The sequence below is a fragment of the Mesoplodon bidens genome, assembly GCF_964165515.1.
Source record: "Mesoplodon bidens genome assembly, chromosome: 18".
Lineage (NCBI taxonomy): Eukaryota > Metazoa > Chordata > Mammalia > Artiodactyla > Ziphiidae > Mesoplodon > Mesoplodon bidens.
In genome coordinates this window covers 60,131,879-60,274,427 of record NC_138175.1, presented here as the reverse complement: position 1 = coordinate 60,274,427, position 142,549 = coordinate 60,131,879, and the positions used below count along the sequence as shown (strand labels likewise).

At 46.3% G+C, this 142,549-nt stretch overlaps 4 protein-coding genes and 2 long non-coding RNA genes across 15 annotated transcripts in view; 4 read left to right on the top strand and 2 right to left on the bottom strand.

Moving 5' to 3' along the window:
- Positions 1 to 158, top strand: part of ZNF329 (zinc finger protein 329) — a 15,568-nt gene extending 15,410 nt beyond the window's left edge. Inside the window, exon 2 of the mRNA XM_081217669.1 lies at positions 1 to 158. This exon is cut by the window's left edge and continues 2,536 nt beyond it. The gene's annotated coding sequence lies outside the window, so the exon portion shown is untranslated.
- A 27,747-nt stretch (positions 159 to 27,905) lies between these two features.
- LOC308606619 (protein S100-A11-like) lies at positions 27,906 to 28,913 on the bottom strand. Its single transcript, XM_081217721.1, has one exon. It carries the CDS (start codon positions 28,898 to 28,900, stop codon positions 28,589 to 28,591), a length of 312 nt encoding a protein of 103 aa, XP_081073847.1. The 5' UTR covers positions 28,901 to 28,913; the 3' UTR covers positions 27,906 to 28,588.
- A 1,435-nt stretch (positions 28,914 to 30,348) lies between these two features.
- ZNF135 (zinc finger protein 135) lies at positions 30,349 to 41,613 on the bottom strand. Its single transcript, XM_081217656.1, has 5 exons — positions 41,444 to 41,613; positions 39,923 to 40,007; positions 34,725 to 34,851; positions 33,906 to 34,001; positions 30,349 to 32,084 (listed from the first exon to the last, which is right to left on the bottom strand). The coding sequence occupies exons 2-5, from the start codon at positions 39,953 to 39,955 to the stop codon at positions 30,370 to 30,372; spliced, it is 1,971 nt and encodes a 656-aa protein (XP_081073782.1). The 5' UTR covers positions 39,956 to 40,007; positions 41,444 to 41,613; the 3' UTR covers positions 30,349 to 30,369.
- Positions 41,614 to 58,985: 17,372 nt separating this feature from the next.
- LOC308606620 lies at positions 58,986 to 73,752 on the top strand. Of its 2 annotated transcripts, none has more exons than XR_014013872.1 (3): positions 58,986 to 60,568; positions 68,106 to 68,541; positions 73,443 to 73,752. It is a non-coding gene; the product is annotated as an uncharacterized lncRNA (long non-coding RNA). The 2 variants fall into 2 exon arrangements; XR_014013873.1 differs by lacking the exon at positions 73,443 to 73,752 and having other exon boundaries at positions 58,986 to 59,347; positions 60,475 to 60,568; positions 68,106 to 72,120.
- A 1,700-nt stretch (positions 73,753 to 75,452) lies between these two features.
- Positions 75,453 to 111,939, top strand: LOC308606606 (zinc finger protein 606-like). 9 transcript variants are annotated; one of them, XM_081217706.1, is made up of 13 exons: positions 75,453 to 75,829; positions 76,889 to 76,997; positions 77,730 to 77,786; positions 78,419 to 78,507; positions 86,609 to 86,735; positions 86,959 to 87,057; positions 87,747 to 87,790; positions 88,781 to 88,839; positions 92,349 to 100,442; positions 101,523 to 103,871; positions 107,308 to 107,412; positions 108,319 to 108,360; positions 111,068 to 111,881. In XM_081217706.1, exons 2-9 carry the CDS (start codon positions 76,967 to 76,969, stop codon positions 92,365 to 92,367), a joined length of 525 nt encoding a protein of 174 aa, XP_081073832.1. In that variant the 5' UTR covers positions 75,453 to 75,829; positions 76,889 to 76,966; the 3' UTR covers positions 92,368 to 100,442; positions 101,523 to 103,871; positions 107,308 to 107,412; positions 108,319 to 108,360; positions 111,068 to 111,881. The 9 variants fall into 9 exon arrangements, with proteins under 9 accessions (XP_081073832.1, XP_081073836.1, XP_081073831.1 ...); XM_081217710.1 differs by lacking the exon at positions 87,747 to 87,790 and having other exon boundaries at positions 98,782 to 100,442; positions 111,068 to 111,939; XM_081217705.1 differs by lacking the exons at positions 87,747 to 87,790; positions 88,781 to 88,839 and having other exon boundaries at positions 92,349 to 92,466; positions 99,648 to 100,442; positions 111,068 to 111,934.
- An 8,225-nt stretch (positions 111,940 to 120,164) lies between these two features.
- On the top strand, positions 120,165 to 138,497 carry LOC308605368. Its single transcript, XR_014013684.1, has 3 exons — positions 120,165 to 120,391; positions 123,377 to 123,506; positions 135,181 to 138,497. It is a non-coding gene; the product is annotated as an uncharacterized lncRNA (long non-coding RNA).
- Positions 138,498 to 142,549: the final 4,052 nt, after the last annotated feature.

Genomic DNA, 142,549 nt, shown 5'->3' with positions numbered 1-142,549 from the left:
TAGAAGATTTGCCATGTAAAGTGTGCACACATACGGATGTAGTTTGGGAGTTGATCATGGAGAAATAAACATGGGGTCTCCTAAGTGACTGTTACTTGTGTATGATTTTTCTTCTATCACAAATCATACATTGTTATAATCATTTGATGAGGAATAAAAAGGTGGAGATAAAAAGAGGTGAGTTTGGGTTTTCCTTGGACCTTTTTAAAACCAGAAGTGGCTAAGTCAGGGTCGCAGGGCAGTTGTAAGCATGGATGGGGGCATCTCGGCAGAAACTTCTCTGAATCAGCATCCCACAGCTCAGGGCCTAAGAATAACTTCTTTCTTTGGGAGTTGGATCATGAGAGGGTGTTATTGTGAAGAAGAGGGTGGGTCTCTGGGAATGGGGAGTAGGTGGCTACAGAGAGGTCTGGGAGGACCTGGGAGCATCCCTCCTGAGGCCCTGCAGTGCTGGCTGGCTGAGAGCTGCTCACACTGGTTGGCATAGCCTTGGAGCCCCGGGGTGGCTCCCCTTGGAAGTTTGACTTGTTCCTATGGAGGCAGCGTCAGAGGGAAGGTCACTGAGTTAATTAAGGCTATGAGATAATAAATCTGCGTTGTTTTAAGCTATGTTTGTGGGACTTTGTTGTGGCAACAATAGAAAACTAGCACAGGCATTAAGGAAAACTCCTTCCTGCCCTTTCCCTCTTTCTTCTGGTCCTCCTTGCACTCTTTCAGCCTGCTCCCGGCTGAGACCACAGCAGGGCCGCTGATAGTCTACACCTCACCTTCATACAAATTAGGAACACCACCCCCACCCCCACCCCTGCAGGGCAGTGCAAGAGGAAAACTCTCTCCTTGGAGCAGCTCTTGCTTTGGAGATGCTGCAACTGGATGTTGGGCTTCTCTACACCAGGGCTAACAGCTGAATCTGAGAGAGACCCAGGGCATAGCCTTTTTTAAAAAAATTAATTTATTTTTGGCTGCGTTGGGTCTTCATTGCTGTGCACGGGCTTTCTCTAGTTGCGGCGAGCAGGGGCTACTCTTCGTTGTGGTGCTCAGGCTTCTCATTGCAGGGACTTCTCTTGTTGCAGAGCACGGGCTGTAGAGCGTGTGGGCTTCAGTAGTTGTGGCACATGGGCTTGGTTGCTCCGCAGCATGTGGGATCTTCCCAGACCAGGGCTTGAACCCGTGTTCCCTGCATTGGCAATTGGATTCTTAACCACTGCACCACCAGGGCAGCCCCAGGGCATAGCCTCTTACAAGCCTTGACTGATTGGTGGCCAGTACGGCTAGTTTTAACCATTCCTGTCTAGACCCAGGCCCTCTTCTGTTCTCCCACAGGCTGGGTTGCAATACTTGATTAACACATCGGTCAGGAGGGTTTGATCCCTGGTTGGGGAGCTAAGATCCCACACGCCGTGTGGCGCAGACAAAAAAATAAAAATCAGACACAGCAGTTAGGAGCCCTCATTGGTAGGCTGAATAATGGCCTCCCACATAGGTCTGCATCCTAATCACTGGAACCTCTGATGGTTTATATGGCCAAGGGACTTTGAAGGAGTAATTAAGTCAAAGATCTGAGATGGGGAGATTATCCTGGGTTATCTGGGTGGGCCCAGTGTCATCACAGGGGTTCTTACAAGAGGGAAGCAGGAGGATCAGAGTCACGGTGGGATATGATGATGGAGGCAGCTTCTAGAAGCTGGAAAAGGCAGGGACACTGGTATCCTCCCTGGAGCCTCCAGAAGGAACCAGCCCTGCTGACATCTTGATTTTAGCCTCATATGACTCATTTCAGATTTCTGGCTCCAGAATACATTTGTGTAGTTTTTTTTTAATATATATAAATTTATTTATTTATTTTTGGCTACATTGGGTCTTCCTTGCTGCACACAGGCTTTCTCTAGTTGCAGTGAGCGGGGGCTACTCTTTGTTGCGGTGCGCGGGCTTCTCATTGCGGTGGCCGATGTTGTTGCGGAGCACAGGCTCTAGGCACGCAGGCTTCAGTAGTTGTGGCTCGCGGGCTCTAGAGCTCAGGCTCAGTAGTTGTGGCGCACGGGCTTAGTTGCTCCTTGGCATGTGGGATCTTCCCAGACCAGGGCTGGAACCCATGTACCCTGCATTGGCAGAAGGATTCTTAACCACTGCGCCACCAGGGAAGCCCCATAATGTTTTAATTGATAGCCCCGTCACCTTCCTGTTCCCTCTTCTCCCATCTCCCCCTTGGTCACTCTATTCAAGTTTCAGTGGCCTCCCTGCTCTTCCTCATACACACCAGGCATGTTCTCATGTCAGGGCCTCTGCAATCCTTGTTCTCTCCATGGGGATCCTCTTCCCCCAACACCTTCTGGCTCAGGTCCTCACCTCCTGCAATTCATCAGTCACACAGCACCTACTCAGTGAGGCCTTCCCAGAATTCTCTATTTAAAACTGCAACTGCCCTGCCCAACAGTCACACTCCATCCTCTTTCCCTGCTTTATGTCTCTCCAAGGCATCAACCCATCTGACTGATACATGATGCATTGTGCTTGTTTACTTTCCCTGCTGGACTGTAAACACCTTGTCCTGTTTTCTGCTTTATCCTTGGCTGCTGGAATACTGCAACAAGTACTCAATAAATGTTTGTTGAACTAAAAGAGCTAGATGGAGGTACACCAGCACAAGTGAACAGTGGGCAGCCACACCTTGGGTACATGTCTTTGTTGTTTTCTGATTCTAAAGTAATCCTTGCTCACTGAAAGCCAAGACTTGCAATGTCCAGAAAAATATGAAAATAAGAAATCACATCCAGAGTCTCAGCTATCACCAGCAATCATGATTCATGGTTTGGAAAACATCTTCCAGTTCATTCAATCCACAAACACTTGATGAGCATCTCCGATGTATATCAGCACGTTGGTCCCTGTAGAGTCTAACTAGGAGCATGACAGACAGTGTGTCCAGCCTTGTGGAACTGGCTAGTTAGAAAACAAGATGGACATTTATCAAGCTATCACAAAAGCATCGACGTGAACTTGAATAGGAAAAAGAAACAAAATAACAGCAGAGAGCTGTGAGGAGTGATTAACCAAGTGGTAGAGAAGGAAGACTGCCCCTACAGGGAGTGGTATGTGCTCATGTGGGAGGGGAAGTAGGGGCATCAGGGAGAAAGGGGTGAGGGGAGTGGGCAGGATGAGGTAGGTAGAGCCTTGTAGACCTCAGATTAGGTTAGGGGAACACTCAGGGAGGAGACCCAGGAAGCAAGCAACCATGGGGAAAACAGGGAAAGGAGGCAGCCGGATGAAGACGAAATGGCCAAGAAGGGAGGAGGGAAGGTAAGGGTGGGTGATGTTATGGACCAAGAGAGAATGGGATTTAGGGAAGAGAGACCCCCTCCACCGTGGGAGGGGCAAAAGGCCATAGGTGAAATCCCTTTGTGGACAGCAGTTGGGGAAATGGCTTCACTGGAGAAGAGGCGGGTATAGGGTTCAAGGCTGCCTTTGCCAAATTAAAAAAAACCACATTTACAAGGGCAGCACTTAAGACCCCAAGAGGTGAATAGGTTGAGAGTGTGTTTAACCCAGAAGAAAATAGCAAATACATAAGTCTAGGATGTCTAGGCTTAGAGTGACCAAAGGAATTCAACTGAATCCTTTCTGGTAAAATAGATTAAACAATTTTTTTTTTTTTTTTTTTTTTTTTTTTTTTTGTGGTACGCGGGCTTCTCACTGCTGTGGCCTCTCCCGTTGCGGAGCACAGGCTCCAGATGCACAGGCTCAGCGGCCACGGCGCACGGACCCAGCCGCTCCACGGCATGTGGGATCCTCCCAAACCGGGGCACGAACCCACGTCCCCTGCATCGGCAGGCGGACCCCCAACCACTGCGCCACCAGGGAAGCCCTAAACAATTTTTAAGTAGAAAAATTTGTAGGTGTAGAAATCAGTGGATTTTAGTATTTTCATGAGGTCATGCAGTCATCACCATTCTTTTTTCTTTTTTCGGTATGCGGGCCTTTCACTGCTGTGGCCTCTCCCGTTGTGGAGCACAGGCTCCAGACACGCAGGCTCAGCGGCCATGGCTCACGGGCCCAGCCTCTCCGCGGCATGTGGGATCTTCCCGGACCGGGGCACGAACCCGTGTCCCCTGCATCGGCAGGCGGACTCCCAACCACTGCACCACGAGGGAAGCCCCATCACCATTCTTTAATTCCAGTACATTTCATTACCCCCTCCCCCTCCAATTAGCAGCCACTCCCCATTCCGTCCTTCCTCCAGCCCCTGGCAACCACTAATATACTTCCTGTCTCTACAGATTTCACTACGCTGGACATTTCATATAAATGGTATCATACGACAGGTGCTGTGACTTCACTCAGCATAATGTTGTCAGGGTTCATCCGTGTTGTAGCAAGTGTCAGTACGTCATTCCTTTTTATGGCTGAATAATATTTCATCATATGGCTATACCACATTTTGTTTATCAGTTGATGGACCTTTGGGTTGTTTCCGGTTTGGGGCTCTTATGCATAAGGCTACTATAATTGTTCATGTACAAGTTTTTTTGTGAATATATGCTTTCAGTACTCTTGAGTAGATGCCTTGGAGTGGAATTGCGGGGTTACATGGCAACTCTGTTTAACCTGTCGATGAAAATTCAATGAACAATCAAACTAAGAAGAGAAAGAGGAGGATTTTATTTGAGCCAAACTGAGGATTATAACCCAGGAGACTCTCAAAAAGTTCTGAGAACTGTATCACCTGCTAGAAGTCAAAGATACATTCATGGGCTTCCCTGGTGGCGCAGTGGTTGAGAGTCCGCCTGCCGATGCAGGGGACACGGGTTCGTGCCCCGGTCCGGGAAGGCCCCACATGACGCGGAGCGGCTGGGCCCGTGAGCCATGGCCGCTGAGCCTGCGCGTCCGGAGCCTGTGCTCCACAACGGGAGAGGCCGCAACAGTGAGAGGCCCGCGTACCCCCCCCAAAAAAAAAAAAGATACATTCATACACATTTTCGGGGCAAAGGAACGTACATCAAAATGATACACTGATATTGTACATAAAGTTTATCAAAGACACATAGTCCAGGTAAGCACAGTGAGCAGTGAGTCACCACGACCCCCTACAGAGTTGGGAAAGAACCCCGGCCGCCTGGCCCCGCTCCCGGCGCCCGGCCCCGCCCCCGGCGCCCGGTAAAGCCACAGCTCGGAATGCGCATGCGCACAGCCAGGTGGCGCGCTGACAGGGACGAGGAAGTCGACGGTGGGGTGTCCGGCACTGTGAGTTCCCTTCAGGTGGTTCTTGGGCCTCGGTTTTCAACCCCAGGGCGGGGAGAGAGCCCTAGGCCTGGCTGTGGGGCGCGTCAGGGCGTCCAAGGCGACTGGGAGCTGCGCGGCGGCCACCTCCGGGCGGGGCGGGAGCGGGGTGGGCTCGGGTGCCCGGCAGTGGGGGGGGACACCTTTGCCTGAGTGTCACGGACCCCCTTATCTCCCGTTCTCCCCATGGGGCGCGGAACCCCTAGTCTTCCCCCATACCCGTGAGGTACCGACCCCCTATTCGCTCCTCCGCGTGCTGTGCAGACCCCCATTCGCCTCTTTCCGTGGGGCGCGGGCCCCTATATCCCCCTCCTCTCCCTTCGTCCTTTCTCCTCCCGCGTGGGCGGATTCCCCTTCTTTCTCCCGCCCCCTGGGCACGACTCCCTCACCTCCTCCCGGTCCTTGCCTGTCTTCACCCTCTCAGGTGCGCAGCCCTCCGCCCCCCTGCCTAGGTGCAAACGCCTCCACCGCAGTCTCACAAGGTTTGGGCTTGCGCAACCTGTTTAGTTCCGTGCGTCGCGCTCCCAGGGCTGCTTTCCCCCCTTTTCGTCTTCCTCACCCCACAGGCTTGTTCCTGCCCGCCCCGCTTTGCTCTTCCAAAGGCCGATTCCCCCCTGCCCTCTGGGAACTCTCCCTCACCCCCAAAGCCCGGTCGTGGACTGAGGTGCCCTTACCCACAGGCCCCTAATCCCCTGAAGCTGTCATCCACCCTCACCGCGCCCCCCCGGTTCCCCGGCACAGACACCTCAGACTGTGGGGTCCTCAGCAGAACCTCTGGGCCCCAAAGCCAGTCCTTCCACCCTCTGTAAATAACGCCTCCGCCTTCTGCCCACGTTCCTCACCGTCCGCCTTGATGTTTCCCTTTCACCAACCCCCACATCATCTCTGCCTGAAAGTCCCATGCCTGCACCTCCAGTGTAGTTCCAGAGTCCAGCCACTGCGCCACCCCTTCTCCCTGGAACGGGACTGCTCCCTGCCCCCCCCCGCCTCTTCCCTCCCCACCGTCAGTTCCCCAGCAGGAGCCCGTCAGCTTATGTGTCACATCATGTCCCATCTGTGCTCCAAGTCCCCCATGGCTCCCCTTGCTGGGTAACAGCCGGAATCCTTCAGGGGCTGGGGCTGCCGGCCAGGAGCTCTTTGCTCCTGGACTCCCGGTGGTAAGGAGCTTGCATCCCAGTGAAAATCAGAGCCCTGCCTGCTTCCTTGGGCAGCGTGGTCCCTGAATCTGGTTGGTTTCTGAGTTGTGGATAGTGCTGGAGGTTGGAGCAGTCAGGGCCACCAGCCGTAACTCCAAAAACTGACCCAGGTCTGTGCGCTCTCTGAGTATGCAGTGAGTGTTTGACAGCGACAGATTTTGCATTTTGTCCTTTGTCTGCATCTTCCCCACCAGAATGCTAGCTTCACCAGGTGGAGGTCTCTCTCTTTTTTGTCATTTATTTATTGTTATTTATTATTTATTTATTTTAATTAATTAATTTATGGCTGCATTGGGTCTTTGTTGCTGCCCGTGGGCTTTCTCTAGTTGCAGGGAGCGGGGGCTACTCTTCGTTGGGGCGTGCGGGCTTCTCACTGCGGTGGCTTCTCTTGTTGCAGAGCACAGGATCTAAGCACGAGGGCTTCAGTAGTTGTGGCACGCGGGCTCGGTAGTTGTGGCTCACGGGCTCTAGAGCACAGGCTCAGTAGTTGTGGCGCACGGGCTTAGTTGCTCCGTGGCATGTGGGATCTTCCCAGAGCAGGGCTCGAACCCGTGTCCCCTGCATTGGCAGGTGGATTCTTAAACAACGCGCCACCAGGGAAATGTCCCTAGGTGGCGGTCTTCATCTGTCTCATCCACTGATGAATCATCCCTGCCTAAACAGGGCCTGGCTCACAGTAGGTGTTCCGTAAACATTTGCTGAGTGAGTGGAAAAGGGCCATTCCTGTGCGACCATGGGAAGGAGCTAGTCCTTGTCCAAGAGACTTGAGATCATAGAGGTGGTGTGGTATACATCTAGGAAACACTCATCTGTTGTCTCCAGGCTGTCGTTACAGCTTTTCCCTTTATAATATCCGTAGCTTCGAACAATATGGTGTGTGTGTTTGAAATTGTTACGTTCAGTGTGTGAAACTCTGCTACCTGCTTCTCTCACCAACCTATTGTGTACTAAGTGGAGCTTTCTGCACATACTGTTTTCACTACCATACAGTATTCCACCTTGAGAGGCTGCCACAATTTATTTGTTCCTTCCCACCACCTGTTGATGGACATCTTGTAAATTTACGGTTTTTCAACATTCCTGAGTGCCTTAGGGGGCATCTTGAACATGTGTCCTTGTGAAATGAGTAAGGATTTCTTCAGCCTGGTGGTTCTCAAGGTTTTTTAACCCAGGCATTGTAAGAAACACATTTACATCACGACCCCCATACATATATAACTGGAGGAAAAGTTTGATGAAAGAACACTATGTGTGAGGTCCTCTTATGTTAGTTTTGAATTTTAATTTACATCATTTTAAGAAGAATGCCAGTGTTGATTCACTACATTGCTGTGTGGTTTACTTTTTGAACCTGAGCCACAGCAGTGAAAGCACTGATTCCTAACCACTGGACCGCCAGGGAATTCCCTGCTGTGTGGTTTAAATTTTGATTTAAACTCAAAATTATCATCCAAAGAAGGTGTGTCATTTTTTTATGCTAATAAAGACACATTAATGATATGGACACTACCAATAATATAATGTTAACAGGGAAAAACAAAAAGAAGGCCCAAAATTGTCTGTACAGTTTGACTTTAAGTATGTGAAAAAGATTCTGCAGGAAGAAAACGGGAAGTAAATGCACCCAAGACAATTTTCTTTGTATTTTATGTTTTCCAAATTGAGTGTGTATTATATTAATTCATTATGTTAATTTTATAGTGACATTTTTAATAGTAAAATATTTAAATGGAATTTGAGACAGGTTTTATTTAAATAGGATGCTCCCCTGTTGAATCTAAAATAGAATTGTTTGCCCTGCTTCATTTACTTACAACTTTTCAGAAACATATTTGACTCATAGAACAGAGAGAAAAAATAGCTTTCAATTTGGATCAGCTGCCAGCTGTTGCAAGCAGCTGGAGGGCCAGGCGATTCTGGAGCTGGCTGGAGGGAACCGAGTGGTTTGCACAGCTCTACCCTGCCTCGACCCCAGTTCTTCAAGGCAGAGTGGAGATGTCCAGACCACCCCAGCCTTCCTGTTTTCTCCTGCATCAAAATCTACTGTGTAGAAAGGATTTTACAAGTCAGCATTTTGCATGGATGTAACTCCATGGTTTTCATACAGGTCCCAGCTGGTATCATATTTTCCCTGTTAGAATGCCTGTAACCATCTCTTGAACACCTTTTGAGAAAACTGTTATAAATTTATTCTCACCTGGGTGTTAATGAATGCTGATCCCTGAGGTAGTACCTCTCCCTTAGGAGCATTAACGTTTCCTTTTTTTTCTATTTTAACAAGTTTCTAAAATATTAACAGAAAAGTTGAAAAAAGAGTATAATGAACACCCATCTCCCATCATCTAGATTTATATGTATGCAATATATAACAGTTATATAGTATGTATTTATAGTATGTATGTGTGTATGTGAATGCATATTTTTGCATATTTGTGTATATGTATTTTAATCTGTGTATTTGCGTGTATGTGTGTATATATGTATGTACACGTGTTTACACGTGCATACGTGCATATTGGTATATGTGTATGTATGTATGAGTGTATGTGTGTCTATGTATATTTATGTGTGTGCATGTATATTTACTGTGTGTATAATATGTGTATTTCTTTATGTGTGTATGTATAACCATTTGAATGTAAGGGCAGATATGACACTTTACCCTTAAATATGTCAGGACATAAATTCCAAGAATAAGAGCATTCTTCTGCACAACCATAATACTGTAATTGCTAAAAAAAACTAGCAATAATTCTCTGTATCATCTGATAATCCATCCATATTCAAATTTTCCCAATTGTCCCTAATGCCTTTTTCTTAAATTTATTTTTTTTGAACTATAGTTGATTTACGATGTTATGTTAATTTCTGCTCTACAGCAAAGTGACTCAGTTATACACATATATACATTCTTTTTTATATTCTTTTCCATTACAGTTTATCCCAGGATATTGAATATAGTTCACTGTGCTATACAGTAGGACCTTGTTGATTATCCATTCTATATGTAATAGTTTGCATCTACTAACCAGTGCATCCCTCCCTCACCCCCCTCCTCCTTGGTACCCCCAAGTCTGTTCTCAGTATGTGAGTCTGTTTCTGTTTCGTAGATACGTTCATTTGTGTCATATTTTAGATTCCACCTATGAATACGGGAGAATTCATACTGGAGAGAAACCTTGTTAAGTGTATGGATTGTGGAAAATCCTTCACCTGCAATGGTCACCCCATTGTGCATCACAAAATCCATTCTGGAGAGAAACCCTGTGAGTGTAAAGGATGTGGGAAAACTTTCATTGAGAGTGCTTACCTCATCAGGCCCCAGAGAATCCCTATGGCCATGACCAGTGTCAGAAACTTTTCAGGAATATCCTTGGCCTCATCCGTCACCAGAGGACTCATACTGGTGAGAAACCCTACGAGTGTAATCAGTGTGGCAAAGCTTTCAGGGACAGCTCCTGTCTGACCAAGCATCAGAGGATATAGGATCAAGAGCCCCTGTACCTGTGTGTCAAACCCTGTGGGACAGGGTTCCAGAGCAGCTATGCTCTTACTGGACATCAGAGTCCACTGGAGAGACACCTGTGGAGAGCCAGCGAATGGGAAGATCACTCTGTCTGATTCTCTTTACTTATGCCAAGTCAGAGACTTCATATTGAACAGCAGTTCTTTGAAAATAGTATAATTCATCCCTTACTCCTCAGAACAGAAATCCTGAGACGTTGTATTTGTGTAATAAGCTGGGAGGATTCTTCTGCCACTTTGCTGAACTCATTGGAAAGAAACTGTAGAAACATAACAAATATGTTAAAACCTTCAGGGACTGTGCTAAACATACATGAGACTGTGACACCTCACAATGAAACCTTTTGAAGGATGGTGACACAGTTGAGAGAGGGAACCAGGATGGCAGGGGGAAACTCCTCGTGGCATTTCTCTGTTGTTATATGATATGCAAATCAAAATCTAGGAATAGACTTAACGTGGGAAACGTTTAAACTGGAACTCTTGCTTTTATTTGCATTAAAAAGAAGATTTGGTTAATGTGATGAGTTTGAGGTTTCAGTAAGAACCCTTGCCAAGGGACTTCCCTGGTGGTGCAGAGGTTAAGACTCTGTGCTCTCAATGCAGGGGGCCTGGGTTTAATCCCTGGTCAGGGAACTAGATCCCACATGCATGCCACAACTAAGGAGCCCGACTGCTGCAACTAAGGAGCCAACGTGCCTCAACTAAGGAGCCTGCCTGCCACAATTAAGACCTGGCACAAGCAAATAAATAAATAAATAAATAAAATATTAAACAAACAAAAAGAACCCTTGCTGAAACTCTTATGTAAAAGGGAACATATTTTTGAATTAGCCAATATGGAGTGATAATACAGGAAAGTCCCTTAAGGTGATACTAAGTATATTGTGAAAGAAAGCTCTTACTAAAGATGGACAGAAAACGTACACTTGATGTGGGAAAATTTCCACCTGGAGATCTGATCTTCCAGAGTAATGCTGTCTGCTGGAAATACAATGTGAGCCACATGTATAATTTCAAATTCTTTAGTGGCCACATGTTTTTAAAAGTAATAAGAAAGAGGTGAAATTAATGTCAATAACATTTTATTTTACCACCTATATTCCAAATACTAATAATTTAAACATATGACACTCACTCATTTCAGGTCCTCTGTAACTGCACATCTAGTTGCTACTTCATCGGACAGCACGACTCTAGTGTATCAGAGAATGAATTCTGGAGAGGAGCCCCCCCATAGAGCAATTGTCCCATTACAAACCCACAGTCAGGTTTTTAACACATTTCTAGAAAAAGTGTGTGCCTGGAAGTTAGTCCTGACATAGAACCCTAAGGACTCAACTGTATTCCATTTTTTTCTAATATGCACGTTCTTTTCACATTGTAACATCTCAGAAATCAGTTTAATTGGTAGCCTTTTGTCTTCTCATTTGCATTTTGTCTTCACAAAATGTGCATCTTACCATCAGTTGTGTCTTAGTTCTAATAAAATAACTAATATCAGGAGGAGGAATTAAATGACTAGTGAGATTCATTCATTTGAGGAAACTAGAACTTTCAAGGAAGAGACTGTTGCTGAGATAATGATTAACGACCGACCAGCTGAAACAAAAGGTGGTGATGTAGTCCCTGTCGTGTTGCTGCATGTTAAGTGTTACTCCTTTCCTGTAGCCTGTATCACCTGTAATTGTTTTATTACAAGATTGAAAATTCTCTTAAGGTGGAGGGAAGCAAAACACAGAAGTGTGCATAGGCTCTTAACAAGCTGGTTAAACAGGAAAGAGTTCCTGAGCTCATGGGGCTTCTATTCTAGCTCATATATTGAAATATCTTTATGTTTAGTATTGTGTGTATATATGTGTGTGCACACTTTGGGCCTTTTAGTTATAAAAGAAAACACTGTGCCTGATGGTCAGTAGACGCTCATTCAAGTGGCAATTCCTTGGCTGCTCAGAAGGCCTATACAGGAAAGTTAATCCCAGTTAAAGCAAAATTGTACGAAATTGCATGAAAACATTGGACCGCACCACATGAATGTTAGTGTCATGGTTAGGAGCACATCTCTTGACTTCAGTCAGACTTGGGTTTCTCATGGGATTACATCTCAGTAGCTGTGTGATCTCAGGTGAATTAGTGAATCTCTCTGTGCCTTGGTTCTTCACTTATAAAATGTGGATAAGCCCTACCTTATTAGGAGTAAGAGAAGTGAGGTATGCAGAGTGCTTGGGACATGACAGTGTTCAGTGTGGATTAGCTGCTCCGGCTCCCCCCCCTGTTGCTATTACTGCATTTCCTACCATTACTGCTGCTCTTGTTATTGATGTTTTTGTTTTGTTTTGGCTGAGCCATGCGACTTGCAGGATCTCGGTTCCCCGATCAGGGATTGAACCTAGGCTACATCAGTGAAAGGCCGGAATCCTAACCATTAGGCCACCAGGGAACTCCCCATGTTTCTGTTGTTGCTGCTGCTGCTGCTGTTGATGTTACTCCTCTCTGACTCGAGACTGAAAGAGAAGGGACGTCAGCAGCCTTCTCAACCTCTGTAGACTCTGGGCCCCTGTCGCCAGTACTTCACAGCTGGCACCGCTTCCCAAACCTTGGTGTAGTGATTGGCTGGAAGCCTCCTGAAGGAGCTACGTGGGAGAGGGCTAGAATCTCCAGGATGTGGATGATGGCAGCTGGGTTGTGTGCAGATGCCTGACCGGAGTGGAGGTGGGGCTCCAGGCGCTGTGAAGATGAGCTCTCTGGCACGTGTGCCCCAGAGTGATGGCGCATATTGTGCTGAGAAGGAAGATGTTGCCCAGTGCTCATTCCACTGTGGTACACATCCATCCCACAGCAGTTGCAAGAGCCTGGTCCTGTTTGGGCCTCAAGCTCCTGGACTCAGTATCACAAGGACTTCTGCCCCAAATCACAGCTTCTCCCACTCACCCAAGACTCCTCACAGGCCCTGCCCCAGCGGCTGAACCACAGTCAGATGATAACTGCTGCTCCCAGGGTAACTAAGCCACGCATGTGCCGTCCAGTCTGCAGCAAGACTTCTTATGAGATGTTGCCTCCCTGGGGGTCACGTGAAGACTGAGACCTGCTCCACCTGAACAAGGTTGGCCTTGTGTGCCTCTTGGCAGTCAGGACCAGGGCCTCAGTTGGATTGCTGTGCTGGAAGAGCAGCAAGTTGGTGTCCTAACTTCCTTCCAGTGGAGCTGGGGTCCCCAGTGTGGGCACTTCCCTTATATGTGTGTGATTGGACTCCAGGAATCTGAGCAGTCAGCTGAGGCTGCTGGACTCGTGAGGCCATCTTGGAGGCTGGGGCTGCCATTCCCTGGTGTGGGCAGGGATAAGAATAAAGCAGACAGTGGGGGCAGAGACAGGAGCGTGAGGCCTCATAGAGAGGAGTGGCTGAGACAAACGGGGTGGAGGGCTGGCACGTCCCCGCTCCAGGGGTCAGGCTGCACTCACATTGTGAGACGCCCTGATAGACAGCCAGTGGATTCTCCTGTATCGCTAAGCTCATCCAGGTGTGTTCTCACTGCTTGTCATTGGAGAGAGCCTTAACTGTCCCTCCAGCTAGCTTTTGTAGTTCTCTGTTTGGGACCAGATATTTTTACTTTAGTTGAAAAAGCAACCCATGCATGTGGTAAAGAATTAAAAAGGAGGGAAGCAGATGAATGAAAAATGAGCCTCTTTCTCACCTGAGGCCCCGCCTTGGAGACCACAGTTGTTGATGTGTTCTTGTGTATCCTTCTAGAGGCATTTAATGGGGGCGGGGGAAAGGGCGATCTCTGGACACCTAGGTTGTAGGTTTTTGTGTTCTACCTTGATTGTTCTCTTCACGGTGTGGTCTGGAGGCCATTCCATGTGTGCATGTGTGTCTGCCCCAGTCTTTTTAATGGCTGAGAGAGAGATTCTGGGCTGTTGAACACATCGTCGTGCTGAGAGGGTGGCATGCCGGGAGGAAGCATGGGAGCTCTGCACACTGCCCCCTTCCAAACCCTGCCCTATTTTCATTTGGTTGTTCCTGAGTTATATCCTTTATATAAAACTGGTAAACATTAAGTAAAGTGTTTTCCTGAGTTCTAGTGTGAATTTCAACCTGAGGGGCCTGCGTGTTGTGGGAACCACTGATTTTGAAGTCTGCTGAGCAGAAGTGTGCGTAGCCCGTGGCAGGCATCTGAAGTGGGGACAGTCTTGTGGGACTGAGCCCTTGACCTGTGGAGTCTGCGCTAATTGTAAGCAGTCTCAGAATTGAATTGTTGGGCACCTTTTGTGTTGGAGAATTGGTTGGTGTTGAAAAAAAATTACACATACGGTGTCGGAATTAGTGTCAGAAAAAGGACACCCAACATCAATAGGGGGAAAAAACGAACCTTAATGTAAACCTCACATCTTATACAGAAATTAACTCAAAATTGATGGTTGACTTACATGTAAAAAGTAAAATGGAAGTCCTTGGGACTTATAAACAAAGAGTTCTTAAACTTGACATAAAAAGCATGATCCATAAAAGAAAAATTGATAAATTGGACATCTTCTGAATTAAAATACTTTGTTCTGCTAAAGGCTCTGTTAAGGGAATACAACTACAGACTGGGAGAAAAGGTTTACAAACCATATGTCTGACAAAGTACTTATATTTAGAATATAAAAAGATCTCTCCAAACTCAACAGTTTTTAAAAACTAGAATATGGGCAAAAGACATGAACAGACATTTCATTGAAGAGGATATACAGATGGCAAATAAACCTGAAAATATGCTCAACATTATTAGCTGTTAAGAGAACAGACTTGTGGTTGCCAAGGGGGAGGGGAGTGGGGAGGAAAGGACTGGGAGTTTGGGATTAGCAGATGCAAACTAGCGTATATAGAATGGATATACAACAAGGTCCTACTGTATAGCATGGGGAACTATATTCAATATCCTGTGATAGACCATAATATGGAAAAAAATATGAAAGGGAAAAATATATATGTATAACTGAGTCACTTCGCTGTACAACAGAAATTAACACAACATTGTAAATGAAATATACTTCAATGAAAAAAATTTTTAAGTTATTAACTGTCAGGAAAATGCAAATTAAAAGCACTGCGAAATGTCACTACACATCTATCAGAAAGGCTAAAAAACAATAACACCAAACACTTGTAAGGATGTGGAGAAACAGGTGCACACATACATTGATGGTGGAAATGTAAAATGGTCCAACTACTCTGGAAAAGAGTGGTAGTTTCTTTTAATACTAAACATGTGCTTACCATGTAACCCAGCAATTGCACTCTTGGGCATTTACCCCAGAAAAATGAAGACTAACGAAGGTTCACACAAAACCCTGTACACAAATGTTTACAGCAGCCTTATGTGTAATAGCAAAATTTTGGAAACAACCCAAATGTCCTTCAGTAATGAATGTTTAAACAAACTGTGGTATATCCTTAGCATCAATGCTACTTAGCAATAAAAAGGAATGAACTGAATGGATCTTAAAAGAACTATGTTTGGTGGAAAAAAGCCAATCTCTAAAGTCCACATACTCTATGATTCTGTTTATATGACATTCTGGAAAATGCAAAAGTATACTGGGGAAAACAGATCAGTGGTTGCCAGGGTTATGGGTGGGGGAGGTCACCAGGAAGGAGGGTTTTTTAAAATTTATTTTTTATTGGTGTATAGTTGATTTACAATGTTGTGTGTACAGCTAAGTGATTCAGTTATACATATATCCATTCTTTTTTATTTTTATTTATTTATTTAAAAAATCTTATTTATTTTTGGCTGTGTTGGGTCTTCGTTGCTGTGAGCAGGCTTTCTCTAGTTGTGGTGATCAGGGGCTACTCTTCGTTGTGGTGTGCGGGCTTCTCATTGCAGTGACTTCTCTTGTTGCGGAGCACGGGCTCTAGGCACACGGGCTTCAGTAGTTGTGGCATGTGGGCTCAGTAGTTGTGGCTCATGGGCTTAGTTGCTCCACAGCATGTGGGATCTTCCCAGACCAGGGATCGAACCCGTGTCCCCTGCATTGGCAGGTGGATTCTTAACCACTGCGCCACCAGGGAAGTCCTATCCATTCTTTTTTTAGATCCTTTTCCCATATATGTTATTACAGAATACTGTGTATAGTTCCCTGTGCTATACAGTAGATCCTTGTTGCTTATCTATTTTATATATAGTAGTGTGTATATGTTAATCCCCAAACTCCTAATTTATCCCTTCCCCCCAACGTTTCCCCTTTGGTAACCACAAGTTTGTTTCGAACTCTGTGAATCTGTTTGTTTTGTAAATAAGTTCATTTGTATCATTTTATTTATTTAAAAATATTTACTTATTTGGTTTGCCAGGTCTTAGTTGTGGCAGGCGGGCTCCTTAGTTGTGACACGTGGGCTCCTTAGTTGTGGCATGCAAACTCTTAGTTGCGGCGTACATGTGGGGTGTAGTTCCCTGGTCAGGGGTCAAACCCGGGCCTCCTACATTGGGAGCGTGGAGTCTTAACCACTGCACCACCAGGAAAGTCCTTGTATAATTTTTTTTAGATTCCACATATAAGTGGTATCATATGATATTTGTCTTTCTCTGACTTACTTCACTTAGTATGATAATCTCCAGGTCCATCCACGTTGCTACAATGGCCTTATTTCATTCTTTTTTATGGCTGAGTAATATTCCATTGTATACATGTACCGCATCTTTATCCATTCCTCTGTCTATGTACATTTAGGTTGCTTCCATGTCTTGCCTGTTGTAAACAGCGCTTCAGTGAACATTGTGGTGCATGTATCCTTTCGAACCATATTCTTCTTCGGATATATGCCCAGGAGTGGGATTGCTGGATCATATGGTAGCGCTGTTTTCAGTTTTGTTTTTTTTTGTTTTTTTTTTTGCATTACGCAGGCCTGTCACTGTTGTGGCCCCTCCCGCTGCGGAACACAGGCTCCGGATGCGCAGGCTCAGCGGCCATGGCTCACGGGCCCAGCCACTCTGAGGCATGTGGGATCTTCCCGAACCGGGGCACGAACCCGTGTCCCCTGCATCGGCAGGCGGACTCTCAACCACTGCGCCACCAGGGAAGCCCTGTTTTCAGTTTTTTAAGCAACCTCCATACTGTTCTCCATAGTGGCTGTACCAATGTACATCCCCACCAACCGTGTAGGAGGGTTCCCTTTTCTCCACACCCTCTCCAGCATTTATAGTTTGTAGACTTTTTGATGATGGCCATTCTAACTGGTGTGAGGTGATACCTCATTGTAGTTTTGATTTGCATTTCTCTAGTAATTAGTGATGTTGAACCTCTTTTCACGTGCTTTTTTGGCTATCTGTATGTCTTCAGGAAGGAGTTTTTGGTGCAACGGATCTATTCTTTGTTCTGATTGTGTTGGCGGTTATATAAGTTAAAATTCATGGAACCGGGGCTTCCCTGGTGGCGCAGTGGTTGAGAGTCCGCCTGCCGATGCAGGGGACACGGGTTCGTGCCCCGGTTCGGGAGGATCCCACATGCTGTGGAGCGGCTGGGCCCGTGAGCCATGGCCGCTGAGCCTGGCGTCCGGAGCCTGTGCTCCACAAGGGGAGAGGCCACAACAGTGAGAGGCCCACATACAGCCAAAAAAAAAAAAATTGATGGAACCGAATACCAGAAAATGGGAGTATTGTTGTAAATAAATATGTAAAATAAACTGTTCAGAGAAACATTTTTTAAAAAATCAGCTTGCACAAAATGACAGCCTCATAAACTGCCCTCTAGAAAATTCTGGAATGGGAAGCATCATCCTGACCCTGGCCCTGTCTACCGGAGTGGCGACACCTATTTGGGGTTTTGGAGGACATCACTCACCCCAGTCGCTTCTCCTACGTTTTCCTCCATTTCAGCGGCTCCTGAAGCCCCCAGCATGGCTAGTCTTCAAATTCTGTCAATTCCCTGGATGTGCAGAATGATTTTTTTTTTTTGCCTCCACATCCCTGTCTCTCAGTGTCCCCACCTCTATTTCTTTTTCTTTTTTAAAAATTTATTTATTTTTATTTATTTATTTTTGGCAGCATTGTGTCTACGTTGCTGTGCGCGGGCTTTCTCTAGTTGCGGCTCGTGGGCTTCTCATTGCAGTGGCTTCTCGTGGCGGAGCACAGGCTCTAGGCGCACGGGCTTCAGTAGTTGTGGTGCACGGGCTTAGTTGCTCCGTGGCATGTGGGATCTTCCCGGACTAGGGCTCGAACCCATGTCCCCTGCATTAGCAGGCGGATTCTTAATCACTGCACCACCAGGGAAGTCCCTCACCTCTATTTCTAAGGCTGTGGGTCTCTCTGTCTCTGTTGTCTCCCCGTTTCTGTTTCTCACCTTCTCTGTCTCCATGTCTAGGTCTTCTTATCTCAGGGTCTCTGCTTTCCCCATTCGAGGCCTGCCCATTTCTACCTGTCCCTGTCTTGGGTCTTTCTCCACATCAGAGTCTCCCAAGCTCTGGATCTCCCCTTCTCTGAGTCTGTCTTCCTCTCATTCTCTGTGTCTCCATCTGTTGGTCTCCTTGTGTCTGTCCTCCTTAGTATCTCGCTATCTTGGGGACTCTGGGCCTTCTGGTGTGCGCGCCTCTTGTCCTCACCGTTCTCTCCCTCCCCGTCTCTGCGTCCGTGTCTCCTCTTCTATGCCCCGCTCCCTGTCTCTGCGTATGTGTCTCTTCTGTTCCTTTCTCCGTCTTTCTCTCTGGTCTTGTTTATGCCGTTGCCATGGCATTAAGGACGGCGCAGGCGCAAGGGAGGTCGGACGCCAGGCTGGGCTAGCTCGGCCTCTGATTGGCTGTCTGGTTGGCCGTCGCGTCTTCGCTCCGCCCCCGTCCGCGCCGATGGCCTGCTGCCTTCTGGGCGTCTCAGGTTCCGCGCACGCGCAGTCGGGCCCGACTCCCTCGCGCCGGGCTCTCGGGGCCGCTGCGTCGAAGGAACGCAGGCTGGCGGCCGCGACGTACCGCTCCTGACGGGCGAGTTGTAGCGGCCCGGCCCGTGTACGCGCCCAGCTGCGTTCCGAGGTGACCGGAGGGGGCTTGACGGCTGAGGGTGTCTGTGGTGGGCGCTCAGGTGGGAGCAGGGGACCGTGCCAAGCCGCCCTGGGCTGCGGCCTGGAGCGCGGGGTCGTCTCTGCCGGCCGGTCGCCCTGCGTCTCTACCCCGTCACCCGGGCGTGGGTTCGGTTTGAGTGAGGTGCCTGCCTCTGCTCTGGGACCTCTTAGGTGGGCGAGGGAAACCCTATCGGGGAAAGGGCAAGAATGGGTCAGGCGGCATCGGGCAGTGAGGACCACAGAGGGTTGTTTTTTGGACCTTTTAAAAATAGTGTCAGATAGGACTTATGCATACCCTTTGTTCAGATTCACCTGTTGGTATTTTATGTTTTGCACACCTCTGTCTCTGTCTCTCCCTTACCCGTCTCTCTCCATTTTCTCCGCCCCCCCATCCCATCATATACAGACCTGTCTCTTAGCTGACTCAGCGGAGGCCAAGGTGGACAGTTCCACCATCCTGGACTCCATACCAGCGTCTGGTCCCTGTTCCCCCAGTCACCTCAACAACTTCTTGTGGACGTGTCTTCTCCTGCTCCCCAGCCAGTTCAGGGCCCGGCGTGACACATTGTTGCTTTTCCTCTGCTTGCTCCTTGGGACTGTGACTTCCTTAAATTCCTGGTCTTGAGGCTTTTGGGGCGCCCAGGCCGGTCTCGCAGGATGTCTCTTGGTTTTCTGTCTCTCCTCGTGAGCGGGTCCAGTGTGCGCGTTCTTGGCAGGGACTGAGGAAGGCAGCTGAGATACTCAGGACGCTCCTTGCTCCACGTGCTTTTCATTCTAAAGGCACTTTTTCCCCTTTATAATGAGTGAGTAATCTCTGCGTGAGGCCAGGAGCCGCTGTGAATACCCTGAGTCATTTGATGTGGAAATGTGGGGAGAAGCGACATGGGTGCAGGGCTGGGCCTGGAGGTGGGAGCGAAGCTTGAGCTCTGCACAGCCCTGTGTGAAGGGGATTTGCCTCCACCCTTCAGGATCAGCTGGGGATGGGGAGAGGGCTGGCCAGGACCTGAACTCCCACTCACAGGCCCGTGCCTCTCACTGTGTGGGTACCTCTCTGTCCCTCTGCAGGTCTGGGCTCTGGCTAAGATCCCAGAGCATATTGTCATCCCTGGTCTGTCTCCCTCGGAGCCTCAATCCTGTGAACTCACCCTCCGCAACAGGCGCCTTGCATGTTTGGAAAGATGCTGCCTTTGGAGAAAGCGTTTGCCACCCCCAGGAACTCCCCAACTCCCCTGGAATTGCCCACACTGGAGTCAACAGCTGGGGACCATTAGGAGGGGCCCAAGACCAACCCTGGAAGGGCTCCTGCTGACCTCGAGTTCTGCCTGCACTTCTGGAACTTTGTCTACCAGGAGGTGGCTCGGTCCCACCAGGCCCTGGCCTGGCTCCGGGACCTGTGTTGAGAGTGGCTGCAGCCTGAGGTGCACTCCAGGGAGCACATGATGGAGCTGCTGGTGATGGAGCAGTTCTTGGGCGTCCTGCTCGACAAGCTCCAGCCCAGGGTGGTGGCAGAGCAGCCCAAGAGCTGCAAGAAGGCCGCCTCCCTGGTGGAGGACCTCACCAAGGCCCGGGCGGAGCCAGGTGAGGCCACCTCCCCAGAGGACAGTGTGCCTTTGAGGAATGGGAGGGGATCAGCCCTGGAAGGAATGACGTGGACAGCATGGATCCCAGACCCCAGCCAGCGGGTTACCTGAGAGAGTTCAGTTCCCTCATGTAAAGGAGGCATTGAAGCTAAACACTCTGAGCTCGTGGGGCAGCTCCTCAGTCAGCAGGGATCTGGCCCACACCACCCTGCCCAGGGGCATCACCCTCGTGGTTGCCTCATGGGCCAGGAAGGCTGCTTGGGTTCCTGCCCTCACATCTGCCTTCCAGATGTAAGGAAGCAGGAGGAAGCAGCCCCTTATAAACTAAGGAAGTGTTCTCAGCACGCTTCCGTCTCCTTATCATGGGAAGAAGGGGAGCACTGGGGCTGGGCGGGCAGAGTCTCCACCACACCTGAGGGCAAGGCCTCCGGGCTGGTGGTGATGGGGCCCTGCAGCCTTGGGCTCAGGGTCAGAAGCCTGGGTCCATGTTTGTCCCCCACCCCCAGCCCTGTGCGCTTGCTGTGAACCTCTTGGGCTTACTCTCCCCTTGGGTGTAAACGGGGATGCCATCGAGATCTCCCTTGGGGTCCACCCACAGCTTTGAGCAAGGCGGTGTGTCACAGGGAAGCATGCTGAGTCTCTCCTGTCTGCCATTACCAGGTGGGCCGGCGAGAGCCAGCGAAGACCTGTAACCCAGTAAGACCCAGGCACCCCCGAGACCTGTGAGTGACCAGCCAGCTCTTGGGTACATGTGGTGGGCCAGGGTCTGTGGTTGGGAAAGGCCAGGAGGGAGACATCATGCTAGTTCTTGAGGGAGCCCGAGGGAAGCCAGGTAGCTGAGGCCTGGGAGTCTGTTCTGTAATTCCGACTTCTACCCACAGGCTCTGAATGTCACGAGTATTATTTTTATTTTTATTCTTCTGCGGTACGCAGGCCTCTCACTGTTGTGGCCTCTCCCGTTGTGGAGCACAGGCTCCGGACGCACAGGCTCAGCGGCCCTGGCTCACGGGCCTAGCCGCTCTGTGGCATGTGGGATCTTCCCGGACTGGGGCACGAACCCGTGTCCCCTGCATCGGCAGGCGGACTCTCAACCACTGTGCCACCAGGGAAGCCCACGAGTATTATTTTTAATTAAATTACTCTTCAGAGATGATTCAAATTGTACGTGCTTATCAGAAACAGTGAAAAGCATCAAGGTATAAAGAAGAAAGTAACAATCTCCCCACTCCCTCATACCCCCTGCAAGTCAAACCAAGGTGTGCACCCTGGCGTTTGCCCCTTCATGTTCTTTTGTACATCTCACCTGAGTGCGCACACATCTCACCCGTGTATGCACACATCTCACCCACGGGCCTGTGCAGAGGTTGGCAGCCCGTTTCCCTGGAAATGATGCCTATAGCACTGGCTGTTTGCATGGAGCAACCCCTCACCCACCCAGGCCCCTCCAGGCAGTGGCTCAATATCCAATGCCATCTCCTCCTCACCTCCATGGCGTTTCACAGGACCCACCGTTCGTTGTCCTAGAGGGAACTTTGCTGCCGTTAAGGTTTCTGCCTCTTCCTGTAAATCTGCAGTGAAACATCCTCAGACATGTGCCTGGGTGTGGGAAGTTAGTTCTGTTTGGGTAGGGTGGGATCCTCAGGACCATTGGACAAAGGGCATTTCCACGTGGTTTTCCAAAAGTTCTATAACATATATGTACAGTGCCAGCATACAAGGGTGCCTATTTTCCCACATCTGTGCCAGCACTGCATATTGTTGCTTTTTAAGATCTCTACCAACCTGGTGGGTAGAAAAATGCGTTATCTTCTTTTTGGCTTTTCTTTGAATATCTAGGGCCACCGCTGAGCTTGAGCTGCTTTTTGCTTTCTTCTTGGCTGTTCTGCTCTGTCAATTGAGGACACGTAGGGTCAGTGGAACCCGGGGACCTGCTGTGATGTGACCATGCTGGGGCCTCCCTGACTGGCTTGGGGGTGCCCAGCTGTGAGATCTAGTCTCCTCAGCTTTGCCTTCCCTTCTCCCCAGTCTCTCCTGCTCCAGACCCCGTGCTTCTGGGACAGGAGAGCATCGGGGAGGAGAAGACCAGAGAGGCCAGGCCCACAAAGGCTGAGCCAAAGGTGGGTGGGTGGGGGCCCACTTGCCCAGTAGCTCACAGGGCCTGTCCCACCCTGTCTCATCAGCCTCCCTCCCTCCCTCGTCAGTGTGCTGCCAGCTGCCCCAGGGAGGCCAGAGGACGAGGAGCGGGGCTGGGCTGAGGTTCCAGGGCTGGGCACCCAGGCTGCTGCATCCCCAGGAAGCTAAGGGACGAGCCTGGCCCTGAGCAGTGGGTGAGGGTGGGGGAGCTCTCTGAGACCAGGGGGAGGGCTCTGACTCGAGCCATCCCACTGCCTCCTGGGGAGTGCTGGCCAGGTGGCCCCTGACTGCAGGCTCCCCCGCAACCCACTTTGTGGTGACTCCATGGCTTCTTCCCTGTCCCTCTGGCTGTGTCTGGTGCACCCTTAGTCCCCCCGAGGGTGCACTGTGGCTGCCAGCGGCAGCTCCCCTCCTACCCTTCCTGCTGCGTCTGCTGTCCCCAAGTCCCACCTCCCACCAACCAGGACTCCTGGCCTCGCCTGGCCCCCCACCCAGCAGCCACCCCCCCACCCTCGTGCACCTTGCTCTTCTGCATCGAGTCTCAGGTTTTGTTGCCCTTGGGCCTCACAGGTCCCTCAGACCTCCTGGGCTGGGCAGAGTGCAGGGTCCCTGGCCACGTGGGCCACCTCTAGCCATGTGCTGCCCTGCAGTACATGAGCCTGGGGGCTGTCCCAAGGGAAGCCCTAGGTGGGCAGCACTTACGGGGAGACCTTTGTGTGGATCTCTGGTTCATGGATCTCAAAGAGCCACAGCAGGAAGCTCTACACGTGCCAGAGCTGTTGGAAAACTTCCACTTCAGCCTGGTCCTGGCCGAGCACCAGAATTCCCATGAGAAGGAGAAAGTCAATGCATTGGAGAGTGCCCTGGGCACCCCCATGCTGCATGTGGAGCCCATGCCAGTGGAGGATTGGCAGGCTCCTGGAGAACATGGAAGGTGATGTTTTCCCTGTGCGCTCTGAGGCACAGAGATGAGCCACTTTGCTGTAAGTGCCCCCAGAGAAGGATAACTACCTGCCTGAAATTTCAGAGTAACACACTGGGCTCCTTCGAAACCCTTGCGTGGCTTCCTGCGGTGTCTGTGTGGATGTAAGTCTGCTTGTTTTCTAAACGAGCTAAGGTGGCTGAAGCACTTAGAACCCAGGAAGGGCCCACATGAAGCCCTCACCTTGCAAACACAGCTGTAAAGATGCTTACCTGTGAGCACAAGCTGCCAGGAGTGAAAGAAGACTCCGCTTTCTTCTCTGACCATTTCAGCACCACCCACACATTGGAACATTGGTCTTTGTGCAAAGTGTAGAGTTGCCTTAAAGTGTGTGATTTGCCAGCTCTTTCTTGAAGTCAGCCTTGTCTGTTCCTCTTGTTAGAACTTCCCAGGGCTGCTGTTCAAGCAGAAATCTTGCCCGCTGTTCTGTTTTTTTCATAAATATGTGATGGCAGGTTTACTTCTGAGTCCTCAGTAGCATACCGTTCTCCAGTTTAACTCACATGGGTATGGAGTGGCTTACAAAGATCACAAAAACACTCAGAGCCTAGTAATGCAGTGTTTTCAAACTATGTCTCAGCCCATTAGTGAGTTGCAAAATCAAATTAGTGGGTGGCCACCGGCATTACAGAGCAATGAAATAGAATAAAATAGGTCAAAATTCATAATGTAGTAAAGGCAAATATTGTTTTATGAAACTTTTCAGCCATACATCTAAATATGAGAACTGGTTGCAATGTAAAATGTATATCTTACTAGGCAGGGAGTGGGGGGGACTGTGATCAAAACCAGTTGAAAACACCAATAAAGGTTGATGAGATCTGCCTGCGTGGGCAAGGGGAACTTAACTCCTTGGGCTATGTAAGGCGATCTTTTGAGTTTTGCATTTAATCTTAGGCTGCAGCATTGTTTTCGTTGCCTGAGAATAAATTTAACTGCTTTCTGTGGATAGAGAAACTGGTGCCTCTTTCTGTCACTGTGTTTGGGCAGGCAGTCTGTTGTAATGGTGCCTGAATCACGGGAGCTTAACATAAAGGATTTATTTCCTCACTCACATCACAGTCTTGGGCTTAACATAATAAAGGATTTATTTCCTCACTCACATCACAGTCTTGGGCTTAACATAATAAAGGATTTATTTCCTCACTCACAGTCTTGTGGTGGTTGCTGCTGCTTGAGTGTTAGTGGGTTCACACAGAGTGTCAGAGGGTAGCTGTGTTCATAGGGATAGGGGGAAGGTAAACCACATAAATGGAAACCTGGCAAGATGGGAATGAGTTCCAATGGGAAGGAGATGCTTAGATACCTTATGTAATGGACTGAGTTGTGTGCCACCGCGCCCACCTTACCTCCTTCCCCCTGCCCCCAGCTCACATGTGGAAGCCCTAACCCCTAATTTAGAGATAGGGCCTTAGGGAGATAATTAAGGTTAAATGATGTCATATGGGTGGGGCCCTAATCCCATGGGACTGGTGTCCTTATAAAAAAAGAGGAGAGATTGCTCTCTCTTGCCAAGTGTGCACAGAGAAAGCTAGGAAAAAAGGTCTCACCAGAAACCAACCCTGACAGCACCTTGATCTTGGACTTCCAGCCTCCATAACTGTGAGAAAATAAATTTGTGCTGTTTTAAGCCAGCTAGCCTGTGTGTTTTGTTTTTTGTTTCTCATGGCAGCCTGAGCAGACTAATACATGACCCCCATTATTATTTAGGTTGATGAGTTTTGTAAATCAGTGTCAACCAGTGCAACTATCTGGAACACAAACAGCCCAGTTGCTTAAGAACTACTTTGACATTTGTGTTCCTTGAACTTTCAATTTCAGATGTGGTGATTTTTCCTAGAGAATTAGTGGGGGAAAAAAGGAGAAAGCTACATACATTGAGAGGCTGAAATCCTTTCTGGATCTAGGTGCAATACTAAAAGTGAAATACATACAAGTGACTAGGATGCCTATTTACATGGAGTTAAATACCCAATTACAGAGGAACGATGACTTAAATTTTGGTAGAGCCATTCAAAGGAATAATGAAGCATAATGATAATTAAGAAGACTGTAGCAACATGGAAGAAAAATTTCTAAGTGTAGCTCAAGAAGTAGAATACAAATATTTGTTACGTTATAACTATAAAACATGGTGGAATTTTGGCTGCATTTGTTTTTGCTTTTTGAATTCCCTTGAAAATTCTTTATTTACAGCACTTCTATAATAAAATTCATTTTTCACCATTTTGAAAAAAATTCTCCCAATCATGGGAAACTTAAAAAAAAATGGAGAAAAAATTTTTTCTCATGTTCGCAGCTCATAGGAACTTTTGACATCTCAGTATCCTTCCAGTCATTTTTCTGTGTACAAGATTTGGTATGTATGTGTTCAGTGTATATATAAAATTTGTGAGCATCTTCATTATAAATGTGTGTGTGTTTCTTGAGTATCCTGAGTGACGGATCAATCCAGATTCATTGGGCCTGTCGCTCACACGACTGAGAAGTCCCTCTTTGGGAGGAAGAATTAAAAATTACTAAGATAAAATGAGGTAGGCTTTGGAAGGGGTGCAATAGAGTGAAGGACCTTGGAGTTTCATCTTCATTTACTTCATGGCCAATCCATGAAACCCGATCCTCAAAACATAATGTAACTCAGGCCTCTCTCAACCAGTGAGCACCTGAGTTTATAGAAAGACAGTTTCCAGAAGTCTCAGTGAAACAACTGCTCTCCAGCTCCAGCCTCTGGCCGACAAAAGCTGTCTCTTGAAAGTTGGGCTCCTGAGAGGCCACACACAAACTGAGGCAGCCCTTAAGGAAACCCTCCCAGGCTTCCCAGAAGTGTGGGGAAAGGAGCGTGGCTTCTGCGGTAGGAGGTTCTGGTTTCCTGTAGTGGAGACTGCTCTGAGAGGGAGACTCTGGGACAGATAAATCTAATCCTCCCCAGGTTCTTACCAAGTTTCTTCTCAATGGTTCATGTCCCTGCACCTTTGGATGGGAGTTAAGACCCTCAGCACAGACCCATTTTCCCTAATGCCTGACCCAACCCAGCTTCCCCTGAGGTTAACAAGTGGGGGCATCTGGTGATATTTTTGTCTCTCTGTAGCATAAATCATCCATTTGTGTGCTTTACCATGTGTTGGGCAGGGTGGTGATGGAAGAAGAACAGCAAACAAATTCTAAATTTCTTTTAGTAGGTTTGTTTTTGTAGTGGTTTGAGAAAAGCAACTCTGAAACTATTTTACAAGTATTTTAGAATTCAGCAAATTAGTATGTTTATTTTAGGGGTCTCAGCATTCTCGCTATTGAAGAGAGACAAAAATACGGGGAGTCACAGATTGGAATGGGAGGTATTTCTGTGTATGTATATGCACCCATATATCTTTTTGTGTGTATCTGTGTGTTTGTACATGCGCCTTTATTTCCTAGCTCAGCAGTAGACAACCTAGTAGCAATGAGCACACCTGGCACTCAGAGTTGGTCCTATTCAGCATCCCCTACTAAAATGAACCAGTTCTTTGGACCTGCAGAAATATGGCTGATTTCGGGGCTGATTTCAGGGTAGAAACAAGATGAGTTTTTAACATCTTATACTGAAAATGATGAAGGCATGTCACAGGGATGGCAGGAACTTTCCTGAAGGGACTATTATTGGCCACATCTGGGACAACATGAGCACCAAAAAACCTTAGGACAGCAGTAAGTCATAAAACAGGTGTTCACCAAGGCATTAGGGCAAGCCTCTCTGAAAAAGCCAACAAACCACAAGTGCAGAGGCTCCTAATGTGAGACCCCTCCCACCTCCCAATCCACCACATAATAATGCAGGTGTTATTATCTCTGGCCAATCTTCACCTTGTCTCCTTCTCTCTATTCTGACTGACTTTGATGCTGCTCTTCCCAGCACGTCTAATTTCCTTGAGGACAAGGAGCTACACAAGGATAGAAGCACAGGGAAAGGGAAGAGGATACATGTAATAAAGGGAGGGAGGACAGAACACCTGACCACAGGACCAAGGCTATTGAGCTGCCCTGTCCTGTACAGCCACTCGCTGGCTACATGTGGCAAGTGAGCACTTGAAATGTGGCTACAGCAAGTTAAAATGTACTGTGAATGTAAAACACACACTGGATTTCAAAGACATAGTATAAAAAGAAAGCAAAATATCTCAATTGTGATTTTTTTATATAAACAACATGTCAAAGTGGTAACATTTGGGATATATAGGGACAAATAGTAAATTAATTTCACCTGTTTCTTCTTTTTAAATGGGACTATTACAATATATTTAAAATGTACCAATGGGGCTTACGTTGTGTGTATTGGAGAGTGCTGCTATGCACTATTTACCGATTTTCTTAAGTGTTTTTTTTTTCACTCTCATAGTTCTTTATTCACTTATTGTTCCCCCCACACACACACTAGAAGGTAACCTCAGTGAAGGCAGGACCTTGTCTGTATTGCTGTATCCTCAGAGTGTATGACAGTGCCCGTAGTAGGGGTGTATAGACATTTAATGAGTGAACAATAAGTGACGTCTCTCCATCAGTTTGAGTAATTTAGAGATGATTATGTTGGTATCATTAGTCATGATTATGTATACACCCAAGATGCATTTTTACTCTTTGCTTTGCAACTTCTGGTTACTGTTTCCATCCATCTAATTTATATTCCTCCCTGTCATCTCCCTCCCTTGCACGAATTTACTGACTCTCCAGTGTGTGCTTTAAAAAACAATATTGTTTGATTACTACCAGCAGGAGGGGCCTGCATGGGGTGGTGGGTGTGCCTGGCTCAGGGTATGTGTGGGCTGTGAGGGGTAGATGATACGTGGGAGGCTGAAGGAAAGGGAGTGGGGCTGGAGGCCAGGCCCGAAGGCTCCTCTGATTTACTTCTGGGAGGAGGTAGACTTAACAAAGGAGTCATGGCAAGCTACGGCCAGGCCACCAATACGATTAAGAAATTCTCGGAAATCTAGCTGCCCATCAGAGTCGAGGTCCAGTTTCTTCATCATGCGGTCAAGGACACTAGGGTCCTTCTGGTTCTTTGTGAAGGCACCCAGCTCTGTATTCATGAAGATAAGGAACTCGGCCTTGGAGAGTTTGCTCTTGTTACCGTCCCTTCCGGCGTGCTTTTGGAAAACAGCAATCAGAAACTCAATGCACCGTTCAGTCTCTGTAGGGCTGGATATTTTTGCCATGTTCGGAGAGGAGCGAGGCACGGGGCTGAGAGGGGAGCGGCGCGGCAAGCCGTGATTTTCTCACGTGGTTTTTAAATGACTGAAATGAAGTCCAAAAATGAGGGGGCATTCCACAAGCATACTGAGGAACAGTATTGGAAGACTGCAACATGGTTTCCCCAAGGGAGAAATTTCAAGTTAACTGGAAGCTTATATCCTAGCATTGTGATTAGAAAAGTCAAACTGATTGTTATAACCCTAACTGATGGTTAGTAGTGACCAAAGCCAGCCAATGCAATTTACCTATGGGTTCTAGTGAGGGTGACAAGTCACTGTTTAAGGATCACGGTTGTCAGGGTGACTGCTGTTAGTGGATTCAGGGTTCAGTGAAATACTATAGACTGCCTTCAAGTTAAATTTTATAAAAACAAAAGCTTATTAAACACCAGGATAAAGAATCAATGAAAAAAACAGTTCAAAAGATGAACTTGTACATTTCTCAAGAGATAAATCTAGCAAAACATAAGGTTCCAATGTGGGTGTGCTCTTGCTCATAAGATGGTGGCTTAACAAAGAAAAAATCTTCCTCTTTTTGTGAAACAGCAACATCTGCATTTCTAATGCCTGTGAGTCCTGTAGAAAAATTTATAGCAAGAACAGAACAGCAAAAGCCATCTCAGAGTCTGCAAGACTCCATGGAAGTGGCTTTACCTTTCAAGTCTTCCTATACAAATCTTTTCAATTCCATTGCATATAAAGATTAACTTATTGCAATATAATGCATATAACTACTTTAAAATCTGTTTATAGTACATGGATACTTTGTCATATGGCATTCACATCTGTGAGGCTGGTGGCCATGTACCTTGACCAAAGAATTTACACACAAATCAGAAAATTTTGTACTGAGACAGCTGAATATTCATGGTGATTCCATAAAGTGCCACTCTCATGTCTGGAACATTCTGCCATATTGTTTTTAGGGAATATCAGAGTCAAGTTGCACCATTCATAAGCAACCCCTGCCAAGAATGTAATGTACAATAATGATAAATTCTGACTGCGTTTGGTTCTTTTATATGAAAGGCATTTGCTGAATTTGTCACCACTTTGAAAATCTCTGGTTTGGAATAGGGTGAATCCTTAGAAGCCACCCCAGATCCACTACATTTTTTTCCCATTTCTCTTTTGTAGGTTCTATAATGAAGCATTAGTGGCCACTCATGGCTGAAGGTCCTCAACAGTGATTAACTCCACACTTCCCTACTGTCTGGATGATCTGATATCCCGGGATGGATGACCCAGAGCTCGGTATTCCCACAATCATTTCCATAAATGTGAACTCTCTGTGGGGGTGTGAGGAGTTTGCTGAGCATGAAGGTTTGTGCATAATGTTTGTGTTGTTTCTCAGGAGTATGACTGGGTCAAATCTAGTAAGCGATGCGCTATGGCTTAAGGCTTTGCTGGGTCCCAGAACATGTGGAGTGGGTCTACCCAGCATGAGTTCTCTGGTGCTTGGTAAGGGAGGAGCTGTGTGTGAAGGCTTTCCCACAGTCCCTGCACTCGTATGGCTTCTCTCCTGTGTGGATTCTCCGGTGCTGAGTGAGGTGGGTGCTCTGCCGGAAGGATTTTCCGCAATCCTGGCACTCGTAGGGCTTTTCCCCAGTGTGCGTCCTCTCGTGCTGGCTGAGCGATGAGCTGTGGCTGAAGGATTTTCCACATTCGTTGCACCCATAGGGTTTCTCCTTGGTGTGAATCCTCTGGTGTTCTATGAGGAGGGAGCTCTGGCTGAAGGCCCTGCCACACTCGTTACACTCATAGGGCTTCTCTCCCGTGTGGATCCTCTGGTGTTGAATGAGTGGAGCAAGCTGGCTGAAGGCTCTGCCACACTTGTTACACTCGTAGGGCTTCTCCCCGGTGTGGATCCGCTGGTGTTTGGTCAGGGACGAGCTGTGGCTGAAGGCCTTCCCGCACTCACTACACTCATAGGGCTTCTCCCCAGTGTGGATTCTCTGGTGCTGAGTGAGGTGTGTGCTCTGCCGGAAGGCCTTCCCGCACTGACTGCATGAGTAGGGCTTCTCACCCGTGTGCGTCCGCTCGTGCTGGCTAAGTGATGAGCTGTGACTGAAGGTTTTCCCACACTCGTTGCACCCGTAGGGCTTCTCTCCTGTGTGGATCCTCCGATGCTCGGTCAGGAGCGTGCTCTGGCTGAAGGCCTTCCCACACTCGCTGCACTCGTAGGGCCGCTCGCCTGTGTGTGTCCTCTGATGCTGAATCAGTGGTGTGATCTGGGTGAAGGCTTTTCCACATGCCTGGCACTCATAGGGCTTCTCCCCCGTGTGGATCCGCTGGTGTTTGGTCAGGGATGAGCTGTGGCTGAAGGCCTTGCCACATTCTCCACACTGGTAGGGCTTCTCCCCGGTGTGGATTCGCAGGTGCTGGGTGAGGTGGATGCTCTGCCGGAAGGCCTTCCCGCACTGACTGCACGTGTAGGGCTTCTCACCTGTGTGCGTCCGCTCGTGTTGGCTGAAGGAGGACCTAAAACTGAAGGATTTCCCACATTCACTGCACTCGTAGGGCTTCTCACCTGTATGAGTTCTCTGGTGCTGGATCAGTGGGGCAATTTGGTTGAAGGTCCTCCCGCACTGAGTGCACTTATAAGGCTTCTCACCAGTGTGGATTCTCTGGTGTTTGGTAAGCGCTGAGCTGTTTCGGAAGCCTTTTCCACATTCGTGACATTCATAAGGTCTCTCTCCCGTGTGTGTTCGGTGGTGTTCGATGAGTGCTGAGCTGTGACTAAAGGCCTTTCCACATTCCTGACATCTGTAGGGCTTCTCTTTTGCACAGGTTTTCTGTTGAGTATCTGAGTCCGGATTCTCCCTCTTTCCATGTGTCCCCCACATGGGGGGGCCTTGCCTTTTAGGAGTCATTGGTTGAGTTGGGAGATCAGGCCTCAGACTCAAGTTTTCCCCAAACCCATACCCCTGCTGCTGCTCCTGAGTGGGTGTCTTCACAGGCATGAAGGCAGCCTGCACCACATGGCTATCCGGCCTCTTGCGACCCTGTTCCCAGTGGCCCTCAGCATTTTCACCCTTGGAGTTCCACAGACTTTCCCACAGGAACCTTTCTACCAGGGCATTATTGGGTATTTCTTCAGTTATGTCTTGCTTCACAGTTGATAGTTTGGTTTGTCTAGTTTCAAAGTCTGAAAGAAACAGAAAAATGGAAATGTACCTTAATCCCAGTTCTGGAGGAAGAGTTTGTGGTGGCTGGGTGGGTGGATGGAAGAACGAAACTGATGGTTTTGAAAGGTCCAAGGCACAGGTGGCTTTGTCCATTAAAATAAATTGAGTTTTGCAAATCAGAGAAGGAACGGGAGAGGGAGGAGAAGCACAGAGAATAACCAGGGGTGGGGGACTTGGTGTAGGGGTGTGGATGGGGTTTTCAGGGGGAGCACAGAGAATGAGGGTGGGAGACGGTGCTGAGGAGAGAGCTAGCTTCCAGGGAAACTGCTGACAGATGCCCTGGGCCTGGAGTACCGCCAGCCCAGAGCAGAGCTCAATGGGCACGCTGAACGAACACACAGATACATTTGCTCCTCCTCCTCCTTCATTTTGGCCCTCTCTGCACAGCCATGGCTTCGGTGTCCCCACCCTGACACCGAATTGGCCTAAAGGTGTGACATGGGCACCATTCCCATTTATGTTACACTCTAGTGAAAAGCTAAAAATAAAAAAGGTCAAGCCAGATGTGGTTGGCAAAACAGTGGCTCCCAAATATATACACATCCTAATTTCTGGAACCTTTGAATCTGTGCTTACCTTACATGTCAAGGAGGAATTAGGCCACTCATCATTTGACATTAGCAATCATCTGTGATTACCCTCATTGGCTTACCAGGGTGGGCCCAATGTAATCAGAAGAGTTCTTCAGTGTGAAAGAGAGAGGCAGGAGGGACATGATGTGAGAAGGCTTGACCAGCCACTGCTGACTTTAAAGATGGATAAGGCCTTGTGTCAAGGAATGTGGGCAGTCTCTAGAAGCTGGACAATGAAAGGAAACGGATTTTCCCCAAACCCTCCAGAAGAAACACTGCCCTGCTGACACTTTACTGTAGCCCAGGGAGACCCATTTTGGACTTCTGACCTCTAGAACTGTAAGGTAATTTGTGTTGCTTTAAGCCACTAAGTTTGTGGTAATTTGTCACAGCACCAATCCGAAGCTGATATACTAAGTGAGGACTGGTTATTATTCGAGGCTCGGGAGACCCTGTTATAACCCCCCCTACACACTGGCCCATCCCTTCTTAGGCCCTGGTGATGGGCCACTGCTTACATAGGCTCAGGGCCTGTTGCCAGAGGGCCGGGACACTCCCACTCCCAACAGACTTGCCTGCTGGTCTCAGGAGCTGGAAAAGAGGTATGAAGAGCAGAACTACCCAGCCAACCTACAGGCACATGGAAGAGCCCAGCCTGGATCCACCAGCCCACAGATGCATGAGTCATAAGTGATTCTTTGGTTTAAACCACTGAGGCTGGAGTGTTTGTTACATGCCAAGAGCCGGCTGTTGCACTGCCTTGGGGGCTTTGTACTTGCTGTTTCCTCTGCCTGGAGTTCTGTCCTCCCAGATTGTTTCATGGTCCCATTGTTCTCATGGTTTAGGCTTCAGCTCACACACCACCTCCTTGGAGAGGCTAGCCCTCATCTCTCTGCTCAGTCCTCGCCCCAATCCTAGTCTCTACCTCATCCCCTGCTTCCATTTCTCAGCATTCATCATAATCTGTAATCATCTTGTTCACTGTTATTATTATTATTTTAGCTATTTATCGTGTGCTCCTGTCCCTCACCAAAAATGTAATTTCAGTGAAGATGGGAACTTGGTCTCACTCACAGCAAAATGGATGCTTGGTGAATGTTCCCTGAAAGACTGAGTAGTTAATTTGCTCTGAAGAATCTGAGGGCAGAAGTGGAGAGAGAACTTGGGGGTGAATGGGTTCCTCCCAGACCTGCAGGGCTTTCATCTCACCTGTGCACACACCTCGGGGGGCTCCCTTGTCTACCACCCACAGCTCCGCCTCGTGCTCCAGCAGGGAGATGACGTCCGGCTTTGGGAGCCAGTGTCCTGCTCAGGGAGAAACCCATGGAGTGAGCATGTGTGTCCCAGGACCCTCCCCAGCCCTCTGCCCGCTGCACCCTCAGTCTTGCAGGACCCAAGTGGCTGGGGCTCGAGGAGGCCCTGGGTGGTAACAGCCTCTGACATTCCTTAGCGACCTCCTCCCCTCACTCAGTCCCTGACCCCATCCCCGGCCCTGCTGTGGCCAATCAGAGCTCTGCTTCGTCCCGTGCCTGCTGGCAACAACGACCAGCCTGGAGGGGACCTGGCTGCCAAAGCAAGACAAGCCAGGGGCCTTCTATGGGTGCCCGGGACACAGAGCCTGCCTCTTCTGCTGGTCTCAAACCTGGGAGAGGCACCCTCTCAGCTGTCTTGTCACCTTCAGAGGGGCCCGTCTGCGAATGGAGGCAGAAAGGGGTATGGGGGCGGGCAGCACAGGGGTCCCGACAGCACCATAGGAAGATCCAGGTCTACCCGGGGTTCTGTGGTCACGGGACCCGGTATGTCCCTCTTACCCCATGACTTTCTGCTTCTGGCATTGTTAGCTAGGGTCTGTCATTTGCAACCAAAACATCCTAACTGACATTCCCTGCACTGAAACAGGTCCCTGAAGGCCAAGTATTTGCTTTTAAGGTATTTGCTTTTATGGCCTAGATCTACTCCCACTTTTATCCCAGGAAAATGAGAATCTGTACTGTAGGCAGACCATCAGGGGCATGGGGGTGGCCTCACCCACAGAGGCAAGGAGCCCAAAGGTCTCCAGCATCACATCTCGGTACAGGGTCCTCTGGGCTGGCTCCAGCTGCCCCCACTCCTCCCAGGTGAACTCCACGACCACGTCCTCAAAAGTCACTTGCTCCTGAAACGTCACACATGAGCGTCCTCAGTGTCCCCAGCGTGGCTGCCAGTGGCAGCATCTGGTGAACGGGGGCCTTGGCCAAGTGGGTGGGAGGGTCTGGGGATTTGGATCGGGTTTTTACTGTGGGGCCTGGGACCCTGCTGGAGAAGAGTCTCTTGAAATGAGAAATGCTGCTGATGTGTCATCAATGAAGGGGAGGACAGTCCTGGCGTGTTGGGTTCACAGGAAGTGTGCTTGCGCGATGGCCCCTCCGAGAAGCAGCTGGGTCTGGGCAGCGGGGAAGGAGCATCTGGAAACTGTCAGGTTGGCTCTCTGCCTCACCCTTTGGCCAAAATAACATCCTGATGGGTCCAAGATGTATATATAATGAATGAAACAAAGCCCTCTTTAAGACATGAGAGGGTCCATGCTGCCACGAGCACATTTTACAGAGACTGGGAAAGCTTAAGTGTCTTGCCCAAAGTTATAAAGCTAGTAAGCAGCAAATCCAAGGATTGAATCTGGGTGACTTTATTAAGAATCTGTTCACGTGTAAATTAAATTCAAGTACATGAAGATCCATGTATATGTAGAAAATCAGCGTGGTGGTGGGAGCATTTCAAAGCAATGGACACACCAGGGCAACTGGCCCTCTGTTAGGGGGAAAAATCAGTAGATCCCTACCTCACCATAAATAAAAATAAATTCCAGAAATCTTAAAGAGATGAATATAAAAAAGGAAAAAGCTGGAAAAGTATAGGCCATGAATTTAATAAATGGGTGGTAGAGAAAGTCTTCACAAATAAAATATAAAACACTAAAAGTCAGAAAGAAGAAAAATGAGTGTGGTAGGCAGAATTGTGTCACTACCATCCCTGGATTACATGGCAAGGAGGAATTAAGATGGCAGATGGATGGGACTTCCCTGGCGGTCCAGTGGTTAAGACTCTGTGCTTCCACTGCAGGGGGTATGGGTTCGATCCTTGGTCAGGGAACTAAGATCCCACATGCCATGGTGCGGCCCAAAACAAACAAACAAAAAGATGGTAGACGGCATTAAGGTTGCTAGTCCGCTGCTCTTAAAATAAGGAGATTATCCTGGAATATCCTGGTGAGCCCAATATAATCACAAGGGTCTTTCAATGGGGAAGAGGCAGAAAAGTCAGCCTCACAGTAATAGTGTGTGAGGAAGACTCAAATGGCCAAAGCTGGCTTTGAAGACAGAAGCGGGTCAGGAGCCGAGGAATGTGGGAGGCCTCTAGAAGCTGGAAAAGGCAAGGAAGTGGATTCTCTCTTAGAGCTGCCAGAAGGAACACAGCCCTGCTGACACCTTGATTTTAGCCCAATGAGATGTACTACAGACTTCTGACCTCCAGAACCATAAAATAATAAATTGTGTGGTTTTAAGCCAGTAAATTTGTTAGGATTTGTTACAGAATCGACAGGAAAACAATACATTCAGCAATCAAAATTCATGACTTCTAGATGACAGAGTCTTCACAAGCCACTTCAAGGACCCACGACAGCAGAATGAATATTTGCAACATAAATGGAAGGAAAAGGATTAGTGGCCAGCACATGCAAAGAGCTGACAAATCAGTTAAGTAAAAGGCACACAAGAGGACAGAGAGTCTGGTCCTTCTGAGAAGAGGATGGCTTAGTACCCAGGCATGGATTACTTTCACAATTGGCAGGTTTTTAAAAATACGGACACTTGTCACGCCAGCAATTCCACTTCCCCTCCGTCTCCCCCTTCCCCCAAGAGCCTTGCTCCCCTGCTGCAGCGTCCTAACAGGCACCTGGTAATGGCCTCGATGCCCATCGTGGCAGAGCAGCCAAGGTCAGGTTCTGGAAACTCTGCAGCCAAGCACAAGACGGGGGTGACTGATATGCACAGCTGGGGAACAACCTTCCAGATGGAAAAGTCCTGGATGGTGGGACGTTGCCAGCCCAGTGCTATGTAGGTAAAAGGAAACAAAGCTCTAATTCTAATATTTGTCTGCAAGTGTGTACATAAACACAGGGGAATGAGGCGCGTGGAAGTGACAGCGGTGGCAGCTGTAGATGGAAGCCTGGGAGACGGGGCTGAGGGGCAAGGGGGGCTTTGTAAGTGCGGCTTGACAGTTTTATAATGAGAATATCGTTATGGGGTTGTGTGGCCTTAAAAAAGTAAGTAAGGCAATTCATCAACCTAGAAATCACTATGAAAGATATCAGGGTTTTGATACATTAAGAACTTTAAACTTGTGAACCTGAAAAACAAAATTCAGAGCAAACACACAGATTGTGCTGACGGATGCACGTGGATCGCTCACTTAATAACCCCAGGCCACGTGTGATCACATCCAACCACTGTTCACCCAGGGAGGACGCCAACGAAGTCACCCAAAATCAGCCAGGGAGAAAGGGCTGAGCCAGGATTTGAACTTGGGTAGTCTGGGTCCAGCGCGTCCGCCTACTGGCCATGTGGCTGAACCACCTCCCTGAAAGACAAGTGAGACAAAAACACACCCCGGGGGTCAGAATGGAAGTTCTGGGCCGGCAAGGAACTCGCATCCTCCTATCCGTTCCTCCTTAGACAAACAAGGACCCCTGAGATGTCACAGCAGCAGCGACTGAGGGAGGGGCACGAGGGAGCCCCAGGGAGGCTGGGAACTTCCTGTGCCTCAGCTGCACCATCCACTGGTGTCCATATCTGAGTGTCCAGCCTGTGCCAGGCTGCACACTCAGATAAATCTACGCTGTGCATAAATGACACCTGAATACACAGAAGAGGGGCTGGGGAGACAAAGAGCCAATGGAGAGTGGTCAGGAAAATGAAATGGGTGGGGGGTCTCCAGTGGCAGGACCCCTGAGGACTGTTTCCTAGTCTTCAACTTTGGACATTTAGATAATGGGTTAATAGAACTACCATATGATCCAGCAATCTCAGGCCTGGGTATATATCTGAAGAAAACAAAAACAGTAATTGCAAAAGACACATGCACCCCAGTGTTCATAGCAGCTAAGTGTCCATCAACAGATGAATGGATAAAGAAGATGTGCCATATATATATATATATATATATATATAAATACACACACACACACACACACACATATAATGGAATACTACTCAGCCATAAAAAATGAAATTTTGCCATTTGCAATGGCATGGATGGCCCTGCAGGATACTATGTTTAGTGAAATAAGTGAGACAGAGAAAGACAAATACTGAGTATTATCTCTTATATGTGGAATCTAAAAAAATGAATGAATGAATATAATAAAACAAAAACAGACTCATAGATATAGAGAACAAGGCCAGTTTCTTCCGTGATCAAGTGGGGAATTTAGGATTTTCCTTAAGGCCTATGAGGTTTGGGCACAGATAGCCTCCACAAAGGGATTTTCATCTCACAGAAGCAAGTGCTATGGATGGCTAGTGGGGGAGATGCAAGGTCTATAGACTTTGGCCATGTGGGCGGGAGTCAGGGACACAAGGTGGCCCACATCCTGGACCCTAGTCTACCAGGCAGAATCTGCCTCTGCTAGAATTCCTCCCACCAGAACTGGGCATCTGGGAGGTGACGCTGTGAAGACCCGGCCCTGGATCCACATGATGGAGATCGAAACTCCAGCACTAGCTGTCTTTTAACTGCACTGCGCCTCCCTGCCCTCATGTGCAAGTTACTGGGAGCTCCCTGAGGGCTGTTGGGAGGAGCGAGGGAATTCACAGGAAGTGTGTACCCTTGGCCCGGTGCATAGTGGGTGGTTTACCTGAGGACCCACTATTCAAACAGCTGTGCTGGGGGGCCCGGGAAGGTTTTATTTTCTGTCATCAACCCTCCCTGCTTGCTCCACACCTTCCAGACTCATTAGGTCTCGTTCAGTGGTTATCTGCGGAGTCCTACTGAGTGCAGGTCACCGTTCTGGGCACCGCAGAGGCCGTGGAAACAGGACAAACACAGCCCGCCTCCTGGTGCTTGTATGCTAGTTGCAGGGTTGGGGAGCTGGCAAAAATGAAAACCCCAGGAGAGGCCAGTGCTCTGGAGAAAATGGGGGGATGCTGCTGGGCAGCCACACAGGGATCTGGAGGAGGAGCCATGAAGGCAGCAGGATGTGTGCTGGGCACTGGGGACCTCAGGGGGCAGGTGGTCTGAGCCAGGCCAGGGGTCCTGAGCTCACGCCTGCCTCAGCCACTCCCAGTTGCGTGACTTGCGCCTGTGCCTTGATCTCCTCCTCATCCCACCTCGTGGGACTGATGCGGGGGCTGAACAGAGTGACATGTGTCCAGCACTGACCAGAGTTCCAAACATTCATTGTTCACCCACTCACTGTGCACCTACTGTGTGCCGGGCCTTTGCACATGGCCAAAATGGCCAGAACTGCTTCCCAAGGCCCCAGGCCCCTGCAGCTGGCCTAGGAGACCTGGTTCTCGGTCTTCCTGCCACGCGTGTGCCTGGTCTTCACGTTAGGTGCCTGGCGTGGCCCCACCTCCAGGCCTTTACTCATGCTGTTCCCTCCACCTGGAACATTCTCCCTGTGGTCCCTGGCCTCACCCTCTCCTTTCCTGTAGGTCTGTTTGGGGGCCGCTTCCTCAGAGAGGCCTCCTGGGCTGTACTGGTTAATGCCTGGTCCCCAAGTCCACCCTCTTCTGGGCCTCACTTCCCTGCCCAACACTTGGCACGTTTACATTCCTCGTATGGTCTGTGAGCCCCCGGGGACAGAGATTTCTGCTCATCTTATCTGTTCCTCTACCTGGAGTACCTGGAACAGTGCCTGGAATGGTGCCTGCTCATTGGCAGTGCTCAGTACAGGTTGGCCACGTGACTGGAGGAAGAGAGTGAGCTGGGAGAACAGACCTAGAGCCCTGTGTTGAGAAAGTGCCAGACACATCAGTGGGATGGATGAACCATATCTGCCAAGGTGGCACGGGGCAGGGGGGAATCCAGGAGGTCTTCTCCGAGGTGGTGAGGTGAGAAGTGGAGGAGGACATGGAGCTGATTAAAGCACATCCTGGTGAGGGCAGAGGCCCTGAGAGCAGAATGAGCCTGGTGGGGACCACAGGCAGAGCCTGGGAGGCCTGAAAGTGAGGTGGTGGTGTACTCACTGGGTCCCTGGCAGTGAGGAGCCCGGCGGTCATTCCCTCCTCCTCGGGCCCCTTGCAGGAACAGCCAGCTCCTCGGCAGGCAGTTCTAGGGGGAAACGGGATGTGAGAGACTGGACAAGTGACAGGTGACCAGTAACCCCAGGCCCTGGAAGCCCTGTGTGCAGGTGGAAGGAGCTCAGCACCCAGGCCAAACCCAACAGCAGAGCATCCTCAGCTTGGCATTTCCCGAGCTCCTGCTGTGCACCCAGGTGCTATTCCAGGCACTGTTGAAGTATGAGCTCAAATTTTCCTTACCCATTCCAGACAGGAAAACTGACCGCCAGGTGGGCAAGGAGCACAGTCTGGGTTGCACAGATGATTTCCAGGGTGATGACTTACTGTGACAGAAGGCCAGACAGTACGGGGGTCTTGGGCACTGTATGGTGTGCGTCAGCTTCCCTCTCATAAAATGAGGGTGGTGACCCAGCACAGAGCTTATGGGAATTGAAATGTGAAAACGGCTGGAAATGGAGCCCAGCAGGCAGCAGAACACACAGGAAGGCGATTGTTGCTGGGAGGGAAGTCTCTTGCTTCAGTCAGCATCTGTTTAGCATCTACTACATGCACGGCCCAATTCCCAGTGATTTACAAGCCGTTCCCTGGCTGATTGCCTAAAATGAGTCAGGCCAAAGGTAGGACGTGTTTCTCTTCTCTCTGTACTGTCCCTTGACGACCCTGCCTATGCACCCCTGCCTATGCCCCATTCAGCTTGTGCTCCGTTGTCTTCGTTGCAGTTTCCTGGATGGGAGTTATCTTGTTTAGTGATGTTTTATGGGCTTATCATCATCTCCCTGACTCTCCTGTGGCATCCAGTGTGGAGACAATGTTGGGGGGCTCTAGGATATAAGATGGGCCTGGCACCCAGGACATATAAATACCTGCTTGTTGAATTAATGAAGGAGCCTGGATGGTGCCTGGCATGCAGTCGGTGCTCAATAAGATTTTAATACAATGAGTCTGTTTCCTGGGTCCCAGGTGGCTAGGATCAAAATCTGGTGCTTTGGCTCTCCCTCACCTTCATTCTTTAGACACAAGTCCCTCAGGAAGGTGAAGCTCCAGAGATGACATTGTGGTGGGGCCTCGGCCTTACCCACTCTCCAAACCCTGGACGTCCCGCCAAAACAGGGAAGGGATGCAGGTCAGGCTGGCTCCAGGCTCTGAAGGGTCCGGCCAGCCAATCTCTTACTATGCTCGCGAAGCCAGAGACCCCAATGCCTTCCACCAAAGCCAGTACCCAACCCCTGCCCCAAGCCCTCCTCTCGGACCCTGAGACCACCCCCCAACCCCCTACCCAAACCGGGCCCCGCCCACTCAGCCCCGCCCATACTACCCCCAGCGACCCACCCTGGGCCCAAAGCAGCAGAAGAGACGAGACACAGACGCGCGCCGTTAGGTACACACCCGGGCCGGGGCCCCATAGAAGACCTTGGACCCGCTCCCGGCTCGGCCTCCGCCGCCCCGGCCACCCCCAATCTCACTTACCCGCCGGACTGTAGGACAAAGGCCACGGCAGCCACCAACCAACCTGCGCCTGCGCAGGGACGCCTAACTACATCTCCCAGAAGGCAGCACGTGCGCTTCCGGTCGTCTTCCGGCGCGCTCCGCCCCCGACCAGGGCCTAGGCTGAGGAGTTCGAATACTGAGCTCTGCCTTTTCTCCCACCCTGGGACCCTCCCACGCCGAGCTCCTTCTGGGAATGGAGGACGAAGACCACGCCCGCCACGGGCCGCTACTGCGCCTGGGTGGGCGGGCGCCGAACTACATCTCCCAGAGGGCGGCGCGTGCACTTCCGTTCATCTCCCCGGTCGCCCCGCTCCCGCCCGGGGCGAGACTGAGCGGCTCAGAGCCCTCCTTTTGCTGCGCTCCATGGAATGGAGGAGGAAGGCTGTACAACCAAGGGCCGGGACCGCGCGCGGAGCGCGCTGAACTACATCTCCCAGAGGGCCACGCGCGGCCTCCCTGCCCATCTGTCCCCTCCCGTTGGATTCATCTATGACAGGGGTTCGAGTCCTGACGCCTGTACCTGTGTCACCGTCAAAAATATTCCCTACCCGCTGATGTGTGAGGAGCCTTATGACTGTGGCACCGGCGCTCAGCGGGTGATTGGCCGGGGGGACTAATTTTGGCAGAGGGTTCAGGAGTGAAAAGGAATCCCTGGATGGGCTCTCTTGGTAACACACTCCTTTGTGTTCTCTATTTCTTGCTTAAAGAAAAACTTTAGTCCACTGAACCTTCCCGGAGTTTCAAAAAGTCTGGCTTGAAGGTTAATGATCAGAGGAGTGAAAGCAAGCAGAGACAAAGAACAGAAGTCCAGCTGGAGAACTTGTAACAATTTAAATAATGGATCAGTCATATAGCAGAGTCATAGGACCTTTAGTTCCTCCCTGAAGGACATAGATAACAATGTCAGACTTGCATTCCTAAGTGGTTTTTACAGAAACCAGACTCCCATCAGATGGAAACTGCTGACCATAAGCACATAGACTCCAGGCCAGTTGGAACCAGAAGGTTGATGATGTTGACTCTGAAAACATCCTCCTGTTACCTCGCCACCAAGCGATCAGAAGAAAGTCCGTGAGCTGCAACCCTTACCCCAATGTTGCCTTTAAAAACCCTTCCCTGATAGCTAAGGGGGAGTTCAGGTCTTTTGAGCATGAGCTGCCTGTTCTCCTTGCTTGGCGCCATGCAATAAACACTACACTTTTCTTCACCACACCTGATGTCATTAGATTGGCACGTAGGGCAAGTAGACATGAGTTCAGTTTGGTAACAATATTGAAACTATACTGTAAACTTTATTGTTGTAAAACAAACCAGTGTTTAAAAATACATTAGGGCTTCCCTGGTGGCGCAGTGGATGAGAGTCCGCCTGCCGATGCAGGGGACACGGGTTTGTGCCCCGGTCCGGGAGGATCCCACATGCCGCGGAGCGGCTGGGCCTGTGAGCCATGGCTGCTGAGCCTGCGTGTCCGGAGCTTGTGCTCCGCAACGGGAGAGGCCACAGCAGTGAGAGGCCTGCGTACCGCAAAAAAAAAAAAATACATTAAAACTTGAAATGAGAGACTTCCCTGGTGGTCCAGTGGTTAAGAATTCACACTTGCATTGCAGGGAGCGTGGATTGGATCCCTGGTTGGGGAACTAGGATCCCACATGCTGTGGGGCACGGCCAAAAAGCAAAAAAAGAATAAAAATTAAAAATTCACAAAAACTTCAAACCCAAGAGCAGTTTACATTTTGCCACACTAACCCGGGCTTGAACAGTTGCCAGTATTTAGTACATGGTTATAAGAAACATCACAGGCTAGACACTTGAACATTTTAAAACTACTTTACACATTGCTATATAATTGTCAAAATGGTGCATTTCAACAGCAGCATAATATTCAAAGCTGATGTGCCCTCACACGATTGCATTCGCCATTTGGTGAACACTGACCAAGGCCTACCAGGTGGCAGGCCCAGGGTACAGCGGCCAAGTGTACGAGGTGAGAACATTCACCATTCCCCCACTTGAGCTGGACTTATTTTCACTAATGCAGGTGGAACATCCGTGGAGTAGTGAATGGAAAGAATCTAACCATGGCTGAGCCATGTGCCTTTGCCCTTTTAAGAAGGGGCTGATTGATTCCAATCAGTTGGGGCTTGCATGATGGATCTGAAGCTGAGAAAAAGTTTCAAGACAAGGGCATTTCTTTCTTTGACTGAAACAACTATTTCTTTGGAAAAACTCTGACTCTGGAAACAGGAGAGAAGACAATAAGAATTCTCATGTTAGGAAAAAACCTAGCTGGTTACATCTTCTTTACACGTACAGAGACGTGAAAAGATTTGGCTGGTTCACGTGTGACTGAAAGACTTTAAATCTTGTAAGCTCTATAACAGTGGTTGTTATGAGGAGACATGACAGATGGCTCAAAATTGGAATGCACTGATGTAACCAAAGCAAAGTCAAGCTTAGCAGCTTTCCTTTAAAGGTGTCCTGTACATTCAGAGACTATAAGCTTTAAAATGTACATAAAACATCAGTTATCACTTCCCTCACCCACAAATCCAAATGCAAAAAAAGACTCAATTTTTTTTTTCTGTTAACTTTTTCTTCCACAAAATGTGTACCCTTTTCTCCCCAATTTCCTTTTACCAGATCATGAAGCATGAGCACACTTGTCATGACGAAATCTTTTCCCCAGAGGTCTGGGCAGAGTCCTGGTGAGGAGCTGTTGGTGGAGCCATGCCAGGTTTGCCTGCCCATGAGGACACAACCCAGCCCTGGCGTTGGTCCAGGTCGCCCTGCTCAGCTCCCCTTGGACTTGCCCCTCTGTCCCCTGCCTCTGACCATCTAATTCTTGTTTTTTCCCAACCAGCTTTCACAAGTTTAAACGCCTGCAGGGGCTGGGTTTTTTCTAAAGGCGCTGATACTAATGGCTCCAGCCAAGTGGTGTCATGGGGACAGGTAAGCCCAGTGTCTGGATTTCTCAAAAGAAGCCAAAGGTCTGCATTTGTGTGTGAAATCTCTTGATCTTTAAAAGCTGGCAGGGATTCAAAGTTTTTAAAAACACTCTGCCAGTCAAATAACATATACTGAAGGCTACCTCTGAGCTGACCTCACCCTTCAGACCACGATGTCACCACTGGCTGGGTCTTTTTGAGCCCAGTCTTTCTCCAACCACAGGGAGGCGCCTCCATTTATCGGTGACAGGACCCACCATGAGCAGCTGCATTACAAATCAGTGTAACTTTCAAGGAATTCTATAATCATATCCTGGAAAGCACAACTGCATTAGGCTGCATTTTTTAAAATTTGTTTGATATGTACATCTAAATATACTACAATGTTTACATAGCCCTGTGGATACATTTTTTCCTTTAAAAAAATATCATTTCGGGAGCCTCAAAACCTAGCAGTGCCCAGGCGTCCTCTGACCCCAGAGGCCCTGGCTGGGGTGGGGAAGAGTCCTCCGGTGCATAAGATGATGAGGGCCAGCAGTGCATTGCAGCACCCAGAACCAGGCTCAGCAGCTGCTGAGCTCAGACCCCGGGGGTGCGGAGTCTGAAGCCTCTAAGGGAAGCCGGCTCTGGGGGGCTCTGTGAGGAAGGACGGATGGCAGGAGGGAGCTGGGATGGGGTGGTGCAAGATTATTCCACTTTCAGGTTGGGGATACGTGGAATGGTGTGTTTGGCTGGATTCTGGATTTTTTGTTTCTTGCTAAACACTAGGTTTGATTGTAAAACATACACCGTTGAATTCTGTAATAGTCACCAGAGGACCCGCCGTCCACAAGGGGGAAGGCAGGGCTCCCTTCGCTCTTCTGTCTCATATGTGACACCCTGAGACCCTCAGCAGCATCCTCCTCAGTGGCTGTGGCCGTGACCAAGGATGCAGAGGGACTGCGTGAGTGAGAAGACCAGGACATGTGTGTGCTGGGGGGTACGTTAGGGCATGTTTAGTACCCCCTCCCCACTTGGAGGTGTGGACTGCCATCCAGAGGTGTCTAGATACACATGCTTCGGCTGGGCACCAACACCAGGACATTCCCAGGCTCTGTCTGTACCTCCAAATATAGGAAACATCCCGAAAGTCCCGTGGACCTGGCCTTTGATCATTACAGAGACCGCGAAGGGTGGTGAGTGGGACCTGGGGACCCAGATCTGTCGTCTAACCAACGAAAGAAAAGCAAAGAAGAGTAATGGGGAAATGTGACTGCCAACTGGTTATTTATTGCTTTCAGGGACAGCAATGGGGGGGACAGTCAGGAAATGGGTAAACGTGGTCAAAATGTACAAACTTCCAGTTATAAAATAAGTCCTGGGGATGTAATGTACAGCATGATGACTATAGTTAATACTACTATACAGGCATCGCCCCTTATGGGGGTGAGAGGGGATGCATTCTAAGACCCCCCAATGGAGGCCTGAAGCCACAGAGACTACCAAACCCTATACATACTATGTTTTTTCCTATACATACATACCTATGATAAAGTTTAATTTATAAATTAAGAGATTAACAACAATAACTAATAATTAAATAGAACAATTATAACCATAGACGGTAATCAACGTTATGTGAGGGGAATTCCCTGGCGGTCCAGTGGTTAGGACTCCACACCTCACTGCGGAGGCTGGGGGTTCAATCCCGCAAACTGCGAGGCGCGGCCAAAAAAAAAAAAAGTTAGGTGAATATGGTCTGTCTCTCTCAAAATGTTGTAGTGCACTCACTTTTTTCTTGTGATAAGAGACGATACAATGCCTACAGGGTGAGATTAAAGTGAAGTGAAAGACATAGGTATCGTAACCTAGCGTTAGGATACTGCTATTGACCTTCTGGTGATACTTCAGGAGGAGGATCATTTGCTTCGGGTGATCCAGGAGCATCACGTGATGATGTAGATGGTTGGGTATCCGAGGCAAGACGGAGCAGGACTGCTGAGATTTCATCACGCTACTCAGAAAGATGTGCAACTTAAAACTTACGAATTGTTTATTTCTAGAAATTTCCTTGTAAGATTTTTGGACCACAGTTGACCTCGGGCAACTGAAACCATGGAGAGTAGAAGCTTGGATAAAGAGGGACCACTGTATTGTATATTTGAAATATCCTAAGGTTTAGATCTTAAAAGTTCTCATCACAAGAAAAAAATTTTGTAAGTACAGGCAGACCTCAGAGATATTTCGGGTTTGGTTCCAGACCATGGAAATAAAGTGAATGTCGCATAAAGCAAGTCACACAAATTTTTTGGTTTTCCAGTGTATATAAAAGTTATGTTTACACTATACTGTAGTCTATTAAGTGTGCAATTGCATTATGTCTAAAAGCACAATATACACACCTTAATTAAAAATACTTTATTGCTAAAAAATGCTAAACATCATCTGAGACTTCAGTGAGTTGTAGTAGTAACATGAAAGATCACTGATCACAGATACCATAACAAATACAATAATAATTTAAAAGTTTAAAATATTTCGACAATTACCAAAATGTGACTTAGAGACATGAAGTGAGCAAATGCTATTGGAAAAATGGTGTCAATAGACTTGCTCCAACGCAAGGTTGCCACAAACTTTCAATATGTAACAAATGCAATATCTGCAAATGGCAATAAAGCAAAATATGCCGGTGCATGTATGGTGATGAATGTTAGCTAGATATATTGTGGTGATCATTTCATAGTACAGTAGTCCCTCTTATTTGAGGTTTCACTTTCCGTGGTTTCAGTGACCCTGGATCAGTGGCAGTCTGAAGACATTAAATGGAAAATTCCAGAAATATGAAACAATTCGTAAGTTTTAAATTGCAGGAGATGACATTCATCTAACTTTTATTACAGGATATTGTTATAGTTGTTCGATTTCATTATTAGTTACTGTTTTAACCTCTTACTGTGCCTAGTTTATAAAGTAAATTTTCTCAAAGGTATGTATGTATAGGGACAGAACATAGTATATATGGGGTTCGGTACTGTCCGTGATTTCAGGCGTCCACTGGGGGTCTTGAAACGTATGTACCTGAGTAAGGGGGGACCACTGTATATATAAATATTGGATCACTATGTTGTACACCTGAAACTAATGTAGAAAGAAAGAAAGAAAGAAAGAAAGAAAGAAAGAAAGAAAGGAAAGAAAGAAGGAATTCGTCAAGCCCAGGTCTTCCTTGCTGTGCGTGGAGATGGCGTGTGAGCACGTCTATCGGGAGAATCCAGGATGGAAAAGGAGTTCCATCTACACATCTGGCTGTCTGTCAGGCACTTGTGTTCCACCTGGGGCTGACTTCTCCATCAGGCACTGGAAACCTAGTGCCCAGGACCCATAAAACTTTTCTTAGAGGAGGAGATTTCTTATGATAAGTTTTAAATTTTATTTATTTATTTATGGCTACATTGGGTCTTCGTTGCTGTGTGTGGGCTTCTCATTGTGGTGGCTTCTCTTGTTCCAGAGCACTGGCCCTAGGCACGTGGGCTTCAGTAGTTGTGGGATGCAAGCTTCAGTAGTTGTGGCTCACGGCCTTGGTTGCTACGTGGCATGTGGGATCTTCCCGGACCAGGGCTCAAATCTGTATCCCCTGCATTGGCAGGCGAATTCTTAACCACTGTGCCACCAGGGAAGTCTGTGATAATGTTTTAATTTCTTTTAAAATCAGACGGGGAAAAAAATGAACATAATGACTACTACAGCCTGGAATATATTCATCTTTATACCAGCATGGTCATAAAATATAACTTTTAAAAAATTGAAGTAAAGTTGGCTTACAATGTTGTATTAGTCTCTGGTGTACATTAAAGTGACTCAGATCTGTATATACATATAGATATAGATATACTTTTTCAGATTCTTTTCCATTATAGGTTATTACAAGATTTTGAATATAGGTCCCTGTGCTATACAGTAGGAACTTGTTGTTTATCTATTTATATATAGTAGTGTGTACATGTTCATCCCAAACTCCTAATTTATTCCCCCCCTTCCACTTTGGTAATCATAATTTTGTTTTCTGTGTCTGAGTCTATTTCTGTTTTCATTTGTATCATTTTTTCGATTCCACATATAAGTTATAGGTATTTGTCCTTTTCCGTCTGACTTACTTCACTTAGTATGATAATCTCTAGGTCCATCCATATTGCTGCAAATAGCATTATTTCATTCTTTTTTTATGACAGTAATATTCTATTATATATCTCTATATATTTCTATATAGATATACATATATCTGTCTCACATATTCTGTATCCGTTCATCTGTCAATGGACATTTAGGTTGCTTCCACGTCTTGGCTATTGTAAGTAGTACTGCTATGAACATTGGGGTGCATGTATCTTTTTGAATTAGGGTTTTCTCTGGATGTATGCCCAGGAGTGGAATTGCTGGATCATATGGTAAGTTTATTTTTAGTTTTTTAAGGAACCTCCATACTGTTTTCCATAGTGGCTGCACCAATTTACATTCCCACCAACCGTGTAGGAGTGTTCTCTTTACTCCACACCCTCTCCAGCATTTATTATTTGTAGACTTTTTGATGATGGTCATTCTGACTGGTGTGAGGTGATAACTCATTGTCATTTTGATTTGCATTTCTCTAATAATTAATGATGTGGAGTATATTTTTATGTGCCTTTTAGCCATCTGTATGTCTTCTTTGGAGAAATGTCTATTTAGGTCTTCTGCCCATTTTTTTATTTGATATTGAGCTGTCTGAGCTATTTGTATGTTTTGGAAATTAATCCCTTGTCAGTCATATCATTTGCAAATATTTTCTCCCATCCTGTAGGTTTTGTTTTCCTTTTGTTTATGGTTTCCTTTGCTGTGCAAAAGCTTATAAGTTTGATTAGGCCCCACTTGTTTACTTTTGCTTTTATTTCTTTTGCCTTAGGAGACTGACCTAAAAAACATTGCTACAATTTATGTCAGAAAATGTTTTGCCTATGTTCTCTTCTAGTAGTTTTATGGTGTGATTTCTTATATTTAAGTCTTCAAGCCATTTTGCGTTTATTTGTGTGTTGGTGTGAGGGAGTGTTCTAACTTCATTGATTTACATGTGGCTGTCCAGCTTTCCCAACACCACTTGCTTAAGAAACTATCTTTTTCCCGTTTTATATTCTTGCTTCCTCTATCAAAGATTAATTGACCATAAGTGTGTGGGTTTATTTCTGGGCTGTCTATTCTGTTCCATTGATCCATATGTCCACTTTTGTGCCAATACCACACTGTTTTGATTACTGTGGCTTTGTCATATTGTCTGATGTCTGGGAGGGTTATGCCTCTAGCTTTGTTCTTTTTCCTCAGGATCGCTTTTGCAATTCTGGATCTTTTGTGGTTCCATATAAATTTTAGGATTATTTGTTGTAGTTCTGTGAAAAATGTAATGGGAAATTTGATAGGGATTGCATTAAATCTATAGACTGCTTTGTGTAGTATGGCCATTTTAACTATAATTCTTCCAATCCATGAGCATGGGATATCTTTCAATTTCTTTAAATCATCTTTAATTTTTGTTCTTTCTTTTTTTTTACATCTTTATTGGAGTATAATTGCTTTACATTGTGTATGATAATTTTCTTTATCAATGTTTTATAGTTCTCAGCACATAAGTCTTTCACCTCCTTGGTCAGGTTTATTCCTAAGTATTTTATTTTATTTTATTTTTTATTTTTTATTTTATTTTATTTTATTTTTTTGATGCAATTTTAAAAGGGTTTTTTTTTGTAACTTTCTCTTTCTGATATTTCATTCTTACTGTAAAGAAATGCAACAGATTTCTGCATGTTAATCTTGTATCCTGGACTTCCCTGTGGGCACAATGGTTAAGAATCTGCCTGCCAATGCAGGGGACATGGGTTCAAGCCCTGGTCCGGGAAGATCCCACATGCTGCAGAGCAACTAAGCCCATGCACCACAACTACCGAGCCTGTACTCTAGAGCCCTCGAGCCACAACTACTGAGCCTGCGTGCCACAACTACTGAAGCCCGCGTGCCTAGAGCCCATGCTCTGCAACAAAAGAAGCCATTGCAATGAGAAGCCCGCACACTGAAACAAAGAGTAGCCCCTGCTTGCCACAACTAGAGAAAGCCCATGCACAGCAACGAAGACCCAACACAGCTAAAAAAAAAAAAAAAAAAGCCTGTAACTGCTGATGCCAGACCTGCCCCAGCCACGGGAGCGCCAGATGCCCCAGCGGGTAAACCCTTGGAAGTCACACAGCCGCAGGGAATCAGCTCAGATTTCAGCCCTGCCTCTGCATGTGGGTAACCTGCAGGCACTCGTGCGCTCCCAGACCTTGTAGGGGTTGAGCTGAGCCCACTGTGAGCACGCTGAGAATGAGGCTGCTATGGGGGGGGGCATGCCCTCCCCTTTACGTGTGCATTGACAATGGCCTCCCCAGTTGTGGCCTGGACCACACTCCAGGCCCTTTGGGCTGTCCCCACACAGCTGACCTCAATCCTCTCCCTGAATCTGTCTGTTGAAGCCTGAGTTTCAGCCCCCAGGCACTGCATACTCCAGCTGGTGAGCATCTCTGGCTGGGAAGTGCAGGAAGGTGGCCAGGACAGTCTGTGCTGCTCTCTCTCGGTCCTGCCTGATGCAAGGTTGCTGCACTCACCCCTGAGCCTCTGAGGCTCCCTATCTGTGCTGGCTGATCTCCCAGCCAGGGAGGATTACCAGGGAAAAGGAACCCTTCCTCCTTCACAGCTCCCTCCCATGAGCACAGGTCCTGTCCAATTCCTTTTTTTTTTCCCCTTTGGTCCTTCCCAATCTGGGGATCTTTCTTGCAGCTTTGGTTGTATGAGATCTTCTGCCAGCTTTCAGTAGGTGTTCTGTGAGAACTGTTCCACATATAGATGTATTTTTTTTTTTTTTTTTTTTTTTGCTGTATGCGGGCCTCTCACTGCTGTGGCCTCTCCCGTTGCGGAGCACAGGCTCCGGACACACAGGCTCCGCGGCCATGGCTCGCGGGCCCAGCCGCTGCGCGGCATGTGGGATCTTCCGGGATAGGGGCACGAACCCGTGTCCCCTGCATCGGCAGGCGGACTCTCAACCACTGCGCCACCAGGGAAGCCCATAGATGTATTTTTGATGTACTTGTGGGAGGACGTGGACTCCATGTCCTGTTTCACCATCTTGATCTCTAGCTCATTAGATCTTTTTTCAAATATAACTTTTTGTTTGTTTGTTTTTGTTTTTTGTCCGCACAGTGTGGCTTGTGGAACCTTAGTTCCCCAGCCAGGGATTGAACCCACACTCTCAGCAGTGAAAGCACAGAGTCTTAACCACTGGAGAGCCAGGGAATTCCCATCAAATATAACTTTTAATATTATTTTGTTGAAGCTCACGAATGTAACTTTTTTTAACAAAAATTTATTTATTTATGGCTGCATTGGGTCTTCGCTGCTGCCCGCAGGCTTTCTCTAGTTGTGGTGAGTGGGGGCTACTCTTGGTTGCCGTGCGCAGGCTTCTCATTGCGGTGGCTTCTCTTATTGCAGAGCATGGGCTCTAGGCACACGGGCTTCAGTTGTTGTGGCTCGCGGGCTCAGTAGTTGTGGCTCATGGGCTCAGTAGTTGTGGCTCGTGGGCTCTAGAGCACAGGCTCAGTATTTGTGGTACATGGGCTCAGTAGTTGCAGCTTGTGGGCTCTAGAGCGCAGGCTCAGTAGTTGTAGTTTGTGGGCTCCAGAGTGTAGGCTCAGTAGTTGTGGCACAGGGCTCAGTTGCTCCACGGCGTGTGGGATATTCCCAGACAGGGATCGAACCCGTGTCCCCTGCATTGGCAGACAGATTCTCAACCACTGTGCCACCAGGGAAGTACCGCAAATGTTACGTTTTGATATTACTTTTATGGGGCAAAACCACACAGGGCCCACAAAAGTCCTAATACAGCCCTGGGTCCCTGCCTTTACTCGGTCTGCTTAGGTGTATACACTGTGTCTGAGCCCCATGCCTGCTGTAACAGGTTACATTCCTCTGGCCTCTCTGCCTCGGTTCGTGTGGTGCGTATGAGCTCCTGCCCGGCCTAGGCAAAGCTTGGTGCACTCAGTGGCTGAAAACACGGTCAATTAACTCCCGCAGCTTTTAGAAGCCACAAGTCCAAAGTCACTTGCCCTGCGCTCATGCCCAGGTGTCTGCCGGGCTCGTTCCTTCTGGAGGCTCCAGGGAAGAGTCTATTTCCTGGCCTTTTCTCAGCTCTTGGTGTCCCCACATTTTTATGCCTTGTGGCCCCCTCCTCCCCCGCTTCTCTGCGGTCTTCACGACCTCTGTGCTCACGTCACTGTCCTCCTTCTCTGCCCCCTTCCCGCTTAACACCCTTCAGGAACTTCCCATCTGAGGAATGAAACCCAGCCTCCTAGGGAGCAGCGTGTGATACACCTGCCATGTCCCTGGCTCCCAGGACTTGGAGCGGGAGGTGGAGAAGCCATATCAGGCCCAGCAACCCGCCACCCCCGTAACCTCACCGCTCCACAGACCCAGGCACAACATAGAGGAAAGTCCCTTGCTGGAACTTCAGGATGGCAACAGGGAAGCCTTAAAGCCAGCCCGGGCCCTGCAGGCTGCGCAGGTCCCCCAAGCACCGTAGCAAATGCTTCTGGGCTCCTCTCCCTGGGGAACGGGGAGGAGTTCCAGGGCTGCTTTATCTGCCTCGCCCCACGTCGCCACGATGCCACAGGAACCCGGACCACTCAGCGCCTGCGGATGCGGACGAGGCTCGTGCCTCTGCAAAGCCGCACGTGTCACCCGGCTTCCCGGGGCAGCGTGCAGAACCGGGAACCCTGTTTTCTGTAAACGGCAAGTCCATTCTGAACCGAGGGGCTGGAGACGCCCTAATCTCAGCACTCATGCGTGATGGACCTGCTCCAGACGTTGTGATGCGGCCTGACCACATGGTGGGCAGCCAGGCACCAATGACCACGTGCACGATGGATAAAAATCCCGCCCACGACCCCATGGACTCCTGGAGCTGGCGACAGGAGGGCGCACCCGCGCACAGAATGGCCCTTCTCACCAATGACTCTTGTTCCTGCTGTGCCCTCCGCCTGGTGTTTCCCTCTTGTTCACCATGAGCTCATTGACACTCCTCCCACAAGCCTTGGCTATTCCACCCTGCGTCGTCTGCTTTGGGGGGGGCGTCCCTCAGAGTCCAATTCCTGCACTTGTGTTGACATTCCTGGGAAAAAGCTAGCCCTGTTCCATGCAGCCGGCCCTGGGAGGATGCAAGCTCACATGGGGTCACAGGGGCAAGACAGCACGAGGAGGGACGAAGTCTCTGCAGGGGAAAGGGGAGCCCAGGGCGGCGTGGGGTCAGGGCCGCCCGAGGGCGAGTCCCCTCTGCTGAGCTTTCCCAGACAGACCCGGGCGTCCATCTGCACAACCAGCCCGCGAGTCTCTGGGACAGGGTCTGCGCCCCACCGACCTAGCGCAGGGTAGGGTTTCCGACAGGGCCCAGGGTCCGGGTCGGGGGCAAGCCTGGTCTGCAGCAGCGCCGGGGGGAACCGGTAGCCTTCTGAGGGAGAGCAGACAGACGCAAGCCGCAGGCCAGATGGACACGTGGTAAATGGAGGCTCTCCAGTTACCGACGGAGCGAGAGAAGTGAGGCAGAGGCGTGCGGCACAGTGACATTTGTGTAAAAAACAAAAATTAAAAGCACAGGTGCACGGAACTCGATGCATGTTGGGCAGGACGTGTGCAGGGACTCGGTTTGCTGGGATGGCCTGGGGCGCTGCGGGCGGGGAGGGGGCTGGGACTGGAGCGGCTGCTGGGGTGAGAGCAGGGCTGGGTGGATGCAACACTGTAAGTCCCAGAGGAAAAAGAAGCGATCCATGGGCACCGGGCCGTGGAGACGTGGGCTGGAGCCCAAACTGGGCACCCGCAGGCTCTCGGTGCGGCCGCCCCCTCACCTTCCTGCCGCGGCATCTGGGTGAGGTCCTCTACTAGGCTAGCGGCCAATCGGAAGCCGATGGAGTCCGGGTGTTACCGGGACCCGGATTCGGTCGCCACGGCAACAGGGTGCCCTGTCCGGAGAGGGGGCGGAGAATGTGCAGTGTCTGCACTGCCTCTGAGCGGTGCTGTGCAAACGTGCTCCCTTTGCAATTCAGCTGCCAGACAAGGCCGAAATTCCACACAAATGAGGAAAGTTTTTCTTTTTGACTATGAGTGTGTCTCATATTTAGTATGTTAAAAAATTTGTTTTAAAAATATTTATTTATTTGGTTGCGCCAGGTATTAGTTGAGGCAGGCGGGCTCCTTAGTTCCTGCACATGGGCTCCTTAGTTGTGGCATGTGGCCTCTTAGTTGCGGCACGCATGTGGAATCTATTTCTCTGACCAGGGATGGAACCCGGGCCTCCTGCATTGGGAGCTCAGAGTCTTAACCATTGCGCCACCAGGGAAGTACCAAAAAAAAATTTTTTTTTTAAATATGTCTTGGTTAGTGTAATATGTCCTAGTATAGGATTTCCAGATTTAGCAACTTAAAAAATAGGAGAGGGGCTTCCCTGGTGGCCCAGCGGTTGAGAGTCCGCCTGCTGATGCAGGGGACACGGGTTCATGCCCCGGTCCTGGAGGATCCCACATACTGCAGAGCGGCTGGGCCCGTGAGCCATGGCCGCTGAGCCTGAGCGGTCCGAGCCTGTGCTCTGCAGCAGGAGAGGCCACAACAGTGAGAGGCCTCTGTGGGTGCCACAGAGGAAGTCCAACCCTGGTTCCTCCTCGGAGGACTTGTCATGTGACGGGGTTTATTCTTAAGTGTGACACTCCAGGTGTGGGCTCGGCTGTCTGACTGATTCGTCCAGTTCTCTCCTGATAGAAAGGAGTCTTAGAGAACCTCTGCAAGTAACCACACCGCTGTTACAGGGGAAGAAACTTGGGGGAGGTACCTGTGGATTCTGACAGAGCTGTGAATGCAAGATGTCATCTAAAGAATAACGCTTGTATGGGGGGCAGTATGCTGAGGTAGCCCCTGAGATCCTTGCCTGCGGGTGCACATGCCCCCTATGGTCCCCGACCCTGAGCGGCCAGAGCAACCTGTGAGCACGCTGGGGCCCTCGCTTTCGTGATTATGTTACATCATACAAGACTCGACAGAGTAGCCTGAAGAGACACTTTTCTCCTCTGACATAAAGGAGAACTAAACGGCCAAACTGATATTTTTCCTTTGAGATAATTTATCTTTTTATTAAAAACTTTTTTACATTTTAACTTATTTATTTTTATTGAATTAGAGTTGATTTACAGTGTTGTGTTATTCTCAGGTGTACAGCAAAGTGATCCAGTTATATATATATTTATATATATATTTTCAGATTTTTTTCCCTTATAGGTTATTACAAAAATTTGAATATAGTTCTCTGTGCTGTACAGTAGGTCCTTCTTGGAAACGGCCATATTGTGAGAGTAGGAGGTCATGTGACAAGAATCTGAGGTGGCCTCCAGGAGTGCGGAGGGGCCCTCCACCAAGAGCCAGCAAGAAAACAGGACCTCACTCTTACAACTGCAAGCAACTGAATTCTGCCAACAACCAATGATCCTGGATGTGGAGCCCACACCTCAGATGAGAGCCCAGCCCTGGCTGATTCCGTGCTGGCCGCCTTGGGAGACTCTGAGCAGAGGATCCAGTTAAGTAAGCCATGCTCTCACTCCTGACCCACAGAAGATGTTAGCTAAAAAATCCGTGAGTTTTTAATCTGCTAAATTGCAGAAAAAATTGGTGTAGTGGCCAGGATTGGGGTGTAGTGGCCAGGATTCCTGGTTTTCATCCAGGCTCCCCAGGTTCAATTCCTGGGCAGGGAATTAAGATCTTGCTTCACACCATCACTCACTGCTGCCTCTCTGAGGTCCTTCTCCCACACCCCCTACCCCTTGGTAACCCCAGGTCTGTTCTCTGTGTCTGTGACTCTGTTTCTGTTTCATAGATATGTTCATTCGTGTCATATTTTAGATTCCACCTATAAGTGATATTATATGGTATTTGTCCTGAAAGAGCTAATTTTAACTGTGTTGTTTCTTTTAGAATCTAATCAGATATATGACTATTAGTTTCACATAATGTTTAAGATTTTTAAAAAATGTAACCTGAGACTTCCCTGGTAGTCTAGTGGTTAAGGCTCTGAGCTTCCACTGCCAGGGGCATGGGTTCCATCCCTGGTCAGGGAAGTTCAACATGCTGCAGCACAGTGCGGCCAAAACAAAGAAACAAAAAACATGTTCAACTAAGTTGAATTATCATTCTGACACATTTTTATATCAATAGTAATTATGGTCCATGGGGTATCAACTGAAGGATAATTTCCAAGAACCTAACTTAACGTTAAGAGATTGGACTCATGCTAATTTCTTAATTATTTAACGATCTTTGGATACTGGAACAATTTCTAAGTAAGACAGAACACTGAAAGTCTGGCCTCAAAGAATAGATTTGGTGTTTTTGTTTTCGTTTTTGTTTTGCCACACCATGCTGTTTGCAGGATCTTAGTTCCTTGAACAGGGGTCAAACCTGGGCCCCCTGCAGTGAAAGCGTGGAGTTCTAACCACTGGACCACCAGGGAATTCCCTAGATTTTGTATTTCTACCTTGACTTCATATTTCTACACATTGTAGGGTAGCATAGATTTGGGTCGTGTTAATGAGTGTGTTTATTTTTGACACTTTAAAGTGTGTAAAGGATGTGTGTGGCTTTAGGGGGTAACATCACGCCTCCCAACATACCCGTCCTCAACAGCCTTTGGGTTGTTGGGTCTTTTGACTTGTGGGGTGTGATGCCATCTCACTGTGGTCAGAACAGCAAGTTAATCTCCACAGGAAGGGGTAGCGGAATGGGTGAGGGTTGCTGTCCTAGTCGGCAAGGGGCTGCCACAACAAAATACCACAGACAATGGGGCTTAAAGCACAGACGTTAATTTTCGCAGTTCTGGCGGCTGGACTTTCAAGATCAGAATGTCGACAGCATTGATTCCTTCTGAGGTCTCTCTCCTTTGGCTTGCAGATGACCACCCCTCTCCCTGTGTTCTCACATGGTCATCCCTCTGTGCATGTCTGTGCCCCAATCTCCTCTTCTTACATGGGAAGTCCACTGTGGCCGTGGAGTGATGTAGCTGAAAAAAGATGAAAAATGACATTTTATGAAAGAACTATCCAACAACCTATGACGGATGCTTGCCTTCATTACCCACCTAATAAACAAAAACACCCAGGCACAGGATATAATATTTAAATATGTCTAAATAAATAAATACATCTTTGTCTCTTATTTAAAAAACACAGGGCTTCCCTGGTGGCACAGTGGTTAAGAATCCGCCTGCCAATGCAGGGGACACGAGTTCAAGCCCTGGTCTGGGAAGATCCCACATGCTGTGGAGCAACTAAGCCCTTGAGCCACAACTCCTGAGCCTGAGCTCAAGAGCCCGCAAGCCACAACTACTGAGCCCATGTGCCACAGCTACTAAAGCCCATGTGCCTAGAGCCCGTGCTCCACAAGAGAAGCCAATGCAATGAGAAGCCTGCGCACTGCAACGAAGAGTAGCTCCAGCTCTCCACAACTAGAGAAAGCCCGCACACAGTAACGAAGACCCAACGCAGCCAAATAAATAAATAAATTTATTTTAAAAAACCACTAACAGGGCTTCCCTGGTGGCGCAGTGGTTGAGAGTCCGCCTGCCGATTCAGGGGACACGGGTTCGTGCCCCGATCCGGGAAGATCCCACATGCCGCGGAGCGGCTGGGCCCGTGAGCCATGGCCGCTGAGCCTGAGCGTCCGGAGCCTGTGCTCCGCAACGGGAGAGGCCACAACAGTGAGAAGCCCGCGTACCGCAAAATAAAAATAAAAATAAAAATAAATAAAAAACCACTAACAACAAACCAAATAAACAAGTCAGGTGACATTTATTTTTACTTCGTCTCCAGGAAGGTATATTTGTGAAGGTAGCATCTTCCACACCTGGTGTGAAGGGCAGGCTGTCCTCAGAGGCCTCACGAGGCCTGGAGACAATGGACTACAACTTCCAGAACGCCTCGCTCCAAGAGGTCGCAGACTGGAACCGCCCACTGCACCGCGAAGCCCCCTGGGAGATGTAGTCGACGCTCTAGGTGCCCACGCGCGCCGCCTGGCGGACAAGGTCAGTGTGATTATGAGTTCCTAGAACGCCCTGAACGCCCAGAACCCTCATCCTCAGGCTCCCCGGACCCTCTGGATGCTCGCCCAACAGTCGCTTCTGTGTGTTACAGTGAGATAAAGTGGTCTCAGAGCGTCCTAGGCCTGGCCCGGGAGTCAGGACTTTGATTCCCGAAGGCCCTATTCCCAGCCTAGGCCCGGCCCCGCAAAACCATTGGGCGGTCCCCCGAGCCGCCACGCCTTCTGGGAAATGTAGTCTGGCTCCGTGGACGCCCTGGCGGTCCAGAGTCGGCTGCAGGAATACAACTCCCAGAAGATCCAGCGCAGCGGCGTCTCAATGTCCCGGGCTCCCCCGTCGCGCTCTCGCGTTGGTCGGTAGGTCGCGCCACAGGGCCTTCTGGTAAATGTAGTCTGACTCTCTGTGCGCTCAGGAACAGGGCTCCGGCAGCGGCGCAACACGTGTTGGTCGGCAGGCCGCGCCGCTGGTCTCCTGGTCTTGGTAGTTTCCCCGGAGGGCGCTCTGGGCCGGGGTCTCCGAAGTCCGCGGTCTGGGGACGGAGTAACCGTCGGGAGAGCTGTGGGGTCCGGCCGGCCGGGGCCTGGGGCGGACGGTGTCGGGAGCTGACGGGACCCGAGAACCGTGGCCCTGGCCCTTCCCTGTGTGCAGAGACTCCGGGGTGGGCGCTGCGGGTCGGACCTGACCGCCGTCGAGGTTTGTTACTCGCCTTTCCCAGCTCTGACTCGGTCGAGAGCTCGGAGTCGGAAGAGATGACGGCCACGGGGCTCTTGGCTGCCTGCCTCCCGGTGAGTGACCGTTCCTCTCCCTCCTGATGGGCTGGGCCTGGACCCCAGGCTGGGAGGCATAACTCCCCCGACTTGGGACCCTCAGCCCGGCGTTCTGGCCGAGGAGGGATGAACAGAAGAGGCAGAAAACTGCCTGGTCCTGCAGTCCTTAAGTGTATCAATAAAGCCCTAGAGCCAGTGAAGATCTAGTCACAAAGCCCCCCAGCAAGAAACTTCCTGACCCGGATGGCTTCAGCTACCACCCGTTTAAGGAACAAACGATTCTGGTCTTTCCATCATCTGGAATGATTTGTCTAAAAGAGGGAGCGTGTCTCTGTTCATTCTTATGAAGCCCGCATAACCTGTGTTCCCAAACCTGTGCACTTCTCTCAGCTCAGCCTCCTCCTCTGAAAGGACAAAAAAACAGTGGCAACTACTTTCTCAGACTGTGAATTTCCGTTAGAGAAAGTGCTGCCTTAGCACTGCGCTCAGCCTGGAGAACTCTTGGCAAATGTTAACATTGTTATCAACAGTTAATAACATCATCTTTCTATGCCTGGTATATAAAAAGGAAGAGGAATCCTGAAGGATGACTACATTTTGATCTTGTGGAGGATCCCTAGTTTATCAAGAAATGCGTGAGATTCTTAGGGGGTAAACATGTCAGTATTATGGGGGCTCTCCTCTGAAATGGCTGATGGAGGCCCCCAGATCCCCCGGGGAGCCCTGATTAACCCTCAGAAGCCAGAACCCTCTCAGGACACCTCTGTGTACGCCTGAGTCCATCCTCACGTTCTCATGTGTGCCACTCCCAGCCCTTGTGGGAGCTTTGCAGAGATCAGGGTCTTAGCTAAGCAGACACGACACTGACATTTCAGGGACAGGTAACCTTCGATGATGTGGCTGTGCACTTCACCCAGGAGGAGTAGGGGCTGCTGGGCCCTGGCCAGAAGACCCTGTAGCATGACGTGATGCTGGAGACCTTTAGGCACTTGGTCACTGTGGGTGAGGCTGTGCCTTGTGTTGACTTGCATCTGCCTGGGGTCTCGGCAGAGTGGGTGTGACCTGGCTGGGAGTGTGGGGTCAGTGAACCCGAGAAGGGTTTCTCTTCTTCCAAGCCCTCAAGGCCTGATCTCTCACTTGGACAGTGTCTTGGATCTCCAAACCAGCTATCGTGGCCCAGCCAGAACTCGTAGCAGAGCCATGGATAGTGGACAGGACTCTCCCAAGATTCCTGCCCAGGTGAGAAAGGGTCTCTACAGTCAATGTTTATATTTTCCTTCATATCTACCTTTTCATATACTCTTCACTCCCTTTGGTATTTCCATAATTCCTCCTAGGATCATTTTCCTTGTGTCTGAAGAGCTCCCTTTATCATTTCTTTTAGAGTGACAGAATTCCCCCACTTTGTGTTTGCCTGAAAATGTCTTTATTTCATCTTCATTTTGGAAAGATACTTTAAGCGGAGAATTTTAAGTTGGCAGTTCTTTTTTTTTTTTCCTTCAGCCCTTTAAAGACACCATGGTATTGTTTTCTGTACTCCATGGTTTCTGTTGAGAAGTCAACTCTCCGTCTTATTATTGTTACTTTGAAGACAGTGGGCCTTTTTGTATGTATTTTTGCTAACAGTGCTTTGTTAAATACACAGATTTTAAGTGTACAATTGAAAAATTTTGACAAATGAATACCTATATGTAATCATTCAAATTGAGCTTGAGGACATTTTCATTACCTCACAAATTCCTTTTGTTACCTCTTTCCATTTAAAAAAAAATTATTTATTTACTTATTTATTTTTGGCTGTGTTGGGTCTTTGTTGCTGCGCGTGGGCTTTCTGTAGTTGCAGTGAGCGGGGGCTACTCTTCGTTGTGGTGCGCAGGCTTCTCACTGTGGTGGCTTCTCTTGTTGTGGAGCACAGGCTCTAGGCACGCGGGCTTCAGTAGTTGTGGCACTTGGGCTCAGTAGTTGTGGCTCGCGGGCTCTAGAGCACTGTCTCAGTAGTTGTGGTGTGTGGGCTCAGTAGCTGTGGTGCACGGGCTTACTTGCTCCGCAGCATGTGGGATCTTCCCAGACCAGGGCTCGAACCCGTGTCCCCTGCGTTGGCAGGAGGATTCTTAACCCCTGCACAACGAGGGAAGCCCACCTCTTTCCATTTAACAAAGGCAACCACTGTTCAGATTTTTTCCACCATAGAACTTTTGCCTCTTCTAGAACTTCATATAAAGAGAATCATACATTATTTCTTTTGTGTAAGGCTTACCCTAAGATTTTTGAGATTCATCCATGACATTGTATGCGTTGTTAGCTTGTTTCTTTTTACTGTTGAGTTATATTCCAGTTTTTGAATGAACCACAATTTATTTATCCATTTTCTTGTTGATGAACATTTGAGTTGTCTCTCATTTTGGACTTTTATGAGTAATGCTACTATGAACATTTTTCTACAGTGCTTTTAGTAGAACCATGTTTTTATTTCTCTTGGGAAAATATCTAGGGGTGGAATTGCTGGGTCATGAATTAACAAGGTCTGATTTTATCAATTTTTTCTTTTATGGTTAGGTTTTTTTTGGGTGTGTGTGTGTGTGTGTGTGTTTTTAATGTCCTAAGGAAGCTTTGCCAAAACTCCAAACATATTCTCCTGCTTTCTTCTGGTAGTTATATAGTTTTTGCTTTTATATCAAGACTTAATATCCACCTTGAATTAATTTTTATGTAAGTGTGAGATAGTAGACAAGGCATTTATTTTTCTTACGGTTGTCCAGTTGTTTCAGCACCATTTAATGAAAAAATTTTCTTTCATAGTATTGTTGAAAATTTATTGAATGTATATGTGTGGATCTATTTTGTTGCTCCCTTCTCTTCCATTGATCTATTTTGCTCGCCCTGTGCCAACATGATATGTCCTTTTTTTTATATTCATATTTTGACCCACGTTTCAGTAGATCTATTTTATTTTTTATTTATGTAGCACCTCAACCTCCGATTAGAATGGAAAGTATGGATAAAGCTAGTATTAGGTTTAGATTGATTGATGGTGAGACTTGATATAGGATTGATAGGAGTGCAAGTTTTTGTCATGTTAATAGGATTAGGCCTACTGTTAAAGGGATGCCTTGTGGGCTTCCCTGGTGGTGCAGTGGTTGAGAATCTGCCTGCTAATGCAGGGGACTCGGGTTCGAGCCCTGGTCTGGGAAGATCTCACATGCCGTGGAGCAACTAGGCCCGTGAGCCACAACTACTGAGCCTGCACGTCTGGAACCTGTGCTCTGCAACAAGAGAGGCCGCGATAGTGAGAGGCCTGCGCACCGCGATGAAGAGTGGCCCCCGCTTGCCCCAACTAGAGAAAGCCCTAGCACAGAAACGAAGACCCAACACAGCAAAATAAATTAATTAATTAAAAAAAAAAAAGGGATGCCTTGTGTTACTTCGGGCACTCAAAAGTAAAAAGGGGATAGTCCTAGTTTTATAGCTATGAAATAAAATGAATTAGCTTTTTCATAGCCATGAAAAAGGATGAATTAGTCTTGTTTTAATGAGACTTTCAGGCAACAATAATTTAATCATAAAATATCATCTTGAAAATGAACACACTCTTATCAGTATCGACTGGTAAATTAATTGTGTTATCCAAAAAGGCCAACAAATCCTAGCTAGTATGAACAGGATATTAAATTCATTAATGATTCATACAACTGTTTTGAGCATACAAATAATCTCTGGTTTTATACCCACTACAGTTAAGAATTCTGTAAACTGTGAGGCATTCAGTGTGTTTAATGTGGCAGAAAATCATAATAAATGTTTCATTATTTTATTTTGTTCAGTCCCTTTCTCATTAAGCATGCAAACACTGTCATAACCATCTTGGGTTTCACTTCCACGAGGTCATCAGGTAAGGCATATATCCGGGCACTGATCTTATCAGTGTTATCATTGTTGATGCTGTTGGGTTGAATAGTTTTGTGATGGTTCATTGGCCCGAGTGTAATAGGTTAATGATGACTGCTATTATAAGTAGTAGGGATGCAGTGGCCTGTGTTAGAAAATATTTAGTGGAGGCTTCTATGGCTCGTGGATTAAAGTTTTTTATTGTAATAGGGATGATGGCTGTTATATTTATTTTGAATCCAATTCAGGCTAGTAGCCAGTGAGAGCTGGTAATTACTATTATAGGTCCTAAAATGACAGTTGTCAGGATAATGGTAAAGATAGTGGGATTTGTTAGTACGGGAAGGATATAAACCAACATTTTCGGGGTATGGGCCCAATAGCTCGTTTAGCTGACCTTACTGTAGAATGTAGTGTAATATGGTAGCACGGAGAACTTTGGATTCTTAAGGGTAGGTTCAATTCCTATGATTCTAGAAATAAGAGGGTTTGAACCTCTGTTATTTACTCTATCAAAGTAACTTTTTTGTCAGACATATTTCTTATGTTTGTGGAAGGATGCTTGCTGTTATGACACACAGTGATACATGTCATATGCATAGGGCTAGTGTTAGAGGTAGGAAGCTTTTTCAGAGTAAGTGTATTACTTGGTCATACCGAAATCGAAGGTAGGATGCTCAAATCCATAGAAAAGATATTGTTAGTAGTAGTGTTTTAATGATGAAGTTAATTGTATATAGTTCTGGGGTGTAGGGGTTGTGGAATGCTCCTAGAAATAGAATTGTTGTGAATATATTTATTGTAATGACGTTGGCGTATTCTGCTAGGAAGAACACAGCGAAGGGGCCTGCTGTGTACTCTACATTGAAGCCAGGCACGAGTTCGGATTCTCCTTCTGTTAAACCAAAAGGGGCTCGGTTGGTTTCTGCTAGGGTAGAAATAAATCATGTTATGGCTAGTGATCGTGATGGGAAGATTAGTCATAGTTGTTCTTGCGTTGTGTTTAGGGTCGATAGGGTGAAGGATCCATTTATTAAGAGTACTGATAAGAGGATGATTGCTAGTGTTACTTCATATGAGATTGTTTGTGCTCGTAGGGCTCCAATTAATGCGTATTTTGAGTTGGAGGCCCAGCCAGATCATAGAATAGAGTATACGGCTAGACTTGATATTGCTAGTATGAATAATAGTCCTAGTTTTATGTTGATGAGGGGGTATGGCATGGGTAGGGAGATTTATATTGTGAGGACTAGGGTTAGGGCTAAGATGGGTGCGATGATAAATATGGAGGTGGAGGTTGTAGCTGGTCGTAGGAGTTCCTTAGTGAATAGTTTGATTGCATTGGCAATGGGTTGGAGTAGGCCGTGCGTTCCTACAATGTTTCGTCCTTTTTGGAGTTGTATATAGCCTAGGATTTTACGTTCTACTAATGTCAAGAATGCCACGGCTAGGAGAATAAGGATGAGCATTAAAATGTTAATTATAAACATTTTGTTAGAGAGAGGATTTGAACCTCTGGGCATAAAGGTTTAAGTTTTACGCAATTACCAGGCTCTGCCACCCTAACAAAACCCTGGTCTTGGGCGGTTAGTTTGTGCTTAGTTATTAAGTTGAGATTAGATCATTAATTGTTTTGAAGGCGCTTTTTATTTTATTTTATTATTTATTTTTTTGTGCTATGCGGGCCTCTCACTGTTGTGGCCTCTCCTGTTGCGGAGCACAGGCTCCGGACGCGCAGGCTCAGCGGCCATGGCTTACGGGCCCAGCCGCTCCACAGCATGTGGGATCTTCCCAGACTGGGGCACAAACCCATGTCCCCTGCATCGGCAGGCGGACTCTCAACCACTGGGCCACCAGGGAAGCCCCTTGAATGCTTTCTTAATTGATGGCCGCTTCTAGGCCAACTATGGTGTTGTTTGTTTCTACTCTCTAGTTAAGGTTGTATCCATTTCTAAAAAGCTGTACCTTTTTAGACTAACGTTTAAATATCCGTGGTAGCTTATTATGGTTTTTAGTATTATTTAACGTTGAACTGAAATTCTTTTCCTGGACAACCAGCTATCACCAGGCTTGTTAGGCTTGTCACCTCTACTTATAAATCTCACTATTTTGCCACATAGATGAGTTTGTTCTAGTAACTGTTCATAAGTAGCTCGTCTTGTTTCAGGTAGTTTAGCTTAATTTCTCTTTGTTAAGTTGTTGCTAGTTAAGTCATTAAGCAAAAGGTACAAGGGGTAAGCTTTGCCTTTTAATACTTTTAATATTTCTTTCATCATTCCCTTACAGTACTTTTTCTATAGCGCCATCAGTGTCTAAATTTCTATCTCCTATACTTTAGATGTCTGGTGAATGTTTTATTTGACTAACTTGTGTTATTAGTATGGTGGGAAAGGTGTGGGCTAGGTTTAGTTCAAGACATACATAGCTTATGAAATCTTCGAGGCGTAAACTAGGTGCTTTATTTAAGCTATGCCTTGTTTTATCCAAGCATACTTTCCAGTATGCTTACCTTGTTACAACTTATCTCCTCTCATATAATTGTTTGGCATGTGTTAATGAATTGTGGCTTTGTCATGGCACTTGAGGAGGGTGACGGGCGGTGTGTGCGTGCTTCATGGCCTTATTCAATTAAGCGCTCTATTTTTTTTTTTTTTTTTTTTTTGCGGTACGCGGGCCTCTCACTGTTGTGGCCTCTCCCGTTGCGGAGCACACACAGGCTCCGGACGCGCAGGCTCAGCGGCCATGGCTTACGGGCCCAGCCGCTCCACGGCATGTGGGATCTTTCTGGACCGGGGCACGAACCCGTGTCCCCTGCATTGGCAGGCGGACTCTCAACCACTGCGCCACCAGGGAAGCCCTGTTTCCGTTGTTTCTTGTGGGAAGTCAGCTGTTTTCCTTCTTGTTGTTCCATGAATATAATCTGTTGCTTTCTTCTGATTACTTTTAAGATTTTTACTTTTTATTTGGTTTTCAACAAATTGTGATGTTTTAGGTGAGGTCTTTGAAATGATTCCGTTTGGAGTTTGCTGAGCTTGTTGGATCTATAGGATGGTGCCTTTAGTCAATCTAGGAAAACTCTCTCCCACTTCTCTTCAAATATGCCTTCTGCTGCTTTCTGTCTCTCTGCTGTAACATTACACGTTACACGTTAATCCTGTGTCAGATGCTCTGTTTTTACATTCTTTTCACTTCCTTTGTATCATCATAAAGTTTCCACTTACCTGCCTTAGTTCACAATCCTTTCTTCTACTGTGTCCAGACTGCAGTTAAGTGCATTCATGGTTTACGTCAGATATTATATTTTTATTTAGTTCTAGAATTTTTTTTGGTTCTTTTCTTCTTTTTTTTTCATGAAATTATTTATCATGTTTATAATAGTTATTTTAAAATCTTTTCCTGCTACTTCTGATGTTTGGGATATCTGTTTTTGTTGACTTTCTTTTTCTTGATAATGTGTCACATTTTCCTGATTCTAGTCATCTTTTTGTATACTGGACACTGTGGATGATACGCTGTAGGGACTATAGATTGTTATCTTCTAGTAAAGAGTGTGAATTTTGTTTTGGTAGGTGGTTAAATAATTACAAATCACCCTAATCCTGATGGGGCTTGGTTTAGGATTGATTAAGGTAGAGTTAGTTTGATTTTGCTTAATCCTTGGATGTAGCCCTTATTCTTGGGCATGGTCTTTCCTTCTGGGATGTAGCTTTCTAGGGTTTCAGCTGAATGCCTTGGGTGCTTACTGAAGTTCTTTTGCCCAAGCTGGGTCAGAACTCTAATGCCTCCCAACACTGTGTAACTCCTGAAACCTCTTCTCAGAACCCTAGCAGCTGTCCTTTGCCAGGTCTTTGAGAGCCTTTTCCGATACATTTGCAGTTAGGGTCCAGCTAAGGACTCATGGAGAAACCCGCTGCAGGTTTCTGGGTCCCCTCCTTTGCTCTGCTTGACTTTGCAAAGCCCTCCTCACAGACAATTCCATAGCCTCCTCCCTGTGGACAGGAATGTAAGGCCTCCCCACCTGGCAGGAGCACAACTGTGTACCCTCTGTCCACCTCACAGACATGTCCCAGGCACCCACAGAGCCACCAGTGCTGTGCTGGTGTCTGGGGATGAGCAGACAATAAAGGACCAAAAGAACAAGGTGATGTTAAATAGCGCTAACCAGTGCTGAGCAGCAGATAAAACAGGGCAGTGAGCTGGAAAATGAGGAGGAACCCATATAGGAGGGGAGGTCAGAGAGGGTCTCTTAGAGGAGGTGACCTGGGAGTTGTGACCTGGATGATGAGAAGAAAGGGAAGGGTTGCTATCACCTGAGACCTTGGGGATCAAAGGCAGGTCCTCAAACAGACAGGAACTGTGTGTTAATGGGGGAAATGGTCACTTACAGGGAGAACTAAAGAAACCCAGCAGAAGAAGGAACAAGGAGAGCTGTGGAGGTTTGATCCTGATTCTGAGTGCTCGGGAGGACTGGGTCTAAAGAGGTATCCTCTTGACATTGTGAAACTTGTTTGTTAGGAAGGTTAATATGATGTCAGTTACAGGAGGAATGGACCTAACTAGGGAGATGGATCAGAATTTGGAGATATCTAAGCATTAAAGAGGGGTGGCTGTTCAGAATATTTTGTTTGGGATGTCTGCTTATTCCATGATGTTTCCCCTAATATGTCTTCTCCCCCTGTTTTGCTGATGACTTTTTTAGCTGATCAGTCTTCCTGTAGATTCCTCTTGTTCTGTGTGTACATTTTGTGGCTTCTCTTCTCAAAGTTCCATCTGTTCCCTTAGTTGATATTTAAAAACATCTACTGGTATTGTGCACATCTTGTTGCTTTTATCTCATCATTCTCACTCTAGGAGTTTTTTTCCCAAGCACCTGTTTTTCATTTCCTTCCAGCATGGAAGAACAGACCTAAAAGCCAAGAGTCACCATCAACAGAGTCCATTTCTGGTGACGGATTACCCAGCAGCATGAACCTAGAAAGATACACAATGGGTGATTCCTGGCGTTCTACCGTAGCAGGTGACTGGAAATCTGAGAATGAATCAGAAAAGCAGAAGATGTACAGTGTTAGCGTGGGGCCAGTGGAATATGAACAAGGGCAACTAGTGACCCTGGATAGGGATTGGGAAAATGCTGAAGTTGTGGGGAAATGCAGCTTCAATTCCGACTTTGTTTCTTCACAGAGATTTCTTATCAAAGAACATTTTCATCAAACTGACTCAGTAGTTCACAGTTTACAGCATAATTTTGTTTTACAGAATCATCAGGAAATCTTGGTAAAAGAAATCTTGTAAAGGCAGTCCATGTGGAAAAGTCCTGGAAAAATTGTGTAAGTTGAATGAGCACAGTAAATATACCAACCAGAGCATATACATTTCTACACATGAGATAATTAGTACTGGAGAAAAATGTTATGGATATAAGGAAAGTGGGGATTTTTTTGCCCATAGGTCACACCTCTCTCAGTTCATGAGAACTTATGGTAGGGAGAAATCCTATGAATGTAATGAATGTGGGAAAGCCTTTAAGAAGCTTTCATCTCTTTCTCACCATCTAAGAAATCTCAGTGGAGAAAAAGCCTATGAATGTAATGAATGTGGGAAATCTTTCTGGCAGAGTGTTCACCTCATTTTGCACCAGAGAATTCACACTGTTGAGAAACCTTATAAATGTAATAAATGTGGAAAATCTTTTAGCCAAAATTCTCACCTTAATGTACATCGGAGAACTCATACTAGAGAGAATCCCTATAAATGTGATGAATGTAGAAAATCCTTCAGTGGACGGTGTAATCTTAATGTGCACAAGAGAACACATACTGGAGAGAAACCCTACAAATATAATCAATGTGGGAAAACTTACAGTTTTCATTTATCCTTCACTCAACATAAGAGAACACACACTGGAGAGAAACCGTATGAATGTCATCAGTGTGGGAAAGCTTTCAATCAAGGTTCTAACGTTATTGGGCACCAAGGAACTCATACCAGGGGGAGGAAATTACACATTTCATTTTAATTCACAAAAGCTGTACAAGTATATGTAGATTTTGTCTTTTTTAACCACTTCCAGAGAAGGACTGAGACTGGGTGGTATTTGATACTGGGTAAATTGCCAATGAAAAATAATTAGTAAAATCAAAACTCCCTTCAATAATACTAGTTAATACAATCAACCAGTGTGAGAAAGGCCGTTGCTGAGAAGTCAGAATAGGTTGATGATATTTGACTCAAAGACTGAATGTACTATTTCAAAGAGCTAGAGTGCTATGATTTACTTCTTTGTTCGCCAATGCTAGAAAGTTAGGGTACTAATAATTTGTTTCAGGAAGTCACCATAAACTGTTATTATGAACACTGTGTAGAAATTTGGAAAGCACTTGTGTACTGAGAAGTGCAGAATTGTTGTGGCTGTGTTATCCAATGTGTGCATCTGGACAAGGGCTTAGAAGAAAACAGAAATGAACATAGCTAATTTAATAAGAGTCTGGGAATACTGTGCCTTTTTATGTTTCTCTAAATATTGGTACAGTTTTACAACAAATGAAAATACAAGGAGGAGAAAGAAGCTCAAATGTCAGTCTGAATCATTAGAAATGGGTGCACTAAAGTAGCAAAAACAAGAAGAAATGGAAATAAATTTAGTGCTAAACACAAGAAATTAGAAAAAAAATATTTCTAATCAAGGCAGAAACAAGGATGTAATAGTGATAAAAGGAGAAAATACTTTTGGTAAAAGAAGATTCTGAGAAAAACAAACTATAAATTCCAAACTAACGGGCTTCCCTGGTGGCTCAGTGGTTGAGAGTCCACCTGCCGATGCAGGGGACACGGGTTCGTGCCCCAGTCCGGGAAGATTCCACATGCTGTGGAGCAACTAAGCCCATGCGCCACAACTACTGAGCTGGTGCTCGAGAGCCTGTGAGCCACAACTACTGAGCTCATGCGCTCTAGGGTGTGTGTGCCGCAAATACTGAGCCTGCGTGCCACAACTACTGAAGCCCTTGTGCCTAGAGCCTGTGCTCCGCAACAAGAGAAGCCACCACAATGAGAAACCCGCGCACCGCAATGAAGACTATCCCCCACTCGCCACAACTAGAGAAAGCCCGAGCGCAGCAACGAAGACCCAACGCAGCCAAAAAAATAAATAAATAAAAATAAACTGCATGTATTTAAAGTGTACAATTTCATAAATTTTGACCTTTTTAAAAATATTTATTTTTGGCTGCATCGTGTCTTAGTTGCAGCACACGGGATCTTCACTGCGGCATGCAGGATCCTTCGTTGGGGTGCATGGACTTCTTTCTCTAGTTGAGGTGTGCAGGCTTAGTTGCCCTGCAGCACGTGGGATCTTAGTTCCCTGACCAGGGGTCGAACCTGCGTCCCCTGCATTGGAAGGCGGATTCTTTACCACTGGACCACCAGGGAAGTCCACTTGACTTTTCTTTCCCCCCTTGACCTTTTTTAAAAAATTATTTTTTATTCTTTTGGCCACGCCATGCGGTTTGTGGGATCTTAGTTCCCCTATCAGAGATTGAACCCATGCCCCCTGCAATGGAAGTGCTGAGTCTTAACCACTGGACCTCCAGGGAAGTCACAATTTTGACGTTTAAATCTGTAAAACCATCACCACAATCAAGAAAATGAACATGACCATCACCCCCCGCACGTTTCTTCTTGCCCCTTGAAGTCCCTCCTCCTACCTCTCCACACCCTTCCCCATTCCTCTGTTCCCAAATGACCACAGGTCTGCTTTCGGTTACTATAGATTAGCTTGAATTTTCTAGACTTGTATATAAATGGAATGATATGTCACATACTCTTTTTTTGGGGAGGGGGAACGGGCTTCTTTTACTTAGCATAATTATTTTGAGATTCATCCATGTTGTTGCATGTATCAATAGGTCATTCCATTTTACTGCTGACTAGTATTCCATTTTATGGATCTACCACAATTTGTTTATCCAGTCATTTGTTGGTGGACATTTGGGTTGTTTCCAGTTTGGGGCTATTACAAATAAAGCTGCTATGAACACTAGTATAGTGTACAAGTCTTTGTATGGACATATATTTCCTTTTGGATAAATAGGATTAAAATATCTGGATCATACAGTAGGTGTAAGTTCAGCATTTTAAGAAACTGTTATTTTGTTTTTCAAAGTGGTTATACCATTTTACATTCCCATCAGCAAAGTATGAGAGTTCCAGTTCCTCCACATCCCCATCAATATTTGGTATGGTCAGTTTTTTTGATTTTTGCAACTCCAGTAGATGTGTATTGGATTCTTGTTGTGTGTGTTTTTTGTTTGTTTGGTTGGTTGTTTTTTTTTTTTTTTTTTTTGCGGTACGCGGGCCTCTCACTGTTGTGGGCTCTCCCGTTACGGAGCACAGGCTCCGGACGCGCAGGCTTAGCGGCCACGGCTCATGGACCTAGCCGCTCCGTGGCATGTGGGATCTTCCCAGACCGGGGCACGAATCCGTGTCCCCTGCATCGGCAGGCGGACTCTCAACCACTGCGCCACCAGGGAAGCCCCCAGTAGCTACTCTTGTTGCAGACCATGGGCTCTAGGTGCGCGGGCTTCAGTAGTTGTGGCATGCAGGCTCAATAGTTGTGGCTTACGGGCTCTAGAGCGCAGGCTCAGTAGCTGTGGTGCATGGGCTTAGTTGCTCTGTGTCATGTAGGATTTTCCCAGACCAGGGATTTAACCTGTGTCACCTGCATTCTTAACCACTGCACCACCAGGGAAGCCACTCATTGTGGTTTTAATTTATATTTCTCTAATTACTATTGATGTTGAACATCTTTTCAAGTGCTTGTTTGTCATTTGCCTATCTTCTTTCATGAAAATATTTTACCCTTTTTTCAAAAATTGGGTTTTTATTGTTGATCCACTTTTATTTAATTTTTGTACACGGTGTGAGTTAAGGATCAAAGTTCTTTTTCAAAAAAAATATAAAGATAGATATCCTGTTGTTCCAGTACTACTTGCTGCAAAGGCTATCCTTTTCCCCCTGTGTTGTCTTCTGTGCCATTGTAAAAAATCAATTATCCATAGATGTATGGGCTTATTTCTGAACTCTATATTCTGTTTCATTGATGTATCTGTTTATACCAATACCATGCTGTTTCGATTATGTACTTTATAATAATTTTTGAGATCAGATAGTGGTAACTCTCCACTTTTCTTCATTTCTGAGTTGTTTTATTATTCTAGGTCTTTGTATTTTCATATGATTCCATGTCTACAAAAACTCCTGCTGGGATTTTGATTGGAAATGCATTGAATCTATATATCAATTTGAAGATAATTGACATCCTAACAATATTGAGTTCTCTAACATATAAACAAGTATATTTCTCTATTTGTTTAGGTCTTCTTTAATTTCTGTCAGCAATATTTTGTCTTCAATATATGAATTCTTCACATCTTTTGTCACATTTATCCCTAAGTATTTCATATTTTTTGATGTTGTGGTAAATAGTATTTTTACTATTTTCAATTTCCAGTTGTTCATTACAAGCATATAAAAAGGCAATCCCTGGCTGTCAAGTGGTTAAGACTTTGCATTGCAGTGCAGGGGGGTGCAGGTTCGATCCCTGGTTATGGAGGTAAGATCCCACATGCCTCATGGCCAAAAAACCAAAACATAAAACAGAAGCAATATTGTAACAAATTCAATAAAGACTTTTAAAAAATGGTCCACGTCAAAAATAAAATCTTTAAAAATAATGCAAAAAATAATAATAATGCAATTTTTAAATAATGCATTAGGACTCCATGCTTCCACTGCAGGGGGCCGGGTTCAATTCCCTAGTTGGGGAACTAAGATCCCACATGCCACACGGAAAAAAAAAAAAGAACACTGAAAGGATAAATCTTTCAATGATAAATATATGGAGCAAAAAATGCAAGTGGCATATGAAATCTTATGCGTTTATATGAATGCAAAACGTGCTTTGTATTGCTCTCGAATACAGGCATGTAAAGTTTCCGGAAATGTATGGAGTGATCCACATCTCATTCAGGATAGTGGCTGCCTCTGGAGGAACGGGGGTTTCTAGTAGCGAGGGAAACACAGGTGTTTCAGCCTGTAGGTTGATGTTTTTTTTTTTTTTTTTTTCAGCTTAGGAGTGTGTTCACAGGGTTTCATTGAATCTCTTATGAGTTTACTGTGTTTTACATATTTTTCTTAAAAGAAAAACGAGCAGACGTCTAACGTTAAATTCCAGGGATGTGAGAATTTGGACGCTGAATGGTGAACTGGTGGCAAAGAAAAGCTGTGGAAGGGGGAGCTTCTGCGTGGTCACCAGCAGTAGAGAAGCATCTTGACGTCCTTCTGGGGGGACTCAGAATCTCCCATAGTGTTGACCTTAGTGACTCTTGGACTCTTAGCTGGAGAAGATGAGTTAATCCTAGGATTTGAGAGCATAAGGTAACTTCAAGTCTAGCTGACTTGTGCTAGTTATTATACTATTGGTGACCCTACAACCCAGTTCATAAAATACCCTACTTGTTCCAAGTAATGTATCCTGGACTCCTCCTCCCTTTACCTTAAAAAAAAAATTAATTAAGTTTTATTTATCTATTTTTGGCTGCACTGAGTCTTCCTTGCTGCGTGCGGGCTTTCTCTAGTTGTGGCCAGTGAGGGCTACTCTTCACTGTGGCGTGCAGACTTCTCATTGTGGTGGCTTCACTTGTTGCAGAGCATGGGCTCTAGGTGCGCGGGCTTCAGTAGTTGTGGCTGGCGGGCTCTAGAGCGCAGGCTCAGTAGTTGTGGCACACGGGCTTAGTTGCTCTGCAGCATGTGGGATCTTCCCAGACCAGGGCTCGAACCTGTGTCCCCTGCATTGGCAGGTGGATTCTTAACCACTGAGCCACCAGGGAAGCCCCTTCCTTTACCTTTCATTCTTATCTGGTTATGAGGAAATGGAACCAGCTGAAGCCCTTCACGTGGCATGGGGTGACCACATTTTGGGCACCTCTCAGAGGAAGGGCATGTCCACAGACAACCTAGATTCTCCTACTGCTCTGGTCTCTCCCCACTCCTCAATAACAGCTCAGACGTAGCCCAGACTTCCATAATGTGGCATCCAAGATGGCTGTTCGCCCCAGCGTTTGCTACCTCATGACACAGAGAGAACAAGGTACCATCCAACAAGCTGGGGTACCTGAAGTAGGAGAGGGCCTGGGTATGAGGGACGCAATATCATCACACACCTGTAACCCACTCCCCACCGGGCCTTGGTGAACAGCTCTGCATTGAGGCCTCCTCCATGCCCTTCCTTGTTCTGGGTATTACAGACTGGACTGCAGCCTATGATGCACAACCTTTAACCTACTGCCTGTTGGCGCTACCTTTAGAACACTAACATTTCCACAATCTGACCACGGATCACCACCCACGAGGATTACTGCATTGGTACAAAGGTCACTCTGGTCCTTCCCTCACCCTCTTTAACTCAGCTCTCCTCACAGAAGCCAGAGTGAGTGATCCTTTGAGGAGGCCAGAGCCCATGACTGCTCTGCTCAGAACCATGCCCTGGCTCACAGCCAGAACCATTCCGATGCGCCTAAGGCTCTCTGCAATTGGCCACTCCCTCTCTGACCAGCATGCTGTTCCCCCAACTAAACAGTCGAAACTAGGGTGGAGAAATGAACAGGCATGGCGAATAAGGAGCAAGGAGGAAGGGGCTAGGGAGCTCTGGGCAAAGGTCACCACCCAACACAGCTGGGAAGGAGGCCTCGGTCCAGCGGACTCAAATTCGTCTCGGTAACAAGGAGTAGGGCTTCATATGTGAGGGGAAGCTCAAAATTAGGTTCCTTGTCCGAAAAAGGTATCATAACAACCACTTCTTTACAATCTTGTAACTACTGAACGAAAAGGAAAGTCTCAGACTTCAACCAAGTTCCCACTGTTAAGTGCGGCTACCGCGAGCCGCCGTTTTACGGACGGGCAAACTGAGGCTCGCCGATCGGCGATTTACCGAGGCCCCCTAACGTCAGGCAGCGGTGGCTGGGGAGCGCGGTCCGCGGCTGGGAAAGCACCGCCTGCCTCGCCGAGGTCTCTGGCACGGCGGTCCGGGTAAATCCCTAGAAGGCGGAACTCGGAGGCCGAGCACCTCCAGGAACTTGCCAAGGAGGCGCTTCCGGTCCAGCCGGAAGCGCTCCGCCTGGAACTACCACTCCCAGCAGCCTGCGCGGCGCGTCCCGGTCGACGCCGGGCCGAGGTGGGTGGATGGGTGGAGCGGCCGCCATTGTCCGCTGCTGAGGTGAGGCGGTCGCCCAGTCCGTGGGGTTGCTACTGCTGCCGCTGCCGCTGCCGCTGGCTGGGAGGGTCGGGAGAACGGGTGGGGAGAGCCGACGCCTACACTCGCGGCGGGCGCGACGCCAGGGCGGGTCCCTCGACCCGCCTACGGCCTCGCGGCCGCGCTGGAACAGCTGGGCGGGCCCGGGTGAGCCCTGCGCGTCGGGCCTTTGTCCTCCGGGCGGGAACCCCAGACGCACGGGCGAGCCGGGCCTAACGTCCCCGGCGAAGCAAACGCGAGCTTGTTAAGTCGCCCGCGAAGAGCGGCGGGCACTGTCCCTCAGGGGTGCGAGGCCGGTGGCTGCGAACCAGGTGAGTCCGGCCGTTCCCGGGACGGGCTGTGAGCATCGCACCCGCGGCAGGGTTGCGGAGGAAATCCGGGGCGGGAGGCCAGGAAGCAGGAGGCGAGGACGCCTCCGAGGCCGTTCCGGGGAGTCCACCTTTCCTTCCCTGGCGGCCGTTTCTCGTGCGAGTCCGTTCTCATCTGATGCGGAGGCAAGTCAAAAAGGGGTTGGGAACAGCCCAGGGCTCCTTTAAACGTACAGTGACCGAGGACTTTGTCAAGCTGCAGGCAAGAGTGCAGCATACTCAGTGTGCCGACTTGGAGTTCGGGCGCAGGTCCCGGTGCTCCTGGTGCCCAGTGGGCGTCCCAGTGCTTTATGCACGCTCCCAGGAATCCGCGGAGCTCTGCCAGTGGGCGTCGGGCCCTCAGAGAGGTGCGGGACTTGCATAAATAAGCCTAGAACTTAGGGAGTTGGGGATGGTCTGGGCTCCAAACCCGGCTTTCTGTTGGTCTCTGTACCAGCAGAGACAGACAGACTTGGGCCTGGTAGGTCTTCCAGGTGGAATTTTTTTTTTAAGATAAAATTTGCGTAACATAAAATTAACCATTTAACCGTCAGTGGTTTTGTTGTGCTTTCTGAACGTTGTGCAGTCATCACCACTATATAATTCCAGAACATTTTCATAACCCCCCCAAGTAAAAAACCCCTGAACCCGTTAAGCAGTCATTCCCCCGTTCCTCCTTCCTTTCTGCTCTAGACAGCCACTTACATGTGAAGCTTGTAGGTAGATTTTACAGTAATTTTCGTTAAATCAACAGAAAAGCTACCTTGTCGTTGTCAGTACCCGTCTCTTGAGAACTGTTGACAACTTTCTGCTCTCTTACTCTGGAACGTGCCCATTTTTCAGCTAATTCTTGTCACCCTTCATTTCTCTTAAGAAATTCTGTCATGTTTTTGACATGTAAATTGTACTCTTATAATGCTCTGTAGGAGTCTTTTGTTGTTTCTGTGGATGTGTTCTGTTTATTCCCACTGGATCTTCTGTGAGGAAAGACCATTTTTTGTCTTTTTTCACTTTTATCACTAGGTGGGTATTGCAGTTGCTTTCAGTAATCACCCAGATCCACTGCTCCTGGCCCAGCTCCTGGTGGGTTAATGCTGCAGGATGGCAGCCATCAACCCGTGGGCTTCCTGGGGTGAGTACAAATCTTGTTTCTTCTGGGCCTCCCCAGCAGTGATCTGCTGGAGAGGGGCTGAGGGCTTTTGGGATTGGAGCGGGAGGGTCTCTCTGTCTTGGTACATAATTAGAACTGAGTGACTTTTCTTTAAAAAATTGGTTGTTTGTATTAAAGGCAATGTAATTTTTGTGTATTTCATAGTCATCTCCTGAGAAGTCTCATTAGTTCTAAGAGATTTTCTAGTGATTTGTGTGCCAGTCGTACGTACAACCAAAATTTCTCTACTACTCCCGTATTTTTTACTATTATTCTTGTTTCTTAGTATATAGCACTGGTTTATAATATAAGAACAATGTTAAAATAGTGTCAGTGGTGTGTTTTATCTTTAAACGAGCTTTCACGTATTTGTCATTAAAGACATCAAAGGAGTATCTTTCTACTAATTTTTTTAAAAAATTAAGTAATGTTAAATTTTATCAAATACCTCTCCAGCCCATTTAAAGAGTTCTGTTCTTAATTATTCTGTTGCTGTATCATATCAATAAAATTCCTGAAAGTGACCCACCTGTGCATTTCTGCTCTAAATCTAGCTTATGTTGGGTTTGTTTCACACGTCCTTGGTCTCTACTTACGGAATTTTGTTTTGCGCATTAGTGAGACAGTTCTCCTTTTCCATTTGTAGCCTTTAGTCACTAGGATTGGTGTCACAGTTCTTTCCTTTCCTTGTCCTAACCGGATCCTCTGATGCAGGTATCCTTACGGACCAGCCCTGGGGGATGGCGGCTGTTGACCCGTGGGCCTCCTGGGGTGAGTCAAGAACTTTTGTCCCCGGACTTCCCTGGTGGTCCAGCAGTTAAGACTCCACACTTCCATTGCTGGGGATGCGGGTTCCATCCATGGTCGGGGAACTATGATCCGACATGCCTCATGGTGTGGCCAAAAAAACCCAAAAAACAAAAAAACCAACTTGTGTCCCCATCAGCCACATTGGTTAACATGTTGTGGTCTCTCCCAGCAGTAACCTGCCATTGCCAGGGAATTAGAGCCGGGGAGGAGGGGGCCGGGGGCGTGGGGTCTGGTCCAGCTCTGTCTCTGGGCAGAGCTGGAACAGGGAGGGACCAGAACACTCCACTGGGGGATACAGTGTGATGGTATCTCCAGGACAGGATTCATGAAAATGAATATGTGGCCACTTAGGGCTCAGGCCTAGAAAGTCTGTGAAGAGGCACTTTGCCTAAGACAGTGCCTCAGCAAGGCGGGATGGTTCATGTGTTTAGGCACATTCTTTAACTCCTCGGCCTCACTGCTTTCATCTATACTATGAGGAGGTAGGGTTTTCCCCTTGCCCACAGGGGAAGGACAGCGTCAGGAGGTGGGACTCACGTGGGCACACTTCTGGCAGGGAGAACCGCCTCTGTGACTTCACTTTCCTCCCCCAGCTCTGTGTCCTCAGGACTCTACCTGGTACGTGGAGAAGACCCCTGAAGAGAGGAGGAGGGCCCCCAGGCTTCCGACAGCCCAGGCCCAGGTGAGATGGGGCTTCTGCTTTTTCCTCAACGGTTGCCCTGTTCCCTAAGGTGTTCAGGGTGTTCCCGGCCATCCCAGTCGATGTACTTCCTCAGTTTACCACAGCTAGGGTTTGGGTAGAGAAGGAATCAGCTAGAAGTTTATTGATTCCTGAGCACAGGTCGGGAGAATTCTGTTTTCCATGACTTGCAGCCTCACTGTCAACCAGCCTGTTCAGAGTCCCGAGCCTCAGCTGTGCTATGGGCTGTTTGGTGGATGAGGGGCAGCTCCCTTTTGGCTAGCAGCCCCCTCCTCTTTTTCCCTCCCACCTTCCCTCATATATTCAGTGCCTGACTCAGATTGATGATGTCTGCTGAGCTCTGTGCTTACTGGGAAGAGAACAAGGTGACGTGTTAGCCCCCATCCTGAGGGGCTCCCATGCCACTTTCCAGGGTGGTTCAGTCGACTGCTGAGACCTCACCATCTGCCTAGTGCTGCACATGTGGTTCAGGACACAAGCCAGAGATGCTTAGGGAGGCCCTGAGCCCTGGAGGAGCTGAGCACACCTGATGCCTTGGGAGAGTCTGCATAGAGGCCCTGGGGCCCAGAGCACCTGGGGTCCTTTTGCTGTGGAGAGGAGGCTGCCTGGGAGATAGGACACCCCTGAGCCAAGGGGTAAAGGGGACACGTCAGCCGGGTGGGCATAGCCTGGTGAGCAGGAGTCTGGCCTCCTGTAGCAGCATGGGGACACTGCATGACCAGCATCTGGGTGAAGGCTGACCATAATTAGATTTTAGGCCAAAGAGGCCAGGACAAACCCAGCCGCATCCTGAATGCCCGCCACCGGACTGGGTCTCCATCCTGGTGGTAATGAGAAGCCTCCGAAGTGTTGGGAGCAGCAGGAACCAGGGTCGAGAATGTGGCTGGAAAGTGGCCCCTGGCGGGGGAGTGGAAAGAAGGGGGGCCGTGGGACGCAGGCTTCAGCCCGACCAGCGCCGGGAGCCAGAGCTGAGAGGTGCAGGGGAGGTGGGGCAGGAGGGCGTCGGGACTGTACGGGCACAGGGTGGCTCCCGCGAGAGACGGGGCAGCACAGGTTATGTCATCTCCCTCCTCCCCTCTTGCTCAGCCCCCTTACTGGAGGCAGCCACTTAAAACAATGTTTTTAATAAAAGCTTTATTAAAATATCCATGTACCATAAAGTTCTAATTCTAGAACGTTTTCATCATTCCAAAAAGAAACCCTATACCCATTAGTAGTTACTCCCTGGTTCCCCAACTCTCAGCTCCTGGCAACCACTAATCTACTTTCTCTGTATTTGCGCATTGTGGGCATTTCATATAAAGGGAATCATATAATATATGGCCTTTTGTGTCTGGCTTCTGTCACTTACCATATTTTCAAGCGTCATGTATGTCGTATCGTTTATCAGTATTTTATTTCTTTTCATGACTTGGAAGTAGCCATTTTTAACTTACTGTTTCAGTTTCTTAGCGTTTTTTCTAAATGAGAAATTTTTATCCTAGTTCTTCAGATTTACATGTACTCTAATGATTCTCTGCTGTGAAAGACAAAAATAGTTTCATTACTATATTTAGATTTTTCATTTCTAAGTTAAAATAATGAATCGAGCAAATGTGAGATACTGTGATATAAAAATGTTAATAACATCTCTGCTTAGTTTTACCCCTCCCGCCAAGTTAAAAAAAAAAATTAACAAAACCTCCCACAGTTTCAAGGCTGACTGGTGAAGCACGTCGTGAGTATGCTGTCCCCACGTCACAGCACTGCCGTCTCAGGTCTGAGCCACGTAATGAGGTCATCACAGGTTGGGTGACTGGTGTTTGCTGCTCTTACAACGTGCGGTCATTTGCAGACAATTGATAGTGAAGCTAGACTAGGCTGAAAGATGGGCCCTGATCAGTTGCTTGGGAACAGAAGTTAGCTGTAGTGAAGTGCTGTGAAGAAGTTCTAATAACCACCGTGCTGCACTCTGCTGTCAATTTATGTGAGGGTTTCTGAGAGTTATTAGAGTTAATGCCGAGAAAATAAAATGGAGAATTAAAATAACACCACCCCCTAATGTCTGAAGAGTTGTGATTTGTGAGCATGTACTCCTGGCCCCTTCCCACACCCACTTTGGATGTTTCCCTGTGGGGAACTCAAGACCTGAGTGTGTGAGTTTTGTATTAAGTGAGGTCTTGGGAACACAAACAAGAGCCCCTTATCCCTCTATTATTCCCTCCAAACTAAATATTTATTGAAATAAAGCATTCACCTGGTGAAAATACCAAATGCTGTCATCCCTTGTTATCTGAATAGTCCGATCTTACAAACATGTTGGTTAGTGAAGTTTCAGCTAGTGGGAGCCCATTATTTTGATGAATAGGGAAAATAATAATAATATCCCAGCCCATATAAAAACCCCAGCCAGCCCCCCCCAAATATGGAAACTCTCAAACCCCCACTATAACAATCCACCAAAGACTTCTGCACAGTAAACATTCACATAAAACACCAATTAATGGAATACGCTGCCCCCATCTTTGGTTGTCTCAAGGTTGAGCACAGTTTAGTTATATTTTCCTTCTCTGCAAAGAGCTTGCCCTAAAATATTAATAAATAATGCAATTCTGAAGATGCCAGAGAGTATATCTGAACTTCCCCAGGTTCCATGAAGGGGCCAGTTGTCAGAGAATTCAGGTAATGCAGGAGCAATCAGATGAGATCCTTAGCTGTCAGGCAAACAGCTAAGACCCAGCTCAGCACCCCCTCATCCTCCCTTAAACCCTCCTGTAGTTTAAACGTGAGGCTGGTGTGTCAGATTTCATAAAGTGCCGTAGAATGTCTAGATAAATGATTATACTTGTGTACAAAGCAACATGTCCAAAAATGTTTACGAGAATTTGGGTGAAACATCTTTGCAAGTCATCCTGGCAGATGATATTTGGAAAGTAGGAGTTCAGGTAAGGGTTACCTGTGAAATGGAAGGGCTCACTCCTACCCAGGGGGTGGGGCCCTTCTCTGTCCTGCTTCCTTGCTCCTAAGCATTAGGTAACAGTGAGACTTTCGTCTCCCAGCCCCACCCCTTGTCTCCACAGTTGGTGAGACGAGGTGCCTATCTTCTGCTGTCTCTTCTGTTTCATCACCAGCCTCAGTTTTGCATTTTCTTTGCATCCCTAAGGCCTCCTCGAGTTGTGAGCCCTGACATTGGGGCATATTCCACTGGGGGTCTTTTTCCTTCCTGATTGGCAGTCCATGGGCCCTTGCAGTTTTGATGACATCTCTCAACTCTGAAAATATTTTTTATTTAAATTTTTATTTTGACAAGTTCCATAACTGCAGAAAAGTGTAAAAAGTGATTAAACAGACAGGGTCCCACTCCAAATTAATCATCGTTGATGTTTTGCCATATTTGCTTTTCGTTCCTTTTAGTCCCCAATCACGTTGTTTTCACACCCTTCCTGACAACAACCACTTAAGATATGTACACAGTTAATCCATTTTCATACTCAAATGTAGGTAATAAACTCTGTAGACATTATAAGGTAATAATCTGGTTCTTTTAACAATGCTTTTTCTACATGTAGCTTTTCTACACCTTTCAAGGTCAATTTTGAGGTCCATCCATGTGGTAGATGAAGGTCAAGTACATTTCTTTCGCCACCTCTATTCATCTCTTCTGAGAATAGGCTTATAAGTCCTTCCTCCTTACACCATTTTTCCTATTCCAAACAAAGCCCTGTGGAAGTTCTTGTAGTTTTACTTTGTGCGCACATGTAAGTTTATCTAGGCATACCCTGGAGGCAGCACTTTGCTGAGTTTTAGGGTGTTTGTGTTTTCAGTGTGACCAGTGCTGCCATGTGGCTCTGAAAGGGCAAAGCCCCTTCTCAGTCTCCCCACTCAGAGAAGGTGCCTATTTCCCTGCATCTTTGCTGCCACTTGACAATATTAATATCGGGTCTTTTAATTTTTGTTTACCTCAAGACCACAAAAGTTTATTGCATTATTTTCATTTGCATGTCCTTGATTGCTAGTGAGGTTGAATATCTTTAAATGAGTTATTGGCCAACTGTATTTCCTTCTTTCTGTGTGTGTCTCCCATCCCTAGATTTCTGTAGATTCTCACAATATATAGGCATTTCATGCTTTCTGGATCCTGAGTCTTTGCTGCATATGGATTATTTTCTCCAAATCTGTAGCTTGTCTCTGTGGTGTCTTTTATCAGTGAAATGTTTTTTGGTATATTTTTGTCAAATATATCTGTCTTTGTTTATGGCTAGTGTTTTGTGTCTTTTTTAAAGAAGTCCTGTGTTTTTTAAAAATTCCCTCCTGTTTTCCTTTATATTATTTTTCTGAGGTTGTTTATTAGATGGCCCCCTGACTGCTGTGTTTTTTATCTCTTCATATTCTCTGAGCCTCTTGTATTATCCTGTCCCATTTTACACTGAATCTTTCCAATCTGGGAGTTTAAAGTATAGGTCATTGGGAGTTGGATGTGACTGCTGCCTGGATTCTCTGTCCTCTTAGCTGCTAAGTTCGGTCTTTCCACCTGTGCAGATGTTGCTCATGTGTGCAGGGGCCCTCTGGTCTGTCTTTGTTTACCAGAGAAGAGCTGCGAGGCTGTGTCTGACAGATCTGCTTTGTACACCTGAGCAGGTCTGGTTCCTGATTGACCTGCCTCTAGGTCTCTGTCTCTACCTGTCTCTCTCCCTCTCTCTCCCTCCCTCCCCTGACAAGTCTCACTCTAATCTCCATATGCCTCGGTGGGCCAGGATCACCAGGTCGGTTCTGCTTCCGGTTTCCTGGGTGCACAGCTGGCTGTTAGGCCACAGACCCCTCCCCTCTCCCTGTGTTGGGCTGAAGCGGTCTGAACTCCACGGTAGTCACTCATCTTGAGAACCTCCCGCACTCTTGAGTATGAGGAGGGTCCAGGGAGTTTTGCCCATAAGGCAAAGTGGCTGGCAGGAATATGGGGCAACTGGCAAAGTTGTCCTGAATATAGAGGTCCTGAGTATAGACCTTGCAGCCTGATTCTCCTGACTTCAGTGGCATTTAAGCTCAGAGCCCAGAGCCTCTCCTGGGGTCCTGCTTCCCCTGCAGCCCCTTCTAACGTGCAGGCCTGGGGTCTCCTTTGCTCTGTTTCCTTGGTCAGCCACACTCATCTCCCCATCCTCCGGGAATGTGTAGAACGCCACATGCCGACAGGCTCTTCGCTGGCCCGTTACGTTGTTTACTTTCTTAAAAAAAACTTTAGGAGATTTTAAAACCCTACGAGTTTCCTGTTGCCGCTGTAACAGATTACCACAAACTTAATGGCTTAGAACAACATGAATTTATTCTCATGCTCTGGAGTCTGAAGTCTAGAATGGGTCCAAAGGGTTGTGTTCCTTCTGGAGGCTCAGGGGAGAGGCTGCTTCCTTGCTTTCACTCGCTTTCAGAGGCTACCTGCCATTTCTTGGCTCATGGCCCCTTCCTCCATCTTCAGTGTGCATCACTCCGACCTCCACTTGCATTGTCTCCTTTTCTCTGACGCAGACCCTCCTACCTCTTTCACTTGTAAGGACCCTTGTGATTTCATTGGGCCCACTGGATAATCCAAGATAGTCTTCCCATCTCAACATCCTTAACGTAATCACATCTCTGTAACTATGACATCTTTTGTCATATTAAGGTAACAGTCATTAGGACGTGGACGTCTTTGGCAGTGCCATTATTCAGCTGACGACAGACACCCACATTCACCAGCCTTAGCAAATGTCACCTTCCAGCTTTCTGCCTTTTCATTTATTTGGACAACCTTTAAAAAAAAAAAACGAGTATTTTATAGTGAAGCACAGATACTGTATCATTTCACACTTCTGTGTATGTATCTGAGACATACATACCTTTTAGAAGATAAACACAGTACCTTTACACACCCAACAAAATTAACAACAGTAATTCCTTACTATTACCTAATACCAAGCCCGTATTCGCTTTTCCCCACTTGTCCCCAAAATGTCTTTTGCAGTTGTTTATTCAGATCAAGATCCAAGCCAGGACCACATGTTGCATGTGCTTCATATACTGAAGAAACCAGGTCATCTGTCTTGTTGGGTTGCCTGATTTTGCCCTTGTGATGACCTTGGATGAGTTCCTCTATACTGCTGTTTCCCATAGACTCGTAGTTGAGCTAGGGAATAGGGCAGATTCAGGCTTTGTATTTTGGGCAAGAGTACTTGATAGGTGGTGCTGGGTTCTTCTTACTGTCCTGCATCAGTGGGCACAGGTTGTCTGGTTGGCCCACTTCCAGATGCTGTGATGGATTAGTGGGTGCAGATATTGTTAGCCTGACCCCTCCATCGGACATTTCCCTTTCTGCCTTTCACCCATGGTTTAGCAGTCATCAATGATCATTGCCAATGTCCACTATTTTAGTAGGGGTTGCAGAATCTCTCTAGTGATTTCATTCCTTCTGTGTCAATTAGATGTGGTGGTTTTGTTCCTTTTTAAGTATGTGTATGGGGGTCTGTTGTGGTCTTGGGAAGGGTGGGAGGTGAACTTGTGGCTCAGTCCACCAGCTTGACAGCTGCCACGATGTGGGTTTGGACCTTGTTAACTATTGAACTTTGAAGCCATCTAAGTAGGTGCACCCTTCAGGGAGATTAGGGAGCGTGAGACGGGCACACCAGGAGCACCCTGGGTAGGAAGCCTGGCCTCCCAGCTGGTCTCCCAAGTGTGATCACTCTGAAAGTGCATTGAGTTTAGGTATGGTGCACACTTCGGTTTTGTGCACTTCTCTACCCGAATGTTACATTTAAGTAAAAAAAGTTTACCCAAAAAATGTAGAAGCAGCAGCCAGTAAGGAAACTGAGGCCTGGGCATGTCTGTAAGAGGAAAATCAAAAAATTGGAATTGAGGAGTCCAAGGTTAGGGAGGGTTTCACTAAAGGAGGTTGTGAATAGCCGTTGTAAATGCTTTTTGGAGTTAGAGAATCACTGGAGCAGAAGCAGTTCTGTGTTTCAAGCCAGTCATGTGAAGGTGGAGGAGGAGCAGTTCAGACCAGCAGAGTAAAGTCTACACTGAACCAGCATGAGGGCTGACCCTGATCAGGGATGACTCGCAGGACAGAAAGGAAGGCCGCATGCGGGTGGAAGAGAAGTGATTAGCAGGCTGTGAGGAAGTGGAAGGATGCTTGGAGTGGAAGCGCACTGCACGTGTATCCATTCAGTGTGTGTTTGTCCTGGGCATGATTCTGCACTGACATGGAGGGGAGGACCGTAGTGCACAGACAGGCCAAGAGGGGGCCCTAGGAAGGAGCAGGGGCTGCGGGGTTTGTCGCCCACTCACCTCCCATGAAGCACAGCTCGCTCCCCAGTCCCCCTGCCCCACCCTGGAAGTGCCCAGATACCTGAGTCTCACGTTGATGGCTTCAAAGGACTGTAAGGGATGCATTCATTGCAAAAATCAGACTTCCCTTTAGCTTTCTAGTGGGTATTCCTGGTTCTCTTTTTCCTAAAAACATCAGTTTGAACTTTTTCAAACTCAAAGTGCTTTGACAGCAACTGTAAGTGATTCTCTTTGGCTTGGGCTGCTCTGCTCAATCCTGTCTCACCCCTACCTCCAGTCCTTGGGTCAGAGACAATCTGGGAGTGGAAGTGTCTCTCCTGTGGCCAGGAAGGCGGTCACCCTTCCAGATCCTAGATCCACACGTGGAGCAGACCTGAGCCCCAGGTTCTCTGGTCTGTGACCAGGGCTCAGAGTCTGCATCCACCCTGGTCCTGGTCTCGGTCTTATTAAGTGTCTGCAGTTCCAGAGAAGCAGGAGGAATTGCCCAGATGGGAGTCCTGTCCATACTAGCCAGTGTTAACTAGAATTGGGCAAGATCTTAGGAGAGACCTGTTCATCTTTATTGTGGTTATTGTGGGCCCAGATATCTAACTCCCTAAGAGTACATCCCAAATGCAGGGCCCTGGGTGGCTCCCAGTGAGACCTGACCCATGTCATTGAGAATACTGAACGCATCCAGGACAATTCCTCTATGTACTCTCTCCACCCCAGGGCTGTCAGCCTCACTCCAGCCCCAGAAAACACTGGAGCGGGGGTAGCTCCGGGCTGAGGAGGAACGTGTGTGCTCTTTTAGGAACCAGTGACCTTCAAGGATGTGGCTGTGGACTTCACCCAAGAGGAATGGGGGCAGCTGGACCCTATTCAGAGGACCCTGTACCGTGATGTGATGCTGGAGACCTATGGGCATCTGCTCTCTGTGGGTAAGGCGGGGACTGCCCAAGTAAACGATGCTGTCCCCCTTGCGATCCCCCTGTGCTACTCTCTGTTTACAAGCTTACGAGGCTTCAGAAGGGCTGAGATGATCTTGAGCCCTGAGGTTCAAGGACGATATTGCTCATAAAGCATGAAGTGAAGTCATTCATGAGAAATAGGCAAGGGAGGGTTACATGGCTCTACAAGTCTGTGTTTTTCCTCCACATGTAGGGAATCAGATCGCCAAGCCCGAGGTCATCTCCCTGTTGGAGCAAGGAGAAGAGCCATGGTCAGTGGAGCAGGCATATCCTCCTGAAGGCACTTGTCCAGGTGAGAGCAGACCCCAGGTGGGAGCGAGGAACCTTCCTCCAAGCCCTCCTTGTTTGAGAAGTGGGCTGAGGCCGTGAGGAGTTCACTTCCTCAGAGACAGTCACAGTTCCTTCCAAGGAGCTTTACCCCTTATATTGACTTTTTTCTGCTGTTGATTCAGAGCAAAGATGCCCACCTTTTTAACACGGTAACAGTTTTTGTATGCTACAGTTTCCCTCCCCACCTCTCATGTTCTCTGCTTTGTCCCTTTGTCTAAGAAGACTTCTCATTCATTTACCTGCTTTTTAATTTTTTTTTTTTTTTTGCGGTACGCGGGACTCTCACCGCTGTGGCCCCTCCCGCTGCGGAGCACGGGCTCCCGACGCGCAGGTTCAGCGGCCACGGCTCACGGGCCCAGCCGCTCCGTGGCATGTGGGATCTTCCTGGACCGGGGCACGAACCCGTGTCCCCTGCATCGGCAGGCGGACTCAACCACTGCGCCACCAGGGAAACCCCTGCTTTTTAATTTTTTATTGCTAAACTTGTGGCTGTAGTCACTAACTCTTCTTTTGAAAAAACAACAAAAAATGTTTTTTTAATATAGATAATGTATTTACATGATTCAAAAAACTCAAAGCTATATAAAATATAAGCTGAAAAAAATCTCATTTATACTCTCTCCTCTTATCCACATTATTATTATTCTCCAGAGAGACACACAGACAGACACACAGACACACAGATGCACACACAGGTAACCACTTTCCTTTTACTATAAATTTTGGGGTTATTTTATTAATGGTTGCCCTGGGAATTACAATTAACATCTTAATTTATAACAATTTAGTTTGGGTTACTATCAGTTTAATTTTGATAGTATATAAAAACTTCTGTATAGCTCTGTCCTCTTTTGTGCTATTATTGTCACAAATTACATCTGTACATTGTGTCTCAACATAGATTCATAACAGATTTATAATTTATTTATAATTATTGCTTTATGTAGTTGTCTTTTAAATCAGATAGGAAACAAACAAAAAATGCATTTGTCTGCTCTTCTTGTATTTACCTATGTAGTTACCTTTACTGGTGGTCAGTATTTCGAGTTAGTGTCTTTTCATTTCAACCTAAAGAACTCCTTTTAGCATTTCTTGTAGGGCAGGTTTACTAGCAGCAAACTCTTAGCTTTTGTTTATCGGAGAATGTCTTGATTTCTCCATTTTTGAATGATAGTTTTGCCAGGTATAGAATTCATGGTTGACATATTTCTTTTTCTCTCTGGCCTCCGTGGTTTCTGATGAGAAATAAGCTGTTTATCTTGTTGAGGATCCCATGTATGTGATGACTTGCTTCTCTCTTGTTGCTTTCAGGATTCTCTCTTTGGCTTTGGCTTTTGAAAGTTTAATTACAGTGTGTATGCATGGGCCTTCTAGATTCCCAGGAATATGTTAGGACTTTTCAAATCTATGGACATCTCACTCCTCGGGTTTTACTTTCGTTTTCTGGTTTGTGTATTGTGTACCCCATCTGTTTTCCATCACCTCAGACAGTAACGCTTTAAAACATTGCCATTAAATGTTTGACACATACCTACTTCCTAGAAGTTTTTAGTGCTATGCAAGTTCCCACAAGCCTTTCAAGTGGGGGTCTTCCTGGGAACCACCAAACAGGTCAGATAATGACTGTTCTTTGGGAATGAGGCTTTGAAAAAGCTCTAGCTTTGTTCTGTTCCTTCTATCACCAGAACTGTGAGCTGTTATTTTCCAAGGCTACTGCTGAGTTGAGGAGTCAGATGGGATTAGGGTAAGTTAAAATGCCACAAAACTCACCGTTATTATTGAAACTCAGTTTTCCTTGAATAAACTCTCCCTGGGTTGCTGCAAGGCTTTGGTTAATTTAGATAATTCTGAAGAAACTTATTCTGTCAGGTTTTGCCAGTGTTATGGTTGCTTTTATGGAGTGGTGAAATTTCACTGACATCTTACCGAGGTTAATTACTTGCAATAATTTCTATTGTTTGTTTCCTGAGTTTCTTTATGCAACTATAAGCATATAGGCATATGTAGTTACTTTTCACCTTTCCAAAGGTAGAATACAATACACATCGTTCTGTATCTTGTTGTTTTTAATTTAACGATGTACCATGGCCCCCTCTTGAGTCCTGAGGTTGGACATCTTCCTATCTAACGAAGTGAACTTTTGTGGAGTCTTACCAGTTGCCCCCTATCTGGATCTGAAACCTTCCACCAAGGAGTCATGAATTCCAGTAGCTTTAATGGTCAGTGCTGACCATTCTAAGTAACTGTCCTGAGCCCTGTGGTTCCACCACCTCCATCCTTACACTTCTGCCTTCTTGGAAGTCATCTCAACTGTCTCCTTGATCTTGATAGAACCAGGAATCTCGGCTCTCCCTTCTAGATTGTTTCCCCGTCTTCCTGATCTATATCCCTGATGCCAACCTTCTGTGAGTCCGCTAAGCTGGAAATGGGGAAGTCATTCTGACTGCCTGCTCTTTCCTCTCTAAGAAGTAATCTCTTGTCTGACTTCTGAGATTTTCTTCCTCTGAAATGTCAGCTGTGTCATTCAGCTTCCACCAACATCACCCTCAGGTAGGCACCCTCATAAAATTCCAGCTCAAGTTGGTGAGTGAATTATTATTTGTTATTAGCCCCCTCAGATGTTGTTTCTAGATTTATATCCCTGAAATCTTCCATTATGAGGTCTCTGCCAGTAAACCTACAGTGACTTGAGTTGCCTTTTAAATAACTCTGACCAGATTTCAAGACCTTCCAATTTTTTCTATTATTTTGCTCATTTCCTGACTAGTTCCTGCAGTTTACTCAGCTGGCATCCTTAAGGCCCTCCTTATATTTCAGTCACATCACACATGCCTTTGCTCATGCCATACCAGCAGTCTGTCTGTATTTGAGCCATGCCCAAAGACTGAGCTCATGTTATTTCTCTTGTGTGAAACCTTCCTTGATTGCTTCTGTCGTGGTCTCCTTTTCTGACCTGCCATCCACTTAGCATCTACAACCCCACAAACTCTCAGTGATGTAATGTGTGTATTCATAACTGTTTAGATTGTCACCTCATCACATAGATTATAATTTACAGGTGGAAGAGACACTCAGGCCATAAGTACTGAGTATGAAGCTGGACGGACATTGCTTATCTAATCAGTGACTTGGTCAGCTATCATTTTTAAAAGTTTCTACTGGAAAAATTCAAAAGTTGTTTGAAGATCATTCCCTAACTACTAGGAGCTAAGCTTAAAATTGATAGTAAGTGCCATTACTTGAGCAGAGTAGGATCTCTCTCTGTTGTAATGGACTTGGGTAGTAAAAGGGGGGAAATGGTATATAGTGAAGAAAGAAGAAGAACCTGGAGAAAGAGGACAAGGGTCTAGGCCCTGTCGGGTACCTGCAGCATTAGACCCTGTGGTATGCTGAATAATGATACCTGCCCCCACAAAATGTCCACATCTGAAACTTGTGAATATGGTGCCTTATATGGCAAAAGAGACTTTTTCAGATGTGAATTAAACTAGGGATCTTGAGATAGATTATCTTGGATTGTCTGGATGGGCCCATGTTATCATGAGGTCGTTCTAAGAGTGAGGCAGGAGTGTCAGAGACACAGAAATGTGACTGACAGAAGCAAAGGTTGGAATGATACACTTTGAAGACGGAGGGGGGAGCTACGAGCCAAAGAATGCAGGCAGCTTTTAAAGCTGGAAAAGGCAAGGATGTGGATTTTCCCCTAGAGCTTCTGAAGGAAAGCTGTCTTGATTTTAGCCCAGTGAAAGCCATTTAGAACTTCTGACTTTCAGACTGTGAGACAGTGAGTTTGTTATTTTAAGCCACTACACGTGTGGTAATTTGTTACAGCAGCAATAGGAAACTAATACAGACCCCTGTTGTTGGAGGACTGATACCTCAGCAGTGATGATAGGTAGCTTCCACATATTGAATTTGCCAGACATTTTGCTGGATTCACAATCTCATTTAATCTTCAGAAAAGTCACGTAAGGATAGTGGCAGAGCCAGTACTAAAATACAGATTATTAGACTATAACTCCCGTATCTGCTTCATTGCAGTGTGCTGTCTTTCCAGTCTATCTCTTTTGTCATTATTCTACACATGTTAGAAGAACTTTAGGAGTATCCTGAAACCATGTGATTTTTGCCATTCGGGCGGATGATTTTGTGTTATTGACTGAACTCTGTGAGATAGAAAATAATGTGATAGCTTGAAACCTTTGTTGGTGATACTTTCTCTTAACCCCATCCCCTTCTTTTTTTGGCAGGTGTCAAAGTAGGGGAACAGTAAGGACATTATAACATAGAAATGAATTAGCACACTTTAATAATTGAAACATTAGTTGCTGAGGGGCTGGTTGTTCATCTGTCTTTTGTTAAACCTGTTATTATTTTTTCACCTTAATAGTATTAAATGCATCTGGATCCTCCAGACAACCCCCAGGTTCAGTGATTCACTAGAAGGACCCCCTGGACTCAAAAGGCATTATATTCAGGGTAATGGTTTATTACAGTGCAAGGACACAAAGCAACATCAGCAGAGGGTAAAGGTGCATGGAGCTAGGTCTGGAGGAAACCAAATGCAAGCTTTCAGTAGTTCTTTCCCAGTGGAGTTGCAAAGAACTCACTTAATTCCTTCAGCAATGAGTTGTGTGAAGTGTCATCTACTAGGGAAGCTTGCCCAAGCCTGCGAGTCCAGGGTGTTTATTGGGGGTTGGTCATTTAGACACACATGACTGACTGAGTAATCATGGAAGCTCCAGAACCCCAGAAGGAAAGCAAGTGTTCACCATAAATGACATTGTTTGTACAAACTATCTAGAGAAGTTGGTGCAGTATACTTCAAGGGTTCAAGCATTGCAGAACACTCCTATGAGTTAGAACATTCCAGGATCTCAGTCCTTAGGAGTTGGCCGAGGGCCAGTCTTGAAACAGGCCTTCTTGGGAATGTGCAAAGTGTGACCAACTCAAGTGTGTAGAGTTAACTCTTTCCTGCACACATGTAATAACTGGTCCTCCTTTTCATGGGAAGATACTCCTAAATGGGTTTTATTCATATTCAGTGCACACTTTGCATTCTGGTTAACTACTTTTGTTCACTTTTTACTATTCTTCTCTTTCCTATTATGATCTTCTTCTGGGTTACAAGTCTATTTGGAAACAAGTTCATGCTTACCTTTTCAATAATATGGACAGTAAATCTTACCTTTTCCACTCTACTCTTAGAAGTTCTTTCCCTATGCTCTCATGGATATTTTCTGTTTATTTCAGAATGGATGAGAAATCTTGAAAGCAAAGCGTTGATCCCAACACAGAGCATTCTTGAGGAGGAACAGTCCCATAGCATGAAGTTGGAGAGATACATATGGGATGATCCTTGGTTCTCCAGGTTAGAAGTTTTGGGATGTAAAGACCAATTAGAAATGTATCACATGAACCAGAGTACAGCTATGAGGCAAATGGTCTTCATGCAAAAGCAAGTACTGTCTCAAAGAGGCTCTGAGTTCTGTGAACTTGGGGCAGGGTGTAGCCAGAGCCTAAGCATTGTTCCATCTCAGAAAGTTTCTCAAATAGAACATTTCTATAAGCCTGATACAAATGCTGAAAGTTGGAGATGTAACTCAGCCATAGTGTATGCAGATAAGATTACCTGTGAAAATAATGAGTATGACAAAGCCTTCTACCACTCCATGCAACCTGTTCACCCTGCAAGGGTGCAGACTGGAGATAATCTTTTCAAATGTACTGATGCTGTTAAATCTTTCAATCATATACTACATTTTGGTGATCATATGGGAATGCATACAGGAGAAAAACTATATGAATATAAGGAATGCCATCAAATCTTTAACCAGAGCCCATCATTTAGTGAACATCCAGGACTTCATATTGGAGGAAACCAGTATGATTACAAAGAATATGAGAATATCTTTTACTTTTCATCCTTTATGGAGCATCAAAAAATTGGTACTGTAGAGAAAGCATATAAATACAATGAATGGGAGAAAGTCTTTGGGTATGACTCATTCCTTACACAGCATACAAGCACTTACACTGCAGAGAAACCCTACGAATATAATGAATGTGGGACGTCTTTCATCTGGAGCTCTTACCTTATCCAACATAAGAAAACTCATACTGGAGAGAAACCCTATGAATGTGATAAATGTGGAAAAGTTTTTAGGAATCGTTCAGCCCTTACTAAACATGAACGGACTCACACTGGAATCAAACCCTATGAATGTAATAAATGTGGAAAAGCCTTCAGCTGGAATTCTCATCTTATTGTACACAAGAGAATTCATACGGGAGAGAAACCTTATGTATGTAATGAATGTGGGAAGTCTTTCAACTGGAACTCCCATCTTATTGGACATCAGAGAACTCATACTGGAGAGAAACCTTTTGAATGTACTGAATGTGGGAAATCTTTCAGCTGGAGCTCCCATCTTATTGCCCACATGAGAATGCATACTGGAGAGAAGCCCTTTAAATGTGATGAATGTGAAAAAGCTTTTAGGGATTACTCAGCCCTTAGTAAACATGAAAGAACTCACTCCGGAGCAAAACCATATAAATGTACTGAATGTGGAAAATCCTTCAGCTGGAGCTCCCACCTTATTGCCCATCAGAGAACTCACACAGGAGAGAAACCCTATAACTGTCAGGAATGTGGCAAAGCATTCAGAGAACGTTCAGCCCTCACTAAACATGAAATAATTCATTCTGGAATTAAGCCCTATGAATGTAATAAATGTGGAAAATCATGCAGCCAGATGGCTCACCTTGTTAGACATCAAAGGACTCATACTGGAGAGAAGCCCTATGAGTGCAATAAATGTGGAAAATCCTTCAGCCAGAGTTGCCACCTTGTTGCCCATCGGAGAATCCACACTGGTGAGAAACCCTACAAATGTAATCAATGTGAAAGATCCTTTAACTGTAGCTCTCATCTTATTGCACACAGGAGAACTCATACTGGAGAGAAACCATATAGATGTAATGAATGTGGGAAAGCGTTTAATGAGAGTTCTTCCCTTATTGTACACCTGAGAAACCATACTGGAGAAAAACCCTACAAATGTAATCATTGTGAGAAAGCTTTCTGTAAGAATTCTTCTCTTATTATTCATCAGAGAATGCATAGTGGAGAGAAACGCTTTATATGCACTGACTGTGGAAAAGCCTTTAGTGGTCACTCAGCCCTACTTCAACACCAGAGAAATCATAGTGAAGAGAAACTCTGTGAATTGAATTGATGAGAGATTTTTCTTTTATTGTACATTTGATAACACATTGCAAAAAACCCTATAAGTATAATCAAGAGGGGAAATTTTTAATACGAGTTCAGTAAGACTTCTCCCCTTATTAATCAGTAGAAATTATCTTCGTAGAAGAAACCTGTGAATGAAAAGAATAGGCAAAAGCCTTCCACAGTTGTGTAGCCTTTATTTAACATCAAATAATTACAGTGAAGAGGACACCAGGAATCCTACTTGAGCAACATGAACGTAGGGAATGAGACATGTTTTAGTAAGAGATCTCAACTATTTGTGGATCAGAGTGCATTGTTAAGGGAAAATCTTTATCCTAGGAAAAGTGTTTCAACTAGAAATACGCTGTTTCGCATCAAGCTGGAATATTGGATGGAAGCTTTACAGTAACATTTTGTGCATCATTACGGAAACACAGATTGTGCTATTATAAGGGGAGGGTCTGGGTGCTCTTTAAGGAATAGAATATGGAATACTAAACCTGAATTTAAGGGAAAAAAAAGTGTTGAATGGGATATTTACTGTTGATCGACATTAACCTTAGAAAAGATTAGTAAATGAGATTACTAATGATGGAATGGTATTGCCCATAAGTATGAGACTGATGTTGGAACAAAAGGTGATACTTAATAACCCAGTGTGTCAGTGACCATGGTTTACTCATTACTGCATTGTTGGACAATTAGTTTGTAATCTGTTTTAGGCAGTCACTGTAAGTTATAAATTATGGATACTGAGTCAATATACATAACAAAAAAAGGAATAAAAAGGACACAAAATTGTATATAAATATCTACTATAACATCTAAAATGTATATGCATAACGACTGGAAAGACTCATGGATAAATTAACCCAGTTAAGGTTTTTTTTAAAGTTTTACAAACACATACAGCACTTATCATGTGCTAGACTTTGTTTTAAATACTCTTCAAATATTAACTTGTTCAGTCCTGTTAATTCTATGAGATAGGTACTATTATTAGCCCAGTTTTACAAAGGGAGAAACTGAGGCAGAAATCATGAGAAACCTACCTAAGGACACACAGCTAGTTAGGAATAGAAAGATTGTTTGGCTCCAGAGATTGTTTTAACCACTGTGTTGCACTGCCTCTGCAGTGATTTTTTTCCCCTAATGTTTTTTTTTTTAAATTTTGTCCAGTGTTCTTATAGTAGATATTTGATAATAAAAATCAAATTCCTAAACAATGAGAAATAAAGTTACCTGGCTTTCTGCCCTGTGGGGATTTCGGGTACCATGAGAGCAAAGCTCCCTTTGGAATATGAAGTCTGGATTGGACATTCAGAATCAGTGCATTTTCTGGGCCCTGGGTTCCCTAAAATTTCACCACCTATGACTCTGAAGATTACAGCAGAGCAGGGGCTGGAGGACTCACTGGAGGTTTGGGCAAGTCAGAGGAAATGCCCCTTGATGGGTTTAGAATGCCCTTCATGAGGGAGAGGGCAAGAGACACATCTGCACATGAGAGCACCATTTCTCAAGGTCTCCCTAGAATTCAATGTTTATCTTTTCTTTATCTTCTCCAGATGAAGAGATTACTTGATAGTAGGGACGATTCAGAAGGGAAAGGAGCTAATCAGTCATAAAATGAGGAAGTTTCTCTGAGTGCTCAGAGTGGAAAGGGGGCAAGATGAATAGGAGGACTTGGGTGGCGTTTCTTCGGTTCACAAATATTTCCTGTATTTCCCTAAGGTACGGCTATAATTAGGGGCCAGCAGTCCTTCCTGGATGGGTTTCAAGGGCATTGGTTAGCAATCCAGGGTACAGAAGGTTCATCTAGTTCTCGAGGGGTCCATGACTCTCCAGTGGTTGAGAAAAAGTGGCCTGCTGGTATGGTGGGACTCTGTGCTCACTGTCAGACTCCCGTAGCTGGCGCTTCCATAGGTATGTAACACTGACCCTACCTTAATGTATAGGGGTTACACAGTAAAGGTTGCCGGGGTAAATTAATTGGATTTCTTGTGTGATTTGTGCAGAGATCCTTGGAGAGAACAGAGGCAGCACTATTAACCTCTGTATGACACAGCAGCCTAATGCATCAAGAGGTGTACTGCCAATATATGGGTATTGTATCCTAATACCCAAAGTAATACACTTTGAACCCAGAGTTTCTGATTTAGGGACTACAAAGGATTTTGTAAGTCATACACAAATACTCCACAAGCATCCTGGCAAGTTCTGTAACTGTACCACCAAGCTTAGTATCTTTTAAAAAATATTTCTAAAAGGGCCTCCTGGACTTCTAAAGTGTCCTTCTAAAAGGGTCCCAGACTTCTGCTTCCTCCTAGAAGGATTCCCTACCTCCCTACCACCTATTACACAACCTTCTGTATGCCAAGGGCTCTCAGGTCCCCTCTTCCCTCCCTTATTCTAACCCACATCTAGCTCAGTTCATTGCCCTTTTGATCCCCACGCTCCACTCCTCCCCAGCTCTGAAACCTGCAGGGCCCAGGTGGGACTCCCCATTCAGCCACCTTCTGCTGTGACTGAAAGTTGGGTCTCCCCTCTGCACAGTACCTTTTCTTAGGATCCTCGCAGGGAGTGGCTGCTCTCTCTCCCACTCCTCATTTGTTGCTTCTCGTTTGTTCCCCTCCCTTCTCTCTAAGACTGAGCTCTGACTCTTGGGACACCAAACTGTCATATCGCTCTTGCTTCCCTCTGTTGCAATCACCTTATGAATGGTTCACGCTTCCCATCCGTAAAGATTTCAGCTCTTGCTGTATTGCATCTAAAACCACCCCCATCATAATACTTGCTGATTTTATTGTCCAGGTAGATGATCTTCCTGTGTCCTGACCTCACAGTTCTTTGACCTGTCTGCTCACGGGTTTGTCACCCACCCTGCAACAGACAGTCACTCCCATTGTCATCCCTAGGACCATTCCATTACCAGTGACTGGAACCTCTCCACCATCGGTTTCAAGTGTCTTTTCCTAAGCTAGTGTCTTTTCCTATCTTAGTACCAAGATTCCAACAATCCCTTCACTGAATCTTCCCTTACGCTTGCTCCCAGCAGACGACTTTGCTTCCTGTTTCCCTGAGTGACAGAAGCCAGCAGAGGCCTTACATGACATCTGTCCACCTTCCCTACCCACTTTCCGTAATTTCCGTGCCTTCCCACTGGTGCCTGTATATGAACTGACTGGGTTGGCACCAGAGCCTGTCCCATGTCCACTACTCCAAGACATCGCTCCAGCAAGTTTCCCTTATCTCTTGTATCCTCAGGTTTTCTATATATACTGGATTATCCCCATGGACATGTAAACATACTTAAAAAAAAAAAAAAACAAAAAACCCTCTGGCTCCTGAATCATTCTCTGCTTTGTTTCAGAAAGCAAAATATCTCAAAAGTTGTCTCTTCTTGCTGTCTTCACTTCCCTTCCATTGTTTCTTTTTTTAAAAAAAATATTTATTATTTTTGGTTGCGTCGGGTCTTAGTTGGGGCACACGGGATCTTCCGTTGCGGTGCATGGGCTTCTCTCTAGTTGTGGCACACAGGCTTAGTTGCCTGGCAACATGTGGAATCTTAGTTCCCCGACCAGAGATTGAACCTGCGTGCCCTGCATTGGAAGGCGGATTCTTAACCACTGGACCACCAGGGAAGACCCCTTTCCATTCTTTCTTGGACCCACTCCAAAACCTACCTTGCTGCCAGATGACCCCCACACTGCTAAATCCAGTGGTCAGTTCTGTTTTCTTCCTTGACATTAGCAGCAGCATCTCAGATTCTTAGGTAATAGATCATTTCCTCCTTGAAACACGTTCACTTGGCTTTTGGGACTTGCCTCCTGCCTCTCTGGCCTTCATTTCAGGCCCCCTTTGCTGTTCCTTCCCCACCTCCTTTACCTCTTACTGTCAGACTGCCCACTTCCCATCTGCTCACAGTGCCTTGATCTCATCCAGTCTTGAAGCCCTGTAAACACCACTGGTATGCTGATGACTCTCCCTTTAAGGCCACAGTTCGATGAATTTTGAAAAATGTCAACACCCTTGCAACCACCACTACAATAAAAATAGAGAATATTTGCCCTTCTCCAAAAAGTTCCCTCATGTCTTTTCACAGTTAATCTCCACCCTACCCCAAGACCTGGGCAACCACATGTCTGCTTTGACAGTACATATTAGAATTGTCTTTTAGAGTTTTATAAAGATAGAATCATACAGTATTGTATTCATATGCTACGTTTGTATCTAGATTCTTTTGCTCAGCATGTTTTGGAGGCTCATCCACGTTGTAGCATTTATCAGCAGTCTACTTTCTTTGCTGAGTAGCTTTCCATTATGCGGATGTGCCACAGGTAGTAGTCATCCTGTTCACCTGTAGATGGACATTGACTTGTTTCCAGTTCTGGGCTAGTGTAAATATAGCTGCTATGGACATTCTTCTTCAGGGCTTTTTTGTGTATGCAGGTTTTCATTTATCTTGGGTAAAAACCTAGGAGTGGAATAGCTGAGTTGTATGGTAAGTAAACGTTTAACTTCATAAGACACTTCTATGGGCCTTTTAATCTGATGTCTTTATTCTGTTTTACATTCTGGGAAATTTATCTCATTTTTTAATATTTCATTTTTGCCATTTAAAAAGTTTCTCTTTTTAGGACTCCTATTATTTAGATGTCAGCGTGTCTGTGTCTGTTGTTCATATCTGTTACCTGCTCTTTTATGTTCTCTAGTTCCTTCTCCTGTCTTCCTTTTGTCTGGACATTTCCTCAGCTTGCTAGTTTGTTTCTCAGCTGTCCATTTTGCTGCTCATTTCCTCTATTGTGTCTTCATTTCAACCACTATTTTACATTTCTAATATTTCTACTTGGTTCTCTTTTATGTGTTCTTATTCTCATTTCCTATTGTTAGTATTATGCCGTATCTCTTTAAATGTACTTAATTGACTAAGTTAAAATTTTGGTCCATCTGTTCTAATATACGTGCTTCTGGTGGAATCTGTAATCCAGTGTGGTGTTTTTCTTTTTGAAATAGTTATGCTCAGAAAATTGCTTACTTCCTGGCCAGTGAGCACATTCATTTCTCTTAGGGAAGCAGCTACTCCATCAATTTTTATGCATACATGAGACAGGATCAGATCCTGGTCACTGTAAGCCCCACTGAATTCAGGGGTGGGAGGATGGATGCTAGGATGGAGAGGTGAAGGCATCAGAAAGCCAATCACTGCCTTCTTACCTCACAAGATAACTGAAATGTGATTCACCAGCCCAGGGCTCTGTGGAGGCAGGATGGAGAAACATGTGCCTGATGTGATGTAGTCTCTGCCTGTCTCTCAGCTACTCCGAAGCCCTGCCTTGATTCCACTCCTCAGGAAGCCTGAACCGGAGGCTGTGTCACTGCAGCTGTGGGTGATGCCGGACCGTCCAGTCAACGAATTCTCACTTTCCACCTCACTGCCCTGTCTTTACTTGCTTCATCGAACACGTCACTACGGAACATCACCTGGTCTATTTTCTTCCTTCCTTATTGTCCACACCATCTCCCGAAACCACAAACTAGGCTGTGATCTCCATGGGGGAGGGCACCTCATTGGTCCTGATCGTGCTGTGTCCCTAGTGTCCAGCACAGCACCGGTGGTTCTGTGAGTGCTTGGAACACACCAGCAGGTTGTTGCTTGTGCTTCCCAGCAGCCAGACCTCATCAGGTGGGGTGGCCATGAGTTCTCATCATCCTGGGTCTCCTGACCATGGAGAAGAGACTGGGGGTGACTGTGGGGTGGTGCCCACAGGGAGAAGGGCTTTGCAATCATAGACAGATGGTCAAGAACCCCTGTATGTGGGAGGACTAGTCAGAAGGCTTGACCATAAAATGGGGGGTGGGGGTGGATATCAGAGACGCCACAAATCAGACTCACCTTGCGGGCAGAGGAGATAAGTGGCCAGGAATGTGGGCGGTGCTGGGAGCTCCCCAGCAACACAGAGTCTTCGAGTCACGAGGGTCAGGGCTCATCCCAGCCTTCCCTGCAGGTGCTGTTCTGTCTGCACAGGCAACACCCGCCCTTGTGTCGTCACAGAGACAAAATCCCTCTGCAGATGGAGTGAGCAGCACTTACGGGCAGCACTGGGCTCAAGGTGGGTCCTCGTGGTGGGAGGAAGTGCTGAAGAGTCTAGACAAGTATGTATGCCCTCAGGATGGAGGGTCCCCAGGTGGAGAACTGGGGGCCCAAACCACAGGGAACCCGATCAGATTTTCCAGCAGGAAGTCACTAAGTTTGGCCTTGCTCCCCAAACTCCTGATCCTAAAAGTCACTTGGGGGCTTATTAAAAATATAGACCTCCTGGCCTCAACCCCGATCCGCTAGACCCAGTGCTCTGGAGATTGTTGTCATGCTGGGAGCAGACATCCAGTGGGACCTGACGTGGAAGGAAGCCAGCTTGGATTGGGTCATTATGGGTCCACTTTGGGCAGGACCCAAGCAAGGTGTGAGGGACTCTAACCCGGCCCCATGCAATGATGACACCATAGGAAAAGGTGGTAGCCCAGGCTTCATGTGGCCTAGAGAGGCAACCCCAAGATCCGCTTCAAAGGGTTCTGGGATAAAGGAGGGGTGAAACCTGGAGGTGAGGGGTGACAGTGTTGAACCTTACCTCCAGGCTCCTGGAAAACAGAGACAGTTGAATCCCTCCAACCTTTTGTGTTCCAGGAAACGGCTTACTGCGAAGGACAGACAGGACTCTTGACCCCTCTGTCACATAGGACAAGGCCAGAGCCAGACTCTCCGAATTTCCATTCACTCTCATAAGTGATTAGCTAGACTGTCCGCGCTGATCAATCAGAACAAAAGTCTCTTGAGTTGACTTCACCAAACTTTAGTTCGGCTTCTTCCCTCCCCAAAGACCCTTGAACTCTGACTTACTCCTAAGGTTAAATAAGTATTCGAATGCAGGAAAGTGGCCCCTCTCTAGAACCAGCTGACAGCAAGACATCTGCTGCTGCAGTCCGATCTTCCACTCCCCACACCCGGTTTTTTCTAGACTTGTTCACTCCTCCCTGTGAAAGAAAGTTCCTTTCTGCGCAACCTTGGAGAGGCTTGCAGATCCTACTGTCAAGAGTGTTCTCCCTACTGCAACAGTCCCCCTCTCCTTACTGGAATCGTCTTTCTGAATGTAGTCTCTCCTTACCTAAGCTTGATTTTGTTTTCTGTTTGGCAGAAGTTGGCTCCAGGCCCTGCTTCTGGGTCTGGTCAGAACCCACAGCAGGAAGGATGACCTCCCACAAGGCCTTGGTGAGCTGCCCAGACACGCACGAAGGCTGGGTTTCTGTATGGGAACCACTGAGCAACTTCAACCAGGAAGGACAGAAAATGCTTTTGTTTTTAAAGAGGTCCTAGTGGCTGCTGTGTGTATAATGACCTGATGGAGGCAACCTTTACCAAAGAAGGGAAGCGCGGAAGCTACTGTGGTCGTTCCGGCAAGACATGAAAACTTGGACCAACGTGGTGCAGCAGTGCGCAGAGTAGTGATGAAACGCTTCACCGTACAGATTCAAACCGCTCAGTGAACCTCAGAGCAAGATAAACACAAAGAAACCACATTATTAAAAAGTACTGAAACCCAAGAGAAAAGGTCATGGTCATGGTGGAGAGGCGTGGATCGGATTTACCTTCTTTCCGGTAATAATTAAAAACTCCTAACCTTAAGCAAAAAGCTTAAGGCAACTGGAGAACAACCGTAGCAGGAAGAGACTATGGTGGAGCCCATCCTCAGTTACCTAGGAGACGCGGCTGGGCTGCACTGCCTTCTGGGAGTTGTGGTCCATAGGCCGGGCCCCGGCCTCCTCGGACAGGGAAGCATCTGTGAGGCGAAGACTACAACTCCCAGAAGGTACCGTGGCGTGCCTCCGACCAATGGGAGCACTCAGACCGCTGGGAGACAGCGGCCTGTGCGGCCTTCTGGGAGTTGTAGTCCATGGGCTGCACTTAAGATCACCCAAACTCAAAAGCTTTTCTCATTTTTAAAAAATAATAGCTTTGACAGGGAGGGACAAGACAGGGGTAGGTGATTAAGAGGTACAAACTACCATGTGTAAAATAAATGAGTTACAAGAATATGTTGTACATCACAAGGGATATGCCAATATTTTATAGTAACTTTAAATGGAGTATAGTCTATAAAAATTTTGAATCACTGTGTTGTACACCTGAAACTAATATTGTGAATCAACTACACCTTATTTTAAAAAGAGCTTTGAAGCTTTGACAAGAAATGAGTTGCCAAGCCGTGAAAAGACATGAAGAAACATACTACTAAAGAATATATTAAATAAGTATTAATAAGTGAAAGGAGCCAATTTGAAAAGGCTACATACTGTATGAGTCCAACTTATGACATTCTGGAAAAGGGAAAACTATGGGGATAGTGAAAATATCAGTGGTTGCCAGAGGGTTGGGGGAGGAGAGAGGGATGAATAGGTGGAGCATAGTGGATTTTTACAGCAGGGCACATGTGCCATATGACATTTTATAAGACTGGATACATGTCATGATACCTTTGTCAGAACCCACAGAATGTGTAATGCCGGGAGTCAACCTCAACATAAACTAGGGACTTTGATTATGATGTGTCAATGTAGGTTCCTCAGCTGTAACAAATGTACCTCTCTGGTGTGAGATGTCAATCATAGAGAAGGCTGTGTGTGTGTGTGTGAGTGTGTGTGAGGGGGCAAGGGGTACGTGGGAACTCTGTTGTGAACATAAAGCTACTCTAAACAAGAAAGTCTTTTGAAACAACAATAGCTTTCTTGAGGTAGTCACATACCATAACATTAACCTTTTTCAGGTGGTTTTTAGTATATTCACAATACTGTTCACTCATCACAATCATCTAAGTCCGGAACATTTCATCACTGTCTTGAGGTAGTCACATACCATAACATTAACCTTTTTCAGGTGGTGTTTAGTATATTCACAGTACTGTTCGTTCATCCCAATCATCTAAGTCCAGAACATTTCATCACTCCAAAAGGAAACCCCATTAGCAATTACTCTTCTCCCTATTCGTTCCTCCCCCCAGCCCTTGGCAACCAGTAATCTACATTCTGTCTTGGATTTTCCTGTTTTGGACCTTTCATATAGATGGAATGATATAACGTGGCCTTTTGTTTCTGGATCCTTTCACTTAGCATAATGTTTTCATAGTTCATCCGTGTTGTAGCATAAATCAGTACTTTGCCCCTTTTCTTGGATGAATAATATTCCATCGTGTGGATATACCCTTTTTGTTTATCCATTCATCAGTTGATGGACATTTGGGTTTATAATAACTTTTTGGTTATTATAAATAATGTTATGAACACTGTTTTATGTTCTTTTAGGTGATGGTCAGTCAGGTGCAGCCATAAGAGGAGACACAGGAGAGTAGCAGGAAGAAACAAAGTTTATTATACTCACAGGTCCTAGAAAGACGGAGTTACGGCATGCCACGAAGGTCCACACATGCTGCAAGCCAGGGAGCGGGCTCAACCAAGCAGGTGGGGAGCAGAGAGTGAAGACTAGCCCACAGGCAAGTGCTTTTCTTAGGGGTGGGGGTAGAATACACAGGAAGAGGCATGAGGCATGTCATTGGTGCTTTTGAATGTTACTAGGGCATGTTCAGGGGAGAGCAAAGAGGAAGCCCCTTGTAGCAGGGCCAGCCTTATCACTTGATAAGCCTGGTCACCTGGGAGGGGTGCTCACAACCTGTTTGTGGGTATGTTGAGGCAGGAGGAAAATACAAAATTTAAAATTTTACAATGAAAGAGGTGAAAGGGGTAAAAAGGTACAAACATCCATTTATAAAATAAGTCATGGGGATGTAATGTACAGCATCACAACTGTAGTTAATAATGCTGTATTGCATATCTGAAAGTTACTAAGAGAGTAAATGTTTTTAGTTTTATTTGTTTTTATTTTTTATTGAAATATAGATAATTTACAATGTTGCATTAATTACTGCTGTACAGCAAGGTGACTCAGTTATACATATATATACATTCTTTTTTTATATATTCTTTCCCATTACGATTTATCACAGGATATTGAATAGAGTTCCCTGTGCTATACAGTAGGACCTTGTTGTTTATCCAGTCTCTGTATAAAAGCTTACATCTGCTAACCCCAATCTCCCATTCCATCCCTCCCCCAACCCTCTCGCCCTTGGCAACCACCAGTCTGTTAAGAGTAGATTTTTTAAAAATATTTATCTATTTATTTATTTTTGGCTGTGTCGGGTCTTAGTTGCAGTGCGTGGGCTCTTCATTGTGATGTGCGGGCTCTCTAGTTGTGGTGCGAAGGTTTAGTTGCCTCTCAGCATGTGGGATTTAGTTCCCCAACCAGGGATCGAACCGGCATCCCATGCATTACAAGACATTCTTAACCACTGGACCACCAGGGAAGTCCCAAGAGAGTAGATCTTTTTTTTTTTTTTTTTTTTTTGCGGTATGCGGGCCTCTCACTGCTGTGGCCTCTCCCGTTGCGGAGCACAGGCTCCGGACGCGCAGGCCCAGCGGCCATGGCTCACGGGCCCAGCCGCTCCGCGGCACGTGGGATCCTCCCAGACCGGGGCACGAACCCGTGTTCCCTGCATCAGCAGGCGGACTCTCAACCACTGCGCCACCAGGGAAGCCCGAGAGTAGATCTTAAGAGTCCTAACCACGAGAAAAAAAGTTTGTAATTATATATGTTGTAATATGTATATGTGACAGATGTTAACTAGACATGATCATTTCACAATACATACAAATATCGAATCATTATGTTGCACACCTGAAACTAATATAATGTTAATGTCAGTTACACTTCAATAAAAAAAAACTACAATACGATCCACACTGTAGTGCTCCAACATCATTAACAATATTATTTGGGGTGAATAACACTTGCCACCTGGGTTGTCGAGATGCTAAACTGACTGGGACGGCTGGACATGGCCACTGATGGCAAATTTTAGTAAAGGTGACAATGAGGAATAGTCCTATAAGGCATATGACGAAGGTTGGGAACACAGTTTTGCAACCGGACACCCTACTTTGGAAGAAAGCCAAGAGAACAGGTCAGGCACCTCTGGATTTAAGGGAATCTGTTGAAAGGTTTTGGTGACATTATGAAAGATCTTATCTCTTGGCCTAATCCTCATAGCTTGATCTTGTATTCTCTACACATCTGTCAGCATTATTAACTCACAGTGGTATTCTGATGCTTGTAGGATTCATCCAGCTGGGCTGGATGCACAGACTGTAAGAACCAAGTCTAGGAAGAGCCAGGTGTTCACAGACCTGTCGGAAAGGATTGGGCAAGGCAGTAGTGACCATTGGAAAGTTGATATCCCAGACCAGTCCCAAAGACAGAGGTGTCCATCGGGAGCTTGAGAGACCTAAATCCAGTCTAAAGGTCACAGTACCGATAGGGAGCCCCAACCTAAGTTCCAAGAGACACAGCAGATGAACTCATCCAGACGGGCTTGATTGGGGGCGACTCTGAGACTGCGGGATTTAGAGAGAGCGTGGGGCACTGTTCTTACCTGGCTCATCCCTGGGCATGGCAGGATGGGAGGAAGGCAGATTGGGCTGTTGTAAGAGCAGAGCAAGAAACTTCATGGCCCACAGCGGGCGTATATCTGGAGGCCTGCCTTCTCATCTCCTGACATTCAGGAAGGACAGCTGCCCTTTAGGGCACAGCACACGAGGAACCAGCTCCTAACCCCAGAGGACTTTACAAGCCTCAAAAGGTCTCTGGTCTGTTCACTTATTCTAATTGGTAGGAGGAATGAAAACCTGTTTTCTGTATTGTGGGAACTACCAGATGGGCAAAGGGCACGTCCGGGGACAACCTTCTTCCATGCCATCTAATTTTCTATCCCATTTCCACATTTTCAGATGATTCATTTAATCTCCTTTAAAGAAACTTCTGGAGATGGCCACTTGGGTCTAGGTTTCTGAACAGCACCCCCAGAGGCTGGAGGAGTACTGAATTGCTTTATTGAAAATATTATACTCTCCCATTTTACAACCAGAACTAACGTTCAGTGCCCACACTCTTTTTGAGCTTTGCGTGGACTCCCTTATTGAGCCATCGCTGTAACCCTGTGAAGTAGGTGTTCGTTCCTGTCCTGTTCTTCTGCTGAGGAAACTGAAGCTCAGAGGGGTAAGTAACTTGATCAAGCTCAAACATCTAGGAAGCCAGAGATGAGGGTTAGAATTCAGGCATTTGAACACAGAGCCCTGCTGTTTTCTCTGTTGGCTTCTTATGATGTGTCACATTGAATTATTATTATTTTTTAAATATTTATTTATTTATTTAGCTGTGTCGGGTCTTAGTTGTAGCGTGCATGTGGGATCTAGCTCCCCCACCAGGGATTGAACCCGGGCCCCCTGCACTGGAAGCACGGAGTCTTAGCCACTGGACCGCCAGGGAAGGCCTCACGTGGGATTATAATTGATTTCTTTCTGCCTCCACACTAATCTGGACGCTCTCTGAGGACAGGGACCTGTTCTCATTCACATCTGTACCCAAGAGGTGAGCATCCCTCCCAGTGCGCTCACTCATTCTGTCAGGCTCCCCACTGGCTGACTTGGTTCCATGAAAGAATTCCATGTGGCAACGTGAGCTGACGTCACACTGGTGTTTCCCAGTCAGAACCCAAACATTCTGTAGCGAGAAGAGCTCCTTAGTTCCTCAGAGAAATATAGGACAGATGCTAGCCTACAACTAAATGATTCCTTTCACCCATACGATAACAAACTAGCAGTTTTGGAACGATGGACAAGGTTCAAAGTTCTTTCGCCATTTTATTTTTGTTTTTAATGGAATTCCCACTTCATTTGTGCTTGCCTTATGCAGGTGAGTTCAAACCAGCTGGACAAACAACACGCTTAATGGGTCGCTTCAAGCATGTTTTCACTTGTTTTAGGGGAAGTAAAAAGGAGTAGTTATATTTCACTGCCACAAGTTTTCTTTTCCAGGTTATATACAGTCACAAAGACCCACAAATGTCACCAAAAAGCCCACACTGTATCCTAAGGAATTTCAATTATCTCATGTTCAAGGAGCTTTCTCAAAACACAGAGGTGAGTCATTGTTAGTACTCGTTCAGTGAGATGAGAACTGTATTCTGGGGTCCTCTTATGTGCTATATCAATGTATCTCTTTTTTTAAGATTTAAAAAATTTTATTTATTTTTGGCTGTGTGGGTCTTTGTTGCAGTGCGTGGGCTTCTCATTGCAGTAGCTTCTCTTGCTGCTGAGCACGGGCTCTAGGCACGCGGGCTTCAGTAGTTGCAGCATGTGGGCTCAGTAGTTGTGGCTCATGGGCTCTAGAGTGCGGGCTCAGTAGCTGTAGCACACGGGCTTAGTTGCTCCACGGTATATGGGATCTTCCCAGACCAGGGCTTGAACCTGTGTCCCCTGCATTGGCAGGCTGATTCTTAACCACTGCGCCACCAGGGAAGCCCAATGTGGCTCTTCTTGTATATTTGTTAGTAGCATGGTCCATAAAATAATAAAATTAGATAAGCATTGCTTGGAAATTATATCCTACACTCTTCACTCTCTGTAAGCTGGGTGACAGAAGGGCTGTGACTGTTGGCCCCTCCCTGGCCCCGGCTCTCCGACCTGATGAGAGTACAGCCCTCTTCAGCTCTGTGCTAAGTTTCTCCAGTTCCTCAGCTTGGGAGGAGGTTTCCCAGCTTGCGTGACTGCAAAAGCAGACCAGGACCCAAATGCATTGTGTTCTTAATGGTCCAGATTCATCAAAGGAAACACTGGATGCAAGCAGAGCACCATGCTTCTGCAAATTAAGCCGCGCATTTCCATCAATACTAGGCATCGGAATAAACTTCTTGAGGACATTTACCATCTTAGCTATTCGGAAACTACGTTTTAGGCCCCCTCATATAATACCAAGTTACATCCTAACTTTCCTAAGTGCATCTTAAACCTGGCTCTTCTTTCTGATCCCCTTCAACAGCCGTCTAGCTCCAGCATGTACTACACCCACGCCATTCCCAGGGCGTACTGGTAAGTCAAGGCATCTGGGAGAGTGGGTGGGATCCATGGACGTTCACAAAGCTGCTGAGCTGTGTGGCTCCAGAGGGCACCCCGCGCTGCTTGTCACTGACCTGTACAGCCCCTTTGTGCAAATTAGAAAAAGGGGCCCCCCGCCCCATGGTTGGATTAGTAATGATGTTGCTTGGGGCAGATTAGAAAATAGCACAGAGGTCAAAGCATCAGGAAATACAGAAAAAAAAACAACCAAACCCACAATTAATCCATCCCTCCATCCATCCCAAAGACGTTATTACCCTTCCTAAAGCTCAGCTATAATATTTCACTTCCCAGTTCACCCCCCACCCCAGCACCAAAGCCCAGAAAAGGAGTTCGGGCCAAGGTCTCAGAAGGCCCACATTATAGTCCTTACTTTGACACTAACTTGTCTTGTGAGATGGCAATAGAGGTTCGCTGAAACCTCTGCCACGCCTGAGCTTTGGGTCCCAAGTGTAGCTTCTGATACAGAGACAGAGACAGAATTGTTTGTCTAGTCAGATCACTGGAAGACTCCCATTTTCTCCTGTAACCTTCAGCTCTTGGTTATATGGAAAGATGCCTACCTCATAATAGGAAAAATACCCATTGAAAATACACTAGAATTCCAGTTTTCAGCTATCATGTTGAAAATAGGCAAAAAATTTTACAACAAACTCTCCTGGCAAAGGAGTAGGGAAAGATAATCTCATATCTTGTTTGTAGGCTAGGAATGAGTACAACTTCTACAGAGCGCAATTGGCAATTCTTATAAAAAGAATGCATTCACTTTTTGACCCAGAGTGTTGAAATATCCCTGGGATTTGTTTTAATCAGGTATGGTAAGACACGCAGACAAAGAAATGATTGTCATGAAGGAAGACGTTTATACACACGGAATCCTAGAAACAGAAGGCATGGCACAGCATGCCGGGCCATGTCGGGAAGGACCAGAGTGGGTTAGGAGGCAGGAGGAGGAGAGAGGAGAGAATGACCCAGAGCTTCTGTTGGGGGTTTTGAGGGAAGGAATGGGTGAGGTGGGGTAGGTACATGGAGTAAGCTTAGTGTTGCATAGTTTCAATAATTTTGCTGGGCTCTGGGCTATAGGAGTGGTTCTCAGGTGTCCAGTACCTGGCCCTGGGGTGATTCAGGGCAGAGGGAGTATTGGCCTGGTGTGTGAGGGTTTGATGGTTGGTTTGAATATCAAAGACACCACAGGGGAGTCGCTTGCTGTCTCTGGGAAGTAGCCAGTCCAGAGAGGTGGAGCCTTCCCAGGATGAAGGCCCCAAATGGTAGACCATCAAGGATATAGAAAATAAGAAAATAGAGTCAATATACCCCGCAATTCCATTTCTGGGAATTTTATTTAAAATATGCTACTCCAAGGAATTTCCTGGCAGTCCAGTGGTTAGGACTTAGCACTTTCACTGCCAGGGCCCGGGTTCAATCCCTGGTCAGGGAATTAAGATCCCACAAGCCACATGGCGTGGCAAAAAAAAAAAAAAGAAAGAAAGAAAGAAAGCTACTCCATTTTCTTACTTCATTTACCCTCCCCTTTTGCTTGGTGACTTTCTCATCTATTTTTCTCATCCCACAAATACTCCCAACATATCTACCCCAGGCTCGCTCTTAGGGGATGACCTTGTTTCCTCCATCACTGACAAAATACAAGCACTTGACAGAGTGTCTGCATCCCCTGATCTAGCGCAGTTGTACCTTCTCATTTTTCCTCCCGTCTAGGCCAAGGCTGACTCCTTGCCTGTGCACCAGCTAACATCCCCTCAGGCCAACTGGGGACACCCCAGGCAATTCTCTCTCCCTTTCCAGGAACATCACAGCATTTAAAAGTATCATCCCCGTTCTTCTATGAACATGCTGTCGGTTTTCCCATATTAAAAAACAAACCTCGTCTCTTGATCCCTCAGCCCCCGCTGGGAGCTGCCCCCATTTCTCCTCCCTCCATGACAGCAAAACTCTTTAGGAAGTTTCCAAAACTTGCTCTCTCCAATGCCTTTCCCCCTGTTCTCTCTCAAACCTGTTTCACTCACGCACATCGATAACATCTCCTTTGACTAGGTCTCCAACGACCTTCCCATTGCCAAGTCCAGCAACCAATTTTCAGGAGTCATTGTATTGAAACCGACTGTAACCCATACCCCCCCACCTAATATTTCATTAAGAAAATGTGAAAACACAGAAAAGTTGAGAGAATCATAGAATGAACATCTATGTACGCCACACCTGAAGTCTACAATTAAGCGTTGAATCTGCAAGCATTTTTACAGTCCAGGTTCTTTTTGTCATGTCAGGCTGACTTCACATGGAGGTATGAATCTCAAAGTATTTCTCAGCTCAGTCGTTGAACCAGTGAAGGGACACAAAGTGAGGGAGGGCCACGTTTGCGACAAGGAGTAGGCACTTCAATCTGTCAGATTTTTACAAGTGGGTAGTTTTGTTGTTGTTGTTGTTTTAAAATACTTATTTATTTTGTCTGTGCTGTGTCTTGCAAACTCTTTAGCTGCAGCATTCGGGATCTAGTTCTCTGACTAGGGATTGAACCTGGGCCCCCTGCATTGGGGGCATGGAGTCTTACCTACTGGACCACCAGGGAAGTCCCTACAAGTGGTTGAGTAATGTACTTAGTCGATTGCTCTTTTGTTCAGTTTGTACCAACAATAGCTCTGTTTATTTATTTTTATTTCAGATAATGGGAGAAGTGGTACACCTGAGCCTACAAAAAGCATCCAAGGTTTTGTAGCACATTCAGTGGGCCTAAATACCAGCTCCAATACAGGTTTGCGGAATTAGATTCTGAATTGCCCTACAATATTCCTTTTGCAACAGCACTACACAACCTAAGACCATCCGGGCAACACTTGAGTTGTAAAACTAAGGCCACTCTCCTTTCAGCTACATCGATGGCCGGTTCTGCTGTACTGAGTCAGGGATCCAGTCTCATAAGAGAGGGCTTTGACCAAAGACAGGAGGCAGATGGAAAAAGGAATCAGAGATTGGGTGGGAATTCAAATGATATTTGTTCACACAGGCTGTACAATCTAGCCTCTGTGTTTTTTTTTTTTTTTAGTTAAGAATACTATTTTTAAGGTTATTTCTGATTTTCTCTCCCATTCTGCCAAAACAATATGATTAACAAATATATTAAGTGATAGTCACACCTAAAATGAGATTTTATGAGAACTTTTTTTTTTTCCATTTTTAGCACTGGTTCCTCATAGACCTGCTCTTGTTCAAGTAATTACAATTGAGTGTATAGCCTTCAGTATTGCCCTGATATGTGGGATCACTATTTCCTACATGATATAGTAAGTCTATGCTAAATAACTTTTACCATCCTTAAGTAAGACATAACAAGTTAACTAGGTTATTATTTTGTGATGGTAATGATGATGATGGTGATAATTCTTATAATCCTTAAATTATTATGGTCATTATACATTTTCAGACAGTGTTTTTTAGAATATGGGCTATATTCATGTTGGGTCATGATATAAATGAAAAAATTTAAAAGAAACTGGATAAAAAGAATTTTGTAAGTAAAAATAGAAATTAATTTTAAAAAAAAGCAAGCAAACAAACAAAGAAGAAACAGGACAGAATACAATTTAGTAGAATAGAAAGTATTAAAGTAAATGTTGGGCTTCTCTGGTGGCTCACTAGTTAAGAATCCGCCTGCCAATGCAGGGAACACGGGTTCGAGCCCCGATCTGGGAAGATCCTACATGCCACAGAGCAACTAAACCTGTGCACCACAACTGCTGAGCCTGCGCTCTAGAGCCAGCGAGCCACAACTACTGAGCCCACGCACCACAACTACTGAAGCCTGGGCACTAGAGCCCGTGCTCTGCAACAAGAGAAGCCACCACAATGAGAAGCCCACGCACCGCAACGAAGAGTAGCCCCCGCTCACCCCAACTAGAGAAAACCCACACAGCAACGAAGAACCAATGCAGTCAACGACAACAACAACAAAAAGTAAATGCTGATTTTCAACCTTTTCAGACTGAAGATTGTGAGGTAAATCTTATCTCTTACTGTGGATCATGATCAAAAATGTTTGAAAGCCACAGTCAGAGATGCTGTCATCCTCCCAAAATGTGGCTTTCTGGAGTGAACTTGATACTTTGGAGGGAATCTTAATAGTGCAAAGCAGAAAAGAGTGACCACTCTCTCTTTCACTAGAAACTTATTATCAATGCAATAATAGTAGGGGTAATAGTAGCGTTTAGGGAAGACACTTCATCTTGTTCACACAAATAAAGCTTGTGGTCAAGCTCAGGTTATGTGATCATTTTGAAATTAGTGTCAGACGAAAGCGAGCCACACTGTGACATCATGCTACTCTGATCAGGACCAACACATTGATTCCTATTCTAGGATTTAGTTCCAGGACTCCATTATATCCCATCAGAAATAGCTTGAGGAAGTACTAAATTATTTACTCTATCAGGATTAAGTGTGTACATGGGAAATGTATTGCCATGTATGGGATATTTTTTAAGGTAGCCATTTTAGGACCACTTGGAGTATGTCAAATGAAGGCAAAATTAAAGATAAAATTGAAGAAATTTTGCTAAGGAGAGAGTGTCCCCAGTATGTTTGGTTCTGGGTTATCTATGACTCAATTTATGTAACTTATCTAGACAAAGATGTTAACATATGAAGATTGCTAAAGTAACTCACTACAACGTATCCTCCTGGAATTTCAGTGCCCAATTAAATTACTGAGCTAATGTCAACATTTACAGCTTTTACATTTGTGTTACCCCCTAGTGACATTTTAGAACCTGAGGCAAAAGTACATGTTTTTACATAATTTTTAGTGGTTAATTTTTTCCAGAAGTAGATTTTTGAAAATATATTGGTGAGTTTGATTTCACTTAAACTAGGAAAGTAAAGTTATAATAAATTTTGTTTCTGGTAAAGATAAAGTATTTAAACTTAAAATAATGCTGTGAGTTTTGATACAGCATTTTTCAATTTTTAAAATATATTTCAACTACTTTAATGTTTTGGAAAAGAAGAACTGTAAAATAATACATAAAAACATGTACATAGGGACTCACATTTTCCCTTTTGACTCAGTCTCCCATATGGTTCATCACAGCACTGATGGATCCTGTCTTTAAAATTTTGATATTTTGTTTATCATGGATTTTTCCCATTCATTTCTTTTATTTTTTTGGCCATACCATGAGGTTTGCAGGATCTTAGTTCCCCGACCAGGGATTGAACCTGGGCCCTAGGCAGTGGAAGCACCGAGTTCTAACCACTGGACCGCCAGGGTATCCCCTCATTTCAATTTTTTACAATATTAAGTCAAAATATTTATCCCCATTACTGAGTTTTTTGGCACCCCCTTAAAGTGTTCACCTAAAGCGAGCACCTCACTCTCCTCACCCAAAATCTGGTCCTGTTCCAGCTTCCTGATTATCTGTAACAGTGTTTACAATCAGGCCATTTCTTCCTGCTACAGAGCATGATTCTGGAATGTTCCCCCTACATCCCTTCCTCCATCACAGCCCCTTAGAACACAAATAAGCTAACCCTAAACTGATTTGTTATTACATGAGTCCAACACAAGTAAGAAGGTAAGTATGTCAGGAACAAGTAGAACTCTGTTACCCTTCACGTCACACAGAAATGTCTGTTCAACGATCCACTTCCAAGCTTGGGCCTAGGGTGGGGCGAGCGTGGCACTCACCTCAGGTGCAAAATTTAAGGGGGTGCAGTAGTCAAGAAACTCAGTAGTCAAGAAAAATAATAATTTTTTGCAATATTTTTAAGTCTAAATGCCCTCAAAAATCCGTGATGAACAAAATATCAACATTTTAAATACACGATCAGTGATGGTGTCGGGCCAAAGCATATTGGAGACTAAGCAAAAGGAAAAATCAGCGGTACCTATGCTACCTTTATTTAAAATGTTGACATTGTGTTCCTCATGGATTTGTTGGCATTAATTTTTCTTTTGTAAAATGTTGCATTAAGATGTTATTGAACTTGATCATGGAGGTTTGTGCCCAGCCCGAGTGCCCCATTCCCGTCACCTGGCTCCAAATCACTCGCCCCTTTTCTGCGTGTCAGCCCCAATCTGAGTTCTATAATTCTATAGAACTATAGAATTCTGTAATTCTAATTATATTTCTATAATTAATTATAGTTCTATAATTATTTGGGTTTAAGTCTATTTCTGCCTCCTCCCCCATGTACTAGTGACCCCTTTTCAGTCAGAAAGTCACAAGATTAAGACAGGATGATTTAGTGGGAAAATTGTGCTTTTAAATTTATCTATTTTGTCCTCCAGTCGACTGGTACAGGCTGAGGAAAAACAACAACTTGCGTCACTCTATGAAAATGTCAAGATACCATTATTAGGAGAGGAAGAGGAGGGCTCTGAGGACGAGTCCATGCGCCTCCTTCCAGAGAGGGAGAAGGAGCTGGAGAAGTTCATTCATTCAGGTAGAGGGTCAACCAGCTTATCCTGTCAGATCCAAAATCCAAGGGAGAGCTTCCCTGGTGGCGCAGTGGTTCAGAGTCCGCCTGCCGATGCAGGGGACACAGGTTCGTGCCCCGGTCCGGGAAGATCCCACATGCCGTGGAGCGGCTGGGCCTGTGAGCCATGGCCGCTGAGCCTGCGCATCCAGAGCCTGCGCTTCCGGAGCCTGTGCTCCCGCGTACCGCAAAAAAAAATTCAAGGGAAGCTGAGCTGACAATGGTGGTTGGGTTTTCAAAGGCAAAGCTAATGAATATTTACAGCCACACGTGCAGGAATGAGCCATTCGCATCAAATTACACAGAGGGGCAAACAGCTGTGTGGTTGTTTGATTCCTTTTGCAAGGCAATTCCAAGGACTGAAAAGAGAGTTAAGGAAACAAGACTTTTCCTGGACTCAACATTTCCCTTAAACATACTTATCAATGTCGTGTTGTTGCCGAGTTTTGACCACAGACAGGCAGATGCCCTCCTGCGCTGTCTGCCTCAGTCTGACGTGGAAATGGGATGCAGGCCCACGAAACAGAGGTTACTACCCCCAGGTCAGAGACGCCCCAGTGAGAATTGCCCACTACCCCTGCAAATCCTTGTGAGGAGAGAATAACATATATGCTCAAAGAAACTTGATTTTGTAGAAGGTCTGAGATTCTTCAGTACTTGCTTAAAAAAATTCTAGAGCAAAACGATGTAGATTGCAGTGTCTGATTCAATACTATTAAGAATCCGCTGCATGGATCTGCTCTCTAAGCACCCCAGAGATAGTCAGAGAGAGGCTGAGAGGCCAAGAGAGAAGAGATAATTGATGCTTACTGAGGCAGACCGCCCTTGTACTCTTAGAAAATATTTTTAATGTCTTTTCATTGCATTGAATTATAACTTTTCTAAATGTTTAAAAATTGAAGTATAGTTGATTTACAATTTTATAAATTTTTAAAACTGGATATTTATAAAGCTTGAATACAGAAAGTGGGAAATCATTTCGAAATGCAATTTTCACCATCCTTATCAGACAAATAACATTCATGAAAGCCTGAAAATTCCATTGTTTGTTCCTTTATTTTTCCATATATTTCCTCCCTTCTTTTGTCTCTACTTCCTGATTTATTACTAGCTAAATAATGTTATGTCTACATTTTAGTCATTAGATCAAAAAGAAGAAAACATATAGAAAAGAAGAGATTGAACACACAGCAAAAGTTGGTAAAGGAAGTGGAAATAAAGGATGCTATACATACTGCAAATCCGGGGCTTCTGTGAAAAGAAATGAAAGAGAGGCAGGACATGCCAGCCAGTGTGGAGGAAACAGTGACAGATGACAGAATGTGAGCATGACTTGCTCCTGGAGAACCTTGTGCAAGAGCACTCTAAAGGAAGAACACCAGACGTAAAAACAGGAAATAAATTCATATGATCTAGCAATCTTGCTTCCTAGTTCTTAGAGTTTATGAATAAATACAATTTAATTGGAAAAGAAAAAAATCCAACTTCGTAAGTGTGAAAGAGAAATTGTCAGGATTTTCTTTTCTCCTAACCAGCAGTTTCTTCGGGTAAGTCTCTCAGACCATGTGAGGAAACCACTTTCATGAAACAAAGCTTCCCCAGTGACATTATCTGTTAATTCCAGTAGCTCGCTTCCATTTTATGTATAACAAGACTGAGAATGTCAAAATGAATATGACAGCAGACAGTAACCTTTGTTTTTAGGGATCTGGGATCTGGTGCAGGAAATAGGTCTGCAGGCAAAGAGCTATAAAGCATTGCCAGATGTACTGAGTGCTGTAAACTGGGAGTCACCGAGAGCTGTGGAAACACAAAAGGGGCAGGATTTAATCTGAGTGGTGCTGTTGGTGTGGAAAACAGTCTGATGGTTCCTCGAAAAGGTAAGCATAGAGTCACTGCCTGACCCAGCAATTCCACTCCTGGGTATATATCCAAAAGAATTGAAAATATATGTACCTGCACACAAGAGAAACCCTCACACAGACGTTCATAGCAGCATTATTCATAAGAGCAAAAAGGTGGAAACACTGCATATGTCCATCAACCGATAAACAAATTAACAAGATGTGGTCTCTCCATAGAGTGGGATGTTATTAAGCAAGAAAAAAGAAGTACTGACACATGGTACAACATAGATGATCCTTGAAAACATTATGCTAAGTAAAAGCGGTTAGACACAAAAGGTCCACACATCGTATGATTCCATTTATACAAAATATCTAGAATAGGCAAATCCATAGAGGGTCAAAGTAGATAAGTGGTTCTAGGTGCCGGAGGAGGGGAGAAAAGGGAAAGATGGCTGGTGGGTAGGAGGATTCTCTTGGGGGCAATGAAAATGTTGAAAAGAAGATTAGTGTAACTTGAGGCTGGTACCGAACCCAAGTTCAGCTGCTCACCACTCAGAAGACCAGTACTCAAGAGACAGGTGTTATATTTGATTTACAACATTGTTTTAATTCCTGCTGTACAGCAAAGTGACTCAGTTATACATATATATATACACTCTTTTTCTTTCTTTCTTTTCTCTTTTGGCCACACCTTGCAGGACCTTAGTTTTCCGACCAGGGATTGAACCTGGGCTACCGCAGCAAAAGTGCTCAATCCTAACCACTGGACCGCCAGGGAAATCCCTGGACTGCTTTTTATCAAGTATCAAGTACATGAGAAGAACATGAATCTTCTCAGGCAGATGTGTCTTAGCAAGAATCACTGAGGCAGGCAGAATTCTAAGATGGCCCCAAGACGCCTGCCCTCTGGTGTACACAGCTGTGTAGTTCCCTTCTCTTGAGTGTGGGTCTTTGAATATGAGGGATGTCACTCTTGTGATTACGCAAAAGTGATGGGATTGTCGCTCTCTTAATTGTTACATTAAGCCACCTGTCCAAGTCTTTAGGGACTGGTTCCGTGCAGGGAAAGACCTTTACTAATCAACCCAGTGTGAAGGCTTCAGGCTTTCTCAGTTTTTTACCAGACATGCATCTTCCCGTGTGTGTGTGTGTGTGTGTGTGTGTGTGTGTGTGTGTGTGTGTGTGTGTTTCACCAGTTCTACCATATACAGTATGCTGCATTTATTTTTATTTTTTAAAAGTAGGATTGAAAGCCTTTTAGTCTTTTTTTTAAATTAATTAATTAATTTTTGGCTGCATTGGGTCTTTGCTGCTGCGTGTGGGCTCTCTCCAGTTGAGGCTAGCCTGGGCCTTTCACTGCGGTGGCCTCTCCCTGCTGCGGAGCACGGGCTCCTGGCACATGGGCCCAGCAGCTGTGGCTCACGGGCTCCAGAGCACAGGCTGAGTAGCTGTGGCGCTTGGGCTCAGCTGCTCTGAGGCATGTGGGATCCTCCCGGACCCGTGTCCCCTGCATTGGCAGGTGGACTCCCAACCCCTGCGCCACCAGGGAAGTCCCTATGCTGCATTTAAATGTCTTAATTTCCCTAATAGTCTCACTCCCCACCCTTGCTCTGATTTTTCTCAGGGCATTAAACATTGTATTGCATTCCTCTGCCTTAGTCTTTTTGTTGCCTGGCACTGCAGGACTGCAATCTCCCTGCAGCTGCCCCAAGGTTTGGAATCTACCAGTGCCCTTACCGGCAACTAATATTTGTGTATAGTTTGTAGAGGAGGTCTAAATTCATATTTTACCATTTGTGTACTTCAGTGCTGCAGACCTTATTTATTTATTTGGCCACGCCACTCGGCATGTGGAATCTTAGTTCCCTAACCAGGGATCAAACCCGCACTCCCTGCATTGGAAGCGTGGAGTCTTAACCACTGGACTGCCAGGGAAGTCCCCAGACCATATTTATTTATTTATTTTAATTAATTAATTTATTTTTGGCTGCGTTGGGTCTTCGTTGCTGCACAAGCTTTCTCTGGTTGCAGTGAGCGGGGGCTACTCTTTTTTTTTTTTTTTTTTTTGCTGTATGTGGGCCTCTCACTTCCGTGGCCTCTCCCGCCGCGGAGCACAGGCTCCGGATGCACAAGCCCAACGGCCATGGCTCACGGGCCCAGCCGCTCCGCGGCATGTGGGATCTTCCCGGACCGGGGCACGAACCCGTGTCCCCCGCATCGGCAAGCGGACTCAACCACTGCACCACCAGGGAAGCCCGGTGGGGGGCAGGGGCTACTCCTGGTTGCGGTGCGCAGGCTTCTCATTGAGGTGGCTTCTCTTGTTGCGGAGCATGGGCTCTAGGTGCGCGGGCTTCAGTAGTTGTGGCACGTAGGCTCAGTAGTTGTGGCTCGCAGGCTCTAGAGCACCGGTAGTTGTGGCGCACGGGCTTAGTTGCTCCATGGCATGTGGGATCTTCGCGGACCAGGGCTCGAACCCATCTCCCCTGCATTGGCAGGCGGATTCTTAACCGCTGCGGCACCGGCGAAGTCCCTGTGTGTTTTTTTGTTGTTGTTGTTGTTGTTTTATGCGGTACGCCGGCCTTTCACTGCTGTGGCCTCTCCCGTTGCAGAGCACAGGCTCCAGACGCGCAGGCTCAGCGGCCATGGCTCACGGGCCCAGTCGCTCCGCGGCATGTGGCTTCCCGGACCGGGGCACGAACCCGTGTCCCCTGCATCGGCAGGCGGACTCTCAACCACAGCGCCAGCAGGGAAGCCCCCTTGTGTTTGTTTTTTACTGTAGATTTATATCTCAATTTGTTTCAGAACAATTACTTCAAACGTACATAGTTAATTTATTTTTGTCTATCTATGATCATTGCCGTATGATTGTTAAAGATAATTTCTTGAATTCCTAAACATGGTTGAATTTTTGTAATTTTGACGCTTGAATTGCATACGATAATTTTTATGAGCTTCCTATACCCGGGGACACAACTTTTGTGACTCTATGGAATGACAGGTGTAGCCTTTAGGGGCGTCTGAAAGAATTTGTTTAGCCTCTGAGAGCACGCTTGAGCTTCCCGGGAGTCCAAACTAATACGTTTCCAAACACCTGCGCGATCAGTTGCAGAAAGGGCTCCCCAGAAATCTGAGTATGGCCTTTTCAAGAAGGAGCGAAGTCCCTCCAATGCCCGGGAACCCAGACGCACCATTTCCCCCTCGCCCCCGGCAGCGGAGCTCTGCCTTTTTTTTTTTTTTTTTTTTTTTCTGCCTTCTTTACTAGAGGTCTGCAGGGAGAATCCTCACACGCGGCCTGTGGCTCTGCGGGAACTACATTACCCAGAACGCTCCACGACGGGCGGCAGCGCCACTCGGCCAATCAAAGTCTCATAAAAGGTGTGTTTCCGTATCAGGTGCAATTCATAAGGGGGGACTTCCGCTTTCCTTCCCGTGGCGGCCATTTTAACTGCTCTGAGTCAGTTCTGGCTCCGGACTGCTGGGTCTGGACCGACGTGACGGCCAACAAGATCCCAGAAGAGGCCTTGTTCCCCCAGGACAAAAGCAGATCTGAGGCTCGGCGACGCCGCCCCGATGCCCCGCGCCAGACCTGGGAGAGGGACTGCCGATCCGGGTCCCGCTCTGCCCACAGACCCCAGTGGCAGCGGTGGTGCTGAACGGACCCGCCTCAGGTAGATGCCTGTCCTCCGGGCCCTCACCGCCCTCACCCCAGCAGACACTAAAGCCCCCAGTGTGGGGCGCCTGCTCTCGTGCTCCCAGCCCAGGACCCGGTGTCCAGGTTGGTGAGGCGGCCGTGGGTGTGATGCCAAAAGCTTGGCCTCTGTGCACAGGTGCCGAATCGAATCTCGGAGACAGTTTTCGGTGAAGCAGAAAATAATAGTTTTATTGCTTTGCCAGGCAACGGGGGACACAGTGGGCTCGTGCCCCGAAAACCTCTTGTCCCAATCCCGGGGGAGTTTGGTGAGGAGTTTTATAGTAACAGTTGAAGAACGCGGTTGTTGATAAGGATCAGGGTGTGAGCAGGGCTTGCATTCCTTTAATCTGGCCTCAGGTGGTCTCCTGATCTTCTCTGAAGAATGCTTCATCAAGTAGTTAGCATCTCTATTTGTTGGGGGTTTTAGTTCTGCAGTAGAGCTCAAGGATACTGTTATGCGTATCCCTTGACCTACAAACAAGAAACGCAAGACACAGAAAGGCTTCCGTACCCAGGAGCCCCTCAGGGTCCTGCTAGGTTTCTGGTGGGGCCCTGTTTCTGACAGTGTGGTGGCAAGTGGGGGAGGGTGACAGGCACAGGGCCACCTTATAAAAGGCGAACTGATCACTGAGGCTCAGAGATTAAGTAGCTATCCCAGACTTCAGGGCCAGGCAGGGGTACATGGAAGCCTGAGCCCATCAAACCCCTCCATAGACTCATCACTTGTTCCACATTTCCATGGCTGCTTATGGAACCAACACAGTCAAGTGGAAGGTGTCCCGTTCCCTCGCTGGGCCTGACGCTGTATCACATGTTCTCTGGATTGTGGTGTCTTGAGACTCTTAAGTGCTATTTCCCCAGTCCTTGAGTCCCACCTGGGGTGGTGGAAAAGGAATTGGGGAGGCTCTCAGAGACAGTATTGTCTGGCAGGTGGCCAAGGCTCCCAAGAAAAGACTGGACATGAGATGGCTGCAGAGTCATAGTAGCAATTGAAGTGAGATGATACTCAAGCCAGAACTGGTGCTTATTTACCACTCTCTGTACACACCAGGATTTTGTGAGGACTTTGGTGGAGCTTGTTCCTCTCTTTAAAAAAAACATTTATTTATTTATTTATTTATTTATTTATTTATTGGCTGAGTAGGGTCTTTGTTGCTGCACGCAGGCTTTCTCTAGTTGTGGCGAGCAGGGCCTGAGCGGGGGCTACTGTTCGTTGCAGTGCGCGGGCTTCTCAGTTGTGGTGGCTTCTCTTGTTGCAGAGCACGGGCTCTAGGCGTGCGGGTTTCAGTAGTTGCAGCATGCGGGCTCAGTAGTTGTGGCTCACGGGCTCTAGAGCACAGGCTCAGTAGTTGTGGCACACGGGCTTAGTTGCTCCGCGGCATGTGGGATCTTCCCGGACCAAGGATCGAACCCGTGTCCCCTGCTTTGGCAGGCGGATTCTTAACCACTGTGCCACCAGGGAAGCCCATGGAGCTTGTTTTTCATTCAGCCTGGAGGATAAGGTCAAGAGCAAATGTAGTCATCTGTGAGAGTCACTAGGCCTGGCGTAGGCCACCTGTGGGCTGTTCTTTGAACGAGGGGTAGGTGGACAGAGGAAGGTTGTGAGTGGTAGGGGGCAGCAGGTGAAGCACACAAGTGGAGGAGAGCCATGTGTGTCTGAAATACACGTGTGGTTCTGTGTGACTAAGTCAGAGGCAAGGAACTGAGCCAGGCAGGGAGATCTTCATAGAAAGTTTTGGGGCTGTGACTGCTAGTGGAAGCCATGGGATGTCTGGCATCATACTGGATTGTGTTTAACTATGTCAAGCATAATCTGTATGTCATCTGCCAAATTGCAGCCTAGGCCCGTTATGGGTAGCCTTAGCATGGGTGGTAGAAACTGGGATGGCTCAAATGTCCTCAGTGCAAGTTGCCCTCCCCACTCCGCTCCTACCAGATACCCGCTTTTTAGCAAGGAGACCAGAGCAGTTCCTGTTCATCCCTTTGTAGCAGGTTTCAGTTCCTACCAATCCATGGAATTTTGCACAAAGCCAATCACATCCTCCCATGGGAACCGAGGAACACTTCTCCCTCTTGATACTACAAAGCTTATGTCCCACAGCCCCCAGTGTACAGCCTCTCTTGTGGAGTACAACTTCCATATGGCCCTGTGTAGTGTGGTGTGTCCTCCTCTCTCGGGCTGTGAGTATATATGATTTATAAAGTGCTGTCTATCTCATATGTTCAGTGTCAAATGTCACATGTTTGGCTGTCTCCATAACTATACACTGGGAATTCCACCCTCAACAGTGGGGTGAAGAGGTGTTGATTAAGACACGAGTAATGTGGGGAGACCAAGGACATGCCTGTGGTGTGGGCCCTAAGGTGGTGGTGGCCATGGGCATGTGGCTGTGGAATCTAGGGATGTGAGGGATGTGCATTCTGAAGAGTGCTGTGAACTTAGGGAGTGTACCTGATGGTTCCAGGATCTGGTATTGAGACTTCGGTAATACCAGGGTAATATGAGCCGCTGGATCCTCTATGCCAGGCCTGTGGCTTAGGTACTGTTGACCTTCAACAACAAGGGGTTAGGAGCGCCAACGCTCTGCACACTCGACAATCTGCAGAAAGGTGTACAGTTAGGCCCTCTGTATCTGTAGTTCCACAACTGCTGATTCATCCTGCCTATACACAGATCATGAGTACTGTAATATTTATTTATTGAAAAAAATCCAAGTATGAGTGGACTCTTGCGGTTCAAACCTGTGTTGTTCAAGGGTCAACTGTATGTTTGTCCACCTGCCTCCTTGACCCAGTGATTAATGGGCACATGAAGACACAATGGCATCAGTGGTGCCAAGGCCTAGTTTCTCAAAACGCTGAGTTAAGGAGCTTGGGAGGAGGGTGGGCATGGAATAGATGTGTGGGGGAAGGGATTGTGACTCAGAAGTGGACGCTTTTGGTTCTTCTGTCGTCATCTTAGCAGGGCAATGTGACCTTTGAGGATGTGGCCATGTAATTCTCTTTGGAGGAATGGAATCTCCTTGACGAGCCTCACAGATGTCTGTACCAAGATGTGATACTGGAGAATTTGGCACTTGTAACCTCCCTGGGTAAGACCCTCAAACCTACCCCTGTGCCCAGAGATAGTCTCTGCCCAGGACCAGCTCTGTCCTCAAATGAGGACTGTGGGCACTGCTTCCTCATTTTCCTGAGTAGGTGCTGTGGTTGGTAGGACTGCCCTCTCCTCTCTTAGAGCAGGCCCAACACCTGCTTTCCTGAAGACTCCCAGGGAAGGATGCAGGGTCTGGAGTCTTGTACTCATCCTGAGTCCTACCTTACTTGCCTTCTCCCTGGCCAGGTGACTTTGTCCACATCCAAGGCACGTGTGTGACCCAGGTTTAACTTACTTTCTCTAGCTGACATTTCCTCATGCCTGCCTGTGCCAGCAGTTACCATCACTGACATAGTCACTACTTATGTGCATCATGTTCTGTTCTTGTAAGAGCGTCCCCCAAAGTTCCCTTTGTAATAGTTTTCTTTCCTGTGGGCTGTCAGTATTCCGGGCCAATCCTGAATGCCATCTGTGCTGTCTTGCCCTTAACACTTCATCACCCAGGTCCCATGTAGTTGCTCATCTTGGGGGTGGGGTGGAGAGCCCTTGGTGGTTCACAGAATGGAAATAAATTGTCGTAGTCAGTTCGTGCTGCTATAACAAACTAACATGGCTGGATGGTTAAACAAACATTTATTTCTCACTCTTCTGGAGTCTGGGAAGTTGAAGATCAAGGCACTGGCCTTGTGGAAAGAGCCTCCTCTTTTTCTACGAAAAGAATAAGTATGTACTGTCTACTGCCCTAGGATGGTTTGCCTCTCTCTGACAACTTCTCAGGATTTGGACAACATTCCATGAGGACATAAAACAAAAAAGTCCTCTCCTGGAGCCTCTGGTGAACAGTTGGGTCTTGCTTTACAGTGTGGTTCCATTCACAGCCTCCATCCTCCACCCAATTCTGCTTCTAAACATGGCCTCTCTCAGCAAAGAAGCCAAGCATAGATGATGGGAAAAATGGTTAATAACCAGGAAACTGGGTCTCACAGAGGAGAAGCAGCTTGTCCAAGGAACTATGGCCTCAACACCCACAAATCCCATTAGGGACTTCAGGGTTCCAAATCCTGCCTTATCACTTGCAACCTGGAGTGCTTAAATGAGTAACAGACCTCATTCTCCTTTAGATCTGTAGAGCACAGTGATTTTCACATTCTAGGAACTATATCCTGACACTGTAAATTTTTAAACCTGCAGTTTAGGAGACAGTTTAAAAGGTAGAAAGGGAGCTAAAGGGCAGAAATTATGATTACATAATACATTACATTAGTGTGTTGCTTAGTAGCTTACCTAACCCTTTTACCCACATGTTTATCCCTGTCTGTCTTAGTACATTCAGGCTGCTGTAACAAAATACCACAGACTGGGTAGCTTATAAACAACAGAAATTGATTTCTCACAGTTCTGTGGGCTGGAAAGTCCAAGATCAAGGCACCAGCATGAGGTTCTGGTGAGGGCCCTGTTACTTGTTCATAGCTGCCACCTTCTCTTTATGTCCTTATATGTTGGAAGGGGCTAGAGAGCATTCTGGGGTCTCATTTATAAGGGCACTAATCCCATTTATGATGGCCCCACCTTCATGAACCTAATAACCTGCCAAAGACCCCCACTTCCTAATACCATCACATTGAGGATTAGGATTTCAACATATGAATTTTGGGGGGACACAAGCATTCAATCTATAGCATTCTACCCCTGGCTCCCAAAATTCATGTCCTCTCACATACAAAATAAATTTATCCATTCCAATAGCCCCAAAAATCTTTTTTTCTTTTTTTTTTTTAACATCTTTATTGAAGTATAATTGCTTTACAATGTTGTGTTAGTTTCTACTGTACAAGAAAGTGAATCGGCTATATGTATGCATAAATGCCCATATCCTCTCCCTCTTGCATCTCCATCCCACCCTCCCTATCCCACCCCTCTAGGTGGTCACAAAGCACCGAGTTGATCTCCCTGTGCTATGCGGCTGCATCCCACTAGCTATCTGTTTTACATTTGGTAGTGTATATATGTCAAAACCACTCTCTCACATTGTCCCAGCTTACCCTACCCCCTCCCTGTGTCCTCAAGTCCATTCTCTATGTTTGCATCTTTATTCCTGTCCTGCCCCTAGGTTCTTCAGAAACTTTTTTTTTTTTTTTTAGGTTCCATACATATGTGTTAACATATGGTATTTGTTTCTCTATTTCTTTTCTTTGTGTGTGTTACACGGGCCTCTCACTGTTGTGGCCTTTCCCGTTGCGGAGCACAGGCTCCAGACGTGCAGGCTCAGCAGCCGTGGCTCACGGGCCCAGCCGCTCTGCGGCATGTGGGATCTTCCCGGACCGGGGCACGAACCCGCGTCCCCTGCATCGGCAGGTGGACTCTCAACCACTGCGCCACCAGGGAAGCCCTGTTTCTCTATTTCTGACTTACTTCCCTCTGTATGAGAGACTCTAGGTCCATCCACCTCACTACAAATAACAATTTCTTTTTATGGCTGAGTAATATTCCATTGTATATATGTGCCACATCTTTATCCATTCATCTGCTGATGGACACTTAGGTTGCTTCCATGTCCTGGCTATTGTAAATAGAGCTGCAGTGAACATTGTGGTACATGACTCTTTTTGAATTATGGTTTTCTCGGGGTATATGCCCAGTAGTGGGATTGCTGGGTCATATGGTAGTTCTATTTTTACTTTTTTAAGGAACCTCCATACTATCCCCCCTAGTGGCTGTATCAGTTTACATTCCCACCAACAGTGTGGGAGGGTTCCCTTTTCTCCACACCCTCTCCAGCATTTATTGTTTCTAGATTTTTTGATGATGGCCATTCTGACCAGTGTGAGGTGATACCTCATTGTAGTTTTGATTTGCATTTCTCTAATGATTAGTGATGTTGAGCATCCTTTCATGTGTTTGTTGGCCATCTGTATATGTTTTTTGGAGAAATGTCTATTTAGCTCTTCTGCCCATTTTTGGGTTGGGTTGTTTGTTTTTTTGCTATTGAGCTGCATGAGCTGCTTGTATATTTTGGAGATTAATCCTTTGTCAGTTGCTTCATTTGCAAATATTTTCTCCTGAGGGTTGTCTTTTCATCTTGTATATGGTTTCCTTTGCTGTGCAAAACCTTTTAAGTTTCATTAGGTCCCATTTGTTTATTTTTGTTTTTATTTCCATTACTCTAGGAGGTGGGTCAGAAAGGATCTTGCTGTGATTTATGTCATAGAGTGTTCTGCCTATGAGTTCCTCTAAGAGCTTTATAGTGTCTGGCCTTACATTTAGGTCTTTAATCCATTTTGAGTTTATTTTTGTGTATGGTGTTAGGAAGTGTTCTGATTTTATTCTTTTACATGTAGCTGTCCAGTTTTCCCAGCACCACTTATTGAAGAGGTTGTCTTTTCTCTATTGTACATTCTTGCCTCCTTTGTCAAAGATAAAGTGACCATATGTGTGTGGGTTTATCTCTGGGCTTTCTATCCTGTTCCACTGATCTATATTTCTGTTTTTGTGCCAGTACCATACAGTCTTGATTACTGTAGCTTTGTAGTATTGTCTAAAGTCAGGGAACCTGATTCCTCCAGCTCCATTTTTCTTTCTCAAGATTGCTTTGGCTATTCAGGGTCTTTTGTGTTTCCATACAAATTGTGAAATTTTTTGTTCTAGTTCTGTGAAAAATGCCATTGATAGTTCCATAGGAATTGCACTGAACTGTATATTGCTTTGGGTAGTATAGTCATTTTCACAATGTTGATTCTTCTAATCCAAGAACATGGTGTATCTCTCCATCTGTTTGTATCATCTTTAATTTCATCAGTGTCTTAATAGTTTTCTGCATATAGGTCTTTTGTCTCCTTAGGTAGGTATATTCCTTGGTATTTTATTCTTTTTGTTGCAGTGGTAAATGGGAGTGTTTCCTTAATTTCTCTTTTAGATTTTTCATCACTAGTGTATAGGAATGAAAGAGATTTCTGTGCATTAATTTTGTATCCTGCTACTCTACCAATTTCATTGATTAGCTCTAGTAGTTTTCTGGTAGCATCTTTAGGATTCTCTATGTATAGTATCATGTCATCTGCAAACAGTGACAGCTTTACTTCTTCATTTCCGATTTGGATTCCTTTTATTTCTTTTTCTTCTCTGATTGCTGTGGCTAAAACTTCCAAAACTATCTTGAATAGTAGTGAGAGTGGGCAACCTTGTCTTGTTCCTGATCTTAGAGGAAATGGTTTCAGTTTTTCACCATTGAGAACAATATTGGCTGTGGTTTTGTCATATATGGCCTTTATTATGTTGAGGAAGTTTCCCTCTATGCCTACTTTCTGGAGAGTTTTTATCTTAAATGGGTGTTGAATGTCGTCGAAAGCTTTTTCTTTATCCATTGAGATAATCATATGGTTTTTATTTTTCAATTTGTTAATACGGTGTATCACATTGATTGACTTGCGTATATTGAAGAATCCTTGCATTCCTGGGATAAACCCCACTTGATCGTGGTGTATGATCCTTTTTTTTTTTTTTTTTTTTGTGGTACGTGGGCCTCTCACTGTTGTGGCCTCTCCCGTTGTGCAGCTCAGGCTCCGGACGCGCAGGCTCGGTGGCCATGGCTCAAGAGCCCAGCCGCTCCGCGGCATGTGGTATCTTCCCGGACTGGGGCACGAACCAATGTCCCCTGCATCGGCAGGTGGACTCTAAACCACTGCGCCACCAGGGATGCCCAGTGTATGATCCTTTTAATGTGCTGTTGGATTCTGTTTGCTAGTATTTTGTTGAGGATTTTTGCATCTGTGTACATCAGTAATATTGGCCTGTAGTTTTCTTTTTTTGTGACATCTTTGTCTGGTTTTGGTATCAGGGGGATGGTGGCCTCGTAGAATGAGTTTGGGAGTGTTTCTCCCTCTGCTATATTTTGGAAGAGTGTGATAAGAATAGGTGTTAGCTTTTTGCTAAATGTTTTGATAGAATTTGCCTGTGAAGCCATCTGGTCCTGGGTTCTTGTTTGTTGGAAGATCTTTAATCACAGTTTCAATTTCAATGCTTGTGATTGGTTTGTTTATATTTTCTATTTCTTCCTGGTTCAGTCTCAGAAGGTTGTGCTTTTCTAAGAGTTTGTCCATTTCTTCCAGGTTGTCCATTTTATTGGCATAGAGTTGCTTGTAGTAATCTCTCATGATTCTTTCTATTTCTGCAGTGTCAGTTGTTACTTCTCCTTTTTCATTTCTAATTCTGTTGATTTGAGTCTTCTCCCTTTTTTTCTTGATGAGTCTGGCTAATGGTTTATCAATTTTGTTTATCTTCTCAAAGAACCAGCTTTTAGTTTTATTGGTCTTTGCTATTGTTTCCGTCATTTCTTTTTCATTTATTTCTGATCTGATCTTTATGATTTCTTTCCTTCTGCTAACTTTGTGCTTTTTGTTTTTTCTCTATTTGCTTTAGGTATAAGGTTAGGTTGTTTATTTGAGATTTTTCTTGTTTCTGATGTAGGATTTGTATTGCTATAAACTTCTCTCTTAGAACTGCTTTTGCTGCATCCCATAGATTTTGGGTCATCGTGTTTTGTTTTGTTTTTTTTTGCGGTACACTGGCTTCTCACTGCTGTGGCCTCTTCTGTTGCGGAGCACAGACTCCGGACGCGCAGGCCCAGCGGCAATGGCTCATGGGCCCAGACGCTCCGCGGCATGTGGGATCCTCCCAGGCCGTGGCACGAACCCGCGTTCCCCGCACTGGCAGGCGGACTGCCAACCACTGCGCCACCAGGGAAGCCCCGGGTCATCGTGTTTTAATTGTCATTTGTTTCTAAGTATTTTTTGATTTCCTATTTGATATCTTCAGTGATCTCTTGGTCATTTAGTAGCGTATTGTTTAGCCTCCATGTATTTGTGTTTTTTACAGCTCTTTTCCTGTAATTGATATCTTGTCTCATAGCATTGTGGTCGGAAAAAATACTTGATAAGATTTCAATTTTCTTAAATTTACCAAGGCTTGATTTGTGACTGAAGATATGGTCTCTCCTAGAAAATGTTCCATGGCCACTTGAGAAGAAAGTGTATTCTGTTGGTTTTGGATGGAATGTGCTACAAATATCAATTAAATCCATCTTGTTTAATGTGTCATTTAAAGCTTGTGTTTCCTTATTTATTTTCATTTTGGATGATCTGTCCATTGGTGAAAGTGGGGTGTTAAAGTCCCCTACTATTATTGTGTTAACTTTCGATTTCCCCCTTTATGGCTGCTAGCAGTTGCCTTATGTATTCAGGTGCTCCTGTGTTGGGTACATAAATATTTACAATTGTTATATCTTCTTCTTGGATTGATCCCTTGATCATTATGTAGTGTCCTTCTTTTGTCTCTTGTAATAGTCTTTATTTTAAAGTCTATTTTGTCTGATATGAGAACTGCTACTCCAGCTTTCTTTTGATTTCCATTTGCATGGAATATCTTTTTCCATCCCCTCACTTTCAGTCTGTATGTTTCCCTAGGTCTGAAGTGGGTCTCTTGTAGACAGCATATATACAGGTCTTGTTTTTGTATCCATTCAGCCAGTCTATGTCTTTTGGTTGGAGCATTTAATCCATTTACATTTAACGTAATTAGCAATATGTATGTTCCTATTATCATTTTCTTAATTGATTTTGGTTTGTTTTTGTAGGTCTTTTCCTTCTCTTGTGTTTCCTGCCTAGAGAAGTTCCTTTAGCATTTGGTAAAGCTGGTTTGGTGATGCTGAATTCTCTTAACTTTTGCTTGTCTGTAAAGGTTTTAATTTCTCCATCAAATCTGAATGAGATCCTTGCTGGGTAGAGTGGTCTTAGTTGTAGGTTTTTCCCTTTCATCACTTTAAATATGTCCTGCCACTCCCTTCTGGCTTGCAGAGTTTCAGCTGAAAGATCAGCTGTTAACCTTATGGGGATTCCCTTGTAAGTTATTTGTTGCTTTTCCCTTTATGCTTTTAATATTTTTTCTTTGTATTTAATTTTTGATAGTTTGATTAATATGTGTCTCGGAGTGTTTCTCCTGTATGGGACTCTCTGCGCTTCCTAGACTTGATTGACTATTTCCTTTCCCATGTTAGGGAAGTTTTCAACTATAATCTCCTCAAATATTTTCTCAGACCCTTTCTTTCTTTTTTTTTTTTTTTTGCGGTACGCGTGTCTCTCACTGTTGTGGTCTCTCCTGTTGCAGAGCACAGGCTCCGGATGCACAGGCTCAGCGGCCATGGCTCACGGGCCTAGCTGCTCAGCGGCATGTGGGATCGTCCCGGACCGGGCCACGAACCCGTGTCCGCTGCATCGGCAGGAGGACTCTCAACCACTGTGCCACCAGGGAAGCCCCAGACCCTTTCTTTTTCTCTTCTTCTGAGACCCCTATAATTCGAATGTTGGTGCATTTAATGTTGTCCCAGAGGTCTCTGAGACTGTTCTCAATCTTTTCATTCTTTTTTTCTTTGTTCTGCAGTAGTTATTTCCACTATTTTATCTTCCAGGTCACTTATCCGTTCTTCTGCCTCAGTTATTCTGCTATGGATTCCTTCTAGAGAATTTTTAATTTCAATTATCGTGTTGTTCATCACTGTTTGCTTACTCTTTAGTCCTTCTAGGTCCTTATTAAACATTTCTTGTATTTTCTCCATTCTATTTCCAAGATTTTGGATCATCTTTACTATCATTACTCTGAATTCTTTTTCAGGTAGACTGCTTATTTCCTCTTCATTTGTTTGGTCTGGTGGGTTTTTACCTTGCTCCTTCATCTGCTGCATATTTCTCTGATTTCTCATTTTTTTTAACTTACTATGTTTGGGGTCTCCTTTTTGCAGGCTGCAGGTTTGTAGTTCCTGTTTTTGGTGTCTGCCCCCAGTGGCTGTGGTTGGTTCAGTGGTTTGTGTAGGCTTCCTGGTGGAGGAGACTGGTGCCTGTGATCTGGTGAGTGAGGCTGGATCTTGTCTTTCTGATGGGCGAGACCTCGTCTGGTGGTGTTTTTTGGGGTGTCTGTGAACTTAGTATGATTTTAGGCAGCCTCTCTGCTAATGGGTGGGGTTGTGTTCCTGTCCTGCTAGTTGTTTGGCATGGGGTGTCCAGCACTGGAGCTTGCTGGTCGTTGAGTGGAGCTGGGTCTTAGCGGTGAGACAGAGATCTCTGTGAGAGCTGTTGCCGATTGATATTACGTGGGGCCGGGAGTTCTCTCGTGGTCCAATGTCCTGAACTCGGCTCTCCCACCTCAGAGGCTCAGGCCTGACACCAGGCTGGAGCACCAAGACCCTGTCAGCCACATGGCTTTCCTGGGCCTTGGTTTGCTCATTTTAGTTTTTGGTCGAGCTCCAGTTTACATTTGGTTTCGCACACCATCAAGATTCTGAATGTTTCCAGTTTTATTTCTCCAGTTCCTTCCTTCTGATGATTTTTCTAAAAGCTTACCCTTCAGGTTTATAGAATTCTCATTTTTTTCTTCTCAGTAATTCTGTGAGGTGGGTCCTGTTGGTCAAATTTTATAAAAGAATTCCTAAAGAGAATAAGTTGCTTGACTAGGATCACATAGCAAATAAGAATGCTAGGATCTCTTGATTCTTCTCAGTAACTTCTCTCTTCCCCCATGTTTCTCTTTGTATCCTGGCCCAGCCCTCTTCCACAACCTCTCCAGTGTAAATCTCAGCAAGGGTCTATTTCATCATAGTCTTTGTTCAGCTGGTTAACGGGCTTGGGCTCCTTTTAGCCCTATTGAAGACAGATACCGCATATACCGTTAATTTTCCACAAAGATTTCCAGAAACCTGACTCCCAGCCAGAAACCCAAACCCTGTGGGCAGAAAGGAAAAAAACAAAAAAAACCCAAACACCTACTACGCCACCATTTCCACCTTGCAGGGCCAGCAAACATGCCCCCAAAATCTTAACTAGTTCTAGCATCAACTCTAAATTCCAAAGTCTCATCTAAGTATCATTTATATCAGATATTGGTGAGACTTGAAATACAGTTTACCCTGCAACAGATCTCTCTCCAGCTGAGAACCTATATAACCAAACAAGTTATGTGCTTCCAAAATATAGTGGTGGGACAGGCATGAGGTAGACATTCCCATCCCAGAATGAAGCAATTCCCATTCTAAAGGGAAGGGAGAAAGGAGTGATAGGTACCGAGTAAGTCCAAAGCTTACTGGGGCAAATGTCTTTGGACCTTAAGCCTCAAGAGTAATCCTCTGTGGCTCACTGCTCTGTCCTCCAGGCCCACTGGGGAGCAGTCCTGCCTCTGCTGCTCTCCTGGATTGGGATCTCATGACGGTGGCTCTCAGACTGGTACTGTTAGCTGGTGGCTCTGTTGGTGTTGGGTCCAGGTGCTACAGCTCTGGGAATCCCTGGCCCCATGTGTCCGCCGAGCACACCACAGCTCTCTGCCGGGGCCCCACCATGAGGCACGGAGCAGGAACATTGTGGTGTGCCTGACCCAGATAGGTGGCCCCACTTATTGGAGTCATGTTGCTCTCCCTTGGCCCTTGCTCTCTGGGCCTGTGGTGGGGGTGGCAGCCGTGAGGGTCCCTGATCACCTTAAGGTGCATCTTTTTTTTTTTTTTTTTTGTGGTATGTGGGCCTCTCACCGTTGTGGCCTTTCCCGTTGTGGAGCACAGGCTCCGGATGTGCAGGCTCAGTGGCCGTGGCTCACTGGCCCAGCCGCTCCGCAGCACATGGGATCTTCCTGGACTGGGGCACGAACCCGCGTCCCCTGCATCGGCAGGCGGACTCCCAACCACTGCACCACCAGGGAAGCCCAAGGGGAATCACTTTTGAGATGGCAGATGAGGTTCCTGGGTCATATGCATGCTAATCTTATCAAAGTCTTAGTGTTCTTTTCTGAAAACACCTCATTCTTTTCAAAATGGATAGGCTGAGAATTTTTCAGATCTTTAAGTTCTGGTTCCTTTTTGGTTAACAATCCCGTCCTCAGGTCATCTCTCTAATTGTATCTTACTCTAAGCAGTCAGGAGGAACCAAGCCGCTCTGCAGCACTGTTTAGAAATTTTCTCAGCTAAATATCAAATGTCATTGCTCACACATTTTACCTTCTATAAAACACTAGAACATGAACAAAATTCAGCCAAGTTCTTTTCCACTTTATAAAAAGGATCTTCAGTGTTCCTCGTCTAATAACATGTTCCTCAATTCTTTCTGAGACTACATCAGAATAGAATAGCATTTACCATCCATATTTCTACGCACATTTTGTTCATGATTCATTATCATCTAAGAAGATGGAAGCTTTGTCTATAACTCCCCTCTTTTCTTCCTAAGCTCCTACCAGAATTGACAATATTGGCTTTTGCAAATATGCACCTCAAAACTCTTGGTAGCCTCTGACCATTACCCAGATCCAAAGCCACTTCTAATTTTTCAGGTTTTTCTTGCAAGCAGCATCCCACTTCTCAAACCAATTTCTGTTTTAGTCCAGTCAGGTTTCTATAACAAACTACCATAGGCTGGTACTTACACAACAAACATTTATGTCACAGGTCTGGAGGCTGGGCAGTCCTCAGTCAAGGCACTGGCAGTTTCAGTGTCTGGTGAGGCCCACTTCCTTGTTCATAAATGGTCTCCTTGTTGCTGTGTCCTCACGTGGCAGAAGGAGAATGAGAAGGCTTTCTGGGGTCACTTGTACAAGGGCACTAATCCCATTGGTGAGGGCTTCACCCTCATGACCTAACCACCTGCCAGAGTCCCCCACCTCTTACTACCATCACATTGAGGGTTAGGATTTCAACATGGTGTTTGCAGGGACATAAACATTTGAGTTTGTAGCATAAATCCAGCTACAGCAGTAGGGATTCCATGGGAGCCTAGCCCTGGGGGAGGCACGATGTCTGAGCTGTGCTCAGATCATACAGAAACCTATTCTGTTGGAGTATTATTTTGGTGCTGTTGACAAAGGCAGCCTAACGCCTTTCCTTTCCCATTTTTGACACTGCCAACTTGTCAGCTCTGCTATTTGTCACTTCTGCTCTTCCAGCTCAGGGCTGTTCACCACATCTGTGGGCTACACATATCACTCGCCATTCTCATTGCTCCACCTGTAGTACTCTCTGATATTGGCCTCTACATGTGCATCGTCACGTGCATACATATTCTTTCTTTCTTTATTAAAGATTTTTTTGATGTGGACCATTTTCAGAGTCTTTATTGAATTTGCTACAATATTGCTTCTGTTTTATGTTCTGGCCCTTTGGCCCCAAGGCATGTGGGATCCCAGCTCCCCGACCAGGGATCGAACCCATATCCCCCGCATTGGAATGCAGAGTCCCAACCACTGGACTGCCAGGGAAGTCCCACACACATATTCTTAAACAGTCATTGAACACCAGCTACTCTGTTGCAGTTGCATTTTCTTGGGCCTGAACACACTCTTCTACATAACACACCCATGTCAGCAGAAGACCAGATCTCCGGAGAGAATTGTTTCCAAAGGAAGGAGTTGGAGACCCTTTCCTCCCTGTGCTGCACCCAGTGGTGGTGTATTTAGCCTTGTGAGTCCTCCCCTGTTCTGTGATCTTTAGAGGCCCAGTTCTGCTAAGCAACCCATTCTCAACCTGTACCCAACTCTTTGGTTCCCAGAACAATCCCACTGATGGTTCCTGGGTTTGTCCCCCACACACTTTTCTACAGGTTACCCTTCTCACCAGAATCAACATGCACTTCACCAGCGTTTCTTTCTTTCAGGTTGTTGGTGTGGAGTGGAGGATAAGGAGGCATCTTCTGAGCACAGCATTTCTGTCAAAGTAATGCCACAGGATAGGACTCTCAAAGCAGGTCTGTCTCTCCAGAAGGCCCACCTCTGTGAGATGTGTGGCCCCATGTTGAGAGACAGTTTGCGCTTGGTTGAACACCAGGAAACACATCACAGGCAGAAACTGCACATGTGTGGGGCATGTGGAAAACAATTTCCTCTCACTGCAGACCTTTATCAGCTGCACAAGCAGCGTGTTGGAGAGAAATGCTTCAAAAGCAGCATGAGCAGAGCCTTGTTCTTGAAGAGCTGCTAATTCCATGTGTCAGGGAAGTCCTTTACCTGTAAGGAGGTTGGGAAGGACTTTCTGGCCAGCTCGGGACATTTTCAGCAACAGGCCGCTCACACCAGGGAGAAGTCAAAACAGCGGACTGGAGTGTGCAGTTGCCTTCCACAGTGTAAACAACCATTACAACCAGCCAGAGCGCATGAAAGCTCGCAGCCCCAAACACACCCTTGTTCCGCACCAGAGTCCTCAAGAGGGGAAGATCTTACAGGTGCCGTGAGTGTGGGAAATCCTTTAGAAAAAACTGTAGCCTCGGAGCATTTGAGAGTTCACACTAGTGAAAAGCCTTATGAGTGTGGGGAAGGTGGAAAATTATTTAGCAAGAAGTACAACCTTATGCATCGAAAAGTTCACCCTGCTGAAAAGCCATGTGAGTTCAGTGAACGAGGGGAATCTTTTAGCCAGAGCTCTTGCCTCATTAGACACCAGAGAATTCACACTGGAGAAAGGCCTTATGAGTGCAGTGAATGGAAAGTTCTTTACCTTCAACCCCAGTCTCCTAAATACCAGAATGTTCACAAGGAATAAAGGCCTTTGCATAATATAGGTAAGTCTGTTATGGACTGAATTGTGTCCCTCAAGATTCATATGTTCAAGCCCTAACAGCCAGTGTAACTATGTTTTTAGGTATGTCCTATAAGGAGATAACTAAGGACAAATGAGGTCATAAGAACGAGGTCCTAATCCAGTGTGACTTGTGTCCGTGGAAGAAGACAAGGCACCAGAAGGTGCTCACTTTCTCGCTGTATTCTCGAACAGAGGAAAGGCCATTTAATGACACACCAAGAAGGTGGTTGATTAGGAGTCAGAGAGGCCTCACCAGAAACCATTCCTGATGGCACCTCAGTCTTAGACTCCCAGCCTCTAGAAATAGGAGAATATACATTTCTATAAGCCACCCAGTCTGTGGTATTTTGTTGTGGCAGCCTGAAAAGAGACAAAGATGCAAAGAAGGTACCACGTTGTATTCTGTTTTTGCTGTACTGATAATAGTAGACGCAAATAACCTTGAGACTGTATAGAATAGTAAAGCATAGTGAAATAATTAGGAAGTTACAAATTTTAAGAGTTACCTTTGCTTTTAAAACAGCTTTACTGAAGTACAATCAGTTGTCATTCACGCTAGTCATGTTCTCTAATTCTCTGAATCAGTGAATATAGAGCCGTTGTTCCTAGGGGAAATCTGTGATTAGGTTCCTGAGAGCCTCTGGTCACCACGTTTTTGTCAACTGGTCAGTACATAACATGGTTTTCCATGTGTTTCTGTTTAAAAACAACTGATTTACTGTATACTGTTGATTCGTTAACACTGAAATCGTGGCCAACAGCACGATGATTCATGCTTGAACAATGCTTACCTAACATGTATTTTCTTTAAGCCACATTGTTTGGGCTTAGGAACTCTAGGCCGCCCACAAGCGCCAGTTTTGGAGGCCGTTTTGGACCACAAAACCACCAAGAAGAAGCATAAATGGGACACTAAATACATCATGGGAAGAATGCTTGTTTACAGTATGAGAGCCGCAAAGAGAAGGCAGAGCATCATCTTGTGTATCTCACATACACTGGGTGACTCGGATTTTTTGTGTCTCCACATGTCTATGAATAAGTGTAAAAATGTAAGTATTGATTTGGGGGGTTTCCAGTTTTGGCAGGTAGGCAAATTTACAAATACAGAATCCATGAACAATGAGGATTGACTAACTGTCTTCCCATAAATTGTGCATACTTAAAGATATACTCAGGCTGAAACTTGTGCTTTTTTACCATTTTATGGACTCACCAAGATTTTGTGAGGACTTTGGTGGAGTCTAGGATGTTTCATTCAGCCAGGTGCATATGATCAGGGGCAGATTCAGTCATTTGTGAGTCACCAGATCTGGGGTGGGTTATCAGTGGGGCTGGGCTTTGAATGATGGTTGGATGGACAGAGGAAGGGTGTGATTTCTGAGGGCACAGCAAGTGCAGAAAAAGCAGATAGGACCATGGGTAACTGCGATCCACACATGGTTCTCTGTGGCTGTGTCTGAGCCAAGGAGTTGAATGAGACCTGCATGGAGTGATTTGGGGCTGTGGTTGCTAACAAGAACCATGGGAAATCTGTAGTTGTACTGGATCCTCTCTGAATTTGTCAAGGATATTCTGGATGCTGTCTGCCAAGTTGTGTTGTAAGTTCTAAAATTAAGGCCAATAGGTATGCTGCCTTGACATCTGGTGAAACAAGGATGCCCTCAAATGGCCGTGGTGCAAGTTTCCCTCCACATGCTTCTCACAGGTAATGTCTCCTAACCTTACAACCCTTTTTATCAAAGGGAGCAGGCACAGTTCCTGCGTATCCCTTTGTAGTGAGTTTCAGTTCCCTACCAGCCTGCAGAGTCATTTAAACAAGCCAGTCATGTCCTCTTGCGGGAAGCAGGGCACCGTACCCTCTCGACCCCACAGAGACTGCATCCCACAGCCCTTGGTTGGTCACTCCGCCAGCGTGTGGCCTTCCCATGGCCTTGTGTGTTGTCTCCCACATGTTAATATGTGGTTAATAAATGGCTGTTGATTGCATCTGGCCAGTGTCAGGGGTCATGTGTTTGGCCACACCCTTAGGGTGGGAATTATACCCTCACAGTGGGGTTATGAGGAGGTGACTGAAATACGAGTAACAAGACGCCTACAGTAAGGGGCACTGATGCTGGTGGCCTTGGGCGTGGGGCTCTGAGGGATGTGCGTTCAGACAGGGAGCACATCTGATGGTCTAGGGCACTGCACTGGAAACCACATGACTGTGGCCACACCCAGGCAATAGCCTGTGGAGGTGGTACATCCTTCTGTGCTTGTCCCAGAGCTTAGCTGCTGATTGCCTATGTGCCTCCTGCTGCTGATGGCTTTGCCCAGTGATCAGTGGGCCCCTGAGGGGACAGGGGCACCAATGGTACCAGGGCCTGCCTTCTTCTCTGCGTTGGGGAGGTTGGAGGAGGGTGGGCCTATGGCAGACGTTGGGGTGGGTGGGTTGGTGGAGAATGGATCGTGGCTCCTTGAGAGTGGGGCTGTGTGTGGTTTCATCTGTCCCCATCATAGCAGGATGGCCTGACCTTTGAAGATGTGGCTGTGACCTTTTCCGGGGAGGAATGGGGTCTCCTTGACGAGTCTTGGAGACGCCTGTATCGTGATGTGAAGCTGGAGAACTTGGCACTTACAGCCTCCCTGGGTAAGAACCTCAGATCCACCCCTGTGTCCTTCCCCTTTCCCCAGTGGCAGCTCTGTCCTCTCATCAGGACCACGGATACTGCTTCCTTTTCCATTTCCCTGGGTTGGTGCTGTGGTTGCTTGGGATGATGTGTGAGCACTGCCTTCTGCTCTCCTTGAGCAGCCCAACACCTGCTTCCTGTGGTATCACGTGGAAGGTGTCAGAGGCAGAGGCTTTACAGTCACCTTAATGGACCCTCCCTGGTTTGGCCTTGCCCTGGCCAGGTAACTGTCCAGATCCAAGGCACCTGTGTGCACCAGGTTCTAGTATTTTCCTCTAGCTGACGTTTCCTCATGCCTGCCTGTGCCACGAATTGTCATCGCCGACATGGTCAGGACTCACGTGGACCGTGGTCTGTTCTTGAAGACCCGCCTCTGAAATTCTTTTTTATTTTATTTTATTTTATTAATTTATTTATTTGGCTGCATTGGGTCTTCGTTGCTGTGCGCAGGCCTCCTCTAGTTGTGGCGAGTGGGGGCTACTCTTCGTTGCAGTGCGCGGGCTTCTCATTGCGGTGGCTTCTCTTGTTGCGGAGCACGGGCTCTAGGCACGCGGGCTTCAGTACTTGTTGCTCGCGGGCTTCAGTAGTTGTGGCCCGCGGGGTCTAGAGCGCAGGCTCAGTAGTTGTGGTGCACGGGCTTAGTTGATCCGCGACATGTGGGATCTTCCCAGACCAGGGCTCAAACCCATGTCCCGTGCATTGGCAGGTGGATTCTTTACCACTGTGCCACCAGGGAAGTCCCTAAAAATTTCCAGTTCTTAAGGATACACTCCAGAGTTGTTTCTTCTGGCTTAGAAGGGGATCCTCCCATGTTGAGCAACCTACAACCGAGCATTCCTAGAAATGGAATCCGGCGTCCTGGAAACATTTACCAGGAGGCTTTAACTTGAAGGGGTCAGAGCATCCTCCGAATTCCCCTAATGGGGTTTTCAGTGTATTCTGCTCTCCCATCGCCCAACCAGATGTCTGTGGTCAACCCAGTCCCTTTCACGAGGGTCCCCAGGGGTTGGGGGTGGGGACATTTGAACCAGTGCCAGTGCATTGCCAGGACTCTCCCTGAGGGGGATCTGTTGTGTATAAAGCCTGTGTCTTATAACAAGTTTCCCTACACTGGGGTGTATTCCTCATGCTTGAGCATCTACAGAGTTTATAATGTGGGCTTCTGGGCAGCGGCCAGCCCGATAGGCTGTCCGTAGCAGTGTGTGGGCTGCCAAGGCCCGGAGTGAAGGGGCTCTGATAGATTCAAAGCGGAATCCTTGGAGAAACTGGAGCTGGGCAAGGGGTTCAAGACCCGAGGCCGCGAAACAGAGAAGTTCTATAGATTTTTGCAAGTTGGGTGAGGTGAGAGACTAGAGAGCAGAAGAAGCCCAAATCCTTTCCCCTGTCTGTTTTGTGGCTATGAAAAAACTGGGGAGAGCCTGATGATTCCATCTGCCACAGGCAACAGCGAGCTTGGACAATGTTTTCCATGTAATTTAACACACCAAGTGAACCCAACTAGTTTAGGATCTCTCTTTGGGATGCTCCAGGGGCCCTTTGAAGCACCCCAAAGTTAGCTGGAGTTCAAAGAATCTGATATTTGGAAAGTCTGTTCAGAGTTTTAAAACACCTCGTCAGAGGGGATCATACCCAAAAGATTAAAAGCAAGGCCTGGGACAGAAATGGGTACACCCACGTTCCAAGCAGCGTGAATCACAATACCAAGAGGCAGATGCCACCCAAGTGTCCATCGATGGATGAATGGATAAACTACATGCGATATCCACACAAAGGAATGTCATTCAGCCTTAACAACAAAGGAAATGCTGACAACTACAGCATATACGAACCTCAAAGGCATTATGATCAGTGAAATAGCCCTGTCACTTTAAAAGGACACACATGATGAGTTACTACATACAGGAGGTATCCAGGGAAGTGCAATTCAAAGGCAGAAAGTAGCATGTGGGTGCCAGGGACTGAGGGGAATAGTGTTCAGTCAAAGTACAGCGTTTCACTGTTGAAAGTGGAAAAGATCTGGACGTGGATGGTGAGGATATTTGTACAACAGCGTGCCTTGGTTAATGCCATAGGACTGTGTACTGAAAATGGTTCAGATGCTAACTGTGATGCCCATTTAGTCACAACAATGAAGTACTGATCTGTGTTACCACACAGAAAAGGCCACCCAGATCATACTCATGTTGTGTGCTCTCAATCCATCAAGGTTGTGAAAAGGAGGGAAAGGATCTGTTAGTGTTTCAGAAAAAGAAACCTGGATCAGAATGGAAAAAGACATTTCCCTAGCGTTGGGCCACCTGGTGAAAGTGGACGTGGACCTGTGGATTGGATTATAATGTGGAAACCATAAAAATGTCCTCACTTGGAGGTCACGTGCTGCTTCCCTGGAAGAGGATTTCTGCTTTGCATAAAGCAATATAGAATTCTGTGTGAAATGGCAAATGTGAGTCTTTTCTACTGCTGGGGACAATTTTCTAGACTTTGGAAATGACTGCAGAGTCAATTACTTTCAGAACAACCATGTCCCTGAAGGGACAGAGAAGCAGAGAAGACGTCATGGTTCGTTCTGGAGGCCAAGCCCTGCCCAGATCCTGCTCCCCAAAGTGATGATTCAGTTCACCGCGGTAGGATGGCAGAGGTTTTAGGGGCCCGGCGGGAAGATTATGTCAGTAGCCACCATGTCTTGGTGTTCTGGATGACCTGGATGTTTTAGAAAAAGTGGTATTTCTAATTGCAGTTTTCCACATCCAAACACCAAAACACGGTTAGCAGTAGTGCATGAATTCAGGAAAGTTGCATGATACAAAATCACAAATACACAAAAGTCAGTTGTGTTCCTGTACACTAATAATGAAACATGAGAGAAATGAAGAAAACCATCCCATTTACAATAGCATCAGAAGGACATAACCCCTAGGAATAAATGTAACCCAAGAAGTGAAAGACCTGCAAACCTGCCCACAGAGGCCAGGCATCTGCTCCTGGCTCCGGGTGGTCACCTTGCATCAGGCGGCTGTGTCCGTGCCCCGTGGTCTTCACACTGGGCTGGTCTGTGCTGACGGCGTGACACATGGTGGGGCTTCCTGAGCCCCTCACAGGCGCTGGTGTGAAACTCCAGCCACACTGGGTTCCCCATGTCAACGTGGTGGACCTCAGTGACACCCTGCACCCCAGGGCTCAGGTCGCTTCCCTAGGTGGCCACTCCTGATGGACCCCCAACTCTCCTCCTGACCTCTGCTCTCAGCTGATGTTATTTGATTTCTTTCACCATAACAAATTCTGAGCCTGAGTATAAAGCTTCAGTGAGTCCTGGGAGCCTCTAAGAAAAAAACCTGGGGTGGTCTAGGGGCTCCCAGTCTTGCAGTTGGGGTCAGAAGTGGGGTGGTCTCAGAGCCCTAGAACCTGCAGGGCCCCTCTACCAGGCACGGTGTGGGAGACCCCTGAGTCTAGTGCCCTTGACATATGGGGCATCCTAGGCCCGTGGATCAGGAGGGGACCCGCCCCCCTCCTCCTCGGCTGAGTCTCTGGCTTTTGTAAAATGCCCTGGGGGCCGAGGAGGTGGGGGAGAGTTGGAAAATCACCCCGCCCTTATCTAACCCTCCCTCCCATTAGGGGCAGCCCCCTGCACCTACACTTTGCACAAACCATGTGGTTCGTGCTGAACAAGGCTCCCCTTCCGGGCCCTGGCACTTGGGAGGGTGAGGGTGGAAATAACGTGACCAGCCCCCAGCCGAGTGCCAGGTCTCTAATGAGCTTCCCTGGGAGAAATGTCATGGT

Excerpts from the sequence above, each read along its gene's own strand:
- LOC308606619 (XM_081217721.1), bottom strand. The coding sequence starts at position 28,900 with ATGGCAAAAATATCCAGCCCTACAGAGACTGAACGGTGCATTGAGTTT.
- ZNF135 (XM_081217656.1), bottom strand. The coding sequence starts at position 39,955 with ATGACCGCCGGGCTCCTCACTGCCAGGGACCCA. Across the intron at positions 34,852-39,922 it reads TCCTCACTGCCAGGGACCCA|GAGCAAGTGACTTTTGAGGA; the intron begins GTGAGTACACCA and ends GTGACGTTTCAG. Across the intron at positions 34,002-34,724 it reads TGGGCTCCTTGCCTCTGTGG|GACACTGGCTCCCAAAGCCG; the intron begins GTGAGGCCACCC and ends CTCCCTGAGCAG.
- LOC308606606 (XM_081217702.1), top strand. The coding sequence starts at position 76,967 with ATGGCAGCCATCAACCCGTGGGCTTCCTGGG. Across the intron at positions 76,998-77,729 it reads CAACCCGTGGGCTTCCTGGG|GTATCCTTACGGACCAGCCC; the intron begins GTGAGTACAAAT and ends CCTCTGATGCAG. Across the intron at positions 92,467-101,522 it reads GATGATCCTTGGTTCTCCAG|AAGTTGGCTCCAGGCCCTGC; the intron begins GTTAGAAGTTTT and ends TCTGTTTGGCAG.